At 38.4% G+C, this 144179-nt stretch overlaps 3 protein-coding genes across 5 annotated transcripts in view; 1 reads left to right on the plus strand and 2 right to left on the minus strand.

The window, feature by feature from the left end:
- Positions 1-17483: 17483 nt before the first annotated feature.
- Positions 17484-81503, plus strand: LOC145774267 (pancreatic secretory granule membrane major glycoprotein GP2-like). Of its 2 annotated transcripts, XR_014290016.1 has the most exons (10): positions 17484-17588; positions 21655-21710; positions 22344-22531; positions 23225-23406; positions 24581-24711; positions 27774-27888; positions 68484-68655; positions 74874-75066; positions 79623-80111; positions 80987-81496. XR_014290016.1 is itself a non-coding variant. In XM_082585465.1 (9 exons), the coding sequence occupies exons 2-9, from the start codon at positions 21656-21658 to the stop codon at positions 79790-79792; spliced, it is 1206 nt and encodes a 401-aa protein (XP_082441591.1). In that variant the 5' UTR covers positions 17484-17588; position 21655; the 3' UTR covers positions 79793-81503. The 2 variants fall into 2 exon arrangements, 1 of the variants encoding a protein (XP_082441591.1); XM_082585465.1 differs by having other exon boundaries at positions 79623-81503.
- Positions 81504-123739: 42236 nt separating this feature from the next.
- On the minus strand, positions 123740-124540 carry LOC145773739 (uncharacterized). Its single transcript, XM_082584873.1, has one exon. The coding sequence runs from the start codon at positions 124538-124540 to the stop codon at positions 123740-123742; it is 801 nt and encodes a 266-aa protein (XP_082440999.1).
- Positions 124541-137530: 12990 nt separating this feature from the next.
- The window catches only part of LOC145774273 (uncharacterized), a 19129-nt gene continuing 12480 nt past the window's right edge, over positions 137531-144179 (minus strand). For both annotated transcript variants that reach the window (XM_082585473.1, XM_082585474.1), the window contains 9 exons: positions 143706-144179; positions 141864-141987; positions 141345-141417; positions 140727-140961; positions 140100-140311; positions 139451-139613; positions 139158-139291; positions 138374-138502; positions 137531-137693 (listed from right to left, as the gene is read on the minus strand). The exon at positions 143706-144179 is cut by the window's right edge. In XM_082585473.1, the coding sequence (XP_082441599.1) occupies positions 140250-140311; positions 140727-140961; positions 141345-141417; positions 141864-141987; positions 143706-143718 (507 nt within the window). In that variant the 5' untranslated portion in view covers positions 143719-144179 and the 3' untranslated portion in view covers positions 137531-137693; positions 138374-138502; positions 139158-139291; positions 139451-139613; positions 140100-140249. The remainder of the gene's footprint in view (positions 137694-138373; positions 138503-139157; positions 139292-139450; positions 139614-140099; positions 140312-140726; positions 140962-141344; positions 141418-141863; positions 141988-143705) is intronic.

Genomic DNA, 144179 nt, shown 5'->3' on the forward strand with positions numbered 1-144179 from the left:
CGATCAGCTAAAGATATACAGCCGAGCTGACTGCATAGCCGGCTGCATTGCCGAGTGATGAGAGCCCTGAAACGGCACTCGAAAGGCGCCGGTTCAATACCGCTTACGAACATGCGGCTGTGTCTTTGGCAGGACATTTTAAGGCATGCTTGAAGGTGAACAAGGAGATTGGCTTCCTTGTCTTCCCGTCCACTTAATCTAAATCTTCAACCACCAGGTCTCAGCCTGGATGCGACAACAAGAAGCTAAGAATACGATTCCAAATTTGTAAAGAAGTTAAACATGTATAGACTGTTTGGAATGTATTTATAAAAAAATAAACAATTTTGTAAATCTCGTCCAATTTTCATGTTGATAATTCATGTTATGATAGAAATAGAATAAAGATTAGTATTTTGCAAGTTGTGTAACTTATTATTTATCATTTTGGCAAATCTGACAGTATACCCTGTGTTTTTTTTACGAATACAGCACTGCATGGACGTCATGAAAATCTTTTAAAATTTCTCCAGGAAGTCTTCCTTTATTCCGTTCGGATATATAATAAATGCAATAGTACCCACACGCCATTGAACTCATGTTCTGAATTTGTGAGTCATTAAAAATCGGAACTTTTCTACAAGTTTTTATATAAACAATTTCAATCGGGGGAACAAGCCCAAATGAATCAAAATATTCAACACAACCCAACCCTGAATCGTTAAATACGGAAACCCAATGAGTTCACAAAGTAATCTTACAAATTAATAATTATCAATTCGTCATTTTTAATTCTATCTGGAAGCATGTCTTTAGAAAACACACCTCTAAATTTTGTTGTTTTTTTATCAATTTTTCTATCAATATTGGAAAGGGGTTTCATCATTTTTTTGAACAGCTTTTCTGGTTGCCCAATGAATTGCACCCGATGTAGCAGCTAAACCCAAAGTTAGTAAGACCTTTTTTGAAATTGTTGGCAGCTTTTTCAACAGAACACTAAAAATCCCATCTCGGAGCTTTTGCATGTGAGTTTTCGACAACTTCAAGTCCAGACCTCGGTTTTGTTGTCGGTGAATATATGGAATTGGTTTTAAAACAGGGGTTGAAATCTTTGGGATTGGCTCATCCAGAATAGGGATGTGTTTTAGTAGCCAATTTGTAAATTCGTTCACTTTCATCTTCACTTAAGTCTTTACTTTTTCCATATATGGAATTGGTTTTAAAACAGGGGTTGAAATCTTTGGGATTGGCTCATCCAGAATAGGGATGTGTTTTAGTAGCCAATTTGTAAATTTGTTCACTTTCATCTTCACTTAAGTCTTTACTTTTTCCATATATGGAATTGGTTTTAAAACAGGGGTTGAAATTATTGGGATTGGCTCATCCAGAATAGGGATGTGTTTTAGTAGCCAATTTGTAAATTTGTTCACTTTCATCTTCACTTTAGTCTTTACTTTTTCCATATATGGAATTGGTTTTAAAACAGGGGTTGAAATCTTTGGGATTGGCTCATCCAGAATAGGGATGTGTTTTAGTAGCCAATTTGTAAATTCGTTCACTTTCATCTTCACTTTAGTCTTTACTTTTTCCATATATGGAATTGGTTTTAAAACAGGGGTTGAAATCTCTGCGACTGGCTCATCCATGATATTCGATGGCTAGGCACCGAGGCTGTTTCTAACAAAGCTACTAATTCTTGTTTTTGTAGCTTGGAATATCTTTTGAGACCTCGCTCTTTAGCAAGTTTTTTTAAGTTGAGTAACAGTAGACTAGGGACAGTAGATACCGGGATGGTTAACTACATCCGCTTTTTCGTTCATCCGCAACATTAGAAGGGTAATTTTTTTTTTTATTTACAAAATAATGTATTTTTTATGGGTTATATAAAAAGAGTGTAGTTGGTTTTGAAGTAATTTAAACTATTTAGTTGAAAGCAAGCCAGCAGTAAAGCGTGAAAAAAATGTCAAATTGGCAATTTACCCTTCTAATGTTGGCGGAACAACGGAGTTGCGCGTCCCGGTATCTACTGTCCCTACAGGAGACGAGTTTATTTTATTATAGCGTACATGAGATTTTCTGTTAAAGGCCTGTCGTTTTTACTTCAAGTAGGCCTATTTGTAGACGATTTCATTTTATTAGACGTGAGTTTTTCTTTTAAAGATCTGTCGATTTTTATTAATGCAGGTCTTTAAAGGAAATCAAAAGTATACAGTATATAAAAGAAAAGATATGACTAGAGGTCGACCACTCAAATATACGATGTATGATACAAAACGTGAAAGATTCAATGCTGCAATGCGGATATACAGGGAAGGAAAATGTTTTGCTTGTGAAATCTGTGATAGAAATTACAGCGTTGAAAGCAAATATAAACATCCATGATATTCGATGGCTTTGAAGGCACCGGGGCTGTTTCTAACAAAGCTACTAATTCTTGTTTTTGTAGCTTGGAATATCTTTTGAGACCTCGCTCTTTAGCAAGTTTTTTTAAGTTGAGAAACAGTGGAAGAGTTTATTTTATTATAGCGTATCCTCTCCCGTACTTGTTACCTTGCCGTGGTGGAGAGGCTTGAGTACCTCAAGGATCCTGTGGGCTATACTGACGGGGGCTCGTAGCCCCTGGCAGGTCTAACCATGTCGGGCAGGTTACACGTGAGAGGTCAGACAAAAGACAGTACAACAATAGCCGGGCAGGCGGAGCCCGTCAGCCTTGGACGGCAGTTCGTCTAGGGGAAAGCAAACCCTGATTCAAAAACCTCCGCTGTCTTGCGGCTACATCTAGTCCTGGAAAAGGCTACGGGAGTCAACCCAGACAGAAAATCCGGAGTGGAGTACGTGAGGCGGTCAACTGTCAAACTCTGACATCCTTCCGGCAACTCCTGCAGCCAAACCGTCGCCGAGTGTCACACTTTGCGTTCCCTCGGACGCCGGAGAGGCAGAGAGGGGGGTCCTGTTGTGTTTTTGGGCAGCGCAAGACCTCCATACACACGCCCAGGCCAGCACTCTGGAGAGGCCACTCCAGTCGCTCCCATCCCTGGGTGCGTAAAACAAACCGGAGGACAGCAGTCTACGGGTTATAAGTCTTTGCTAAATTGACGTAAAAGCTAGACGCCACGGGTTGTCTTCGACAGTGGGAAGGATCCTCGAAATCCTACTGGTTCAGCTACCGCCCGCTTTAAGCCGGGCAGCCCCTGGCCAGTTAGGTGCTGACCCGTCACGACTTACCTGCTTCATTGGGTGTGTGGAGCTTAGAGTCTTACTCGATAGGTGGGTTGTATGCCATACACCAGACAACAAAGTAAGAAATGACAGAAGTAAACAGAAAACTCCAGCCATTCGTATTGCAAGCTGGAATGTACGAACTATGCGTACTGGTCTATCCGACGACTTAGGAGATATACAGGACTTTCGTAAGACTGCAGTGATCGATCGCGAACTCTACAGATTGAACATTGATATAGCTGCTTTGCAAGAAACAAGACTTCCTGGCAGTGGGTCCCTAAAGAAGGACTCCTATACCTTCTTCTGGAAAGGGCCCAGCTAGAAAGCTACGTATATTACACGTTGATTTTTGGTTGATTTTAGGTAGTATGGTATCTTAGGTAGAATTCAGGTGTTATTAAGGAGTTTGTGTACACCAACACAAATTCACTTGTTTAAAAAACATTTTTTTAGAGACATATTTTAGCTATCATTTAGTATGACTAGTGTGTAAATATGATTCTAGAAGTTTTATCAGGGATTATTTTTTGAATATAACTCTTGCAAAAATAACACGTGTTTTCCACGTATATTACACGTGTTCAAAATCCTATGATTATTTGACTAATTTTTAAGGTATATAAGGTAAAATCACACCCAGAAGAGGGCATACAAAAGAGAAAAAATGTTTACCCGAGCAGAAGGATGTTTTATCGGAATTTTTTGTATTTTGATTATATGTTGTTTCCACGTGTATTGCACGTTTCCATCTGTTGAAAAGTAACACGTGTTTTCCACGTATATTAAACGTGTTGAAGTTCTTTCGTTCATTTGGGCAATTTTTAATCTGTGTTAGGTAAAACTACCTCCCAAGGACGGTATAAACAGAAAGAATTCTCCACTCAAGTGGATTGGTGTCAACCACGCTCCTTCGCATTTTTTAGGATATAAGTTAGATTATGAGTTTTTGTAGGTGTCTTTACACGTTTTTATTACGTTATGTAAAAAGGAAACTTCATGACATTTTTTAGTCGCAAATTAATGTGATCCTTTAACGATAGTTCTTAGTGTAAATTTAAGTGGTCTCGCTTACTGATATTAAACAATTACTTACTAAGGTTTGGTACGGTAGCCACTTTAACAAGTCGAAATTCTGCCACTAAAAATGACTAGAATGAAACCGCCAACCAATCATAAGCTCCGGTTTAAGTGACGTAAAAATGGCGAAAAGAAGATGATAGAAAGCAAATTAAGTGATGGGTTTTTTGTCAGCTGGTTGGCTTAGGGGTTTTGTCAGCTGGTTGGCTTTCATTGACGCGGGTTCGATTCCCACCACTGCTATTGCTCTTTTTCTTCTCTAATTCCAAATAAAGTTCAAAACAAGCGTTAACTCTCCGGATGAGTGCTAGAAGGGTCACAATTGGACAGTAGCCTCTTATAACAATATGTGTTATACAAATGTGTTAAATAAATACAAATGTGTTAAATTGTTGATTTCAGATACGGTACGCGGAGATTAGGTAGAATGTGGGTGTAAAAACACGTAAAATCCACCACCAAATATACGTGTAATACATGTGAAATAGTGTCGACACTTATACGTGTATTATACGTGAAAATTAACGTATAATACACGACCTAAGAAACTTAGAATCTACGTGTCAGATACGAGGAAATTAGGTGTAATGCGGGTGTAAAACACGTAAAATCCACCACCAGATCTACGTGTAATACACGTGAAATAGTGTCTACACATATGCGTGTATTATACGTGAAAATTAACGTATAATACACGACCCAAAGTACGTAGAATCTACGTGTCAGATACGAGGAAATTAGGTGTAATGCGGGTGTAAAACACGTAAAATCCACCACCAAATATACGTGGAAAACACGTGTATTAGTGTTGTCAGATACGATGAAATTAGGTGTAATGCGGGCGTAAAACACGTAAAATCCACCACCAAATATACGTGTAATGCACGTGAAATAGTGTCTACACATATGCGTGTATTATACGTGAAAATTAACGTATAATACACGACCCAAGGTACGTAGAATCTACGTGTAATTCACGTGAAATTTCTAGCTGGGGGAAAGCAAGGGATGAAACCAGAGAACATGGGGTTGGCTTTGCCGTTAGAAATGCCATGCTGCACATGATAGAACCCCCTACGGGAGGCACAGAAAGAATCCTTACACTGCGCCTTTCCACGCATGAAGGTCCTGCAAACCTTGTGTGTGTGTGTGTATGCGCCAACACTGCAGGCCACACCTAAAGCCAAGGATCAGTTCTATGAGCAATTAGACAAGGCTGTTCAGGAAATCTCAGCATCAGAGCACATCTTCGTCTTGGGGGACTTCAACGCCAGGGTGGGGGCAGACAATGAGTCTTGGCAAAATGTGCTGGGTCACCATGGGATTGGCAAAATGAACGGCAATGGGCAAAGGCTCCTCGAGCTTTGCTGCTACCACAACCTTTGTGTAACAAACACTTTCTTCCAAAACAAGGCTATCCATAAAGCATCCTGGCGACACCCCAGATCGCAACGATGGCACCAGTTGGATCTAGTCATCACACGACGTACCTCTTTAAACAGTGTCTGCAACACAAGATCATACCACAGTGCAGACTGCGACATTGACAACTCTCTTGTTGCCTCAAAGATATCAATAAGGCCCAAGAGGCTGCATCACATCAAGAAGAAAGGCCAGCCAAAAATCGATGTCAGCAAAACCTCCCTTCCAAACAAAAACCAGAAGTTCTTTGAACGTCTTGAAGAAAGCCTGAACATTGCCCAGACTCAGGACGCAGAACACATGTGGGAGTCACTGAGTAAGACCATCCACCGTGCAGCCGTCCAGACCTATGGAGAGAAGAAGCGAAAGAACACAGACTGGTTTGAAGCACACATCTCTATGTTGGAATCTATTATCGACCTGAAACGTAAAGCACTGCTCAGCTACAAACAAAACCCGAGCAGTCAGAACCTACAAGCCCTAAAAGCCGCCCGACACAAAGTTCAGCAAACCTCACGCCGCTGTGCTAACAACCACTGGCTTCTGCTGTCAGAACGTATCCAGTTTGCATCAGACAGTGGCAACATAAGAAAAATGTATGAGGGCATCAAGCAAGCAACAGAAAAACGAATCAAAAAGGGTGCCCCCCTTAAAGCATCGACAGGCGAGATCCTTACAGACAAGAACAAGCAGATGGCACGCTGGGTGGAACATTACCTGGGACTATATTCAACAGAAAACTCAGTCTCTCAAGAAGTGCTAGACAACATTGAAGATTTACCTGTTATAGCAGAGCTTGATGCAGAACCTACTTTAGAAGAACTGAGTAAAGCCATTGACTCTATGCAAAGTGGGAAAGCACCGGGAGAGGATAACATTCCAGCCGAGGTCATAAAGTGTGGGAAACCTGTCCTGCTAAAACCACTGCACGAGCTACTGCGTCTTTGTTGGAAAGAGGGCCAAGTACCGCAGTCCATGCGCAACTCCAAGATCATTACTCTGTACAAGAACAAGGGGGATCGCACTGATTGTAACAGCTACAGAGGCATCTTTCTGCTTAGCATCGTGGGAAAAGTCTTTGCCAAGGTGGTCCTTAGGCGCCTTCAGGTATTGGCCGACAGGATCTACCCTGAATCTCAGTGCGGGTTCCGCGCCCAGAGGTCCACAACAGACATGATTTTCTCCGTACGACAGCTTCAAGAGAAATGCCGTGAACAGCAGAGGCCGTTATACATCGCTTTTATTGACCTGACGAAGGCTTTTGACCTTGTCAGCAGGAGAGGCCTGTTTCAGCTACTGCAGAAGATTGGCTGTCCTTCACAGCTGCTTAGCATCATCATCTCCTTCCACAAGGACATGCAGGGTGTGGTCAGTTACAACGGGGAGACCTCTGAACCCTTCGCAATTCTGTCTGGTGTGAAACAAGGATGTGTCCTTGCGCCGACTTTGTTTGGGATTTTCTTCTCTTTGTTACTGAAGTTTGCATTCGGTCACTCCACACAAGGTGTCCACCTACACACCCGCAGTGATGGGAAACTGTTCAACCTGGCCCGACTGAGAGCCAAGACGAAGGTTCGCACAGTGCTGATCAGAGAACTGCTGTTTGCCGACGACGCAGCACTGTCAGCACACGCCGAGCACGAGCTGCAGCAGTTGCTCAACCAGTTTGCACACGCCTGTAGGGAGTTCGCACTGACCATCAGCATCAAGAAAACAGTAGTCATGGGCCAAGATGTCCCCAAGCCACCTGTCATCACCATAGGACCAGAAGTGCTCGAAGTGACAGACCACTTCACCTATCTTGGTTCAACGGTCACCAGCAACCTGTCCTTAGATAAGGAAATCGATAGACGGATAGCCAGGGCTGCAGGAGTGATGACTCAACTCGGGAGGAGAGTGTGGGAAAATAATCTTTTGACACTTAACACAAAACTCAAAGTGTACCGTGCGTGTGTTCTTAGTACTCTGCTGTACGGTAGTGAGTCCTGGACCACTTACGCCAGACAAGAAAACCGCCTTGAAAGCTTTCACCTTCGTTGCTTGAGGCGCATTCTTGGTATTTCCTGGAAGGACAGAATACCCAACACCACTGTTCTGGAACGTTCTTGCTCCCTGAGCATACACCTTCTCCTCTGCCAGCGACGTCTACGCTGGTTGGGGCAAGAATGAAGGATGGGCGCATTCCAAAGGACATTCTGTACAGTGAACTTGCCACAGGGAAACGCCCAGTAGGACGACCCGCACTGCGTTACAGAGACGTTTGCAAACGAGACCTGAAGCAGACTGACATAGACCCTGCCAGCTGGGAACTGATCGCAGCAAATCGCAACAGATGGCGCTACGAAGTCAGTGCGGGTCTAGCAAAGGGTCAGTCGAGGCGGAGGAAGCAACTAGAGGAGAGAAGACAAAGAAGAAAAGAGAGACAGCAGCCTCAGAACTCCTCTGACTTCATATGTCCAAACTGTGGACGAGACTGCCACGCCAGGATTAGACTTCAGAGCCATATGAGAAGCTGCCGTACCCAGAGTGCTACCATCATCTGAAAAGATGGAAGGATGTCTACTACTACATGAGATTTTCTGTTAAAGGCCTGTCGTTTTTACTTTGAGTATTAGTAAACGATTTCATTTTATTAGACGTGAGATTTTCTTAGACCTGTCGTTTTTTATTAGTGCAGGTCTTTAAAGGAAATCAAAAGTATACAGAATATAAAAGAAAAGATATGACTAGAGGTCGACCACTCAAATATACGATGTATGATACAAAACGTGAAAGATTCAATGCTGCAATGCGGACATACAGGGAAGGAAAATGTTTTGCTTGTGAAATCTGTGATAGAAATTACAGCGTTGAAAGCAAATATAAACATTTAGCTTCGAAAAAACACATCCAGAACGTGAAAAACCTCAGGGTACGTTAAATAAAGTAAAGCTTTTGTAACACTGAATATGAACACAGTATAGTTTTCGAAACGTTTGTTTGTTGAACATGAGTTTGATTTTTACATTTTGGCTCTTTATTTTTTGATTTGGGTACGTTTCCCATTGAGAAGCACAATAGTATTCCACGTTGCCATGGGAAAAATTCCATTTGGTATCAACAACAGTTTCTCACATCGATGAGATCTTCCGTCATGTTGCTGTCATCATTAATTTCTTCCACATTCATTCTAAAACGATTCAAAATCCATGAGACAAAACTTTGTAGCTTCACACACGAAAAGTACCTTACCGATACTATCTATATGAAATTTGCAGTAATTGCAAATTTTCAACAACTTTTGAAACAAAGTTTCGTGAATGCATTTGCAAGATTTCATAATTATTTTTGTATAACTAAGCAAAATGATGCAGCATCCCCGCACCCCTTAAGAACATCTTTTGCACCCCTTAGAGGTGCGAGCACCCCCGTTAAGAACTCCTGGTGTAAGGGTACGTTTGGATCGGGGCTCAAAAAACATTTAGGGGCCCCGGAATTTTTCAATGGGCTTAGAACGAAGAAAGCGCGACATATTCTTTGGAGTCATGTTGGTTTCATTAGATGCAAAGGAATTTATTTTCACACGAGTCAGTTCAATCATAAATAGCTAAAAATCGATTTCGATCAGCTAGCAGCTAAAATAGAATTATATTTGAATAAGCTTAACTGAAGATAATAATCTGCCAGAAATAGTCCTATTCTTATTGCAGCTATTAAAATTCTGTAAATAAGTTAGTTCAGCAGTTTGTAACTCACTCAAAATCACTATGTATATTATCGTCCTGCAGTAAGAATGTAACTCCAAAAGTTTGTAAAAATTGTAAAATTTTGGAAATCCACGAAAGAGTTTTTAACGTTTCCCGTTATACATAAGCTATACTTCATCTCGGCATTTCCAAATTAGGCATAGTGATCAAAGCTGTTGAGACGATAAATTTGAGCCCGGTGCCAATGAGTTCCGCGCGCCCCAAATCAAGACACGAGAATTGTACTATATCCAAAAGCACGCGGTGGCTTTGTCAATTTTTCGGGCCCCTTGTAAAGTTTATGGGCCCCTAAAATCGTCCTGAGCCCGGAACCAAAAGTGCCCCTGGACTCCTCTGTCACCGCTACTGATTGTCATTACTACGGCCATATTCACATTTCATTTAATTGTTCTTAAATTTATTGCCTTTGTCATGAGCATAATAAACATCAAAAGCTCTGCTAATGCAGAGCGCCATAAATAAGCTTTTCCCCTCGTCCGTTCATTGAATGATTCGTTCAAATTTAGTCTTTTAAGGTAAACACTGAACACAGTTGATCTTTCAAAATGTTTATTGACCTTGATTTTAGTTTGTTTTTCTCACTCGAGTGCATGCATTTTTGACTCAAATTGGCGAAGATTCAAGCCTTCTTTCTCTAAAGTTTAAATTATTGATAATTTTAATATAATCGCTAAACCTACTGCTCCATTGCCGTAATAACCAATCCTATTAAATCCCTTTGTTGTTTATAAAAAATGTAAATGCCTATTTTCAGAATGCTAATATATCGTATTGTATTTTTTGTTGTTGAATGCACAATATCACCATTTCTGTAGAAACACTTCCCAATTATGTTAAAACAATGATTAGGTAAAGACTAGCAAGAATAAGAAAGAAGAAAAGTGTAAGGTATGCTACTGAACAAGTAAATGAAAGTAAGTTTGATTTCATGCTAAAAAATCAAAATTTATCATTGGTTTGAAAAGTTCAATTTGCGCAAAAAATGTTTTTCACTATGCATAACAACTTGCCTCAGGGCGCATCATCGTGTTACAAATAGTCTCGTACGTGGCCGCAAAACGTGCAATTACAACAAGAACTTAAAGAGTCAATTGATAAGAAAATTGATCGGAAAAAGAAGGTTTGTTGGGCTTGACCAGCGTTTCAAAATCATTTCCTAATTTTATGGTTTATCAAGTGGTCAGGCTTTGTATACGGAAGAGAAGGAGAGGAAGGATTATGAAAAAAGTGTAATGTGGAATATCTTGCTTAATCCATTTTGAAGACAGCATTTTAAAAGCCGCGAAGGAAATATTTCAGCTTTGTTTCGCTTTTATTTGCTGTAGGTGATTTTGTACGCAAACAGAACCTGCAATTCTTCTGCTGCTGATCTTGTGCAAAATTAGTTCAATGATTGCATTGTTTATATTTTTAAGAATATTTTTTGGGCACAAATTTGTTTGACTATGTGGGGAAATTGAGTGATTTTGAGTAAGTTACCTAAAATAAACACATAGATTGGACTGCGCAAGAAACTTAAACTCCACTCACCAAATAAATTACGAATGGTCGTGTTTGTCGGAGCCAAGAGTTTATCCTTTTGCCACCCAATAAAATTAGCAATAATTTTCAGGATTTCAAATTTTCAATCACAATTGAAGAATTTAAATTTTTTGAAAATGATTTGTCATGTATGCATTTGCTCTTTATAGTTATTCATGATTTCTTCATTTCTTATGTTTTGCCGTGTTTGTATAATTTTTTGGTACGGCCTTTATTGCAGTTGTTTCTATACACCATGGACAAACCATGGGTCTCCAGTACTAATACAAAAAAAGATCTGTAGGTCAATGATTCAACAAAGTGTAGCCTACTCATTCAATGATTTGGAGATCAATGCGTACGTTAGCTTTTTTCACTTGGTTTTGAAGTTCAGCACTTCATGTAACTAAAAAGTTAGTTGATTTGAGTTGATAGAGCAGAAACGTTTTGGAATATTTGATTTAAAAATGGCTTGGAGTTAATGCAAGATACTGTTTTGGCAAGATCAGAGTCTCGGATAAAACTCTTTGATTAACGAACTTGAAATCTTGTAAAAAAGACCTTTTTTGACATTAAAAAACGAAAAATATGTTCGCGTTGTTAAAACAATCGGTCTATATCATGTACAAAATAGTCAAATTAAGCCATTCAAATTATATGGAAGTATTAAACATTTATTTCCAAATCACATGTCTCTATCTAAGCAGTGACGTGCGCAGTCGTTGCTCCAGTAACTACTGCAATTCAGTTATGTCATTTTAGATTTGAAAGGGCAGAATGGACTTAAAATTATGCAAATAATAGCTATATGAATCTGAAAGAATTTTCATTGCGTTTTACAACCAATACCACGTTATGTCTACGTATGAAGTACACCTGTGCTGACACATTACTTTGCAAAGCACATTTCATACTTTCAAGATAGGAACTTTCACATGTGTAACGGTTTTGCTCTGATTTTCTTGCCAAACGTTTTAGCTTTGCAGTAGCCTATGTTTAACCAAAAAAAAAACAAATACCCTAATCGCTTAATTTGTTTCATCGCAACAACACTCGTCGTTTTAACGATGGTTCTTTGCAGAGAAAAGCAAACACATAAAAATATTATGTAAAGCGTCAAAAGCATTAAGAATATAATCAGGAATTTACATCCTTGATATAACCTCTCCGGATACAGTATTGTAGTGTGCTATGAGGACTACATGTTTTGTAACGTTTGTAAAATCGATAAACTGGACATAAGAAAACTTTTGAACAAAAAACAAGCAAGGTCACAAATATCTTGTTCATTCATTTGCACAATAAATCTGCCGCAAATTACATATTTGCCGTTAAATCTTTATCGTTTAGACCGGTGGATGTTAACCGAGGGAGCACGCCTCCCAACAGCCACTTTTTAAGGGGGGGGGGGGCAAGCTTTCCAACGATATTTAATCTTTTTGCAGTAATTTCAATGTCCTGAGCAGTTTTTTTTGTCATTTATATTTTTTAAGAACTAGGAATCACAGGAAGGGTTATATAAGTTATGCAGACAAAGCATTTGTTGCCCTTGTTCTGCAGTCTGGTTTGGTTGTAGACTACGTGAAAACCAAAAAGTAAAATCTTTTGAGAGTTAACGCTCATTGCAAAATTCATCCAAAAGCTTTAGCGTCCAAAACTTAACCTCCAGTAAAGCAATGAAGGGTGAACTTATTTATTAAGGTAGTCAACTTTGCAAGAGGAGAGTGCCTTTTAAAAAGCTGGAGCTCTTGCAGCTGTTTTTTCAACATGTGTAAGGAGATACAGCCTGATATTGCATGATCTAGTGCAGGGGTGGGCACAGTTGTTCAAAGAAAGAGCCGCTTGCGGATAAACCATAAACACCAGCGAGCCGCAAAATCAGTTGACACAAAATAACATAACAGCAATAAAAACACAATGATTGCTTATCCATATCAGTTTTGTACTTGACTCGCTAATTTCTGAAAATTTGAACGATAAGTTGTTAATGCTGTGCAAATTAATTCTTCCAAGTGTTCATTTGTCAATGTTGCACGATGTTTTGATTTTACAAAGTTCATTACAGAGAATAAAGATTCACAACCATAAGTTGTTAGAAAAACAGAAATGAGTCGTGCAGTGGTCTTTTTGAGTTCTGGATATTTATTCTCAGGAACCTGCAGATTTTTTCAAAAACTGATATTAATTAATTTAATTTGTCGCAGACATTTGTTGCCTGTCGGCGGGTTTTGTAACCGTTGAGTTGTATGCTAACTAGAGATTGAAAACATCGATGGCAAATCATTCCCAATGTTGTTGTTTTCTACTACGAATTGAGTTCCTTTTATCCGTTTGATAACTTGATAAAGTTAGGTAAAAGTACGGTACCGTTTATTCATAAAGCACAGCTTGTGAATGAACTTCAAAACTTCAGACTGCTAAGTGCTAAGCAGCGCCAGCACAGCACGTAAAAATAAATCATACCTAGCATAATTCTTGGTCTCAAAATTTCGTATAATTATGCTTATAGGCTCAATAATACTTTAATGCTAATTTCTTCCTAGAACAGACTGAGTGCTCTGGTCAGGCCCAAGGCCTATGAGAGGGGGGTACGGAGGGTACGGCGTACTCTTGAGGGCCCTGGCCTGTGTTTGTTGGGGGCCCGAAATTGTGATTTTATGGTTTAAGTGCAAAAATGTTTGGTTGAAACTATCCTAAACGACTAAATTAAAGCATAAAAGTTGTTATTCTTTAGTCCTGGGGGGGGGGGGGGGGAGCGTAATGTAGCAAAAGGGCCCGGAAAGGTAATTGAGTGCATTGCAAGCAAATTAGGGACCCAAAGTGGTGGTTTAATGCTTTACGTGCAAAAATGTCCTGTTAAAAGTACCCTAAATGAAATCATAAAAGTTGGTTATTTTCCTGTCTGCTAGAGGGGGGGTGGTATAGTGTAGCAAAAGCAGTTTTGAGAAAAGCCCGGGTGATTTGTGTTTTTTAAAAATTGTTTGAAAAAGGTAGTTTCACGCTTATTTCACTTCAAATAAACTTCGGAGTTGAAGCAGGGGCCGGACTCAATACTTTCGGAGCAAAAGCGGAGCCGGAGTAAAAAAAACTGACTTCGTTCACCTCGGCTAGGCATGTGGTGAATGCAAAAGTTAATGAAGAAAGGTTATTGGTCAGATGATTAATTTGTTTATGTTTTAACAAGATGTTATGTTTGAGCATTGGTAGAGAGCTTGACTTGTACCAGATAAATGTAACACTCAGTAACGTTAACGGATTTAACATTTTTGAACAAAAACACAAAAAAAAAACAAGAAAAAAAACGACTAAGCTTAAATCCAACGTTTTCGACACCACATAGTGTCCTCATCAGAAACAATTATAGGCTACATCTAAGAGTAATAAATAAATGAATTTGAAAATTTTACATTAAAGCTGTACAAGCAACACCTCTCAACAGCACCATCAACAACTGACTCATGAATTCAATGCAGGATACACAAATTGGCGAGGGACAGATCGCATGATATGCACAACACAAAACACTAAATAGTAGTTTTTTGCCGCCTGATACTATTATTGCGCACAGATATCAACAGTAACATGTTGTATGATGTGTAGTATGCCTAAGTAAAAGTCAATTGTTTTTCCCAAGACAAACGGGGCCCGGAGTGAGAGGGGGGCCCGGAGTAACACTTTGTACCCCTAGTGAAAATTTCTCTCAGAGGCTCTGGTCAGGCCAAGTTGAAGTCATACAAATACAACAGATTAGATTTATAAATTCTTACAAAAATGAATAAGTAAGTTCTGGTGCTACTTCTAAGCTTCAACTAATCGCTGCTTAGCGACTTTACTAAACTTCCAATTGTTGCTGACTGAGCGCAAAATGAGCCAGGAGAGGCACAATGTTGCTTTTGCAACGTCACAATTCCATTGTTTAACAATGGCAACAGTAAAAGAGAGACTTCTTTTTGATCTTTGTATTGTATTGCCTATTGGGCGCAAATTAGATTTTGAAGAAAGTGTTAGTCACAAACTTTAATTTTTAGCAACCGATTTTTGCGCCCCTATCAATGTGGTGCCCACGACTCGAGCCATGCCTGCCATAACCTAGGTACGCCACTGCTTGGTTGACAGCGCGAGATAACATATTCAAAGTAATCTTTTTATTTTGTAATATTACGATTCAATACAAGAGCCACAAAATATATGTTGAAGAGCCGCAGTTTGCCCACCGTTGATCTAGTGTATTTTTTACACGAATGATTGACCGTCGTTCAAAAAATATATGCTAATCATTTGAAGTTTCATATCCAAACTATACATCTAGAAAAGTCGAGGTAACAAGGAAATGCAGTGAACTTTAGTGGCCGAAGTTGGACGCTGGACTCGTATATGGTAGCTTTAAGTTTGAGTGGATTAATCAAGCAATAGCTCATCTAAATGCCTTGAAAGCAAACACCATAAAATAACTTTAGATGCAGATGAAAACATGGAAATCAATCAAAAAAGTTTTTGAAGAAGAGCAAGAGGAATTTTCCACATGAAAATTTAACCACACAGCCAAGTCAGATGTCGCAAAACTGAAACTCGAAATTATCTTCCTATTTGCCTCCTTGTTTAAACTTAAGATATTCCAAGACTAACAGTGCTCGGGTTCATATTTTTGCTCTTTTTTACGGTAGTTGCTGTCAAGACCAAGAAAGGCTGAGAGTTGAAAACTTAAGCAACGTTGCGCAATTTCTGGAGTTAGCCTATACCTTGCATTAAAAACTTAGTTGCTTAAAATCAGTTCCAAGTACATACCTCACTAATATGTACCATTATCAACAAAAACAAAGATACTATTGGTGTTTATAGGTGTTCGAACCTAAAGCGGGAGCGCAAAAAATGTAATTATTGTTAAAAGGAAGACTGTCAGAAAAAAGATTAAGAACCACTGGTTTGTACTTGATATCACACAGTATTTTTGAAACGGTAAGTTCTTTGTCGAGTTAACAAGTCACAAATTTATATAATGACGTATATTGCCATTTTTAACGGATGCAATTATTCCAAGCCTCCTACGCCACATATAACAATTAAGTAGGCTATAATTAGCCCATTATTCGCTTCACGTGATTGCACCAACTTTCTAAATCACAATGAACCAAAAACAAGTTAAAAGAATAGCCTATATTGAAACCCACTCAAAACCACGTTTAAATTATGACAAAAACCTTCAAAATTTTAAGTGGACAAGTTGATGTTAAAATTGGATCAAATGGATTTTCATTCAGTTTGATGAACTCCCAATAAGAGAAGGTAGCTAAAACCAGCTTAGTCGAGAAGTATAACTTCATCTTTTGGCGATGAATGCTTGTAGGGGGCACAATGCATAACCATAAATGTAAGGCCTGCATTCAAGTAATTAGATGATAAACCTATTAGAGAGTTTGCTTTGTTGTACCATAGACATACAAAAGCATTTGTATGTCTATAGTGATTAGATGTGGGTAAAATGTTTTTGAAAATTGAGCTTGCTAAATCTTAGAGGTTCAGTTTTGTGTTGGCAGTTTTTTCTTATTACGGCTAAAATTACTTGCTTAATATTTATCGAAGGCAGGCAAAGTAAACTACCGTTTCTAGAGATTTTGTGGCCCGATCATCATATCAAACGCATTACGAATCAGTTTTTCAAAAACTTGCTCTGTCAGTAAACTAAGAAAACCGATTTTGCGTTTTATCAGTTAGCCCAGTGGTTCTTAAACTGGGGCCTTGAGGGTTCATTAAGTTTAAAGGGGGCGCGATGGTGTTGGCTGTTGGGCTTGTACTAATAAGTTATGCTACTGTGTTGTAAAAGTCTTAAGCAGAAACGCTTGTGGCGTGACACTTTACCTTGTGTCACTGGTAATGTGATCTAGGTTTGACTTCAGTTCTTCGTGCATTTGCAAGTTTAAAACTAGGGCTATGGACTGGGAGAGTCAGAGGGATTTGGCGTGTCCTGAGTCGGAGTTGAATTCGGCCAGTTATAAAGCGAGAAGTCGAAGTCGTATATTTTTCGCTCGACTCCGCAGCCCTGTATGGCCTGGACACAAGCTTGAGGCAAACTTGACTGTGAACCTGACGTGGGATGTACATTGTCTTCAACTAGTAAGCCACAAAATAACCTGCTGATTTCGAAAAAGCAGCTACATTCTTCTCAGTAACGCGAGTAAAAGTAGATTGTGATCGACTTAAATTTTTAATTTATGTAGCCCACCACGTAAAATAAAAACTAAACTTTGTTTTAAAATCTGAAACGTGTAACATTTATGCAGTTGGACTTTCATTTATAAGTTAAACGAGAAAGGGCACAAAGTTTTACAAACTACCGTAGGTCAAGAGGGGCGCAGCCAAAAAGTTTAAGAACTTCTGAGTTAGCCGAAACGCAAGTTTACAAACTGAGTGGGATCTTCATCAATTCCAATTTAAAAATCACCAAATCTACAACATCACTGTTGTAATGAAACCCCGATAGACGCTATTCTTATGATCTCCAAAATGTTTTGCTTTGACAGAAGCTCGAAACAATTGTGTTCCTATATTTTAAAGTAGCCTAAAATTTGTATTTTTGCACGGTGAATCTCCCTTCATCTCTTCTTCAAGCACGCAAGGCATCAGGTAAGCAATTGCGAGTGTATAAAGTACTTTTTTAGTGATATACTAAATAACATTTACATCGTCATAACTTGTTGAAACGAAGTTTTCTGTCGAAACAAAACATCATATTTTAAATTTAAAGGAAAGAAACATAAATATTTATCTTGGTCAAAAATTACAACCGAGTCTAGCAAAAAAAAAGCAGCAAGAAGAATATTATGTTAACTCGAATTGAAATAAAGTCAAATTCTTTTCTGGTGTTCTCGATTTCGTCCTCTGAGAACAAACAACGAAACGCAATCGACTTCACTTTGAAAGGAAATTCTTCACTGATAAATCTAATTTAAAATAAAAACAAAGTCAATATTTATAAAAATTTCGAAATTTGAATAGTTTAAGCGACTCTCAAACTATTATTTTGGGAACAACTTCACCTGTTGTTACGATCAAGTTTTTTACAAGTACAGTAGAATTGTACAGAAGAAAAGTTATCTTCAAAAGAGAAAACACGGTTTGTAAAAAATTCACAGCAAAACTATTAACTTTTATAGCATAAAATATTTTTGATCTAATACAATCATGCGATGACTATGATGATTAGTTTACGCCCCCAGGTGAGATTATTTCGGTTAACCCTACTTTAATTCGAGTTAACAATTGGAATGCATAGGCTGCTGGGCTATTTAAGGCAAACATGTTACTTTGTTAAGATTGCTTCATCTCCAGTACATACAACCCAACAACAACACATTTTTGTCAGATGTCAGCTGTAGAAAATAAAACGCATCATGTAATACGAAAGCAGGAGAAATGATGCATTATTAGCTTACAACAATGCAATTTCTACCTTTTTTTTTGTTATTGTTATCCCTTTTTCTATTTTGTCTATCTCTGCCCTTTTCTTACTATGCTTTTACACTCTTGCAACCAAACAGCTCTGATAACTTTTTTGAGGATTCTAATAGTTCTACTTAGCTTGTCAGGTCTTGATTTAAATAAAATATATTTGAAAAGTTTTTAATAGAAATTACTGTTTGTAAGTTTTTGTTTGGATGTAATTGATTAACATTGTTATGACATTCATTGATTAACATTGTGTTATGACATTCCATCCCCCCCCCCCCCCCCCAGGATTGTAGGCCTATAACCAGTTTATGCCTCTGTAGAAAGAATGTTAAGGCAACAAATTAGGTCATGTTTAAATGTGTTGTATCAAAATAACTACCAACGAATTGGTTCTATGGAAAAGATTTTATTTTGATAGATTATCTCAAAACCAGGGATACAAATTTCTTGATGATGTCAACGCCATGGCATACAAACCATCAATAAAGTTGTTTAATTAACTTGGAATAGGGTATGGTAATTGTCAACGACAAAAATTTGTAAACAATTTTTAAATTGTTATATTATAATTGCTTTCGGCTGCAATGAAAGATTTATGGCAAAATCGGAGCGGAAGCTCTTTGAAGCAAAATAAGATGTCGTGTTATTACTTCCATGTCACATTTTTGTATATGTCACATTTATGATGACCAAATTTAACGCAACAGGCAAGCTCATACCAAACAATCTAGAAACAAACAACGAAAATTTAATTAATTTATCAAGTGTAGTGGAAAGTGAAGTTTTGAAACATTTTGTAATGTCTTCATAAAAAGATAACAAAAAATTCCAAATTATTATGTCGATGTTTTGGTGTGACAATGGTTGCCTATTAAACCTTTGATAAACTGCCGATACTTCATATTGTTCTTTACGCTGTTTCTTAGAGACTTAGGCTACAGAGTTCGTTGCTGTATGCTCTATAATGGCAACAAAAATTATTTTCAGCAACAATGTATGTGTTGTTTGATAACATAGATGAATGTTTTTCTTTGTAACATGAAGCGATCAAGTTTGTGGACACCTTATACAATAATGAAAGCACTAAGGTCATTTAATAAGTTAATTACAACTTTGTACTGCTTCGTTCGTTATAAACTGATAATATTTGTCTAATTAGGTTGGTTATGCTTTTTAAGTTTGACAACAAATTTCTTGCCACTTTTATTTGGACTTTTGCAGCTTTAAAGTTAAACATGGCATTAAAGACGGCCTTTAGGAGTTTTGAAGCATGTGGTAATGTTTTTAACTAAAATAATGTGATCTCTGGCAGAAGAAATACTTGTGTAGAAGAAAGGTTTTGTGCCTAATCCTATGTGATTTGTGTGTTTGCATTACAACTGCGTTGCGTCAAAGGCAGACTTTTCTGTATATATTCAGTCACATACGTTTATTTTGGAAATTATTACTTGTAAGCTATAACAAGAAAAGTACATACATCACAGCATAGAACGCTAAACTTTGTCTGAAACAATAAATATTTATATGGTTGATTTCAATTTCTGTAATGTAGATTGCAGAGTAACGCAGCCTAACTTAATAATTGTTTCAAAACTTAATAAATGTTTATAAAAAAAATCAAGCCACATCAAGACATTCATTCTGTCACAAAGTACAACATCAACTTTTGAACGTGTTTGTCTATACAAACAGTCATTGTCGAGTATTTAAAAAAAGAATAGTTGTGTTGCACTAACTGTGAAAAGAAACGCTTAGAACTGTCTGAAAATGGAATAGTCCTACTCTTCTCTTAAAACACGCTTAACTGCCCCGATAGCTCAGTTGGTTAGCGCGTGACTTCCTAACTGAAGAAGCTTTCAGATCAGCCACAGTTCAACAATCGGAAACTTCACTCTGCCAATCTCGGTGTCCGGCCCTGTGTCAAAAGCTTCTACAAGTATACGAAACTACCAGAAATAACCTATCAAGGCTTTGTCAGTCCGAGGATAAAGATTCAAAAAACAAACCAAAAAGCCAAATGATTGCATAACAAAATAAATAAAAGTGTCATATGTGATGATTTAATTAAATACGTAAGAAATACAAGAGGATCAATCGCATGAAGCTTGCATGGTTGAGCCTTGGATTACAAGATTCGATAACCACGGCTTTGGGAATATTCTTGTCAAACTCGACAAAGCATTGATGAATCTTACAGGACTAACAAAAGTTTTCTGTTTGAATTAGGTTGACACTTTAGTATGTGATTTTGGTATATGATAATCATGCAATACAGACGTTGGCGGTCATGCTCTTAACCTTTTTTTTTATTTAATATCCGTATAAAATCTTTGGTTTTGACTGTTGCGTTGGTGGCCCACTCAGAAGAAGCAGAGGTCGACACAGATTAACATATTTAAACATTCAAAATAATCAGGTCATTAATGTGACTGTTGATGATCTTGTACAAACAGGCTGTAAATGTTTTCAGGTAACAAGCAACTATCTTTGATATAATTTGCTATACTTGGCTTTTTTGCTTGGCATTGAGACTGTTTGTTGTGTTGATAGCATTTATTGTTTAAATTACGTCACTTGCAACTTATTATTTCATTGTTGTTAACTGCGGTTTAACTGCAATCGAAAGTACGCGAGTTATGCATCGTATGACTGTTTTCTTTTAGACTACATAGGACTCTTAGTAAGCATTTGGATTATGCAAATTAATTTTCACTGGATCTAAGTAATTCGTAAGACAGTTTCAGCTGCCATCTGTAGAGTGACATATAATTGTAATACAGCGATCTGCATTATGCCCCTGGCTAAAGAAGATTTCAAAATGATAGGTCTTACTATTATTATTACTTATTTGCGTCAGACAAAGCTGTCCATATCCAAAACAAAACAACGAAACAATACTTATGTAGGCTATATTTGCAACAATCACAACAAGGGTTAAATATGCCTAGATGAAAATTGAAAAGTTTTGAAGTCGACTTTGTCGTCATCGCTACATGTGAAACGTATCTTTTACAACAACGTCCTAACATGTCAAATACATAACACAAACTTGAAATGAATCTACAGAATCAAACCCTAATTTCATTCGGTTTTACCACACTGTGACTGGCACAGCTTTGTTTTTCTCAAAGAAAAGCCGAACAAACTTAATTCTATTTACTTCATTAAAATGTCGCAAAACGTAGGAAACAAAATAAATCCTATTGAAAGTTTAAGGCTTTGATTCAACTTGTATTTTTAGAATGACAACTACATTTCTGATTTTTATCGTTTTAGCCGCATCTGCTGTAGCTCAAGGTAAGTACGAATCATTGTTCTTAAAACTGTCATGGTTTGCCTGATCTTTGTTTCATATTCATACTCAGAATGAAAAATGTGTCTCCACTTTAAGTCAAATACAATTTTTTAAAACACGCTTAATTTAGTTCGTTTGCTAACTATATTAAATTTTGTTTATGAACTTTGTTTAAAGTTGTGAATGAATTTGTGACAGTTGTGGTAGCAACATAGCTTTTGTATCATTCAGTGCAGTTGAGTGGTCATTACTTCATTCGAACGACTTCTATTTGATTTCAAACTAAAATAAGTATCGAAAACTTTTTCTTAACATTGAGTTATAAAAGGATAGTTGAAATATGATATAAAAAAATTAAGTTTTCCCACTGTCTCCAACCAGAAACCTACCAACATTCTTGATATGGAAGGACAAGTTTTCGTACATATTGGCTAGTGTGCACATAAAAAGTATGGTATCGAAGTCCTCTTTCTTTCTTGGTATACTTTAATACTTTTCTTATCCAATGTGTTATGCACATGAATTATAAAATTTAGTCACCGTAAGGTGAGTTTTGTCACAGCCGATGTAGTACAGTATGTGTCATTGTGCATGCACATACAACAAATCACATTTACGTTGTAATCGTTCATCAGATGTTGTTCAAGTCATTTGCCAACCAACATCAATCGTAGCGCGGGTTCAAAAAGAGTTGGTGATTACAGCCAACCATAAGATCGAGAATGTTCACTTGAACGATCGTTCTTGCGTTTTTGATGAAGAAGATGGGGACTTTTTTATCAAAAAAATTTCTCCCATTACCTCATGCGGAACTCACTATGAGGTAAGAATCAAAAGATGCAAGTCGCCTTGTTTTTGGTTTTAATGTTATAACTTATAAGGAATAATTCTCACAAGGGATTTTGCAAAGCACAGAGTAAATATCTTGATGTGCTTCGGGGCATAAGATTCAAACTACAAGCTAAGAGAAGAGTAGGACTATTCCATACATCAACAAACATCGACCTACAGTACGCCAATACACCGTGAAAAAAGCAGGAAATTGTTGTCCTGATCATGTTAAGCAGGTTAATTAGAGATATTTGTACTATTCACCTGCATTTGGAAAAACAAATTGAGTACATGTCATTAGCTGAAAGTGCCAAATGGATATAAAGTATTTTATTGGGTGGTAAATAATTGCTTCTATACCTGTATTTAATCTCGTAGATTATAGACTTAAAGAGCATACCTTTGTCCTTGTCCAAGGGAAAAGAATGACAAATGTTAAAAGAAGTACGGTAATCGAAAAACGAAATTGATGGCCATTTCGGAGGAATAGTTTGCGTTGGTAGATGACATCATCAACATTTTAATTAATCTACGTATAACCTTAAATAGTATTGTAGGTGCAGTCTTTTTAAGTCGTTTGCTGCCTTATTTTTTACTACACTAATTTTGACATATTCTTTTATATATTATGTATTTTTGAATTTAGGTGATTTGTAACCTTGCCTACTTGGTGTTCAAATTTCAGACAAATGACACTCATGTTGTTTTTACCAATTCCGTATCAACTGTGGATACCGGACCTACCTTTCAGTACGGCATCACAATTGGAAGCCAGGCAAACAAGAAAGTGCTGAGTGCTCTCATCTCCTGCACATACAGAATTGATTTAAGTGTGAGCACCATGTTCACTCCCAATATCACAATCATGTATGGAAATATCATTTCATATCCATTTTCTGGTGACCAAACGTTGTAGCAGACTAGCAGTAGCCTAGTTGTAAAAAACTTTCATTCCATTTATTGATTATACAATTTTGGTAAAGAGGTCACTTTCTTCAGCCACAGACATATACAACCAAGCAACCACACGGCATTTAACATAATCCATTAAAATTGAACATAAACTATAAGCTACAAACGTTTTCGGCCATACACGCGTTAGCCCTTATCAAGTAACAAAAAAAAATAACTGCTTATCATATCTACACTGAAAATGAATAACTGATCTAAACACTGAATTGAAAAAACGAAATGCAAAATGAAACGGCATAGCATAGGAGAAAGGCACATCACATGGCGTTTAAATTACAAGATGCAAGTCGCCTTGTTTTTGGTTTTAATGTTATAACTTATAAGGAATAATTCTCACAAGTGATTTTGCAAAGCACAGAGTAAATATCTTGATGTGCTTCGGGGCATAAGATTCAAACTACAAGCTAAGAGAAGAGTAGGACTATTCCATACATGATGCGCCTTTGCCTCGTGTAATTTAAACGCCATGTGATGTGCCTTTCTCCTATGCTATGCCGTTTTATTTTGCATTTCGTTTTTTCAATTCAGTGTTTAGATCAGTTATTCATTTTCAGTGTAGATATGATAAGCAGTTATTTTTTTTGTTACTTGATAAGGGCTAACGTGTGTATGGCCGAAAACGTTTGTAGCTTATAGTTTATGTTCAATTTTAATGGATTATGTTAAATGCCGTGTGGTTGCTTGGTTATTTATTGATTACAATGATATGCTTGGAATTTAACAGCTGGTTATAACTATCTATAATTTTTTTATGAAATAGAAGCATTTGCTAGAATTCTCTCAAAACAAAATACTAAATTAAATGTGACTGGACTTGGAGTTGTTTGTAAAAACCGCAAGTCTGAGGCCGAAAGCCTGATGCAATGCTTAACATAAAATGGAGACCTAGCTTAGATCGGTTTTGTAGGCTACCTCATGTACAGTATTGCAAAGCTTATCATGGATGCAAAAAAGGTGAACCAAAAAACTATTTCTACAACCATTACCTAAAAACAACATTTTCTCCAACATTTGTGAAAGCTGGTAGGCTACAAGACTTAACGCATTGTTTTTTTTTTAACATGTCTAGCCTCATACAAATGCCTGATGCTTACGAAAGTGGTGAATTCCGTGCCGCCATGGCTTTATATGAAGACAACACCTATAGAACTGCATTTCCAAATGCTCCTCTCATGAATCCTGAAGATACTCTTTATGTTGGTAAGCCTTGAGACTTTCGAGATGCACCAAATGTTTAGCTTTATTGTTTGTCTGATCTTCTATTTTTGTGACTGACAGTGCATCATCTACGCCCATTCTATTTGAATATTTACAAAACTCGACAAAGATCGAAGTGGTTAATTTACAAAGATCGCTCAGTGGTTATGTATCAAACTTAAGATCAAGCGGCGCTAGTTCGGATCTCAGGGTGTGCGAATGAGCAACGCATTTCAGGACTGCTCTCCATTCAGCGGCACCTAGTGGATGGAATGATTTCCCGGCAACAACATTTCAAAAAATAAGAAACTTTACTCTGTCAATCTCAGTAATCGGCCCTGCGTCAAAAGCCTCCACAAGTATGCAAAACTACCAGAAATAACCTGTCAGAGGCCAGTCCGAGCATAAAGATTCAAAACCACCTAAACCAACCAAACATCAAAGCTGAAAAAGTGTTGTTTTTTTTTCTTGTGTTTGAGGCCTCCAGAATTTACACTAATTGACCCAGGTACAGCAGCCAGTAGATTGTTATCAAGCTTGAGTCGATAATTTGTGAGTTTTCCTGCATTAGCGTTTTCCTACATATGACTTCAAATTCATATTTTATATATACAAAACATTAGAGCGGCCACTTTCTACAAGGACGTCGTACGTCAATCGACACATTGTGACAATGTTACTTTATTTTCGTTTTCCTCCGAATTACACGTTATCCCTACTCCAACTGAGTAGCTAATTACAAATCCTTGCAGGCATCCAACTTCTGAACTTCGCCAAAAGGATATATCTAGCTCACCGAACAGAAGATCCTGACCACTTGTTCCACGTATAGCCTAGCGTCTCACCTCACGAATCTTCCCAGCGATTAAAGTTAAGACACTCCTTTGGAATTGTTACAATGTTCAGGATCATACCACCAGTGCGCACATTACATGGGAAAACACTTGGAACACAGTGTGGAACACAGTGTTGCCGGCTACATAGCCGAGTGGTGAGAGCCCTGGAACGGCACTCGTAAGGGCACCGGTTCGATACCGCTTGAGAGCATGCAGCTGTGTCCTTGGCAGTTTAAGGCATGCCTGAAGGTGGACACGAAGATTGACTTCCTTGCCTTCCCGTCCACTTAATCTAAATCTTCAACCATCAGATCTAAGCCTGGATACGACAACAGTGTGGTGTGCCACTGACATCAAACTCCATGATTTTATACTTCACCTGGTGGAGGGCCCCCTGCTATGGATCTTCCCCGGCCGCCTTGGGTCAGGCTAAATAAAACTCGAACAGGAGTCGGGCGTTTCCATTCCAATATGTACAAGCCGGGATCGGCCTGTGAGTGGGGTGCGGAGGAACAAACTGCTGACCATGTCGTTCTTGAATGTCCATTTACATACAGTGCCAAATGGAATGCATGGCATAGCGGAACTGGATGAAGCTACACTTACCTGGCTTACCTACACTTACCCTCTGCTCTCCCCCCCTAAGTCCGGGCCTGCTTACAGACTACAGTTATCTATTGTGGTAGTTTATGACTAAACGTATTAAAAAAGAGTCTTTTAAGTTTATATAATTATTTAAAGATTATTTTCAGACTCAGTATCCCAGTAGGATACTTCTGAAAAGCAAAAACTGTTACAAAATGTCTAGACAGAGATTTGCAGCAAGGCGTGCATTAGAAATTGATACAAAATCTTCCGTCAGACTGCTCTGATGACAATAATTATGACGTTGAATCGCTGCAACAGTAAAAGCTGTAATAGCTAGTGTTCAGCAAGCAGAAGAATCTGAATCGTTAGATTCAAGTAAAGACGAGTTCGATTGATCGAGCTAAACTGCATATCCTGTGGCAGAAATAGCCACTTTATCTGGCCCAGATCTAATAAAGATCTGGTCAGTTCCGTAGCCGATCTGGTATTCGGACCAGATAAAGTGACTGTCTGGGCTGGTTCAAGGAAGGAATGGATCAAGATTGAAAAAAGATTATTATATCACCTACTAGGCTACTTAAAACTGTTCTCATAATAGCCTACTGTTTGATTTGGACCTGGACCAACATCTTATGCAACCAGTTGTGTAGTTTTCAGAAACCTAGTTTTATTGTTCTGAATACTGTTTCATGGAGCAATGTTGAGAACTATAAGAAAATACACAGTTCAAGAAGGTCAAAGAAAAGCTGGAAATCAGACTTGCGATGTAACTTCAAATGACTGAAAAAATTTCTTGGATTGGTAGTAACTTGTGACGTGATAGGAGGACGTAACTTCTCTGTAAAGAGTTTATAGAGAAACATCGAATGTCCCCATCGTGGGGATATTCGATGTTTCAAGAGAGAGATTTTTGAAATCATGAGATTTTTATGCTTTGGTCTGAAAACGAAAATGCAAAGAAATTTTGTACATCACCGGTAGCACTTTGCACTCGCTTCACAAGTTTGAAAGAGTGCAACTGTAGCATGTACAGATAACCAAAAACCCTACACAAGCATTTGTCCCACTGTGGAACATTGCGGGAAATGAGCAGTTGCCGCCATGCAAGGCTGGCTGCTAGTTTATACAATACATGGCCAATAAACCACACAAGTTGAGTATGAAGTTCTGGCTGGCAGTTGGTGTCGAAAACAAATATGTATTAAACGGTTTTCCCTTTGTAGGAAAACATAATACAAGGCACTCAAGTATGATAAATAAGCCAAGTAATGTTGTATTGAAAACATAGATCCTGTGTTCCAGGCAACTTATATAATGTTACTGTACATACGATAATTTCTCACCTCCATTGATCGAGCATTGCAACTTACAAAAAAGTGTAGCCGGGTTGGGATATGGTGCAAGAACAGAAAAATACACAAGAACATTTAGCCTACTGAAAGTAGTTTTTAGAAGAAATATGTACAGTTATATGAATTTAATGCTTTATATTTGTGCTGTTTAACATTTTGCGTCAAATGACGCATGGCGTCCTTCTAGTAACCGATAGGTGCAAATCGACGTCCTTCTAGTTTTCAGACTATTAAGTAGGTTACTATAACACAAAAATACGACTGCAATCATTTGTATTTTTGCTATTAGGAGTAAGACTTCTGGGAGATGTTAGTTCGGATGTTTATCTTCTCATGAAAGAATGCTGGGGTACAATCTCAAGTGATCCAAGAGATCCAACCAAATATCCGCTGATTGAAGAGGGGTGAGTGAATTTTGTAATATTGATGACATTGGTAACAAGGCCGACTGCGATTTGACACAAAACGATGAATAATATTTTTTTTGTTTGCAAACTTTTTTAAATATTGTTTCTTGTTCTCCATATTGCGCTTTAAATCTTTTCCAAAAAATATAACTGTTTATTTTGTCAGATTTTGTGAAAGTTGCCGTTAAAATATCGATCACAACTTAACCCTTTGAGGACCATTAATTTTCCAGATAAATTTTTTAGGTAGAATTTGTTTGTTTACACTTCATATGTCATATAAATAACATCTATCAAAAAAAAATTAATAAAATATTTCATATGCCGGAGATATCGCATGGGACATATATGTCCCATCGGTCCTCAACGGTAATTTTTTATCCGCAAGAATTAAACATTGTTTTTTTTTAATTTTTGCTCTTACAGTGACTAAAAAAACATGGCTAAAAACACAATAGGCAGAAGTTTTACAAAACAAATTCTTTTGTTTCATATGCAGGCTTTGTATTATATGGTATTGCAGTGGATGTCTACCACTACCAACCTGAAGTAGCCTACCACCCAGGGCTGGGGAGCCACTGCAAAAAAGCATAGGCTCCGGCTCCAGCTCCGGAGCTATCAAGCATTCATCCACTAGCTCCGGCTCCAGAGTATAAATTTTTAAACACGGGCTCCGGCTCCATAGCCTATTTTATCCGACTTATTCTTTTAAGCGGTATGCGCTTAGCCGATGTTTTTACTTTACAGTGCCGGCAAAAAAATCTTTACATTCAGTCGGCAAAAAAAAACTTTACATGTAAAATCTGCAGAAGTTCTTAGCTTACTGTTCCCGCCAAAAGCATTGCGTCACAAAAACCCTTATAGTTACATCATTAGCTACTCTCTGGCAACACTTCGCCGTAAAGCCATTGCTCTGCGTGCGTAGTGTTGCTTTCCAGCTTCGTGAATAGTCAGGGAGGTGAAATCGCACAATACTTTTCATTTTCTCAAAGTTTCGAGGTCTTGCAAAAAAAATTTCAAAAACTGAAATGGGTCGAAAAAGAAGCAAATGGAAGAAAAACCTTTTGCCTTGACTTTGTTAGAAAAGAGAGATTCTTTGATTGCTGTAGCCAGAGATATTGGGATATTGGAGAGGCAATTTATCAATTAAAAAGGTGAAATATTCACTCATTGCAAAGGTTTTGCTGATACATTGCCTTTCTGGAGACCCCAATATCTCTGGCTACAGCAATCACAGAATCTCCCTTCTCTCACAAAGTCAAGGCACAAGGTTTTTCTTCCATTTGCTTCTTCTTTCAACCCATTTTAGTTTTTGAAAAAATTTTTGCAAAACCTCGAAAAAATGAAAAATTTTGTGCGATTTCACCCCCCTTACTATTCACGAAGCTGGAAAGCAACACTACGCACGCAGAGCAATGGCTTTACAGCGAAGTGTTGCAAGAGAGTAGGTAATGATGTAACTATAAGCGTTTTTGTGACGCAATGCTTTTGGTGGAAACAGTAAGCTAAGAACTTCTGCAGATTTTAAATGTAAAGTTTTTTTTTGCCGACTGAATGTAAAGATTTTTTTTGCCGGCACTGTACATCAGGTTGGATTTGGTTTGGGATTTCAGGTTTTGATTCAGATAAACGATTGATAGGTTTAAGCAGTAAGGCAAACCGGGGTTGTCACAAGGGACGTGTTGTCACAGCAATTTTTTTTGTACTTGCACTGACTGCTTCGAGTGTATATTTGTAGCACGCGCTTCGTTAAGAGTCATCTTCATTTTGATGTTAGCAAAGTTAAGAAAAAACAGCAGGTTTAGCTTAAATTAAATTATTATCAAAAATTTGGTCATCGATGTAAATTTCACTAACTTTTCAAAATTGTGTGACGCTTTCATAAGAGCAGTCTGACCGCAAGTATGAAATCAGTTTTATAGTTTATTATGTTAGGAGTATAGCTGACACTTTAGAAGGTAATAGCGTGCCTTTTCTAGTCGCCATTAAAACTTTTGTCCGACTGCATACGTCGGGGCGAGTTGTCACAGCTTACGAGAAGCAGAAGCAAAATTTGGCATAAACTACCGAACCCTTGGTTGATATGTGAAGGCAAGGAAACAAGACCGAAAGCAGTTGTTGAATTAATTTCAACTTGTTTATAAGTGTAAATTCCACGTAAGGGAACGTTCAAATATTACGTAACGCTTTTTTTCCGAATCTTTGACCCCCCCTCCCCCATGTAACGCCAACGTAACGCTTTTTTCAATCCCCCCCTCCCCCATGTAACGCTTTTTCACTACAAATTCAGCACAAAAAACTACCATTCCGTACTCGAAAGCGTTACGTAACGTTTTGCTTGAACCCCCTCCCCCCCGATGTGACGCTAACGTAACGCTTTGCATAAACCCCCCCCTCCCCCTCGAAGGCGTTACGTAATATTTGAACGTTCCCTAATAAAATTTGATTTTGTAAGGCAAACCGGGGCGTGTTGTCACAGGTTTGGGGTTTTTCGATTTGTGCTTTTGCTATATACAATGCAAGTGATTTGGTTATATCATTCGTACGCTGTCCACTTACACTTCCTTTTGACACTAGTTAAACTTTTTAATCGCAAAAGAATTTTAAGAAAATCAAATTTTTGTAAAAAAAAAAACATTGTGACAACACGCCCCATGCTTTGTGACAAAATTTTGATTTTCTTGAAATCCTTTTGCGATTAAAAAGTTTAACTAGTGACAAAAGGAAGTGTAAGTGGACAGCGTACGAATGATATAACCAAATCACTTGCATTGTATATAGCAAAAGCACAAACCGAAAAACCCCAAACCTGTGACAACACGCCCCGGTTTGCCTTATAGTATTAACCGATTTCGTCTGTATTCAATACTGGAGCTGGAGCTGATAAATATTTTGTAGCTCCAGCTCCGGCTCCACAAGAAATGTTTAAAAAGGCTCCAGCTCCGGCTCCAGAGAAAATGCTTGGCTCCAACGCTCCGGCTCCCCAGCCCTGCTACCACCTACAGCATTTGCTGCAAAACAAGTAACTTTTAGGATGCGTACTACTATGTATGCACATTTTTGTAATTTCACATTCACAATACAACAAAACAGAACATTGTAATACACAATGAAGAACATTTAGGGTCTAACAGTGTATCATTGAAAGTTATTGTAACATGCATTTACACTTGATGGTACATTCTGAAACAGTCCTTGTCATTCACATTGCAAAGGAAAATATTGCACTCTTCACATTTATTGTTTGTCCTGTTTTCCAACTTTTTAGTTGTGCACAGTAGGCCTAGACTAGACAATTGACAGTCTAGGCCTACAGGTGTACCAGTAGGCATAGACTTCTTCCATGTCAACAAAGTGGGATCTTAAACATTCTCTTGTCAGTGACTGGCTTTCAATGACATCATTGAAGAATGATCTACCACATGTGGTTCAGCTTGAGATGTGTGACCACTGACCAGCTGAACTTGTTCTAGAGGTTCAATAACAACCTCAATTGGACAATCACCACCATTGTTGACAACATTTTTAAAATCATTTTCCAAGAAAGCAATATCTTCTTCATCAAGCACCAAAACATCTTCATCATCGCAATACTGAAGTTGACTAATCGATTCTTCATCCAAATGGAACATTTTTGTACGAGCAATAGATAGCATTTTAGAAGTTAGCTGTTGTGTATGCAATTATGTATAATAAATTTCTGAAATAAATTGCAAAATATAGATACGGTACTGAATGAAGCTGTAATATACTTGAAATAGGCTAAATCATATGAAAGATAAGCACATTATTGGCCAACAGCATAAGAACAGCTTTGTAAACTGCATAATAACAGACTACCCTTGAATATACAGAAAGCCTATTCTTGACAAAACATAGTGTGTGCAAGGGCAGAACTTTTAGCATGTAACTGTACAAACTTTAGTGGGCTATTTGGGCAAATGCACTGATTAAAGGTGTGCAGAGAATTGAACTTGTAAATGTATGAGATACTTTTTTGCATTGATAATGCTTGCTAGTTATTTGCAGTTTAGCAGCTTAAAATAGTGAATAGGCCTAATTTAGCTGTTAATGTTTTTTAATCAAAAAATTATCATCTTCAACAGTCTGCAGAACTTTCAGTTAGCCTAACAATTGTGTTTCTATCCTGGAATATAGCGAATACAAAGTCTCTAAAGAAACATAAAAAATTACCCTTGAGCACCGATGGGACACACATGTCCCATGCAAACAAAATCTCCTTTCATGCCATAATATTCGCTCCTATCCTAATTCTAACTGGCATACAACAACAAAGAAATATTACAGACCACATTGCAACCAAAATTTTTTTTTTAAATTACATGAAAATTTCTCAATTATGTCACTAAAAAAATGCACTTGTAACCTCAACTTTTCACTGTTTTCAAACTAAAATAACAGTACAGTGTTGCCAACCACACTTAATGAATGGGTACCAATTTTTTTCTAAATGGGTACCAAATTGATAAACAGAGTACCAAACTTTTTTTTCACCTTTAAAAATAGCAAAACTTTTATCAACTTTATTAGCGCAGAACAAAATTATGATCATTATCAAATTATGATCTTTTTTTGTGCAATTTGCTTTTATCGTGTCAAACCACGTTAGATCGATGTGGATTGACAAGAAAGTTACAAACTTTACAGTACCGGTAGCTGAAATCTTTTTATCTTTGTTATTTACCAGGCTAGATTCAGGTTGGCTGCACGACCAAGTGAATTTAACTTCCCATGTTTCAAATGCTATTTTTATGATAGCATTTGGTTGCTTTTGCCATATAGCCTACCATGCAGCAAATCAAATTAGAAGTAACACTGCAATGGTCGCAGAGTCACCCATTGGTGCACAGAAATAAGCAGTTTAATACAATTAGACTATTAATCGTTAATATAGCAGGTCTAGCCAATGTTTTCTGAAAAAGGCTATTACTGCAACTACGTTAAAATTATTTCTGTTTTAAGCTAGTTGGCTACACTATTTATTTAGATACTGGCGCAGTAGGTCTACAAATTAGTGGTGTACCGATACTCAAGTATCGATGTTATCGGTTCAAAACAGTCAGTTTTAAAGTTTGCAACTGCCATGGCCCAAGTTTTAAACATGTAGGCATACCGTACAGTTTATTTAAAATCATAGATTATAATTAATCAAAACAAATGTGTGATGTGACAAAAATGTGATAAATAAATAAACTGATGGATTGATTGAACAAAGAAAATTAGGCTACTTTAAAGTTCAGTTCTTTCAGCCGGCTTTCTTTTATTCAGCTGAATCTAACTTCACCTGCAGTTCATGAGATATTAATCTGCTGCAAAGCTCTTCTTCAGCGGAAACCTTCAACCGTCACAGCCAATCCAGTCACCTACTTCAACAGGCTACCAACACGTCAATAGGTACCCCTTTCACCTTCTCCACAGCAAAAACCTTCCACTCTTACCAACTTCAGTATTAACATGTAGGCCTACCTTCTCTTCAGCAAATCCGTGCTTCCCTGCAAACTTCGCTGTCAAATTACCAATCAGCACCCATTCTTTCCTTTAAAACCCTTATCTGGCAGCTATTTTTTACAAAAATTTTTTTTTACGAGACGAAATAAAAACACCGTCCGCCCTTACCGTTACCAGGCAATACCAAAGGCAAAATAAAGACCAAAGACAAACAAAAGACCCAATGTCAACCTAGCGCTTTGCTCATTGTCAGGTAGTCAAACTTTTCCGATATTGAAAAAAAGTACAATACGAATAATAAAAACTAAAAATTACAAATAGTACCAAATTTTTGCAGAGTACCAAATCATTTTTTAGGATACCAATGCAACCAAAATAGTACCAAATTTTTAACTTTTTGGTACTCCAGAGTACCAAACGGCAACACTGTAGCAGTATGACACCAAGAAAAATGATTCAGAGTTTCCAATTTTTGTATTTATTTTGAAGGATAAACATCTAATACTATGTTAGGGTATCAGCAGTGGCAATTTTTTTAAAGTTAACTGCAGGGTGATCGGTTAAGTGCATGGGACACATATGTCCCAGCGGTCCTCAAAGGGTTAAGTGAAACTAAATTTAAAACAAAAATGAAAAGGTCAGGTAGGCTACGGCCTACTCTTCAAAAATCTGACAACACTGAAGCCCGGAGTCGGCCAGTTAGGGAACGTTCAAATATTACGTAACGCCTTCGAGGGGGAGGGGGGGTTTATGCAAAGCGTTACGTTAGCGTCACATCGGGGGGGAGGGGGTTCAAGCAAACGTTACGTAACGCTGTCGAGTACGGAATGGTAGTTTTTTGTGCTGAGTTCGTAGTGAAAAAGCGTTACATGGGAGAGGGGGGGATTGAAAAAAGCGTTACGTTGGCGTTACATGGGGGAGGGGGGTCAAAAATTCGGAAAAAAAGCGTTACGTAATATTTGAACGTTCCCTTAGCCTATAACCGAGGAGTCAGAGTCGTAGGCCTACATTTTTGCCGACTCAACAGCCCTGATAATTAAGTAAATATGTTTGCTTCACCAGTGCATTACCCTAATTACAGTGATAGCTATGGCTATCGGAAATTTGTTTTTGAACTATGATATGATTGTTATCCAAGGGCCTGTTTAATGAAGAGAGTAAAGGAAAATTTTCGCTTACTAGAAAGTTTGTCCTTAAACTAAACTTTAACCTTGACAGAAAATTTTGCCCTTCTAAGATTTAGTACCGGTAAGTCATTTTAAACATGAGTTTGTGAGGAAATATTTTATCGACGACGCATTATGAAAGATGGATGTCGACTTTCCAATGATTTTTCAATAGTCTTCACCACTTTTTTTCTGATTGACATGTTTTATGTCAGCTGCTCTCAATCTAAAAATCTAAAGCATTGATTCTCAACCTTTTTCAGCATTGGGGCCAAATTCAAAGCCTAAATTTAGTAAAGGACCGCAACAAAAGAAATGCAATTTAATGTAAAACTTGATGTTGACTTCGACTTTTAATTAGTTTCCCAAAATGAGGGGTCATATTAAAAGATGCGGCTATTGCCATAAATGTTGCAAATATTTTCATCAGGAGCAGGAAAGAATTGATACCGTTACTGCCACTTTCAAATTCATCAATCACGTTGGTAATAAGCCTAATGTAGGTTACTTGTGAATGATCAGTTGACTTGGTTCTCTGGCTTAACCACCAAAAGGCAGTAAACACAAGCACGTCTCCACAGTCAGAATCAATATCTGCCAGAAAGTTCTTAAACTTTCGTTCTTCAAGCGCATTTGCACGAATCCGATTTACTGCTGATGTCACGACTTCTATTACATTAGACATTGTTGTATTCTTACTTCTGCCTCGCTATTAAGTCAGGAAATACTTTGGTAAGATATAGGTTTGTTTTTGTATATTGAACGAAACGCTTATAAGTCAGACAACACAATAACAACGCACTGTACTTCACAAACTACTCTTTTTCACTGCATAAAGATACAACCACGTCTTAGCACGAGAGTTTACGCCTCATTGAATACTTAAGCATCCATGCAACTTTCCGCAGACCATGTGTCGAAACTAAAAGCAATGACCCGTAGCGATACACAACACCTCCCTTCTACTCTGAAAACTCGTGAAAGAGTTAACATTCAAACATTCTTTTTGGCCTACGCCTTCTTGAAGACGTTCTTGGTAGTTGTTGGACCGGATTGGATGTTTCCACATCTGCTGGATGGTCAAAACGCGGTTGTAGCTGTTCGATGTGCCTTTTCCACATCGGACCGAGGGGTAATACCCGCACGTTTACACTGCGGCTACCGAACACTTTCGTTACCACAGCTGGGACCCACTTAGGGTCTTGTGTCTGTCGGGGTCCGCAATACAGCACATAACAGGGGGTTCCCACTTCGAACTTAGGTCTTTCCACGCCCTGAAGTGCTTCCGCATTTCCTTGCCTGTTCACTTGCTTACTTTGTGCGAAGTGGGCTGGTGACGGTAGCATGACGTCGATCTTGGCGCGAATGCGGCGCCCCGAAAGCAGTTCACCTGGTGATAAGCCACTTGATAGCGGTGTTCTTCTGTATAGCATTAAAAACTTTAGAAGTGCTTGCTTGGGTGGCAAGCTCGACTTCTTTAGTGCTTGCTTGAACGACTGGACAAGCCGTTCTGCATCCCCGTTCGTTGCTGGGTGATAAGGTGCCCCTGTCAAGTGCACTATACCCCTTTCTTTGCACCACTGCTGGAATTCCTCAGATTTAAAACTTGTGGCGTTGTCCGATACAATTGTATGTGGATAACCAAAATGCGAGAAATCTTCTTCCAGCAGCTCAGTTGTAGCTTGCGTTCCCACTGATGTAGTTGGGTGAGAGTACGCATCTACAATAACTAGCCAATTGCGTCCCATAAAATTAATTGCATGGTCAATATGAATTCTACTCCATGGCTTCTCTGGCAACATCCACGGGTGGTTGATTGCTTTTGCCGGTTTGTTTTGATGTTCGGAGCATGCAGTGCACTGACGACAGTTTTTTGCAATGTCGTGGTCGATTCTGGGCCAATAAACTGCTGACCGTGCCAGCTGTTTCATTCTTTGTATCCCGAAGTGCCCAAGATGAAGAAGTTCCAGGACTTGTTTGTGAATACTTCGTGGAGTGACTAGTCGGGCTCCATATAGTAAGCAGCCATTCTCTACAGACAATGATGGAGCGATTCTTCTGAAGTTTTCTGTCGAGTAAACGTCACAATTTGGTGCTTCAGACGTCTTTGATTCAGGCCATCCTTCCCTGGTGTATCTCATTACCGTTGAGATGACTGGATCCTTGAGAGACTCTTTTGGGATCATTCCAGGCTCTGTTGGATTCAGCTGAGCGTTTATCATTTTGATGGTACTCACTACAAGAGTGTTCTCTTCCTCTTCCTTTCCGTCAAAGATGGCGTCTTCTCCCGCAGGCAACCTGCTGAGTGCGTCAGCGTTGCCGTGCTCTTGCGTTTTCCTATACTCAATTGAGTAGTCATATTGGCTCAACATGAGTGACCATCTTGCCAAACGGTTGGCTGCTAAAGCTGGTGTGGCTTTGTTTGGCCCGAATAATGCCAGTAGTGGTTTGTGGTCTGTAATTAGAATAAACTTTCTTCCGTATAGATATTGGTGGAACTTTTGTAATCCAAAAATTATTGCTAGCGCTTCTTTCTGTATCTGGCTATAACACCTTTGCGTATCTGTCAATGTTTTTGACACATTGGCGACTGGTCGTTCTTGGCCATCTTGGAAACGATGGAAGAGTACCGCTCCAATTTCGACACTTGACGCATCGCAATGGCAGAGAAGGATCGAAATGAGCCAATACAGAATCTGCGCAGAGCACCTTCTTTAGAGTTTGAAAAGCTTCTTCCTGCTCTGCTTCCCATTGCCACTTTACTCCTTTTCGTGTGAGCTTGTGAAGTGGTTCTGTCGTGGAAGATAAGTTTGGCAAAAACTTGCTGTAAAATTGCACGGAACCAAGAAAAGACCTCAGGCTTGACACGTCGTTTGGTGGTGGCATCTTTAAAACTGCGTCCACTTTATGTCCTTTTGCAATGCCTGTCTTGGATAGCCGGTGACCCAGGTAGGGGAAGGTCGGGACCTGCAAGCCATTTTTTTCGTTTAGATGCATATCTTCTACGTTTCTCAATATTTTTCTCTAAAAATTGGTTTTGCAATGCCTTGTAGTGCTACCTACTCTACAGCAAAAGTACAAGTTATTATTTCAGCGAATGTTTAATTTACGCTCAAAAACATAAACACGCGCCAAGCGTCTCATCGCACCCCACATGTGGGGAGCGATAAGCCACAATTGTGATAAGCCAAAAAATGTAGTATTTTAGTAAAGAAATCACTTCACCATATCAAAAATACAATTCTAAAACATAGTTGTATTATTTATGTGTCAAATCAATTTTCTAGTCAGCTTCCAAGCTTTAAATTTTGAAATAAGCGATGGAGAATTTTCAAATGATTTCTTGGGATGAGTTGTCAGAATTTTCATGCGAAATAGCATAATTAATAGTTGCAAACAAAACAAAAGTCAGAATTGTGATATATCCTAAAGGAAAGGTGTGAAAAGCAAAAAAAATGATGTCATATGACACTTTAACATCTACTATCACAAGCACTTGTCATGGCTTGCAGGTCCCAACACAAGGTGACTCAAGGCTCCCTACCTGATTTTTCAGAAATGAAACAACAGCTGAAAAAAAACTAACATTGCTATCTAAAAAAATTTTAGCTTAATCTCATCATAAATACATCACCTACCATTACAAAAAAGTTCATGAACATTTCTTGCATAACAAATGAGTTATTTTAAAACACCTTCAGTCAAAAAAATTTACTTTTTAACACAAAACCTATAAATCTTCATTGCACCTTCATTTTTAGTACAATTTTGACCAAAGGCTTGTGGGAAAGTTATCCAAGCATAAAAAATATAATGACGTCAAAAAATGCAAAAAGAATACTTTATATTAAAAAACAGGGGGGTGGATTATGGCTCCCACCATGATCATGGGTCACAACCTTCCCCTACTCAACGCTTGGTTGAGCAAAGGCGCATTTTTCCAGACGACATCTTAAACCCTTTTCTTGCAAGCGATGCATAAGAGCTCTCAAGTTTTGCAGATGCTCCTCGGCGTTGTGTCCACTCACCAAAATGTCGTCTAGGTAAACGGCTACTCCTTTCAAATCAGAGGTGAGTTGACCCATAATTTCTTGGAAATAACCAGGAGCTGAGCTGATGCCAAAAGGTAATCTCATCTGGAGTAAGACTCCTTGATGGATGCTCAGAGCAAGCTTCTTTTGGCTTTCTGGACTCAGTGGTATTTGATTATAGGCATCAGCCAAGTCGATCTTTGTGAACCCATAACCACCTCCCAGCTTGTGCATGAGCTCTTCCGGCAGAGGAAGAGGTTGTCTATGTGTTTCTAGCTGAGAGTTGGCGGTAACGGAATAATCTCCACAAACTCGGAGGGGTGCAGTGCTTTGTCCTGGAAGTTTTGTCTTGCGTACAGGCACCACAGGAGTATCGTAATCAATAAACTGGGTTGGCTTCCAAACCCCTTTGGCAATGCCAGCGTCATACGCTTGGGCTAAATCAGACTGTATGGCAAATGGGCTTGGCTTACTGGTCTGGGCTTACAAAACACGGGCTTGACATTCGGTTTAAATTTGACATCAAGCTCAAAATCTTTCAAACACCCCAATTCTGGTTTAAAAAGGTCAGGGAACTCATTGCATAATTGCTTACAAGCATTTTGGAGAGATGTGTCTGCGGAAAGGTTATCAAAAACATGATTTACACCATTCAAATTGCACACTTTAGTATCAGCAGGAGATATCAAAGCATCTACAGAAATTTGTAATTTAGAAATTGCATCTCTACCAAGTAAGTTCAAATCATTTACATTTGTCACAATAAACGATAAATTGTTACAGTTCACTTTAGAGCCTTCTGTCGTAACGGAATTCGGGTGAAAAATGCCCATAATTGGCAATTTGTGTCCGGAAGCGGACTCGAATTTCGAACTGCAATGTTGCAATGGTGGCTTGCCAAGCTGCAGCCAACCACGTTTACACATGAAATTCTCCCCAGCTCCAGTATCAACTTCAAAACTAAACATCATGTTATCAATAAAAACACACTGTTGGAGCTGAGGCACATTATTAGTGGTTTTTACTTTTTGCAATTTAGTTTTACAAATCACCTTAACATGCGCAGTTCGTTTCTTCTTGAAACATGCCGGTTCGATATGTCCCTTCTTGTTGCAGTAGTTGCAAATGGAATCTTTGAAACGGCAAACTTTTCCAGTGTGGCCCCTCTTCCCGCAGCGTCCACACTGTAAGTTTCTTTTCGGATCTGGTCGCTCTCTATGGTTAAAGGAATTAGTTTGTCCTCTGTGCCATTGTCTCTTTTCCTCGACCGCGTTAACTTAGCCAGGTGTAAACGTCTTCGATCCATAAACTGTCTCTTTTGCTACCTTTGGTCACAGCGGTAAACCATAATCTCTTCGTGGGAAAATTGTAACATAAAGTTCCCGGATCCGTTTGTCTGCATGTAGTGACCGAAAAAGAAACACTCCTTGAAACGTCTATTCAATAAGTGTATTCCTGTAAAATTAGCCCGCGGCTATCGAAATCGAGATGCAACGCCTTACACCTCTAAAAACTGTCACTACGATACAGATTACTTGGATAAAAGACGGAGAATTTGTCCAGCTAGCAAGCACTAAATAAACCAGTTAAATGTGCGACCGACTTCCAACAAACAACTTCAAGAATGAATCAGAAAAATTTGTGATAACTCAAAGGCACGTCAGCAGTTAGTGTGACGCAATATTTCATGTTTAACCCTTACGAGGTTGGGCTCTCTGGAGTCTTGCTCAGTTTGGGGGGGGGGCTGTCGATTCTTCTTATGCTTTAGGAGTGATATCTCTGTTATTTTTTAAGGTACGGTTTCAAACTTTGGGATTCACTTTGTAAAATTATTCACGCTGAGCATATCCGAAAATTAAACCTATGTGAATTTTAGAACTGCTCATAGACGTTGAAATGTTGAGGTGACTCATGACTTTTGGATTATTTTGCGATTAAAGCAATTGTAGCGTGAGTTTACACATTATTTTTTGGTAGAGTAATGAAGAACATGCATTGCAATGTTGTGATATAATTTTTTTTTACATAATCTCAATTTGAATCTATATTTTTCATGCAAAATAATAACTTTTCCCACGCTCAAAATAAAGCTCGCTCCTTGACTAAAAGAACAATGCTTCATCAATTACATGCAGTAATGAAATTTCTGAACGCGTGTCACACCAATTTGGATTATGATCTTGTGACCTCGGTTCCAAGAACAGCAACTCCTACGCTTTATTAACAAATGTAGACCAGCTGAAGAAGCAGGGTGGCGTTTATCAAATACTATTATGTAATCCACGAAACGAATGGAAGATCATGCAACAAAAAACGCGGTTTAAATGCAATGTATTGTAGTTGCAACAGCGTCTCTCAATGTAAGTTCAATGTGAACTCGGCTACATACAAGGCTAGTACTAGGAGTAAGAGTACCCGATAAAGTCGATGATGCTTCACGTAAACAGAAGTCAGAAAGAAATTCAAAATAAAACAGTTACGGTTCATTAATTAACAGAACGTCACAACGCTTTTCATCAAAAGGAAAATTTGTAATGCCTAGGGTCATTTTCTTGTGGATTCAATAAGCTCTCTAAGATTCATATGCCACACACTAAAATCCAAACAATATTTAAATTTATTCAAAGTAGTATTTATTATGCGTCAAATCATTATGTAAACATGCGCGGGTTTGCAATTAGATTACTTCTCTTCTGTCCTTGTTTGTATAAAAGTCATAAAATCAGTCGTTGTATCCGTGCTAAAATTCAGCTATGCTCAAACCGCATTATGTTGATATTTTCTAAATAGAAAATGGATTTATAAAATATGAATACAATACTGTTTCAGCATATAAAAATGCTGAATTTTACATCGAGTAATTATTACGATTAGTTTTATGACCCACTTTTTATACAAAAAAGGATAGACGATTTTGATAAGCAATCTAATTGCAAAACCGCACATGTTTACAAGTATTCAACGTCTTGATATGTTGAATCAACGTAAAAATAGCTATCTGTCTAATGAAAGGAAAAAAAGAAAATCTTTCATTGAGCTCCGCGTTTTATTTAGGCTGTAGTTGAAGCCAAAGTTTATAAAACCGCAATCATTCAAATAGTTTATTCTGCGCAAAAGCAAGCTTGACATACTCGTATGGAATGTGCAGGGCATAAAGGCTTTTCACAGCACTGACATTGGCCACGGTTTTTTGGTAGTTTATTTTTTCTGGCTTTGGCACCTTCTCAATAAGCAAACGCAGTAGTTGTCCACCGTGGGGACTTCGCTTTGCACGTGAATGAACCAACCCATCCTTTGGTCGATGATATCGGTGCCACCCTTTGTGAAGTCGTAAAGCTTATACAAGCCTGGCTTCTTTTTGCCGTCATCCTTGGTAATCCCCAATAGAGGTTGCATGATCGTCAACATCAACACATTCCGCATGCCAGAATTCTTCGTTTTTACTACATAAGAATGTAGGCTGAAATCAGCCTCACTCGTCTGCCAATAAATTTCGTACGAAAATTTCTCCCTACCACTCACGTGCTTCACTTCCAGGGGTATTCCTCTACGTATAGCGTTGAGGGTTCCAGCTGACGTTATACCCCTGTCAAGCAACCACTGCGCGAGTGGTATGGAGGTGTACAAGCGGTCATACAAAATTTTCCGACCTTGAAGGTCACCGTGTTGTTCCAGGCTCATCACCATTCCTTTTACCAGTTCTTCTGTTCCACGAACGTAAAAATTAAATGGCTCTTCCTTCGGTTTACCTGAATAGACCGATGCCGCAAATGTGCATGGGAATCTGCTGGCGTTTACCGACTTGAACAGAAGGCCATATTTCGCAGGCTTGTTTGGATTATATTGCTTGAAGGCAATTTGTGTCCTCATGGGGTATAGCGTTTTGTCCAACAACAATTAGTCACCTGGAATGACATGTTTGCCGCAGTTTTCGTTAAACATTTCGAAAACGACTCGAAATGCGGCCAACCAGTCATTCTTCCAACGTTGCGGCCTAGTATTTTGGTCGTAGAACGAAATGTTCGAAAATAAAAATTTAAAGCGGTTTATGCTCATTGTTGCACTAAACACGGGATGTCCTTGCAGTTGATTGAACAATACATCCGTGGAATGACCAGCCTGTCCTAAAAGCCCCCGAAAATACTCCAATCAAACAAAGGTCAGCATCTCCTCGTTGTTGGTTGGGCCAAAATAGCAGTACCTGCTGTCATCTAAAATTCTCTCTGGCAATTGAGAAATGAGTGTGGCAATTTTTCTATTTGTTTCTTGAACAATAATGTTCAAAATGTTTAAAGAAAAAAATAGTTCCTATGCTTGCCGAGGAGTCTTGGCTTCTTTGGCTTCTCCTCTAACACCAATCGGCCAGATATAATGTTAGCCCGGCCCCTTCTCCCATTGTGCACCGGTCTCGCATTAGACCAAGTAATGCTGACGCCGCCCTCTTGTCTGTTCTTTGGCTTTTCTACAAAAGTTGTATAAGACTTCAGTGTGTCGGGAAACTCAACAGCATCGTAGTTGTTCATGTCGAGAGAGGAATCTATGCTGTTCACCAGTCTTTTCGATGTTATAATCCGTCGTGATGGCGCAAACTCCGGTTGAACATCGCCCATGGAAGGTAACTGGTCGTCAATCTCGATCGGAATCGCTGTTGCGGAAGTTGACGGAGAAGAATCCGCTTCTTCATCTGAATCGGCGTGCCATAAATCCTCCAAATCATCCGCCTGGCTTTCGTCGTCAGAATCCAGTAAAACATGTTGCAATATTTCTTCAGCACTGAATCCTTGCCTTGCCATGTTTTATTTAAAAGTGAAAAGAACGTAATTTTTTTAATAATGGCATTGAAATACTAAAGAAAATGTATAATGAAACAAATTGTTAGTCCCATAGAAACTAGTTAGAAAAAAACTGTTACACAGAATTATAAAAATCAAGAATAAACCAAAACTTTGCAATATAATAAATTGTCAGACCGTTGTCAAAAATTGTGAAGTGCACTTTACATATTTACTGATGATGAAACTATATGAATGCTATGGTTATCTATGGTGATTCAGATTAGCTTCTTGAGCAATGCTTCACGTTTATGATAAACTACACGTAGAAGGGAAATCCAACAGGCGTTTGCACAATTTCGTCGTTTAGCGACGTAGATTCGACGAAAGCGGCGTAATAATTAGTAGGCCTACCTGGTATCAATATTGGCTGTTTCTGCAATGTTGCGTTATGACCATGAACGCCACGTGGCTTGAAAAACAACATTATAACGCTGAATGAAACCATGTGCATGAAACTGATAATCTATCTAATAAAATTATCTCTGATGTAAATTCAACGATTGGGCAATGGTATGTCTCAACAAAATTACCAAATATTCCATCATTTTGACGGCTAGAATGCATTGTTGTACCTAAACCGAAAAATATAGATGCGCTGTTCATCCATAATTTTTGATATTTGTTTATATGTTTAGTGAAAATAAGCTGTCATTCTTGTTATTATATTGAAAACGAAAAGAGCAGTTTGCAAAACGTCTATACAGTATTACCATGAATGCGGTTTCATCTATTTTGATTGTCCCTTGCTGTAGGCCTACTCAGGCAAGTTGTAATTATCACAATCTAACTTTTCCCAACTATGAGCACTATATATCGATGCGCATTTGTGTATTGTGTGAAAATTTTGATGGTGTCCAAAAATCAAATACTATTTACAAAATAACTCGGTCTCTTAGAATATCCTCATATGTCACATCAACAAATACTTTCCTGACTTACCAATAGGCCTAACTAAGGTAATAAAGAAACATTCTACTAACGGACAGTTCAGTGATAAAAAAAATCCAAAAGTTTGATATTTCTTGCAAATGCAAACAATATAAGTTTTTCACAAAAGGATGAAGTTCAATAGCATTACAAGAATTCCATCACCATAATTCAAAAAGAACCTTTCCATTACTTGGGTTGACCCTTGCGATTACTCCGCATATGGGTTATGTTATGTACCACTATAGTTAACCGTACTGCCGATTGCCTAAAGCATGAAAAAAGTTGCATCTGTCTGCGGTTATAAGTTATATTTTTTTCTAAATTCAACTAAAACAGCTATTCGCATTATGAAACAGTTGGATAAGTGCCATAAACCAAACTATGGAATAAGTTTGTATCCCTATACAAACGCCTGCCTGCAAAATGATACCATGTTCATAAAAATTACTAGATGTACATAACGCAATATACTTTATGATATTATATTTTCTGATTATACATTTCCAGTCCTTGTCACAGACTGCATAATGCTTACCCATTCACTTTCAATGTAACTGAAAGTAGTTGTTAGATAAAACCTATATATCACACGCGCTATCAAGTAAAAGCGTTCTATTTTACATTGATTGGATTGGCTCAATATGAGATGGCTACTTCTAAACTACACTTATGAAGGCAGAGTCTGCAATTACTTGAATTTTTGCAGGTGTTACCTACAATAAATAATGCGATTAATCGAATACAATTCTCACACAACTCGTGAATATGTCTAGTCAATCAGCGCTGACATAATGCTGGATGATGCATTATTGTTTATTGAATAATTTAGTAAATATGCGTAACTTCATCTGTTTGTTATTGTGAGACGAAACTAGGAAGAATGGAAATAGAAATGGATAAAATAAAGGTATTTTTATTCAATGTAAACGCGCTGCCGCGTGTCATTATCTAACTAAAATATCTCTCGCCGCTAGCCTATGTCGATTCATCGTTTTCTGACGTCACGTCCATTCGACAATAAACGATTTCTTTTATGCATTCTCAGTTTAGGTTGGCAGTTACCCGCCTTTCCGTCGATTCAACGTTGCAAGACGTCGCATAAGTTCATATCTTTAGTTTGGTAAACGGAGATAAGATTTCATTGTGACATTGCCATGCAAACTTATATTTCACATGAGATAACTTGACAAGTAAATACACAAGTTTTCACAGTTTATGACGAGTTATAGCACATGGAAATGTTACGCTACAATTGCTTTGCGAGGTACTGCATTGCGGTTTAGTTTATCAGTGACAGTGAACCTGGTACAAGAAGCCTCGAATATATTGATTCAACTAAGCCGCATGACGTATAAACGTGGTGGAACGATCGTCCTTTTCACAAAAGCGTGATGTTCTGGTTTATCCTACACAAATGAGAAGCGTATTGCATTTCAAATCTTTACATGTCGACTTGGAAATAAATGTTTACAAGTATATGTGAGAAGCTTCGGGAACATCGACGCCTTTTCTGCTTTTGATAGTGTGTCGGACAAAAGGAAAGATTTGAAACCAAAATCATAATATGTTACAGCGCAGCTTCTATAGTAGGTAAATTTCTAATTATTCAAAAAAGCGTTGTGGCCCAAACAGAACAATTCAAAAAACAGTCCACAACGTTGAATATGTCACGAGAAATGAGAGTGAAACAAAACAAGTCGATCACTTTCAATACTTATCTCACATTTTACATCAAATCTACTCCAAATGACGTTGAGTCATTGCAATAACGTTGTAGCCTATGCTTTGTTTGATTGAAAGGACATCATTGTCTGAGAAAAACAATTGTCGCTCTAGATGCATTCACGCTGTGAAGCAGTTAGGATTAACGAGACATGGGCCAAATTAATTACTTTCATCCAGCTGGTGGGAAAATTTTGAACAATAGAATATGAAATATTTCAGAGGATGTGCTGAGAAATGCCTTATATCTTTCAATTTATAACCTTTATTCGCTCAAAATTATAGCTCAATAGAGGTGAATGAAAGTTAGGAAAAGTCAAGAAATCTCGTAGTCGCAGCCTCAGTGGTTTTAGAGATACAACTGTTGATGCAAAAAAGTTGAATTGACAGCCCCCCCCCAACCTTCAAACAGTTAAACAGGTTTCAAACTGAAACAGGTTTCAACAGGTTTGACACAAGTCTTACGAACGATGGTGCAATTTTGGCTCATGTTTTAGGAATTTCCATGACGTAATATTCAGTAGACTTGAACGGTTTTTTATGACGTTTGATTAGGTGAACAATTGTCTGGAACATAGCGACCCCTAGTTATGACAGTCTGACATGGCATAACTAAAAAAGAATTGACGACAATTGTGAGCCAATGAATAAAAACACATGATACACAAATTGTTTGAATCACTCACGTTTAAGTTAATACGCAAATACAAAGGGCATGCAAAGAATGAACAGCAATAAGAATAAACACGATGATACATGAAATTGGTACCATAGGTAGTAGGTACACGCAAAAAATGACGCTATATACAATGGTTGCGATAATAACCGACTGTTCTGGGCTCAGACAAGTGTCGGCCACCGCAGACAAAACCAGGCTCAAACCCTAACACTTAGGTGTTCTTTACGGGGGCGAGGCACGAAATATCTCTCAACACATAGTCTACTTTCACTTTCCCCGTACTCTCATCATAGTTGCAGACGGCAACTTTAGCTCTACGAACCACAGGCTTCCCTTTCCTAATTTGTGGAACTACCTCATGCACCCTCCCAAGTTGATACTTCCCACGTTTACCAATGTCCTGGAGAGAACCTACCACTACAAGTTGACCAGGCTCCAAATTCTCGGCCATTTTTAGCCATTTTTTCCTGCCCTGAAGACCTGGCAAGTAAAAATCGATCCATTTACTCCAAAACTGCTGAGAAAGTGACAAATTGAACCGATAATCCCTTCTTAATTGGTCACGATCATGTGGTTGCCCAACAGCACAGTATGGGTCTAAGTATGGGGTCAAAAGTGAGGCAGGGGTGATGACAGTAAAGTCCCTAGGGTCGTCACTCAAAGGTACCAAAGGGCGTTCGTTCACGATCCGAACGGCACTGCCTGTGTACGTAAGCAGTTCAATAAATTTGGGCTTACGAATTGAAGAGTCCAAAATGAGAAAAAATGCAATTTTAAATTGTTTAACCATTGCCTCCCAGGCGCCACCTTGCGCCGGAGCATACGGAGGTATAAATTCCCAGTTTATCTCTCTCTGTCTCAGGGCGTTGTGAAATTCAGCTGATTCTATCAACTCGGGTAACTTTATTTGAAAGAAGCATTTAGTCACATCAGCCATGAGACCAAAGCTACCAAGCCGAAATCTAGCCAAGACATCTACCAGAGGGTTTAACAAGTCAGGACCCGAAAACATTACATCATTAACACAAGTTCCTCGAAATTTAGACTTGCCATCGTAAACAATGCGCTTTTTTAATTGTGACGTAACAAAGTATGGTATATACCATTCAAATCCCTTGACATTTCCTGCTTCACCAGTACGCTCAATATAGCCATTTGATTTAAGATCTTTCGTGGTGTCAGTAAGGAAATCACAAAGTTCAGGTTGTTTTAACCCTTTGTCCTGTGGGGGGGGGGGGGGTCGGGTGGGACTTGGCGCTTTTCAAAGCAATATCACTAAAGAACTACGCAATCCACACCTTTGAAATTTTTTGACTTTTCCTAAAAATTATTCAAGTATTTATTCCGCTTTAAATGGCATTGCTATTGTCTATAGTTTTAGAGATATGACATGATTTTCATAACATACTCGGATATTTTAGCCTGCTACTAGCTAGTCCTTTTGTTTTCTAATTATACGGATTAATAGGATTACTGAGCGCCGTCGTGCGTGGAACTGCGACGCAGATATCTCGTGAGTTGGCTTTGTTGTAAAGCATTCGACCGTAATGATTCCGCCTTTTGTTTGCAAACTCGAGTTTTGCGTTGCTTTGATTAATCTTTTAATTACATCTGGGTTTCTTTGAAATTATATCAGAGAATAAGTATACGATAAGCCATGCTGAAAAAGATGTAATTTTACATAGTTTTCTATGGCCAATACATTTTGTTTCTAACTTATAACAAGAAGCCGTACGAAAATTTCTTGACAAAACTCAGTCTATCTCACAAAACAAACAAACTGATGTGGGAAGTTTTTTGTTGATTTCTTGTCGGAAAGCAACAAGAAGTGAGTTTTTGACCAGCCAATAAACTTCTGCATGTACCGGTACACTTATATTCACATAAATATTTATGGATGTTGTTAAAACGTTTTTATAAAAACGAGAGATTGAAGGATACTGAAAAGAACTTGACATCGTCTATCTAAACTGCTCTGCTTTTGTGGAAAAACACGCGCAGCGAAATTGTTGTGCTTTGACAAACATTGCACATACTGTATTGTCAGCAATGAATCTTTACCTAAATGGTAATTTTGCAGTTGCTTGAGAGATTACAAAATTATTTTTTCTCTACGAGGATTGAAAAGTTTTGATATATCTCAGCAGAAACACTATTAGGACCAACTCAATAATTTCAAACTTTGTTTTCAAATGTTGATCTTCAAAAGCTTATTTTCACAAAAGCTTACTTCAAAAAGGTGTAGGCATATATCACTTTCTCAATAAATTTGGATGTTTATGTCATTTGGAGCAAAGTTGTTTGCTTGGTTGAAAGAATCTGAATTCAATGCCTTGTTTTTGTAACGTATCGCAACGTAACCTATCAGTCAGCCGCTTTTGAGCCTTTTTGTTTTCGAATACATTTCCGTGACAAAAGATTGGCTTTTGTAATAACGCCATCAACCGCGAAGTTGCATTCTCTGACTGCATCTAAAACGCGATACCATACTCAGCATTTTTTCTAAAAAATTGTTGCACGAAATACATATCTGACAAAATAAGGGAAATATGTTGAATTGAATTATTTTTTATACGGATTGTTTTCCTTGTCTCCTAAAAGTAACTAAAAAAAAAAAAAAACGATTTTTATCGTTTGGCATATATGATATTGAGGTTCACCTTGGTTTGCATGATGAAAAATGAAAATCATAACAAACAATTGCTCGAAGTGATTTTCACAGCTATTTGATCCTTCGCGATGATATCAATTGTAGTTTCTATTACATGAAACCTGTTCAAACTATTTTTTTTTAAAACTGTGGTTGATTCAAGAATATAATACTTTGTAAATATAACTTACTTCATTTTTGTGTTTTTACTTCGACTTTTTCACAAGCAAGACTTTACACAAAACAACTTCAGTGTGAGCCTACCCAATAATGTCGATAAGTTATTTGCAACGTGAGTCGATTGACCAGAGTAGCCTCAGTGGACCAGAAAGCTGTGGCCAAAACTTGATTACTTTTATCAAAAGGTTTGCACATTGGGAACAGCAATCACTTTGTTTCAAATCAGCAAATCACTTTTTGTCATTGGTTCAACGTCTGAACTAATATACAACAAAATTGGTTTTCTGGGTCTTTGGTTCGGAAAAACATCATTATGATGTATTGTTACGTGGTCTATCAGCCAGCAGTAGTTTATGCGCCTTTTGTTTTTGGTTATCTATCAATTACAAAAGATGGCTTTTGCAGTAATGCCGTCAACCGCAAACTGCATCTAAAAAGTTATTTCAAAATTTGAAGAGAAAGAAATCTTCTAATGCGTAAGAAATAGCTTGACACAAAATGCATGTCCCACAAATTAGAAAAACATGTAGAAAACCTTATCTTGCAAATCTAGTTGACAACATAAAAAAGCCGTTTCAATCGCTTAGACACAAACGTGCATTTTCAAAATATCAAAAACCTTCAATTTTGCCGAAGAAAAAAGTCAAAATTTTAGTGATTTTTTTGTATGATAATAAAAATCAGCCTAAAAAAGATTTTTTTGCAAGATTTGATATCTTGCTAAATGTATTTATTTTTCCTATTGTTATGCCACGACTTTGAGTTTGTCACGCAGAACGGGAGTTCCCTTTGGCAATGTACAAACAACCTTTTCTATAGCCTACCAATACGATTTGACTAAACGATTATTGTCACTTCACTTTATCAAAATTGTTGCAAAATTATTTCATTCAAAGTGATCATTGTTGGTAGGTATGGAAACAAATCAGTTTTGTAATGCATCGTGACATAGTTTATCAGTCAGGAGTTCTAGACACTTTTTGTTTTTGAAGTGCATGAAGGTCCAAGTTGGAACGAGCTCCTATCGAAGCAAGTAACTACCTTTGGATAGGTTGTGGTTCAAACACCATGTGACACCAATAGGCTACCTTACTTTTCTGTATCAACCGCTAGCTAGAAAGCAAATCAGATACTTTTACATCGATTCAACGTCTCTAGACGTTGAAACAATGTTAAAAACAAATAAATAGCTCCCTGGGATGTGCTGTAAACTGCAAAGTGTTTCTTGATCATGTATAACCAAATTGGACAGTATGAGTGTGAAAAGAAAACTGAACTGAACACAATTGTTACAAATAAAATGTTTACTAAAGCTCATTGCTTGATTTAGTTTTAATATTAAGCGATGACAGTACATTTGAAAATGTGTAGACTATAACATATGGCTCAAAAATGACTTGAAACAGTTTATTTTGCCGTGATTTTGTCTCATTCTCTGCAAATGTTGAGACAAAGCGAAAGATTTTTGCAATGCCTCGGGCAAAACAACAAGCAAACGCAAGTCAGACGCCAATTACGATTTCATTGAAGCGTGGACGACGTCCACGCGTAAGAGATTAAAATCCAACACAATGGAATTATCCCGTCACACTCAATTATAAAGTAATTAAGAAACGATTTCTCAAGTCAAATAAAAAAAATATGACCAACCATCAAATTATTTGATTTTTCAAGTTACTCTGTTGAACAAATTGCAAAAGATTTTCGATGCTATGTTGTCAGATAAATTATCTGCATCATGTGAAAATTTGATTGATCTATTTTGCGTAGTTTTTGAGTTACACGAGCTGAAAGTGATAGTGTCGCACCGACCCCCCCTCCGCAAGTCAACTGGCCAAAATACGTCACAGGAAATAGGGTTAAAGCCTTCTTCCTTAAAGCAGCAACTCTATCTGACGCCAACACAAAATTGTTAGGTAGATCAATATCTTCCTTCAACGGAACAGGTATCTCAAATCGACCATCTTTCAACTCAATATTCGGTTCAACAAGTTCTCTAGCCAAAATGTCATTGCGAGACAATTCACAGGTTTCATTTTGCAAGGTCAAATCCTGAATAACTTTATTCAGGTCTGCTATTTCCATATCGCGAGACTCATTTTACGCTGAAAGCCAGAGATGACATCCGACTCTGAAGACGTCTGCACTCTGCACACTTTAGCAACGCTTTCATCTAAGGGTGACTTACCACCACAAGCCAACCAGCCGAGAGGAGTGAGTAAAGCATGCGGTTCACTACGATTTTCACCAACACGCTCTTCTTTTGCACACATCAAATAAGCGTTGTCGTTGCCAATCAGTACATCTACAGTACTACAATCATTCAAATGAAACATATTCACGTCATGAAAATGACTGAAACCATTTAAATCTTGTTTATGCGGTAAACTTTTAACATCGTCAGCCCAAGCTGGGTTAACCACCGAAGTTATATCACAAAACAGTTCATCTGTCTCTAACGACTGGATGTTGAGTTTGACAAGGTCAGCACAAGTAGCTTTCTGACCAGCCAGGGTATCCATTTTAAACGACGCTTTATCGTACGGTTTAAGATCAAGTTCACACACCAAATCACTCGAAACAAACGTCAACTGCGAACCAGGATCATGCTGACAATACACCAACTTCGATTTGCCAGTCATTGGATTCAAAACACGAGCAGCAGTAACGCGGTTAAAAGCTGCTTTAACATTTCCAATCTTAACATTACGCACTGGAACTCTGGCACGAGCATCATCTTTCCCAACAGAATCCAGAGAATCACGTGACGTCACATAAAAATCATGCAGAAGAAAATAGTGTTTCCTATCGTTGTTAGGCCCACACTTACGACAGTTATTTGCATGAACGCAATCCCTAACCATATGCTGGCGCAAACAATTCAAGCATTTGCCAGCTTTCACAATGACATCTCTCCGATCTTTAGGTGTCAAGCGCAAAAATTCTTCACAATTAGACAAAAAATGATATTCAACTTGACCACGTGACAAACAACAAATGCATGCCGGCAGGTCTTTACGTCTAGCCTCACCACCGCGCGGTGCGCCAACAACAGTCGAGTACTGCGAACTCCCTGACATCACATCATCATGGGGTTTTACGGACGTCTGCCTAACCGGACATGAAGGCAATTTTTCTTTGCCAAACTTTTTAAATTGCTGCGACTCACCAGAATCGCCCATTAGCATAATGCTAAAATCAGTCGACTTACGCGTTTCCTCCCGTACTACAAATTCAAACAAACTCTGAAAAGTAGGCTCATCAGTGCCACCATACTGATCACCTAAAAAGTCAAGATAACGCTGCTTAGCGTCAAACGGGAGTCGCTTAGCCAAATCCAAAACAAAACGTCCTTCCAATTTGTCACGCTGACCATAAGCTTGCGCGTAAAGCAAACACTGCGATAATTCATCTTTAAACTCTTTCAGATCACTGGAAGAGGTCGAAGTCAATTTGCTACCATAGCGATACTTTCTAATTTCTGGTTCTGCGAAAAGACCTCCACGAACCCCAAAACGCTGGGACAAGCGAGCTAACGACATTTCTATCCTGTCTTCCTCTGACAAGCCAGGGGTGTCAGAAACCAAATTAGCAATCGTTTGCGCAGCTGTTCTAACACAAGCTGCTTGTAACAAAGTCAAACAAGTCCCCTTAAAGGGCGAAGCTGCCATTAAGGCCGTAACACGATTTTTAAAGAAGATAAATGGCATATTATTACCATCGTAACCAATCAAGGCCGCCTTATCAAAAAACGTCCTACTATTTTGGTATTCAAAAAAGCAATCCTGCTGTTGAGAACTCGATTTAGCGGGAGAAGACAAGCTATATCCCTTAAGGGGCTGAGTGGGCTCAGTCACATGCACAGCCCGATCAGACGCGATACGCCTCTCACAACCACCCAAATTACGTGTAGCTGGGCGATCAAAACCTAGCGGCGCAGAGAACTGTGAAGGGGGCAAAGCATTACTACTAATGGCGGCCCCGTGACCTGTACGCTCTGGGGGAGGAGTTCGGTTGTAATTCGCAGACCTTGGCTCTACAGCATTCGGAAGACCCTTAGCCGCGGCCCCGAGACCTCCTGAAACAGCTGGAAAACGTGTGGATTGCCCTGGTCCACTCACAGGTTGAACGGGCGTTTGGAAAAGGTTATGTAAATTAAACTGCGATTGATGTTCATTTCTGGAATGCCTAGAAGAGCCCTTCTTAGAGCTACGCTGAGAGCCCACCTCTGATCGATATTCAGCTAAAACTACCTCTTTACGTTGTTCAGCCCTCAACTGAGCGTCTTTGAGTGCGAACTCAGCAGCTCTCGCTTCGGCTCTCGCGGCGGCCTCAGCTGCTCTCGCTTCGGCCTCAGCTCTCGCGGCAGCCTCAGCTCGAATGGCCTCAGCTCTCGCGGCAGCCTCAGCAGCTCTCGCTTCGGCCTCAGCTCTCGCGGCAGCCTCAGTTCGTATGGCCTCAGCTCTCGCGGCAGCCTCAGCAGCTCTCGCTTCGGCTCAGTTCTCGCAGCAGCCTCAGCTCGAATGGCCTCAGCTCTCGCGGCAGCCTCAGCAGCTTTCGCTTCGGCCTCAGCTTGTATCTGGAGCTCCTCTCGTCTTAGCTGCAGGTTAATTTGTGCCACTATCCGAGACGAAGTCCTAGACATCCTAGTGCTTACATTTGAGGCGCTATCCTCAGGATGTATGTCAGCATCCAACATATCTGAGAACTCACTTTCTTTTTGTTCAAAGTTATTTTTTAACGAGTTAAATTCGGGATCTACTCTATCACGAAGTTCTGCCAAGATTGCAGAGTTAAAGATTTTAGTCAAAAGAGCATGGAAATGCCGTAATTCCTCTTCTAAAGTAGATAACTTAGATCTAAAAATTAACAGTTCCTGCTTATCACTCAAAGAACCTAGGGCTACAGAAAGTTCCCCAATTTCAGTCAAAATATCCCTTCTAAGATGCCGGGCCTCTCGAACTGATTTAGCCTCATCGTTACTGGGTCCTTCCCCAGAATGGCCTGCCCGACCGCAAAGAACATCATCAGGCTTAAACTCAGTCGAGTCTACGGCGGTCGAGTCCCTGTCGCCACCGAGTGTAGACATATTAAATGTTGGGGCTAAATTTAACAATTAAAAAAATTAAGTTACACAAACACACAAAATTATTAGGCTACAGTAGTTATAAAAAACTTAACTGCAAAGACCGTAAAAATACAAAAAAGAATTTAAATGCACGATACCGTAGCTGTACGGGTATGAAGTCCTAAAGTCCACAAACTTGCTTGGATTCTTCCACTTGAATCTACAAGCACAGATGGATTGTCTTTAATCTTCTTTCTTGCCAATGAATGTCAAAGTTATTTTTCTTCAGTACCAAACTGAGAAGAAATGTCTTTACTTTTCTTTGCTTCTGTAAGAGTGTAGACTACCAACCAACAAATCTTCTTTTATTATTTCTTGTACTTCTAAGTAGTTCTTCTGCACTAGCTGACAACAAACACGTCGTTTATTTTTATATGCTTTAATTTTTTCTTGACCTACCAACTGACAAAAACCGTCTTTTATTTTTTATGTGCTTCTAGTGCTTCTTGGCCTACCAGCTAACAAGAACTCGTCTTTTATTTTTTATGGTCACAGCGGTAAACCATAATCTCTTTGTGGGAAAATTGTAACATAAAGTTCCCGGATCCGTTTGTCTGCATGTAGTGACCAAAAAAGAAACACTCCTTGAAACGTCTATTCAATAAGTGTATTCCTGTAAAATTAGCCCGCGGCTATCGAAATCGAAATGCAACGCCTTACACCTCTAAAAACTGTCACTACGATACAGATTACTTGGATAAAAGACGGAGAATTTGTCCAGCTAGCAAGCACTAAATAAACCAGTTAAATATGCGACCGACTTCCAACAAACAACTTCAAGAATGAATCAGAAAATTTGTGATAACTCAAAGGCACGTCAGCAGTTAGTGTGACGCAATATTTCATGTTTAAACAGGTTTCAAACTGAAACAAGTTTCAACAGGTTTGACACAAGTCTTACGAACGATGGTGCAATTTTGGCTCATGTTTTAGGAATTTCCATGACGTAATATTCAGTAGACTTGAACGGTTTTTTATGACGTTTGATTAGGTGAACAATTGTCTGGAACAACCTTAGCAGCATCTTCTGTCTCCAAGGCAATTTGTATGGCCTTGGCAAAGCTTAATTCTTCAGCGTCTACTTTGAACAAAGATTTCAACACCGCTTCATTGCTGACGGAGCAAATAAAGCGTGTGCACATGGCCTCATCTTGAGCATCCTTTATGGAAGAAAAATCGCATGTTGAAGCGTCCTGTCGTATTCGAGCTGCCAGCGTGTTGATAGACTCGCCTGGCTTGCGGTGCATGTCGCTCCAGAACTTAAATATTTCCCGTATCGTAAAACGTTTCGGGTCGTATTGGTCGTTCATGAACTTTGTTATCTGTTCTAAAACAAGTTTGTTTATCTCCACAGGAGGGCTTTGTTGTGCTGCAAGATTCTGCAACATCTTGTATGTGACTGCACTTTGATTTGTCAAGAAAACTTGCGCAGCCTTTCCTTCGGGGACAGAGTGTGCTCCCAAAAATGTTTTGAATCTGGCGTGATAGTCAGACCATAACTCACTCGACGGATCGAATGCGCTGAAGTTAGGAACAACAGAACTACTCTCTGTTTTAGTAATCGTTGTCCCTTGTTCTCCAAGCTTTTCTAAAGCTTTCGTGAGCATTTGCATTTCTTACATCTGCTGCTGCTGTTGTTCCTGCTGCTGCTGTAGTGCATGTTGTTGAGCTTCGTTTTGTCGCTCAATTTGCTGTTGTTGCTGCTGTAGCTGTTCTTTCATCAGTTGAATGAGTTCTTTGTTCGACATTTTTATTCACTTTAAAAACCGATTTCAACTTGCATTAACTTCTTACCAACTCACTGCCTAAAACAAATATCCGATCCTCGTCGCCAAAACTTCTGTTGTATTCTTACTTCTGCCTTGTTATTAAGTCAGGAGATACTTCGGTAAGATATAGGTTTTTGTATATTGAACGAAACGCTTATAAGTCAGACAACACAATAACAACGCACTGTACTTCACAAACTACTCTTTTTCACTGCATAAAGATACAACCACGTCTTAGCACGAGAGTTTACGCCTCATTGAATACTTAAGCATCCATGCAACTTTCCGCAGACCATGTGTCGAAACTAAAAGCAATGACCCGTAGCGATACACAACAGACATCTTCTGCGACTTACTGTAACAGCATTATTTTCTTGGGGCAAAATGCAGTGGTGCCACATCACAGGGAGGGGTAAGAGTTAATTTCTTTACGCCATCTCTCAACGAGTTCATGAAAACCTTGATTCTTCACTAACATGGAGGAACACTCATCTGTTGCAACTGAACACAGGTTTGACGGGTCCAAATCAAATGTGCTTCTACAAGAACGACATTCACAAAACATGCATACATAATAGCCTATCCAGTGGTAGGCACAAGTTACTTTCAAAGTAACTGAGCTACAGTTACAGTTACTTGGCTCAAAAAGTAACTAGTTTCAGTTACAGTTACTGTTTTTTTTAAAGTAACTAGTTACAGTTACTTTTTAAAGAAAATGGATGTGTATACTGATCTACAACTACTCTTCGTCACATGAAGTACAAGGTGAAAAATACATGATAAAGGGAAAAATGATACTTTGTTTGTAGCTGTTGCCTAACTAGAAAACAGCAACCACTCTAGTAGCTGTCCACATACTATAATGCTTTCAAACATCCATAATAATCTAAGCCCAAAACGTCTGCCTACCCAATATAAAAGAATAAAAAATGCATAAAAACGACATGCACAGGACACTCCGTATACAAGCAGTAGCCAGCAGGGCGAGTCAATGTTTTTATACGGGTATCTAAAATGAGCGAAGAGGCACAACATCAATTTCCTTTCAGAAACATCAGCATTTCAAAATGTTGATCGCTAAGTCCAGCTCGCTTTGGCTTCAAAATGTCCTTTTTATGCGGGAGAACAGTCTTACAACAGCAGCACTGGAGGGGATAGGGATATTAAATTGCAAGAACAAACGCCTCATGGCGTCATTGGAAAATGCATCAGACGCATGGGCGCGGATCCCTATAGGACAGCGGAGACATGTCCCCACCATCTTTTTACATTATTTTTATAACGTAAAAGGGAAAATATTAAACGAATGTCATAAATTTATTAGTCAGACGTTTAAAATCTATTGAAAGGGACAACATTTTGAGGGGACTTCAGCATGGTCATGGTCAACCTCCTCAACTTCAAAAACCAGAGACGAAATATCGGTCAGAGTATTTTGCAGTCATTGACAGCGCGCAACAAAATTTTACTGACTATTTCAAATCGACCGATCTTGAGCACAACAAAATTCTGCAAGAATTACTCTTTAGTGGAAAGCTACAATCGCATGTGGTAGACGATTATCCTGAGTTCTCTGACACAGAGTCCCTTGCACAAGAACTATGCTTCTTCGGAAAGCAGTTCAATGGAAAGTTGGTGGAAGATTTTCGAATGATATTTAAGAAGATGCCATCCGCTGTTCGGCAAATGTTTCCGCAAGTGGAACGTTTAGTGCGACTTTTGCTCATTTCACCAGCCAGCTCGTGTTCAGCTGAACGGTCATTTTCAACTTTCCGAAGTGTCAAAACTTGGTTACGATCTACCATGACACAGAAACGGCTAAATCATGCAATGGTTTGCCATGTGCACAACAAAGTTTTGAATTCGATAAACTTCCATGATCTCTCCAGGGACTTCGTTTTTAATTCGCCGGAGACTCGTTGCCGAGTGTTTGGACGTTTGCTGTCCAATGCTGACACTGACAATTAAAATATATAGGCTATATACACCGCATTAGACTTGTACTTACTGTATTTGTTTGCTTGTCAGAACAGACTCCCAATCTTTCTAGCTCGCTTTTCTCGTCGGCCCTTCCTACCTTTCCTAGTAAATGTCCCCACCAATTTTAAAGAGCGATCGGCACCCATGATCAGACGTAACCGTCTTTGTTGGGTTACGTTCGAGAAATTCATTTAAAATTTTTGCGGCACTTGTTTCCTTTTTTTTGTGTTTTTAAATAACGGAGCAAAAAAGTCATCTGTTTCATGCCTGTCAACACCAGTGTCGCTGCTGGTTGCTGCATCGTCGATGCTGAAATTGCTGCGGTTCTTTAATAGATTAACTACTGTATTTTGAGATGTAGAGCCGTCTTAATTTCTTCAGCCTTGTCAAGCCAAGGAAGTCTGAATTGTAGGTGAAACGCAGCAGCTAGCTTGCAGTCACTATCATTAAAAACATGACCAAATCTGTTTACCAAAGATTCCAACAATCGGGTAAGTAATGGCAGGCAGATAGCCACCTTGTGGCGGTCCCGAAGTTCTTGTAGTCTTTTCCGCGTCATGCCCAGTGGTAGTATAGCCTACCCATATATTCCTTTACCATTACCAGTGGGGTTTGTTTCAGTCTCAGATACTTTAGACAGAAACTTATCCATTTCGACTTTCGACTACTGAGCACTGACTACCTTGTTTACCTATTTTCAAAGCTATATAACCACAATCTACAAAAAAAATCGCTTTACAAAAAGAGAGAACGTGAAATTTCTAAAAACAAACAGCTTAGTGGGAGAACGGATAAAATAGAAGGATAAAATCACAAACAAAGATGTAGGCTACTATCTAAAATACATACCAACATGGAAATTCCACAAACAATTAAATCAAGAAAAATGAAATATTTTGGCCACATGATTCGCAATAATTCTACTCAAAGACAATTACTAAAAGGAGAAATGGACGGCAAACGAAATAGGGGCAGACCACCAAGAATTTGGACTAATGATATTGAAGACTGGTCAGGACTTAATTACAAAACTGCAGTATAAAAATCTCACAACAGAGAAACTTGGCGCCACATTGCCTCCAACCCTCAACGAGAAGAAGTAACTTAATGAATAAAGTAAGGGGACAAACAAAGGATTGTGACGTCACATCAATCCGTATAGAACACTGCGAAATCCCACCTCGCAGTTTACAGTGTAAACTTTACACGGCCTCCTTTCAGTCGCTGGTGCCCGCAAAATCCTATGTAGCTGTTTAGACAGCTCCTCTCTGTACATACCCTCGCTTCTTGTCGCTGAACGCCTGTAATCTCTCCCAAACAAATAATTATTTGACCACTAAGAAAAAACTGCCATTAACTGAAATACAAACGACCAATTTTTGTTTGGAAAAGTAAGTAACTGTAACTTGTAACTGTTGAAAAACGCCAAAATAGTAGCTAGTTACTGCTTATCGTTACTTTTTCAAAAAAGTAACGAAGTTACAGTTACTCAAAAAGTAACTAGTTATGTAACTAGTTACTTTTTTAACTAGTTACTGCCCACCTTTGAGCCTATCCCTTTTGTTGTGCCGTGAACGGAACGCAAAGTGAGAAATTGCTCGCAAATATTGATGTCTAGCGTAACTCCCCTGATAAATACAACTAATTAATCTGTATTCGCAGTGTGGACAAATGTTATTATAAGACTTTTTTAGTTACTTTTTTAACTAGTTACTGCCCACCTTTGAGCCTATCCCTTTTGTTGTGCCGTGAACGGAACGCAAAGTGAGAAATTGCTCGCAAATATTGATGTCTAGCGTAACTCCCCTGATAAATACAACTAATTAATCTGTATTTGCAGTGTGGACAAATGTTATTATAAGACTTTTTTTGGCTAGCACGTAAGTTATGTGACCACTATATGTATGCTCGCTATTTTATGCAGTTCTTCTAGCACAAACAATACTTTTTTGCTGCATCGTTGAGGACTGCAGGAAGAATGGTTGAGGGTCGCATGGGCCGCGGGTGAGAATCACTGATCTAAAGCGTTGGGATCTTGTGTTGGTGCAAGCAAAAAGAAATGACTCTACGTAACCAGAACATAAGGGTAGGGCCAGCATAGAACACGAGCTTAAGAGACCCCTCCCATGGGCGTAGCCAGGGCCGGATTAAGGGTACTGTAGGCCTAAGGCTGTTTACTAGAGAAGGGCCTATTTTTGCAAACCAAGCTACAAAAAGTAATAAAAATACATACATGAAAAATTGAAATTATTTATTGTACTGCAAAATAACATAAACATAACAGAAAAATGTTTATTGTCAAATTTGAAGCAGATGTAGCCTAAAAGATTTTTGAAAGAAAGAAATGGATAGTAGGTACCTATGGTAATACTTTACCTAATGACACTCTAAACAAGGGGTTTTCAACCTTTTTTCCACCGAGACCCCCTCAGAGCAATCAATGTAGTCTCGCCCACCCCCCGTAAAAGTATTCAACCAAAGCATATTTAATGCAAAATTCAGGGGCTCCGGACACTTCCTGAGAGTGGGAGGTAATTTAGGCAGGGGCGGAAATGATGTTTTGACATCGACAGGGGCTTATTGGATTATCTCATCACATATACTTCTGGGAGGTCGCCTCCAGACCCCCTTTGCATTACTGAAAGCTTCAGTTTCTTATTGCCTACGTGCAGCGTCTCAGTCGACATGTTACGCGCCGAAGGCGCAAAATTTTTGCTTTTCAGCACGATTTAAAATCAAAAAAATATTTCAACGAATCTGAAATCGCGAGCAAAAGCTTTTTAACATTTGCCACATTTTTTGAAGTTTTGAGACAATTTTGACTGGAAGAGGGGACGTAGCCTAGGCAAAAATACCCCTCAGTATTCTTCCTTGACTGAAGTCCTCCAAATTTTTCACTTCAGGCGATTAAAGGTTAGATTTAAAAGGTCAGAAGCGTTAAGGTCAAAGCTAGGCCTACATTCAACTCAGAAAAAAAATAAAATTAAAGCTAAAATGCATTAACTTTTACAACAACTGAAAATAGAGAGACATCTTGATCGCTACTACAGGCCGGAAGGCCTACCATCTGCGCCGTGTAAAAAATAACAGTAAACAAAAAATGGAATTTTACAAGTAATAATATTATTTAAAAATAAATAGGAATTTTACTTGACTCAACAAATAGCTGTCCCTTGCCTCAGCCATGGCCTCTGAGAGAAATTTTCACTAGGGGTACGAAGAGTCACTCTGCCCCTTTGTCTTGGGCAAAACGCGTGATGTTAGCTTAAGCGTATTGCACAATGCACATCATACAGCATTTTACTGTAGAATTGGGTATCTATGCGCAACAATAGTATCAGGCGGCAAAAAACTATTGTTTAGTGTTTTGTGTTGTGCATATCATGTGATCTGTCCCTCGCCAATTTGTGTATCCTGCATTGAATTCTTGTGTGAGTTGTTGATGGTGCTGTTGAGAGGTGTCACCTGTACAGCTTTAATATAAAATTTTAAAATTAATTTATTTATTTCTCTTGGACTATGTGGTGTCGAAAACGTTGGATTTAACGTTACTGAATGTTACATGTATCTGGTACAAGTCAAGCTCTCTACCAAGGCTCAAACACAACATCTTGTTAAAACATAATCAAATTAATCATCTGACCAATAACCTTTCTTCTTTGCATTCACCACATGCCTAGCCGAGGTGAACGAAGTCAGTTTTTTTACTCCAGCTCCGCTCCTGCTCGGAAAGTATTGACTCCGGCCCCTGCTTCAACTCCGAAGTTTATTTGAAGTGAAATAAGCGTGAAACAATCTTTTTCAAATAGTTTTTAAAAAACACAAAACACCCGGGCTTTTCTCAAAACTGCATTTGCTACACTATAGGCCCACCTCCTACACTATAGGCCCCAGACAGGAGAATAACCAATTTTTATGATTTAATTTAGGGTGCTTTTAACAGAACATTTTTGCACGTAAAACATTAAATTACCACTTTGGATTCCTAATTTGCTTGCAATGCACTCAGTTACCTTTCCGGGCCCTTTTGCTACATTACGGGCCCCCCAGGAGTAAAGAATAACAAATTTTATGCTTGAATTTAGTCGTTTAAGATAGTTTTAACCAAACATTTTTGAGCGTAAACTATAAAGTTACAATTTCGGGCTCCCCAACAAACACAGGCCTGGGCCCTCAAGGGCACGCCGTACCCTCCGTACCCCCTCTCATAGGCCTCAGCTATCCCTTGCAATCAATTAACGCCACCCATCGTCTCGCCATCAGCAAAATCGCATGGCAAAGCAAAACCATCAAGCCCCGCATGGTTCACACAAAGGCGAAGAGAAGCTATCTCCTCGAAAAAAGCCGCGGAGTTAAAACAATTGAACGCCACAAAATTATGACGTCACACATAGCGCATTGTGATGCTCATATTTTTGACCGGATACATAGTTTGGCGTTGTCTTGCGAGTCGGAGTTTCCAAGCGAAAAACTCATGCAACAAAATAAAAAACTGAAAATAAAACACAAAAGTAAAAAAATTTTAAAAATGAAATATTTATCTCTACATTAGTGGGGGGTAATTTTGCATTAGTTACCCCCCACTCCAATTGGTGGGGGTAATTACCCCCGCGGCCCCCCCACTGACGGAGCCCATGGCAAAATTTAACAAAATTTGATTCATGCCGACATCCATAAGTTATGTTTAGTTTTGCTGTTCCAAAGTAAACTTCCGAAACGAAAAACGTTTTTTTTGCGATGTTTTCACGGCTTTTATTACATTTCCTCCGATTGTTGTTTCCATTTTCTTTCAAACTTAGCTAGATAATACGTTTTCGCACTTTTACCTGTTGAATTTATTGCAATCTTTTATGGATTTATTTAAATCAACTTCAGTGAGATGGTTGGTGCTGCATATTTTTTACTATTACGTTTGGCAATGCGTGCACCTGTTGCTGAAAGAACTTTCAAACAAAATAGCCGACACTAATTTTTTTTTTCAATTCCATTGAAAACGATACTAAGAAATCTATATTTTGCATAGGATTCTACATAATTTTACTTTTTTACCATAGCGTTGTTACTGGTTAACTGTAGTCTGCACAAAACAACGTACAAGAACTTGGTGAAAAATATCGAATGCTTTCCTATAGTTAAAGCCTTTGCAACGTCTGAAAGCTTAAACGTTATAATAACCTCAAGAAGAGGAATGGGCGATTGCGAAAAAAAAACAGTTTTTAATCTTTTCTGGCAAACAAGAATTGAAAACAATACACTGGAATTTCAACCGCCTCGCTAACCTCCGAAAAACGGCTCGTGACCCCCAGGTTGAAAAGCCCTGCTCTAAACTCAGTTTCGGTAAAAGTGGCCCCTACGGGGTTTTGGAAATGGGCTTTTCATATATATTGACTCAACTCAGTCGTTTTTAAGCAAAATTTGTACTGTAAGCTACTGGTGTTGGATCTGTATCACCATCAGCCTTACAAAAATTGAGGGCCAAATTTTTCCAGGGCCTAAGGCTATAGCCTTATTAGCCTAATGGTTAATCCGGCCCTGGGCGTAGCCAGCACAAAATCTCGGTGGGGAAGATGAATATTATTGCACAAGTCAGTGAGTCCTTAATCAATAGTAAAACTCTGTCGAATAATGTTGTCAAACGGGGTGAAAAGTTTCCAAGACGGCCACTTTATCAGGTAGGCTACATATGTTTATCAGATTTGGTGAGATCCATACTCGATCTGATGAAGATATATAGGCTACTGTACCAGATGAAGTGATTATCTGGGTTATTTAAGTTACATAAAACCAAAACAGCTGTAAGAATAAATAGAGTTGGCCTATAGCCTAATGATTGATTCAATGGTAGGCTTCAGTCAGGGGACTTCAGCTTGTCAAAATAACTTTCACACAACGTACAGCAATGTACTTATTTAATGTTCATATTAGACCTGATGCGTACAACGAACGTAGAAACAAACATTCGACAATGGACATTACAATAGGCCAGAGATGTAGGCCTACGTATACGCCGCAAATTCTACGCCGCATACTTGCGGCGTAGACTTTTTGTTTACGCTAACGCTTGCGGCTACATTTTTTTGGATAGTTTGCGCTTGAGGCTACGCTGTGAAGGTTTCGCGGTTTTTTAGCGCATAGCGTCAACGCATACTTTTTAATGTATTTTTTTCGCTACAACACGCCAATACCTTCCAGCGCTGCAGTTGAAAGAATGTTTTCAATGGGCAAAGACATATTGGAACAAAACACAGCAAAATGTCAGATGAACACTTTCAGATGCTTGTGTATCTTCGTGAAAATTCAAAATAAAACTTGTTTGTTTCGAGTGGTTTATACCGTGTGAATGTTTGGCACCTAGCAAACAAAATTAGTTTACGCTAGTGTATGCGCTGACGCTGACGCTGACGCCGTCAACTTTTTTTACAAGTTACGTTGACGCATACGGCATATGGTTTTTCGAACGTTTGCGTTTACGCTGACGGCGTCAATATTTTTGTATGCGCGTACATCACTGCAATAGGCTACAGGTAAGCAAAACGTTAAATAACAGAATTGCACATCACTCCCTCTAACTACCATATTGTGAGCAGTGAAAGTGTTACATGGCTAAATATCGCATTAATTTGTTAGAAATACATTTTGTTTTAAAAAAAAAACTTTTATACAGTTTCAAACATACATTTCAAGGAATCATTTGTTCCCTTTGCTCTCCCCCCACTGAGTACGCCCCTGCCTCCATAAAACGGCTCGTGACCCCCAGGTTGAAAAGCCCTGCTCTAAACTCAGTTTCGGTAAAAGTGGCCCCTACGTGGTTTTGGAAATGGGCTTTTCATATATATTGACTCAACTCAGTCGTTTTTAAGCAAAATTTGTACTGTAAGCTACTGGTGTTGGATCTGTATCACCATCAGCCTTACAAAAATTGAGGGCCGAATTTTTCCAGGGCCTAATTAGCCTAATGGTTAATCCGGCCCTGGCTACCATATGTCCTCTTTTAGGAGGATTTGTCCTCTTTTTTCGTAAAAAATGAATTGTCCTTCGAGGACACTTGAAAATGCTCAAATGTCCTCTTTTTTGCATTGCTATTATTATCAACAGGGTTTTATTTTTATGTGACGTTTGACGAAAGCTAAATAAGGCTAAGCAACGATACCAAAAAGGAAAATACAAACGAATTTATTTTCGCACGAGTCAGTTCAATCATAAACAGCTGAAAATTGATTTCGATCAGCAGCTAGTAGCTAGATCAGGGTGGTCCAAACCCTCGCACGCGGGCCGTATGCTGCACGCGGGCCGTATGCTGCCCGCGTGAAGCTTTTGTGAGGCCCGCGAACATTTTGTGCATGCTGGAATTATCAGTGCTAAATCCAAGGTTTAAAAATACACCTACGTTTTATAAATACATTACATTCGCCACAACCCTAAATAAGTCCCGCATAATCGGGTCAATAGGTAACTATGAGGGAACAATGTCGGTTTGTGACGACACAAACGTGCGTTGATGTTTTGCTTTTGCTGCTAGCACTTTCTCCGTTATGAAGGCACTTTTTCCGTTATGAAGCGATTAAAAAGCGACACGCGGAACAGAATGGCTGATGAAACCCTGGATGCCTGCTAACGTCTGTCGACCACTGAATTTAAACCAGAGATCGACAGTATATGCAAAAGCAAAAAACAATAAATTGTTTTGGTTTGCTAATTTGTTGACGTGTTTTGTATCGTATCTTTTTTACTAGCTGAAAATCACTTTTTGAGTCGCAAGCAGAGATTAAAAAGTGAGTTAGGCGTTCAGCAAAACACTAGGTCGATCAGAACAGCAAACTCAGTCCTTTCATTGCAACTGTATTTTGTCAGCGACAAGATTTGTTAATTTTCATAGCCTGCAAACAGTAAGAATATAGCTAAAACAGATCGAAATCTATAGAAAAGAAGTTCAAAATCGCAACCTAGTTAAGTTTTTATTTAACAACCTTTCTACTTTCAGCAACGCGTTATCATTTCTCACTATGCGGCCCGTGAAGTTTTTCTCAGACCCTAATGTGGCTCTTCATGTTCGCAGTCTTGGATCACCCTGAGCTAGATCATCTTCAGTTAAGCTTATTCAAATAGAAAAAAAGGAAGTATGACAAGTTTGTTTTCTGTGAGCTGTGGCAGAAGTAGGCTCTCCTTCGTTTAAGAAAAGTGTTTATTGACTTTGAGGTTGACAATGCATTGCTTGCTGTGGCTATAGTGGTTACATTTATTTCTGTGGCAAACGAAGGCAGTGTTACTCGATGACAGCCGTGGCCGTGGCCGAGTGGTTAGCGCGTTGAGCTCGCAGTCGAGAGCCTGCATGTTCGACTCCAGTCACCCGCACTTGCTGTTGTTTCTCTGGGCAAGAAACTTAAAGATAATTGCCTCTACCTAGTGATCGATTTCGAGTAATGGGTAGTACCAAATTTAAGTCATAAGTAAAGTAGACAACCGGAAACAGACATTGCCGTCGGCTGCAGCGTGGGTCAGGTGTATGTCGGAAGGCGTACACCGATGCGTAGCGCTCAAGTCCGCTTTCCCGCAATGCAGGATAAAGATAAACAAACAAACAAAAAAGACCATGTCAGATGTATTTTTATTTTTCGACTCTTATGTTGTGCCTATTTGGATGAATAGACTAATTTCATTTTCCAAGTTCACATCCTTTGATTGGACGCTTATTCTGTCTTACACCAAAGATTAGGATTACGCTTTTCAGATTGATGATGCTAAAGCTAAACTGTTAGATCTGTAAGCTCTACACCAGGGGTCACCAAACTTTTTTCTCTGAGGGCCGGGTTGTTGCGAGATTAACAGCTGCGGGCCGGATGCAAATTGCGAAAAGATATACAACTACTTTGAATCTCCATTGACTTGAATTGAGCACAATAAATAACAAAGTCAGCGGTGGAATAGCAAAGTTGTGATGAAAATCGAAAGGTTGCTGGAAAAGTTATCCAGTGCAGTGATACACTACAGGGCATCGTGCTCTTGAAAAAACATTACATATTTCCAAATTTGGCCTAGGCTGTCCCCATTTGTGGTGGCCTTAGTGATAAACAGAAATGTCAGTCCTTTACAAACAGTTTGGTAACGTTTTTCCTTAACAGTTGTAGTGCAGCGGTTATTTCCGTAGCACTGGGTGGGCCGGAAGCTAGTGCAAAGGCGTCTTAAACCTGATAGCTAGTTTGCATTAGCTTTTTTTAAACGATGGCACATTACAAAATGGACAGAATAGTTCAAACATTGCAGAACTATAGATTTTTTTAATGAATAGTTAAAAATCGAGCAATTCTTCTTCTGCAATAGGCTATGGCTCAAAATGCAAATGTAAAACTCATGTTTTCTGTGATGAAAATTAAGTGAACAGCAAAATATTCATCGATTGAATCTGACTAATAAATGTTGTTTTTTATTAGTCACTTTTGCTACATAGGCCTGTAATCATCCAAGAAAATGTAAAAATTGTTTAAACGTAAAAATCCACTGCATTTTACTTGCTTACTAAACATGTCCTCTTTTTGGGTGATGAAAATATGGTAGGCCTAGTGTAGGCTACTTTAATAATGCAACTGTGAGGTTTTTGTAATAACAACTCGGTTGATTGAATCTTTATCCTCGAACTGGGAAAGCTTCTTTGAGAGCTTGATCCTGGCAGTTTCGCATACTTGTAAAGGCTTTGAACCACTGACGCAGCCCCGGTCACCGAAATTGGCAGAGTGAAGTTGTCCGATTGTTGAAGTGTCGTTGCCAGGGAATTGTTTCGTCTATTAGGTGCCGCTGAATAAAGAGCAGTCGTTAACGTGCGTTGCTCAAGCGCACATCCTGAGAGTCGAACCAGTGCCAGCTTGGTCTTGAAGCTTCTTCGTTCATGAAGTCACGAGCTAACAAACTGAGCTATTGTAAGCAACTCAAAGAGAAATACCGGTACCGTAGGCTATACCCAAAAAAATTGGGCTCAGTTGTATGCTAAGCAGAGCTACGATAAAAAGGTTGAAGCATTGATATATTTTTTATTTGTAAAATGACATATTTTCATTTCAGGTGTGGTGTAACCGGTTCTGGAGATGGCTTGATCAAAATTTCTCAAAATGGAATTGGCCATCAAGGCTTGTGGAGTAGTCCGGTGTTTAAGTTTGTCGGAGATGGCGATAAATTTAACAACGTCTGGTTACACTGCGATCTTCAACTCTGCATCAATAAAGCTTGCAAACCAGTAAAATACAGTATATAGAACAAAATGTTTTTCAATAACTTACCTAAAGATGACCTACTCATATTTTATATCGTGCTGCTAATCAGTGTAACTTTGAAAACCTAACTTTTATTTTTTCTGTTGTTTGACTACATCAGGGGTGTCCAAAGTCCGGCCTTCGAGCGAAATCCGGCTCGCGATACGATCGAGCCAAATCCGGCTCGCGATATTATTGCGTAATAATTGCGAAATCCGCCTCGTTAGCTCAATGGTTAAGCGCCAGACTCAAGATCAAGCAGCGCTGGTTCGGCTCTCGGGGTGTGCGCTTGAGCAACGCATTTCAGAACTGCTTTCCATTCAGCGGCACCTAATGGATGGAATAATTCTCGGCCAATAACACTTCAACAATCCGAAACTTCACTCTGTCAATCTCGGTGACCGGCCCTGCGTCAAAAGCCTCTACAAGTATGCGAAACTACCAGGAATAACCAATCAAGGTTTTGTCAATCCGAGGATAAAGATTCAAAACCAACCAGCAACAGTTCCACGCATAAGCAAGCCTTTCAAAAAAATACAGCACCAACAATCTCACTGAAGCTGATTTCAATAAATCCATAGAACATTGCAATAAATTCAACCTGTAAAGATGCAGAAATGTAGCTTATTCTCATTATTTTTTCTTTTACAATTCAGTCAAGCCTGATAGAAAATAAAAATAACAATTAGAGGAATTGTAATAAAACCGCAATAACATCGTGAAAAGACGATTTTGGTTTCAGAAGTTTGCATTAAAGGAGGGAAACGAGGCACAACTGGATGTTGTCATGAATCAAGTTTGCTTGAATTTTGCATTAAATATGCCTTTGTTGAATATTTGCATGGGGGCTCGCGAGAGATAGCCTACCCGGTCATTTGGTCGACAGACATTTGGTCGACAGGACGTTTGGACATTTGGTCGACAGGACGTTTGGTCGACAGACATTTGGTCGACAGACATTTGGTCGACAGGACATTTGGTGGACAGACATTTGGTCGACAGGACGTTAGGTCGACAGAACATTTGGTCGACTGGACATTTGGTCGACAGAACGATTCATTTTAGGGTAAGGGTTAACTAACCCTAACCTTAACTCAAACCCTAACCCTAACCCAGGGTTACCCAACCCTAACCCTAATCCTAACCCTAACCCGAATGTCTTGTCGACCAAATGTCTTGTCGACCAAACGACCAAATGTCTGTCGACCAAACGACCGGCTACGTCGCGAGACTACGTTGGTTGCTCTGAAGAGGTCGTGTTGCAAAAAAGGTTAAAATCTCTCCCCTACAAATATGCAAAACTACCAGGAATAGGCTAGGCTAACCTGTCAAGGCTTTGGTAATCCAAGTATAAAAATGCAAAACCAACCATTATTGTCCTAAAGAGTAGGGTAACAAGTTATACCGTATTTATTCATTTTCTTGCAAGCGAATTCAACGACCGCTTTCAAAGTTTTGCCGCAATTGAAGAGGACTTAGTTACTGGCCACTGCTATTTCCTTCTTTCTGCGTGAAGGCGGGGGCTCTAGCGCACCTGCAGTTAATTGAGCTTAACTGAGACGCCGAGTGCCAAACGAGACAGCAACAACTTTCCGTCGGGTTTTTTTACCATCAGTTGGAAAAAAATTCCAAAAATGGGAACGCATTGCAAAGAATACGTTGAACTTGTTTGGCTCAACAAATTTGTGCGAGCAGACGTTCTCGGTCTGCTTGAAATCAAAACTGAGCTAACCCGAACCAGACTCAGGGATATCTAAAGAAGGGGATACGAAGGCTTTTATTACGTCTGACAATAGAAGGGCTTTTGTTTATCGTAAATAATTTGTGTTTATCGTAAAATGACAATCGGCACCGATAGTAGTTTAATAAATTTTGTTATGATAACTTCCATTGCGCTATTAGCATCAGGCCTGGATATTCACAGCATGCACATGGTTGCTTGTTAATTCAACTACCCATATACTTGCTTTACATCTAGCCTACTGCAAAGGCTTTGTTAAAAAAAAAACAGCTTACTGGTAACTTTTCAACTGTCTTTGTAAACAAGTATTCTTTAAATATGCTCTATGTAACATTTGCTAACTGTCTTCTGTAGCTCATTGTACCAGCTGCACTACAAAACTTTCTACGATTTAAAAAAGAACCACATGTTTAAAGCACTGCAAACTACCGCCCTGGTAGTGTCATGAGAATAAGGCAATCGCTTCGAGCCTTCATATCCCCTTCTCTAGATATCCCTGACCAGACTTGACCTGGATATTGAAATCATTGCGACAGTTTCATCATTCACATCAACACAGCTGTGTTTTACAAAATTTCCATAGCCTATGTTTCTATTTATAATGAAAAAGCAGGTAACTTAGCCTATTCGGCCTAAATTATCACATCCGGAGATATGTAAATTAGCCTATATCTAAATTAAATATAGTTATTAGTCTCTAAACCAAGGGTCGGCAACCTACGGCCCGTGGGCCGGATCCGGCCCGCCTTGCGAAATCGCCGGCCCGATACATATTAATTAGTTATCACAAGAATACGGCCCGCCGTTTCTTATTGAGTTTCAAACTCCAGTGTTAGCACTGTTTGAAAAAATTGTGGTGTTGAAAGTACCTCGTACTAGTCTATTGTTACACCATAAAACTGGTGCGAAGGCGGTAGATATGAGATGTGGAGGAACATACTCGCATTAGAAACAAAACTGCGACGCTGGGAATGTCAACTGGACAAAGAAAATTATGTTCACTTTCCTATACTGGAGGAGAACAAACCTAGTAGCAACACTGCATTTGTAACTTTGATACGAAATTTAATTACTGAATTTTCCTCACGATTTTCCGACATTCGTTCTCTACAAAATAAATTCAGGCTATTCAGTACCAGTGGCGTAGCAACGCAATATGCCGCCCTTGGATTTTTGCACGAAATGCCGCCCCTACCGACCCTACCCCCCTTGACACCGTCGTACACTTCTTCTTCCGTTTCAACTTGAGGTAGAGATTTACTGTGCTAAGCTCTACTGTTTTTTTTTTTAGCAGAGGCAAATTTTACGAACTTCAAAATAGCCTAACTTCTTCATTATTTTTAGTTCCTCTTCTCTAACTTTCTTTTTCTTTCTAAAAAACTCTTCACTTTCTTTTATTCTCGTCATAGGCCAAAATTAACTTCAAAAAATTGCAACTTAAATCTTGTTCTGGAATCTGCAGCACATTAGTTAAAAATAATAACCATAATTGCAAATTTGCTGAGTTAATCTAAGTGGTTTATTTCAGACCTGAAACTTTAAACCTCTCAGTAACCTAACTCATCTTCACACTTGAAGATGGAGGAATCCCGTCTATCTACCACAGACAGATGGTAAAAGTGGTAGTTGACTCGATGACCTCACGGTCCATTCCTGTCTCCCTCCCGAAAGTGAAATAAACTTAAATTTAATTTGAACTTAACTACCAAAGCTAAATTGAACTTAACTACCAAAGCTAAATTGACCAGTGATGTACTCGCATACAAAAAATATTGACGCCGTCAGCGTAAACGCAAACGTTCGAAAAACCATACGCCGTATGCGTCAAAGCAACTTGTAAAAAATATTGGCGGCATCAACGTCAGCGCATACACTAGCGTAAACTAATTTTGTTTGCTAGGTGCCAAACATTCACGCGGTATAAACCACTTAAAACAAACAAGTTTTATTTTGAATTTCCGCGAAGAAACACAAGCATCTGAAAGTGTTCATCTGACATTTTGCTGTGTTTTGATTCCAATACGTCTTTGCCCATTGAAAACATTTTTTCAACTGCAGCGCTGGAAGGTATTGGCGTGTTGTAGCAAAAAAAAAGACATTAAAAAGTATGCGTTGACGCTATGCGCTAAAAAACGCGAAAACTTTACGGCGTAGCCTCAAGCACAAACTATCCAAAAAAATATGGCCGCAAGCGTTAGCGTAAACAAAAAGTCTACGCCGCAAGTATGCGGCGTAGAATTTGCGGCGTATACGTACATCTCTGAAATTGACTGAACAATGTTACAGCTTACAAGTTACAACCGACATTCTATCATTACTTTAACAGCATGAGTATCAATAAACCGTCACAAATACCACATAGTGAGGCACAATCTAAAAAAGTTGCAAATTAGTTTATAGGCATAACTTGTTTAATTTTTTGGCTTCACTTAGAACAGTGTTAACTTTGGTCGTTTAAGTCTGAATCTCTTCAGGAATAAATTAATGTGACTGTCTTTGTTCGTTTAAACTTTAAAACGTTATCACATTTTGCCGCCCTGTAGCAACGTGCCGCCCCTGGATTTATCCACAAGATCCAATGGGTAGTTACGCCACTGTTCAGTACTCCGTTTGATGTGGACGCCAATACCATTTCCGAAAAAATTTCAAATGGACCTTATTGAAATGCAATGCAGTGACGAATTGAAGGCAAAATTTCATACAATCGCTGCTTGAATTTTACAAAAAGTAGCCTACCTTCTTGAAAGTGGTCTTTATCCCAGCTTGACCAACAATGCAAAAGAAATGGCATCGATGTTTGGTAGCACGTACACATGTGAACAAATGTTTTCCACAATGAAATTCACGAAGAGCAAGCTAAGATCACGCATTTCCGACGCCCATTTAGAAAATGTTCTTGCTTCATCTGACTTGTCACCAGATGTTGAAAAACTTTGACAAAGCAAGCAGCATCAAGTGTCACATTAATGCTGTGTTGTAGAAGTGTGAATACATATATTTTGCTCTTTTTGTGATTGGTATGATTGAGATTGCAGCAATGTAGCGCAATATACTAAAGTGAGTGTAAATTATAGTGTTAATGAAATTTCCGGCCCACCAAAGGTTTGTACACTCGACATTTGTCCCGTGACTAGCAAAAGGTTGCCGACCACTGCTCTAAACCCTTGTTTCACACTAAAAGGAGGATCATCAGAAGTTCCTTATTCAAATAGAATATTCTATTTAAATAAGGATCTTCTGATGATCCTCCTTTTTGGGTTAAACAGGCTGTCATGGGTTTAGAGACTAACTATATTTGATTTAATTCGCTCTGCTTGGCTTTTTGCTTGGTATTGAGCACTTTTTGTACGGTAGTATTAATAGTAGCCTATTTATTGTTTACCTTAGCCTATATCTATAAACCGCCTGCATGCAGGATTGAAACTCCGGGTTCTAGTGACGTCTTTCACCTGCCTACTTCATCCTTTTCCCATCGCTACAGACTTTTGGGGTTAAGGCTAAGACACGAAGTGAACTTGAGCTTGCGCAATGGAGCTTTTAGGTAAAGTACAGTGTGTGCAATTCTGGCCTCACCCTTTAAACACAAGGTTCGTCTACCTGGCTCAGCGTACTGAAACAAGGACGGTGTGGTTCCTGCTGAGTTGTAGGTTTTATTTCAGACTGTCTTTGTCTTATCTTCTGGAAAACTTTCCCGGACGCATGGGCATGTTAACCCACTGCTGTGGGCTTGATTTAGATATGTTAGGACATGTATATTGCAGTACGCCTACACATCGCACCTACAAGAGTCAAGCTTTTCCGGGTATTTAACCTATACCTGGGGCCCTGAAAGGTACTACTGCTCTGGTTCAGAGCAAACCTGATAGGCTGAGAAGGGATAACTCCACATTCTCCAAAGCACCACATACTCAAAGCGGTGTCTCCTTACCGGTAGCAGTTTTATGTCAGGACCCAAGATATGTAACTTAATGTAGGCTATATAACTAGGCTAAGTAACAAAATACTTAAGCATGCATATTGCTTTGTTGTATAAAAATAAAATTAAAGAACACAATATTGATAGCTATATGATGCATCTTTTTGCGCACAGAACAAAATTGTTGGCGCCTGTTGGCCAGCGTGCACTTCTGCATTATCAAACTTGGCCTGCCTGAGAAAAATTTTGGACACCCCTGGACAATAAGCTTATAAACTAATCTCAACCCAAATATTTTCAAATGCTGTTAGCAGTTGGTGACATTGTGCTAGTTAATCTAGAAAACAATGTAATTTCCAGCAAACATGTTATAATCGCATTATATGAAATTTTTTTCATCTTGTCGTAGGCTCTTAGGCTAAAATGTTCACAAAGACTACAAATTTCATTATAAATTTACTTTGAAACTATAATGAATCAAAGAGAATTGTACCTTCAATTAGACTATTGAAAACTTTATAGCTTAATGCAAAATCATTTAATAGACTTGTCCTTCTGGTCGAAAAAGGAGATCCATTAGCGATGGGAAGGTTTGGGGCCCAGAAGATTTCAATACACCTCATGTGATATCGGTTGGGCCGATTGGACCAGTGACCATTAAAGAAAGTTATGAGAATGGGGAGAAGAGCACTGTAATTGACGAGAAGCAGTCGGAAAATAAAACAAGTTATACAAAAGGTTTGTAACCTAGAAATCAATGAAAAAATGGGGATGAAACTTGGAAATCAAGGAAAAAACAATTTTAAAATTCTCTCTGCATTTAAATAAGACATAACAACCGACTTTCAACCAGGGTTTTCAACGCCTAGCAAAAATATTGAAAGTGAATGAGTAAACTGATTGCACAAAAGCGATCTTACAAACTTCACTTTTCCATTTTAAGCAAATTTTCAATAAAAATGCAATATCAATTTTTAGTTTGTCACGTAGGCTATCGGTTTAATACAAAACAATGGTCTTTAGCACCACCATCGATGGTACTTCAGCAACTGATGTTAAGCATGTTGAAGAATTGCAGGTGGTAGGTTCTGGAAGATTCCTTTCAACTGTCGTTAATGTTTTTGAGTATCAAATGTTTTTGAGTATCATTTTCTCAAAACCAGATTTTCTTTACAGTATGTAGACTAATTGTAGATCTTCAACTCAGTTTGGTTCGTTTGTTACTTGAAACAAATCGAAACGAATGTCTAAACGTGCAATGTGTGTAACACCTAACCCACAGCAAAAGAAGTCGTGGCATGGAAAGGCTGACAGCTTTGCAAGGAAAGGGACAGCTTTTTAATTCACGCCGATTTTAGCATCTTAACGGTTATGTGCACTGTGCAGTCTATTGTTTTAGTCATATTTCTTGCAAATAATTTAACAATTTCGTTGAGGCTGACCATTCCTTGTTGAAAAAAGCTAAGGCTTGACCTGGAGGTCGTGCCTGATTTGTCACATTTTGCAGATTTTTGCGATCATTGCTGTCTGACTGAAACTGTCTAAAAACTAGGTCTTTTTTTCACTTTTTGCTGACTCTTAAAAAATAATATAAAATCATTTGTTGTCTTAAGGAAGCTCTAGAAATGAGAAAAAAATCAGTCAATCTGTTTTCTTGTTGTTTTGGTAAATGGTAACTTTTGCTGCGTAGGCCTATACTGTAATGAATAATGATCTAAAAGCAGTGATGTACGCGCATACAAAAAATATTGACGCCGTCAGCGTAAACGCAAACGTTCGAAAAAACCATACGCCGTATGCGTCAACGTAACTTGTAAAAAAAGTTGGCGGCGTCAGCGTCAGCGTCAGCGCATACACTAGCGTAAACTAATTTTGTTTGCTAGGTGCCAAACATTCACACGGTATACACCACTCGAAACAAACAAGTTTTATTTTGAATTTTCACGAAGATACACAAGCATCTGAAAGTATTCATCTGACATTTTGCTGTGTTTTGTTCCAATATGTCTTTGCCCATTGAAAACATTCTTTCAACTGCAGCGCTGGAAGGTATTGGCGTGTTGTAGAGAAAAAAATACATTAAAAAGTATGCGTTGACGCTATGCGCTAAAAAACCGCGAAAACTTTACAGCGTAGCCTCAAGCGCAAACTATCCAAAAAAATGTGGCCGCAAGCGTTAGCGTAAACAAAAATTCTACGCCGCAAGTATGCGGCGTATACGTACATCTCTGTCTAAAACAGGGCTTCCCGATTGGGGGTGCTCGCACCCCCTGGGGGTGCGAGTAGCTGTTGCTAGGGGTGCGAGAATCCACCGAAGAAGAAGAGCTATACCGTATATAGAGATGGATTTTGTTTAACTAGGGAGGTGGTGATTATCTCTCAGAGCATTCTATGTTGGCCTATGCCCTATACAGCACAATGCACAACAAGAAAATACCACCCGACAAGTTGCTGATAACAAAAAGGCTGTGATCCGAACGTCACGTGATTGGTGGCGGATAATGCGATAATATTGTGTGAGCAATTTGCTTATTCTTTGCAATTGTTGCTCACACATTGGGAAAGACCGCGTTTTAAGCGAGAACGAAGTTTTTCACGTTGTAAACTGTGGATTGACTTACGAAAAGGAAAGTGCCAGCTACTAGTCGAACAGATAAAAGATCTTAATTAACGCCATTGGGTTCTCAGTTTGTGTTATTTCTTTATTTATTCGCTTTTGCATTTTGTGTGATTGCGTTGTTGAAGGCTGCCCTTTTTCCTATTCGTTCACCATATAAAGGCCGGTGAGCTGCTTTTCTGCGTTGTTTTCGTACGTATTTTGAATTTTCTTCTCAGAACCACTCCGCTTCAAAACATGGGGGTGCGAGATTGGCTTCATCAATCCCATGGGGTGTAGGGTAATAAACGAATCGGGAAGCCCTGGTCTAAAAGCATGTAAAAGATTCCGCAAGAGTAAAATTCTAGTTGTTGGCGAAACGTATCCTCTTTTTAGGCGATAAAAATATGGTAGGCCTACTATTGAGGCAGTTCCATAAAGGCGGCCATTGGTGTAAAGCCTCAGTTGCAGTATGTACATGAAAAACATGACTGGTTGCAGTGAACGAAAAAATGAATTGAATTAGTCAACAATTTACAGGAAAAAATTTTAATGTTGACTCTAACTGACGATTTCTGCTGTTTTGAATTGTTAAAAAAATATCTAGACCTGCTTATTGCGACATTTTGAAACAAACCTTTTGTTAATTGACACAAAAATCCAATTCTTTGGAATAAAAAAGACATGTATGCAGGCCCGGATTTAGGGGGGGCGGAGGTGCAGGTGCCCCGGGCCCCCGACTTTTGAAGGGCCCCCTACGTGGAAAAAATGTGATTTTGTGTTATTTTTTCTTTCTTTCAGCCTTTGAAGTTTCTGAAAAATGCTGTGCAGTACTGGATTAATGCTACTGTAGACGTAGAGGTGGGTTTTCGCGCCGTAGGCGCGAACATTTTTTTTGCACGGGGGCCCCCGATTTAAAAGTGCCCTGGGCCCCCCCATCAGCTAAATCCGGTCCTGCATGTATGATGTAAATAAAGCGAGCTAGAAACGTTTCCAAAATTGGAAAAACGGATTTTAATTTAAGTTTTGACTGGGCGCATGACCAAAGGACCCATCTGGATCTCCTACTAAAACTATTAAATACTTGAACTATGAGTTTTAGATTTCCGCAATTAAACACCTGCTCACCAATTTTTTCAGTTTGTTGCTATGCCAATGGTCTTTCAAGTTTCTCATCTCATCACGAGTCATGTTGCGTGATGCAGTTTTCTTGAACGCGTTCATATATACTGTAGTTGTGTTGGAAGTCTTAGAGAAGCAGTCGCTTGACTTACAGCATGCCGTCCAGGATATCGACATTATTCTCATCAAATAATTTGATATTAATTATTATTTATACCAAGATTGATAGTGTTTGTATTATAACCAAATTTGCTGAAGTTTAATGTCTCACGTAAAAGCGTCTATTGGCACTCAATCTGAAAATCTATAAAAAGGTATAATTCTTTTCATAAAAGCAAAACAAAAAACCGCAAAATTGCATAAATAAGAAAAACTAGCAAGTTTTGTAAAACATGTAGGCTATTGTAGTCCTAACATTTTCATTTGGCGGACTCGTATTAATGGGCGTTTTGTAGAGTTACAAAAATAGCAAAATTTTATTATTTTTTTTTACGTTGTATCAACTTGATTTTGGAAGCCACAAAATAAGAAATGGTCTTGACCCTGTCCAATCTTTTTTGTGAAACTTTTCAGATCAACAGGATGCAGTTGCCCTAAAATCGATAAAATTCTTAATTTTGTTCATTGACACAAATAAGACTTCTTCATCCTGATGTGTCCAGTCACAAAATATCAAAATATTTAAATGGGATCAGTCTGTTCATGCAACTGTCCAAAACATCATGGTGTGGTTGCCATTTTTCGTTTCATATTTCATATTATTATATTATGTAATATAGAATAGACCCTTTGCAGTTAGACAGCAGCAACTGCGGAATGATTATAATGGAATAAATGTTGAACTATGGCCACCTAAAGCTACGGCCTGATTTGTCACATTCTGCAGAAATTTCCAGGTTTTTCTGACTTTGGGCGAACGTTTAAATAAATTTTTCTAAAAATTAAATTTTTACGCTTTTGAACTAATGAAGACAATAGACAGAAACATAGGCTACTTATAAATGGAAAATACTTATTTTAAGTGACAACATTTTTTTTATTGCATCTAAAAGTAGGTTTTTACAAATAAAATAACTGAGTAGAATAGCTGCCTATTCAACAAGAGTCTACGCAAACTGTAGAATTTCTATTGGTCATTTGGTCATGGCACAGTGACCCTGTGTGCAGTTAACATTATGTGCACGCTTACTTAAGCTCAGTAATACGCAAACAGCTGCATTAATATACGTTTTTAACAAGCACGTTTGGTGACTTTTTATCTTGGAAAGGTAACAAGAGTTTTAAAGATTTTTCGTTGAAACGTAGAATGGATGTTTTGCTTTAGCATTGTTCGATATTTATTCATTATACATTTAGCAATAGGGTGACAACTTCAAGGTTGTTTTATTTCTTCAAAATACAGTGGCGTAGTAGGCTAGGCCTAGGCTAAGCCTAAATAGAAACAATGTGAATCAAAATCAAGTCGAAATGTGATAAATGTTTGGGATTTCAACAAATAAAATAAAACTACACAATAGCCTAACTAACCTATATCTCATGAGACTTAACTCTCCAACGGATGATTTTTCTTTTCTAGATGGACACACGTTTTGGACGCTCAGAAACACTGTGGTCATTGGAGTTCTTGGAGGTCTTGTCCTGATCGCTTTCATCCTGGCTTTGGTCGCCATCATCGTTCGTACAAACAACTACATCCTCAGTGCAGGAATAAACGGGAACGGAATTACGAATAAAACTTTCGCCTGATGTGTCATCAGTATTTTGAAATTGAAATTGAATTCCTGAAATTGAATTTCTTTTAAGTTTAGATTTTAACAACGTAGGCTATCAATATGAAAAAAAAAACTTCTTTCAATATGAAAATCAACAAAAATCACTCGACTACACTTGCAGCAAAATTGTTAAAGTTGTTCACTACTTTGTCTAGAAAAAATTGTAGAGTCGTATAGTTCACACAACTCATACGCGGTGCCTTCGGCACATTCAACCAGTGTTTAAAAATGTCGTCACATATTACTGTAGGCTACTGTCATACAAATTGTCATGTACTAATGTACACAGTGGCGTACGCAGGGGGGGGCCATTAGGCCATGCCCCCCCCCCCTTAAAAATGTTTTAGTAGTTAACGACGTAGATTAAGGCATTTAATATGTTTTGCATTGCTCTGTCAAAGCAATTACTGTAACAATGTTGTTTTATAGACTAAGCCAATACGAAATACATGGCCCACTCCACCTACCCCACCCCAGGTATGCAAACGTAGCATAGTGTTCTGTAAGCCTATTATAGTGATTAGTGAGAGAGAAATGGATAAAGTCTAAACTAAAACCATACTGGGATATCATGAAGACGTCTGGGATATCAATGGCCAGTGGCATAGCCAAAGGGGGGGGGTTTGGGCCTTGGGGGTTACAACCCCACTTTGGCACGCGTGTGACGTCACGATATTGAGAATGATGCTTTCAGTTTCTTTATGCTTGGGCATGATGGTTTCGGTCTAAAAAAAACTTGCCTAATTTTAAACAAAACTGCATTAAAAGAGCGATTTTTGCCAATACCAAACATTCAAACATCTCAGCCAGGAATTAACAACAAGAAAACATAGAGACTTAGCTTTATTTCCGAAAAATGCCGAAGAAAACATGATCTTATCCTTTTGCTATGCCACCTGACAGCACCATTTTACAGGAATATTCATACCCACATTTTTGTTGAAAATGCTCTCAGAATGCACCAAATTCAAAGTAATTTTTCAAAATTTTCTGGGGGAGGTCCCCCAGACCCCCCGCCGCTAGGTGTCGACTTAAGCGAAAACGCCGTCGGGCTTCGCCCGCTGGTTGTCAAACCCCCCCCCCTTTCAAAATTCCTGGCTACGTTACTCTCAATGGCCCCCTCCCCCTTGAGGAAATCCTGCGTACGCCACTGAGTGTACATAGTAAGGGAGACTCGGGTAAGTTGGCCCAGCAAAATGTATAATTGAATATGTGAGCTAATAACAAAGCATATGTTAAAGCGAATGTTATTGAAGAGTAGAGAATTTATCACTCTAGAAGTGGACATATTCTTGCATCAAACCAACATTCTTAGGTATGTAATTTTTCAAGTTTTTCGACAAAATTAAAATGGACCGTCTTGCCCGACTGTGCAGGTAATTTGGACCACCATGGAAGGTAAGTTGGCCACGTGGCCAACATGTCCATCTCTTGGTATACTAAACAGTGGAAAAGCTCTTTCTCCTCAATTTCACTTTCTTTTTGATTATTGCTTGGTTTTATACAGGCATACATACATTTTATGCATTCTTTATTACAAAAATACATGGAAAATCAGCAGAGCCCTATTGGCATATGCATTTCGCTCTAACTGTAGAGCATCATTAGTGCCTAAAAAGCAAACATAAGAAAGCATTACCTAAAAACTGTCACTAAATAAATAAATGAATCTGCAGTAGCCTAAGATACTGGCCAAGACTAACTGCCAAGACTAACCGGTAAAATACTGCGTAAATAATTACAGGCTGCGTAAAACATTTATATGCAAATTTAAACTAAATTTAAACTAAACTACACGAACCTAACCACTATGACAAAATAATGCAGATAGCATGTCACAATAAAACTAAGTGACAGAACATGGCAAAAACAATGGGTCCATGACCTAAGTGTTAAGTGCAAATAGCATGTCAAAATAAAACTAAGTGACAGAACATAGCAAAAACAATGGGCCCATGACCTAAGTGTTAAGTGCAAACCAATAAGATAGCGCAGCGATAAATTCATAATGAAATGAAGCTGGAAAAGCAGGACCAGCGAACCGAAACCTCTACTTAACAAGAGGCAAAATCATTATCTTGATGTTAATCGAAGATTTGATCAGTGAAGCCCATTTATTTTCGCACATGTCCAAATCTGCAACGGGTGGCTTTTCAACAAATGTTACTGTGAAACAGTCTGCAATTATAGATGATTTTGTGTTTATGTACAAAGAGTGGCGGAGGCGTAATGTTTGAGTAATGCCACCTTATCACCCCCCGGACTGGTGTCAAAAGTGTTTCATGAAGACCTATGGCCGGACCACCTGGTAGAAAACCGATTGGAGGTTTGGCCAACATATTGTTCTGAGCAAAGTTTGCAGGAGGCAACATATATCCCGTAGTCGCTACAATTAAGGTCTTGCCGTAGTTTGATTACACCATCCCTAGCTTGTATTACCCGGGTCCAAGGAACCATATTTTTATCGTGGTTCCGGAAATTACCGCACAAAGCACAATGTCCACATGGTTTAGAACAGCCGAGTGTGTTTTCAAGATTGTCCGAAAGTGCAATGGAACGGTAGTTGGTCAGGGTGTTGCCAAGAGTGAGAGGTCTTTTATAAACAATGCATGCTGTCGGTTGTAGGCCCTTTTCTTTGGCAGTCAGTTTCATGGTAGTGGAAAATGAAGAAGCCCAAATTGTGCGTTTATTGGTAGTTTTTTGATTCTTGGGGCAAAACCGTTCCTTCCAATTTTTTGCTAATGTAGTGATGCGTTCTACCATGTCCTGTTTAAAACCATTTATGAACATTACCATTTAAAACATTACCATTTAAAACCTGTTTTAAAACCATCTAAGAAAAACACAACTTACTGATTCAGACAAACTTCTGCTCATGAAAGGCCTCAATTTTGTCCCTACACCTCGGTGGTCCAAACAAGTGGAAACTAATGAATGACGTAACACACAAGAACACATCAGAAGGGTCGAGTGGGAATGTATCTTCAAGGATTCCACACAACTCCCACTACCGCAAGTACCTAAGAAACTTAAAATCCCAAAATATTCTAGGCCAGATGTAGCGCTACTTGATGAGAAAACGATTGCTTACACAGAATCAATCAGATCAAAAATGAGGAACCTAGAAGAAGATGCAAGGTACCTATTCTCACACAAGAATAACCTTAGCCTTGATCTCAAAAAAAGTCTAACGAAACTGAAGTCCTTGGTCAATAGTCACGCTATTGTAATTTGCAAGTCGGACAAAGATGGTAAGATCGTTGTTCTTGATTTTGTGGATTACGATTCCATTATGCGCAGAAAACTTTCATCTAACTTCCAGCAAACCGACTTGAATAATCATAAAAAAGTATCGAAAAATACCTTAAAAATGTTAGATCTCAATGTGATTCTTACCTCAAAACTCTCCATGATACAGGGGTAATAAATGAAGTACAACTCTATCACACTGCTGGACTTACATTTAAACATAATGCATATCAACGGGTTACTGGATCTTCAGCCAAATATTTTTCCAACCGTTCACCAGCCTATACTTATCCATTGTTTAAAACCCACAAACTACCTCCTGAAGTATTTAACACCATTTCAGTCTTTGATATTCCTGTTCGAACTTTACAATCTGCTGGAAATATTACCACTTCCAGAGTGACAGCTCTGTTGGAATCCATTCTCAACCCCATTAGTATTGATTACTGCAAAAACATGGTTAATGAATACTGCAAAGACAGCCGGGACTATCTCATGAAATTGGTTAATTGGAAGAAAGGTTGGTTGAACGGTAATTGCTCCTCACCACCTGGTGAGAAACCTATTTTCTTTTTGGTTGCCGCTGACGCTGCTGCTCTTTACCCAAGCATCCCTAGACATCTAATCGAACAGTCATTGCGAGAAGCTATAAAATTGCACTCCGGTTTCAACGATAAAGGTTCAACGAAGTTGATTGAGTTAGTTATGTTTTGTTTGGACAACGCTATCACTCAGTATCGCGAGACGTTTTTCAAACAGCAAAACGGTATTGTCACAGGTGACAACCATTCGGTTTCCAATGCCAACATTGCAGTCCACTACATTATCAAGTCCTTAGCTCAGCAACTGAAAAATACTGTATTGTTTGTTAGATTTATCGACGACATAATGTGGATTTCGGAAGGAGACGAGTATACACGCAATATCCAACAGACGCTCACAGAAGCTTTTACACAATATGGCCTCTTGCTCAAATTTCGCTGCATTAATACAGCTTTAAAGGACCAAGAGGTTGAATTCCTGGATGTACTTCGTATTACTAATCAATCTGACCCAGTAGGATTTACTACGAGAGACTTTCATAAACCAACAGCCAAACACAGACCCTTCCTCCACGGCTCTTCTTTGCACCCCCCACATATTTTTCAGTCCATTGTTTTAGTGAATGTGTACGTTTAAGACGTCTCAACGATCTGGATGAAGATTTTTTCCACTCTTTACTAAGACTACAGAATAAATGCAATTTTTCTGGTTTTAAACAGGACATGGTAGAACGCATCACTACATTAGCAAAAAATTGGAAGGAACGGTTTGGCCCCAAGAATCAAAAAACTACCAATAAACACACAATTTGGGCTTCTTCAGTTTCCACTACCATGAAACTGACTGCCAAAGAAAAGGCCCTACAACCGACAGCATGCATTGTTTATAAAAGACCTCTCACTCTTGGCAACACCCTGACCAACTACCGTTCCATTGCACTTTCGGACAATCTTGAAAACACACTCGGCTGTTCTAAACCATGTGGACATTGTGCTTTGTGTGGTAATTTCCGGAACCACAATAAAAATATGGTTCCTTGCAGTGGCGGCTCGTGGTATTTATAACAGGGAGAGAAAGAGAGAGAAACCTTTTATTTTGTCTGTTGCGAGAAAAGTATACGGTACAAAATATAGACAATGCAAATAAAATAGCACCATAACTAGAATCTACAACAGACAGGAAGCAGCGAAAGACTATATTAGTCATCGAGTCAGCTGCTTCCCGTGTTTTTAATGTGACAAATGTCAAACATCGGCATTACGTTGAAACCAAGATATGCGTTAAAATAGGATAAGCTTAAGTTCCGTAAAAAATGAAAACAAAAAGTTGTTTACTGCTGCGACAGTCAAGTGAATTGCTGTGATTTTATTCAAATATAAAAAAATATCATGCCCTACAAAAGTAGTAAGTTATGAGAAAAAAAACAAACAAAAAACTATGCATAAACAACAACTTCTAACTGCTAGCATAAAAGACGAAACAGAAACACTAAAAGTAGGCCTAATCAACTTTAAACCTTAACAAAATCAGTCAGTTTATAGGCCGACTTGAATACAGTTAATAAGATGACAGCCGTTAATAAATAGTACTTAGCACTAGTTCGTGAGTAGTAGACCTAGGTCTACGTAGTATCAACAATGTTCAATCCGAAAAATTTGCGATAACACTCGTCAATGTTGTGGCAATAAAAACAGTCACAGACAAAGTTTTTTCATATAATAAATTTTACATTTTTTTGTGAAAGTTTTTACACTCGTAGCCCCTACTACTTCAGAAGGTAAATCATTCCATATTTTTGGGCCTAAGAATTTCAAACTGCCTTGGCCTTTTCTTGAGCTGACACTACGTAAGTGAAAGTTATTTTTTTGAGAAGCTCTAGTGCCATGGCAATGTACTTCAGTAATTTCCTTAAAGTAAGGTTCAAAATAGCTTGGCAATAGCATATTTTTAAATTTAAAGACAAATTTAGAAATTTCTAATTGATGCAAGTTAGTGATGGGAAGTATGTCGAGATCTTGGTACAGTAGTGAAAGTTTTGCTCTTCTGTTGCTAAAGGTTATTGTGCGAATAATTCGATTTTGCATTGTCGAAATTTTCTTGAGCAGTTTTTGTGTGCTTGAACCCCAACATAAAATGCCATATTGTATTATTGATCGTGCAAGAGCATAGTACAGTGTTAACATGCTTTGTTTGTTTGTGTAGTTTCTAATTTTATAAAATATTCCAGATATTTTTGCCAATCTCCCAGATAGATCTTCAATGTGATAATTCCAACTCAGTTTGTCATCAAGAAATATGCCAAGATATTTGATGTTGTTTGTTTTTTGAATTTTTGTGTTGTTTAAGACTACATTTAGTTTTGAAGTTGACCCTCCTTTTCGTTCAAGTAACATGTAAAATGTCTTGGAGTAGTTGATACATAATTTGTTTGCATTGAACCAATCAGTGATACGCTGCATCTCAATTTCAGTGTTTTGCTGCAATTGCAAAATAGATAGTGCTGAAGTAAAAAAAAACAGTGTCATCAGCAAATAGCTGAGAATCGAAAGTTGTTATAAGAGGCAAATCATTTATGTAAAGCAGAAAAAGCAATGGTCCAAGTATAGATCCTTGAGGAACACCACATGTGATATTTTCATGCTTTGATTTGAAGCCATCAGCAGAAACATATTGTTGGCGGTTGTGTAAGTAAGATTTTATAAGGCCTCCCATTAAACCTCTCAAGCCATAAAACTCCAGCTTTTTTAGAAGTATTTGGTGGTTAACGGTGTCAAACGCTTTTGCTAAATCAAGAAATAACAGGTAAACGTAATGATTTTTTTCTTTGAGTTCAATTAGTCTTTCATAAAGATTACTTAATGCTAACGTTGTAGAATGACCTTCCCTAAATCCAAATTGTTGATCATTAATCACGTTGAATTTGTCAAGAAAGCTCATCAAGCGTTTGTAAATAATTTTTTCTAAAAGTTTGCTGATATTTGAAAGCAAGGAAATAGGACGGTAATTAGTTGGATCTGCTTTTGCCTTTTTCTTGAAAATAGGAATAACTTTTGCAATTTTTAGAGCGTCAGGAAATATTCCTTGTTTCAAGCATGCATTAAAAAGTTTAGTTAAATGAGGTGCAATAATACTTTTTGATAACTTTAACATTCGAGAAGAGATGTCATCTGGTCCATCCGATTTTTTAACATCTAGTTTGTTTATTAGGCATTCGACTTCATTTTCATCAGTTTCATATACCGCACATGTTTGTTTTAAAGCAGGCCCCATGAATGAATCAAAGTTTGACTTTTGCTTTAAGTGTGAAGTTAATTTTTCGCCAATATGTGTAAAGTGGTAGTTAAGTTGGTTGCATATTTGTTCTTGTTTTTTGTATGAAATGTTTTCTGCAATAAGTTCATTGGGAAGAGTATTCGTTTTAGCTTTCTTTTTTTGAAGAAGTTCATTGATAGATTTCCATGTTTTTGATGAGTTGTGTCTCGATTCATTGAAGCGTTGTTTGAAGTAGTTTTGTTTTGACATTTGTTTAATGTGAGTTAATTTGTTTCTATATTTCTTGTAAAAAGATACTTTTTCAGGACAATTTTTTTTGTAGCAAAGTTTGAATAATTTATTTTGGTGTTTGATTGAAACCAGAATTCCTTTTGTGATCCATGGCTTGTTGTACAATCCAGACTTTTTCCTACTGAGTTTTTTTAATGGGAAATGAGAGTTGATTAGTGTTTGCAAAATAAGTATCAATTTATTAGTGCTGTCGTTAATATTTTGATAGCTTGTGGTTAATTTTAGGTTTTCAAGTTGATCTGAAAGTTCACTCAAAAAAGCATCAATTTTATTTTCTTCAATTTTTCTTGTCAAATACGGACGTTTTTTCATTTTTCGTGGTACAGTTTTGATTAATAAAAATGTTGGTAAGTGATCAGATATATCATAAGTCAATACATTAGTTTGTGCACTTTCACTGTTATTAGTATAAATGTGATCAAGTAATGTTGACGAACTTTCGGTAATTCTGGTAGGCACATTAATCAAGTTTGAGCATCCCAAAGCAGTTACAGCTTGCAAATAAGAAGAAATTTTGGATTCTTTATTAGATTTGGCTAAATCAATGTTGAAATCACCCAAAACGAAGAAGTCACAACGTTCTTTTTGAATCATGTGTAAAGTATCACTGAATTTATCCAAGAAAACTTCATAATTTCTGTAAGATGGATGTCTGTATACAACGCCTATAATAATTTTTTTAGAATTGGTATGAGACAGCTCTATCCACATGTTTTCACAGTCTTCGATTATAAATTGTAGATCTTGTCTTTCAGAGTAAATGATTGAGTTATGAAGGTACATTCCAACGCCACCAGCAGTGGTTGGAGAATCAGCTTGTATGAATTTGTATTCAGCAATATTAACTAATGGATTTTCCATTTTTAATTTTGTTTCCGTTATGCACATTATATTAGGTTTAAAATCCAACTGAGTCATTAATTCTTCTAATTTAAATTTGTTTTTTGTTAAGCTAACCATGTTGAAGTGAAATATTAAGAATTTTTTTTTTGATCCATGCTTTAGTTTTGTACGTATTTCAGCAACGTCTGCATACTCAGAGGTGGTGACGATGGTTTTCTTTGACGTGTTTTCAGTGGCAAAATTTGCAGGCGTAGTAAATGTGTTCTGGTCATGAGAATATGTTTTGTTACTAGAGAGGGAGTTTTTTGAGTAAGAATTTACGTAGTCAGCAGACATTGCAAGAAAGAAAATGTTTCCAATAGACAAACAAACAACCAATGATATAGGATACAAAAGATAACGGAATGATTGTACAACAAAACAAATAAGTGAATAAACCACCAACACCTGCATTTATATCTTATAATCAATATAACAGAACTGAGAAATTACTTAGGCTATGGGTGACAAAAGAGACAATTTAATGCAAGAACTTGCAATTAATTAAGACTAAATAGAACGTACAGCAAATCAAGTCGAAGTAGTCCGGCAGAAGTATGACCGAACCTGGAAATTTTATGCAAAGTTTTTTTTTTTATTGATTTTGGTAGCCTAGAGTCTACTCTTTTAGAATCTGCCGGGTGCACTCCGCGCACCCTTGAGCGTTTCGAGAAATTCAAGATGGCGTCCAAAATGGCTGCCGTTTCAGATAACTCCCTATAACTCAGTAAGTATTTGACCTAGGATGATAATTTTGGTGTCTAACCATATGTTTTGAGGGGCAAGGAATACATTAAAACTATTTATTTGACTGGTTGGGGATTGCATCATGTATAAATGCAATAATGCCGCCAATAGAGCTGCCATATTACAAAATTCAAAAAAAAAAAAAAAATTCACTTGTATTTGGTCTAGAATGATAATTTTGGTGTCTATCCGTATGTTTCGTTGACAAGGAATCCATGTAAGGGATTAAAACATTTGCATATGAATTACATCGCAGGAAAATCCAAAATGGCTGCTGATATATTTGCTGAATACTTATAGAAAATCATTATTTCTGCGACTTTTGCTTGTGAAATACCATCTAACATCACTCACAAATGTAACCATTAGTTATCACAAATGTTACCATTAGTAATGTACAAGCCTCTCTCACAGTCACAAGACAGTCAGTTGTGGTTATCATCTCGTCATTAAGTCACCTAGTCCATAAATCTGTGATGTTGTCCAATTGAATTAAAATGCTAAGTAAGAGTCTAGCTGAAACCTGCAGCATAACACGCACAGAATATTGCACATTTCAAACCATCCCTTGTGCAGCTGCAAGAAGGCGTTTTGCAGGGGTTGTCACTCTTGCATCCACATCTGATCATGACAGTTTCTGGGGTGAGTTCAACCTTTGCGGGAAGGAGGACCGGTTGTAGCGTTTTAAGTTTCGAGTCTTTCACCCATCCGTACATTTCTGCATCAAGTTCAGGCGGATTGCTGTCTTCCAGTGAACGCCACACAATGGCTTGGTGATGGGCCCTTCTTACAATCTCTTTAAAGGCCTCACTTGTAGGAGGAAGGGAACAAATTTTTGGTGGTACCGCGGAGGCCCAACCCGTTTTGGATGCCCATACCCTCCAGCGTGCTTGATTTACTCGTAGTATATTGGCCGTAACAGGCTGACATGAATGTGGTTGCCTGCGCAATCACTGATTCTATGGGAGAATCAATGACCCCTAAAAGTGACAGTGAGTGACCATCTTTCAGAACCTTCAATGCAGTACCTTTGCCAACTCCATAGCAGCATGCTACCGTATCACACCCAGTAAGAGCATGGGCTGGCAGGAGTTCATTCACAAAAGACACATGCTTCTCTACGGTTTTTCCAATGTCAATGACTGTTCGTTCCTTAATTGGTGATTCCATGGTGATACGATTTTTCATGCTTCCAACGTGATAATAATGAAGCAAGAGAATGAAAACGTTAGTGTCATCGGATATCACAGTTATATCACTCTTTTCATTATTTCGAGCAGACAGCATCACCTGATGGATAATGATATTGTCCGCTTCCTCATGACTACTTGAAAGGTCCGCCCTTCTGATCACTACACCACCATAGCTGATCTCAAATGGGGCAACGTCCTGAACAATCACTATCAGCTTGTGACTTTGGGTGTATTCATGGAATGACTCGTCTTCAATCAGAAGTTTGACAATCAGGTTTATCAACTGCTTCTTGTTTTCGGTCACCGCCAATACAGTCTTTTGAGGTGGTAACTTGGTGTTCAACTGCAGCTCGTGGACTCGGCTAACTCCAGTGGCCCTAGCACTTCTGGTGACACTCTTAGTACTGTAATCGTACTACCGATCGAACACTAGGTGAACGTCCCCAACTTTTAGTCTCTTGGCAATGGCGTGTTTCAAGTTGTTTGTCTAGTCTGTACTGGTGCCCTCTGCAGGCCAAGAAATCACCCAAAGTAGGGCTGAACCATCAATCACAACTACTGAAGTGCCACTTGCTGTTGTCCGAGCAGATACCTCAACCCGAAGCTGTCGCTTTAAGGAAGACTTTGATGTTGCAGCTCTATTTGTTCTGTGGGGTCAAACATAGACGTTGGTACTGGGGCCACTTCGTAGGATAGGACATCTTTTATGTCAACATCACGCCCACTAGCCTGTTGGCCTATGACCCTGGAGTAGATGACATTCATGTTGTACACTTTACTACCTCCCACATTCACATGTTTCTTTGTAGTCACCATGGTAGTCACGGTCTTGTGAATTGTTTCATGTAAGCCATCAGGTAAATTCTCTCCAAATTCTCACATCTGTTTGAATCCTTTCTGCACAGCCTCCTGCACATTCACTGCCAGGGTTCCATGTTGACCAGTAGCAATGTTCACTAGATCCTCTGGATGTTTCTCGGAATCAAGTGGATCCATACATTTTTGAAGCTTCGTCCTTATGGCTTCTCGGTCCTTGTTGTCATTCTTTATCCGTGCCTTCTTTTCTTCCTTATGCCCACTTCCCTGGTCTCCAGAATCTCCAAGCATTTCGCCCAGAGCAACCTCCACAGTACTACATGTATGAAGACTCAATGCCCAGATCTTGAGCGTATCCGGCTTCAAGGCTATTCCTATGATGCCATTTGGGGCATGGCCATATCTCATGAAAGTAGTTTCTATAAACATATCACTCCATAGGCCATTCCATAGTCCGCGCAGGTGCCTCATCACATGCTCCCCTTTCATGAACCGACTAGTACCTCTTCTGGAAGGGCTTCCATTGCCCTTAGGTAGCACATCCTATACCTTGCATAATGCACATGACCAGCGGCAAAGAAATAGGGAAGCATTTGTTTGCATGCCTCAAGATGCAACATTGCAACAGCCAATCAGCCTCCCGCTCAGCTCGGACAAACCTCATGATAAGGAACACTGGTTTGATCAACATGTCCACCAATAGTTTATTATTATTATTGTAACTAACTGTCGCGTTGCCGCCGCCAGTGTAGCCAAATCGTTTGGCATCCGCTGGCTTCGATCAGTCTTTCAACAAGGTTGATAGGATCTCCATTCTGTTTTGTCCTTTGCGATGTTTTGCAATCGATGGAGATGTGGTGTGCTGAGCAAGGATCCCAGGCCAGCTTTTCTGATGTCAGATCTCAGCAGTTGTAATAAATTGGTACGGTGACGTCCGGTTCGGCCTTGGTACTTTTTGCTGCCAATTATTGCAAATTCAAGGGCTTTCTGAGGAGGTGAGTCCTGGTGAAGTCTCAGAATGTGTCCAAACATGTTCCATCTCATGGTGGAGATCTTGCAAGACAATGGTTCACTGTTGCATATTTTGTAGAGATTTTTGTTCGAGATAAGACTGTTTGGCCAAGTATGACCAGTTATGACACGTAAATGTCTTCGATGACAGGCATCCAATCTTTCAAGACTTGCTTTGGTAACAGACCAGCTATTACAGTTGTAGATCATAATTGGGATGCAGTACGCGTTGTACAATCTTAGTCGCAACTGTAATGGGATTCTCGATCTCTTGCTCCATAGTTTCCAGTGTGATCTGAAAGCGACATTGCCTAAATTGCAGAGGGATTTGACATCGGCAGTGCTGCACAATAATGATCCCAAAAGTTTGTGTGTACGCCATTTTTCGTTTCCTCGAATCGGTAGGCTATCAGTATCAGTTTCATTTGTGTCTGCAAGAAATATGTGGGTGAATTCAGTTTTAGTCTCATTCATGAAAAGATTGTAGTTTTTCAGGTTCTTTGTAGCAATAGATTGTAGCATATCAAGTGGCTGTCTTTCCTCATCCAGAAACTCAACATCGTCTGCATACTCCATTTCCAAAGGCATGCATGTGTCAGATATAGGGGGGTTTGGTCTGGAGGACTGCTCTCGCACTGAGCTCAATGCTGCAGATAGGTAGCAGGTGAAGAGTATTGGGGAGAGGCTGTCTCCTTGAGGGGAACCGATGGTAGTCTCAAAGTTTGCGGACATTTCGTTGTTAATGCGCACATACAGTTTCGTGCCAGCTAGCAGGGCGCGGGTTAGTCGCAGTTCATCTTCATCACAGCCAGCTTGGTCTAAAATTTGAAGGATTTTTTTGCGTTTGATGGTGTCAAAGGCTTTGGACATATCTATTCCCATTTTGTGGAAGTCCCATTTTCTAGCCATTACCACTGAAACGAGCATACGTTGTGCCCAGACAATGTCAGCACAGCTTCTGCCACGTTTGAAACCGCTTTGGAAGGGTCCAGTGAAGCTGTCAATTTTGTCTCTAATCCGATGCAAAATGATGATGGAGAGGATTTTTCTGATGCTATTGAGGAGCACAATGGGTCGAAGATTAGCTGGTGGTCTTTTTGGTTTCTTGGGTTTTGGTATAGCAATTAGTATGCCTTCGCCGATGATGTCTACTGGTTTGTGTTGTTTGAAAGATTCATTAATAGTCTGTGATATTAAACCGGAGGTTATGTCTTTGGAGAATTTGAAGAGTTCGTTGTCTACCCATAGTTTGGCAGTCTTATTCCTTTTGGCTATATTCTCCAATCTCCAACACCTCCACGAAATCCTCCTTTGACTCAAATGTATTTCAATCAAGTACTCCTCGAAGAACTTCCTCAGCCAGCATTCTCAATGCTCGAATGTTCTGCTGAAATTTCTTTCCAGTCAACATTTTTGCGACTCCTCCAAACACATAACTCAGAACTTCCTCCAGTCCACTGTTTTCCATCAGAGCTCCGATGCAGTCTATGAAATTCATCAAAAAGTGCATACCACCTAAGCGCAGGATGACATCTGAAAACCTTTCTGGGTAAGCCCACTTCACATGTAATGCAACTTTATATAGTTGTAAATCACAGGTAAATAACACAATCTTTTGGTCAGCATTATGTGTCACCTTTTGAGCTTCCACCACTGCTGTCATTATTGTATCTGGGTGGGATGGCACAGGATCAATCAAAGGCAGGTATGCCGTCTTAGTCTTAGGTTGTTCTGTTTAGCCTTGATTGCGTGTAAGAGCTGTGTTGTAGCCTTTGTACTCGGGACAATTCTGTTTCTGAACATCCTGAAAAAAGGCGAAGTCCGTTTCGTCCGCTCTTTGTTTTAGAGTAGCCTGTTGCGCAAGTAACTTGAGTGAGAGAACTGTTCTAACAGCAACACTCTCGGGCATTTTTGGTTTCTTGTAACCATTGTATCTCTGTATACTGACATCATATTCTATTGCCTCCGACATCTCCTCCTTTGAAATTCGTGGGATTGTCTCTCTATGGTATCGATCAGCATCAGATGGTGATTTAGGATGTGTAACCAGAACAGCTAACGAATGGGTGGAAAGTTTTCCATTTTGCAACGAGGTTTCAGCATCAAAAGTATCGACAACTACTTGAACCAAACCGTCTAATGCATCAGATATGCCAAGACAGGATCGTTCCATTGTTGCAGCTTTCACAGCTGAACGCTTAAAGCGTAATACTTCGTTATAAGAACACTTTCTTACATCTCTACTTACTTTTCTTATAAGTTACTTATTTCTTTATACTTATTTTACGATATTTCTTACAAGCCTGCTGAGACGCAAGTTCGCGCTTATCAGTCAGAAAGCAAAGTGATTACGTAGCATAGTGGGAGTTCGAGATTAAGAAATTTACAGTAAGTATTTGGCAAATATATCAGCAGCCATTTTGGATTTTGCTGTGATAAGTTATAATTTATATGCAAATGTTTTAATCCCTTAAATGGATTCCTTGTCAACGAAACATATGAATAGACACCAAAATTATCATTCTAGACCAAATACAAGTGAATTTGTTTGTTTTTGTTTGAAATTTGTAATATGGCAGCTCTATTGGCGGCATTATTGCAATTCTACATGATGCAATCCCCAACCAGTCAAATAAATAGTTTTAATGTATTCCTTGCCCCTCAAAACATATGGTTAGACACCAAAATTATCATCCTAGGTCAAATACTAACTGAGTTATAGGGAGTTATCTGAAACGGCAGCCATTTTGGACGCCATCTTGAATTTGTCAAAACGCTCAAGGATGTGCGGAGTGCACCCGGCAGATTCTGAAAGAGTAAACTCTAGGCTACCAAATTCAATAAAAAAAAAAACTTTGCATAAAATTTCCAGGTTCAGCCAAAAAATTGGATTTGGCAACCGGACTAAAGTAGTGTGAGAAAAAACTTAGAAACAAAATCACTATTAATACGTCATAATAAACAAGTTTAACAAGGAAGTTAAAACATCAGCCTTCTACCGTACGTACCAAGTTAGTGTTATTTAAGTAGAAATTTACAATAAAAAGTTAGTGGTGAACTACAAACTATTGGCCAACAAAAGAAATTTAAAGAAAAGGCAGAGTTGTAACATACAGTAGGCCGACAATGAAAAAGTCCAGATTTAATCCTTTAAAAAATTGATTTGGTAGGTCATAAACAACCTTTTTCTGAGTCAATGGTTACAGCACCAAACCTGGACAGGGTTTTCTCTTGTTCTGGGTGAGAATGAAGGTTGACAACAGTTAGGTAAAATATAAAGACGTCCGAAAAGATTTCTTGTTACTTTTCTTCAAAGTTCAATTAACTCTGAGCAATCCAACTCAGAAAATGCAACTAACAGAATGGCTGCCAAATTCACTGATAGCTTCTAGCTTGCCTAAATCAAGGTTTCTTTATAGTGACCTCTTTCTACGAGTTCTTTTTCAATTTCGAAAGTTTTGCTACTGAAATGATCACAATTAAATACCTTTCTTATTTTGTCCGAATTTAGTTATTCTCCAGGTCTTAGTTTTTCTTGAGTCCAATTTATATATTTAGACCTGGAGAGCAAAATCTTTGCTGTTTACTTTATAAAAGCGCGGGAAAAAAAGGGGGTGCTGCAACCGGAGGTATAGGCTACTTGAAAGAGCGAGCGCTTTATGCCTAAACATATGCCTAAACATATATGCCTAAACATATGGGGGGCATGCCCTAAACAGTCTTTTAGGGCATGCCCCCCATAAAATTTTATCTTATTTTAGTGGTATTTCGTGAATTCTGAGGCTATTTGAGCACTTAAAACTGCCACGCTTTTTCGATGCATTTTTCAAAATTTAGCTTGAGCAAGGCTTTGATTTTGAACTGCTGTAGGCTATTTTGATCACGGTAACTGCCAGAAAAAAAATCAAAACATGAAATTTGTTGCATTTTCAACAGTCTTTTACAATATGTTTACAAATTTTGTGTATTTTTATTGAAAATGCCTTAAATGACTAAATTTCTGACAAGCTACAAAAATTTTGTGTTTAGTTTTTATTTCTTTGTTTCCGTTTAGAATTTAGATAGCCTACTGTATCTAAAAAACACTTCAAACTGCGGTAAACGTTACCGCTAGATGTCAGGCAAGTGTTTAGGTTTCTACGTTGTCACGGTGATATTCATGGGTTATGCGAAGCCAAGAACCGCATAAACTTCACTTTGCACAAAAAATACAAGTTCTCTATAAATGATTAAAAATTGCAGAAAAAATTCAAATACAAACCTAGTAATTTTTTTCAACTTTTAGACAATAGGCTACAAGCCTTCCTCTTTCTAAAAAAGTAAGATCCATGCAGTTTGGCAAACAAAAACCAGAGTTATGGGGATTGCAAACGGTGTGTATTTTTAAGGCTCGGGCCCTTTAAAGAGCCCGTAGCACTGTAGCAGTTAAAGGGTTATTCATGATGTTCAACAAGTTTAAATAGGCTGTTTTAGCATGTGACCTTTTGCCTTAGCTTATTATCGTAAGTTAACAATGAAACCTAGGTGTAACAACAATAATGATAACCTAGTCTAAGCTTTATGTTTTTGTCAGGGATATCTATAACTACGGGATTGGAAACTTTATCCAGTGCTATACATCAGTAGGGTCATCACATTACTACGATTACAGAGACATTAACATAATAAAATACCAACTAAAAGATACACAAAATTCGATTTTACAATATTAATACAAAATGTCCACTCACATTAAAACTTAATTGATTATAAAAGTACATTTACGCTGCTAGAATAAAAAACGATGAATCCAAAAAAGGAATGAATGCAATGAGTCCAAAAACTGCCTACTGTTGTTCATTAGCATTTTGCGTGCTGCAAATCCGATCAGAAGTAAACAAAAAGTGGTCAGCAATCAGTGAAATATGCTGTTGTATCATGAACTTGTTCACAGACCTATCAAGTACGAAAATAATCCGTTTACGATGTCATCAGAACTAAAACCAATAGTCATTCTGGAATTTTTTTAAGCAGCAAACAAAATACGACATGACCGCACTAATGGAATACAAACAAATAAACAAACCAGGCAAGCGTAGACCTTACAATTTACAGCAGGGAAATTGATTGTTACACTTTTGATTGTTCGTTTAGCCTACTACTTGCTGCCCTTTGAGGTCAATTTATGTGATTATTTATCACAGCAGCGCACAAAAAAAAGTGACCCTACTGGTGTATAAAATAGTTTTCAGTTCCACAGAGTTTCCAATCCCGTAGTTATAGATATCCCTGGTTTTTGTGCAGAAAGCAAAGCACATTAGTCTAACCATGTAACAGCATAAGTTGCAGCCACCTAATATCGTGCTTGAAAACGATGAAGTATACTTGCAACAGTAGCTAGCCTGACCAGCAACTGCAAAATTTGCAGTTTGGAATTGTGGGATTTTAAAGCAACCTCAGCCAAAAATGACGTCACAATTTATCTTTGTTCTTCTTTTATAAGATCGAAACTGCAGAGCTTGCAGTTCAGAGCTTCCAAAAATAAAACTTAAAAAATCATAATATTTTTTAAAATCCAGAAATTATGAAACTTCTAGTCGGTAGGATCTATAGAGAAAATGAGAAAAAAACGTGAAATTAATAAAAACAATAAAATGCTGGAATGTGCAGGGGGTGCTTCAGTTGTGCAGTTTCTATGGACGAGCCGCCACTGGTTCCTTGGACCTGGGTAATACAATCTAGGGATGGTGTAATCAAACTACGGCAAGACCTTAATTGTAGCGACTACGGGATATATGTTGTCTCCTGCAAACTTTGCTCAGAACAATATGTAGGCCAAACCTTCAATCGGTTTTCTACCAGGTGGTCCGGCCATAGGTCTGCATGGAACACTTTTGACACCAGTCCGGGGGGTGATAAGGCGACATTACTCAAACATTACGCCTCCGCCACTCTTTGTACATAAACACAAAACCATCTATTGCAGACTGTTTCACAGTAACTTTGTTGAAAAGCCACCCGTTGCAGATTTGGACATGTGCGAAGATAAATGGGCTTCACTGATCAAATCTTCGATTAACATCAAGATAATGATTTTGCCTCTTGTTAAGTAGAGGTTTCGGTTCGCTGGTCCTGCTTTTCCAGCTTCATTTCATTATGAATTTATCGCTGCGCTATCTTATTGATTTGCACTTAACACTTAGGTCATGGACCCATTGTTTTTGCCATGTTCTGTCACTTAGTTTTATTTTGACATGCTATCTTCACACAGTTTCATTTTGTACGTATTGCTTCAGCCATTCGACTCTCATCAACCTTGGTTTGCTCTTGCGCATTGTCATCATTATTTTGTTATGGTAGTTAGGTTCGTGTGGTTTAAGAAAAATGTGAACACTTTAATATAAACGACGACCTTTTAGAGTAGGCTACATGTTAATTGTATGAGTACATTACATGCATAAAAGTGAGACAAAGTCCAATTTGAAATTCTTCTGTTGCATTTTTCCAATTTGAAATTCTACTGTTGCAGATCGCGATTTCGGGTATTGAAACCTCTTCAGTACAACTATATTAGCTCATAGTATCAGTAAAATTTACAGCAGTTCACTTTAGAAAATGACTACTATCAACAGCATAGTACAGGAAAATTTATAGCAGTTCACTTTAAAAAAATAACTAAAAATGTTATGTGGTTGCCAAGAAACAAATTAGTCTGCGAAATTAGTCTACGAGCAGTAATAATGACAATTTTTATGCAAATTATGAAGGTAATTGGGGCATAGGCTACATTGTAAAAGTAAAGTGACAAACTTTAGTTGCAACAATAAAAAGTACGAGAATAATATACGAGAATATATATCAATTCCTGTACTATGCTGTTGATAATAGTCATTTTCTAAAGTGAACTGCTGTAAATTTTACTGATACTATGAGCTAATATAGTTGTACTGAAGAGGGTTCAATACCCGAAATCGCGATCTGCAACAGAAGAATTTCAAATTGGAAAAATGCAACAGAAGAATTTCAAATTGGACTTTGTCTCACTTTGGTTGGTTTGGTTTTGAATCTTTATCCTCGGACTGACAAAGCCTTGATAGGTTATTCCTGGTACTTGTTTGCATAGCCTACTTGTAGAGGCTCTTGACGCAGGGCCGGTTACCGAGATTGGCAGAGTGAAGTTTTCCGATTGTTGAAGTGTTGTTGCCGAGAAATTATTCCATTCACTAGGTGCCGCTGAATGGAGAGCAGTCCTGAAATGCGTTGCTTAAACGCACACCCCGAGAGTCGAACCAGCGCCGCGTGATCTTGAACCCGGCGCGTAACCACTGACCACTGAGCTAACGAGGCACTTATGCATGTACTCATACAATTAACATGTAGCCTACTCTAAAAGGTCGTCGTTTATATTATAGTGTTCACATTTTTCTTAAATTTTTGATGCTTTTGTATCTGCTTTACACGGATCCACGATTGACTTTATGTTGATACGGGTTTAAAAGTAATCGCCCCCTTTTTTTAATAATCGTGTAGTTTAGTTTAAATTTAGTTTAAATTTGCATATAAATATTTTACGCAGCCTGTAATTATTTACGCAGTATTCTACCGGTTAGTCTTGGCAGTTAATCTTGGCCAGTATCTTAGGCTACTGCAGATTCATTTATTTATTTAGTGACAGTTTTTAGGTAATGCTTTCTTATGTTTGCTTTTTAGGCACTAATGATGCTCTACAGTTAGAGCGAAATGCATATGCCAATAGGGCTCTGCTGATTTTCCATGTATTTTTGTAATAAAGAATGATTAATTGATATTTGATGGAGAATCGCTGGCCTGCTGCTTGTTAGTCAGGAGATCCCCTAGCCTATCCTTAATGGAAATCAATATATACATTGTATGCATTCATGTACGGGTATGGTTTATAATATAATCTACTATTATAATGCAATATTTTACCTTAGTAAACTTTTGTTTCATGAGTATGGTACACAAATAAACTTTCGAAAATAATGAAGGCTGTATCAAATATCATGCAGTTGAAACGGCATGCCTTTATATTCCTAACGATACTGATAGGTAGGCTAGGACCTTGTTTGCAGTAAGCCTACAAACCCCATTTTGCATTGGTACCAATATCGGAACATTTTTTAATGTAGCCTATCTCCTAAGCGAGGTACGTTTTAGTTAGACCGTCGATTGAGAAGTGGTTGCATATTTTTCTTTGACTCACACCATTCTTCAACATCTTTATCCCCTCTTCACACACCTGCTGAGACACATTTCCGCGATTGGTTTTCTTGATCTAATTACTTACCATTATTCTATTATTACAATATGGGTTAGGAATAAGTTGTCGCAATCTGTGGCATAAAAACGATGTTAGGAGGTGAATTATTGATAATTATTAATGCTGATGTAAAGCCGCGATTTACTTACTTTGGATACTTTAATCTTGAAAAAATAAGTCATCGTATTAGTCCATTATGATTCCATATAATACCTCATAAAGGCAAGTTGGCCATGGTGGCCAACGTACCCACCCACGAAATGGGCCAACTTCCCTGCATGACAGCCATATTGTAAAAACTAAAATTTATGTCAAACTATCGAGCTTCTAACAACGGCTTCACCGTCTAAGTGAGCCTTAATAACTACCCTAGCGTTGCACTCACTAAATAATAACCTTTCTTATATAGTATGAAAAAACTCACTCAACATCTAAAAAATTCTGAAATCCAAAAAGATTAAAAATCAAAATTTTTCATACAAAAATCGTGCTCACATGTTTATATTGCTTGCTAGAGCCTCCCAGCCTGGTGATAAGGTAGTTTCAACAGCATTTTCTCGGTATGCGTATGATACGTCACAATAACTATTGTACCTAAAAAATTATTTAGAGTGGGCCAACTTGCCCATTGGGCCAACTTACCGGAGTCTCCCATGCTGTCATATATTAACATCTACTACAGTACACATACTGCTCTTATCCGACACTGATTTTGGTAACTGAGCATTGGGCAATCCTTGACCAGGTGATCGACGTCCTGAATGGTGGATTCGCAGTGTGGGCATCCAGAACAGCTGTAAGTAGACCTACCCTGCCTATGTTAGTGTTTGGGCAGTGCGGGCGTGTTTGCTGATGATCCTATTATCCACTTTTGTCTGTTTGTTGATTGGAATCTTGGAACAGCAGTTGTTGAGTCGGTGATGACTTCTCCTCTCCTTGACAAGTCTACATGCCAGTTGCCTATTCGTTCCAATCATGATGCAAATCGGACTTACTGTAGCTAGTAATTTTAGTAGAAGTGTAGAAAAATCATAAGCACACTACAGGCAATGAAAATAGCTCAACAAAGCATTCAATCCATTCCGGACCTTTTGCAATGCAAAGTTGCGGGTCACAGCGTCAAGTAGGATAATAAGGAGTTTGCAACGTCTGATTTGCACATCATGCATATAGGCTGTTTAATCGGTTTTAAGCGTGGCCACGGTTTTGAGTCATTGTGAATCGTAAACAATTCTTTACAAATTTCTGTGCCCTAAAATTAGGTTTTCAATTCGCAACCGTTGGAGACCTACCAGTTTACGTCAAAAATTTTCAAAGCAACAAAAATATTTGGAAAAGTGTTTCGAAAGTTGCATTCATGATTTCTTTGAGTAGAGATCATGGGGTGGTGTGTTCCGGTTTGCAGCTCAGGTTTGCTATGTAGCTGCTGTTAGTTTGGTTTTGACAAGGCCTTGAATAGGTTATTCCTGGTAGTTTTGCACACTTGTCGAGGCTTTTGACGCAGCGCCGGTTACCGAGATGGACAGAGTGAAGTTTCCGATTATTGAAGTGTTGTTGCCGGGGAATTATTCCATTCATTAGGTGCCGCTGAATTGAGAGCAGTCCTCAGAATGCGTTGCTCAAGCGCATACTCAGAGAGTCGGACTAGCGCCGCTTCATCTTGAAGCTTCTTCGTTCACGAAGTCATACTCGCTATCCAACTGAGCTGTCGGAGCGGACATTTATCCATTGAATATATAGCTATCCATTGAACAGTTCTTTATCGCTGTATGAATAGGTTAGTCGAGTGAATATTGTTTAGAGCTGCAAACCTTAAAATGCAGAGAAACATAGATTTGAAACTGTAGCAAGCTCCAAGTAGGCTGCTTGGATGAAACAGCTTTCTTTAGAACTTCCAATCTGGCCGGGTTAGTATTAAAAATGACACAAGCTTAGCCTACAGTCGATCAATTACTGCAAAAATGATATGACATCTGGACAACACTATGAACTTGCCCAACTCCCTTGAAAGCTGCCCAACTCCCCCCTCTCGGAGCCCTTGATTACATCCAGGCTTTTTTGTATCGTATCCATAGGCTACTTTTTTGTCGTGTCCAGGTTTTTGTTTTGTCGTAGGCTACCTAAGCGAAAAAAGAAGTAACAAAGAAAAAATGGTTTCCAGCCAACAAAGTAGCCTAACGACAGGGCAGGCGCTTCCTTTAGGCTTACTAGACAGTCGCCTATTCTGGGTTTTTTTTTCGCTGAGACGTTTCGGTCCGAAATGTCATCCGAAATGACTTGAAAAAAATGGGTCATTTTTTATTTATTTCGGTCATTATTTCTGATGAAAATATTTTCTTTTAAGTAGCTGATACAAACCAAAATTTGAACTTCCTGACTAGCTACAACCAGTGGCGTACGCAGGATTTTCTCAAGGGGGGGGGAGGGGCCATTGAGAGTAGCGTAGCCAGGAATTTTGAAAGGGGGGTTTTGACGACCGGCGGGCGAAGCCCGACGGCGTTTTTGCTTAAGACGACAGCGGCGGGGGGTCTGGGGGCGTCCCCCAGAAAATTTTGAAAAATTACTTTGAATTTGGTACATTCTGAGAGCATTTTCAACAAAAATGTGGGTATGAATATTCCTGTAAAATGGTGCTGTCAGGTGGCATAGCAAAAGGATAAGATCATGTTTTCTTCGGCATTTTTCGGAAATAAAGCTAAGTCTCTATGTTTTCTTGTTGTTAATTCCTGGCTGAGATGTTTGAATGTTTGGTATTGGCAAAACTCACTCTTTTAATGCAGTTTTGTTTAAAATTAGGCTAGTTTTTTTAGACCGAAAGCATCATTCCCAAGCATAAAGAGACTGAGGGCGGAATTCAGATTTGCGTCTCAAAATAAGTCATTGTTATGCGTAAGTCAGACTTATATAGGCCAGGCTTATACGAGAAGCTTATTTGCGATGCAGAAACTCGACTTACGCGCGACTTATATAAGACCGTATTAAGCCTCTTTGTTTTCGCGCGAAAGAGAAATTGCTATAGCAACTCTTTGGTTGAGGTAATGAAGCGTGAAACTGAAGGCTGTAAAGCTGAGCTACATTCCTGCTGAACCACCAAATAAGGCAATGTTGTGCTTTAAACTCACAACTAGAAAAAGCACTTTTTTATGATGTTGAAATACGTTATAGTTGCATCAGTAAGTCGTTCGTTAACTAACGTAGATGCCAAGTAATCCATGACGCAACAGATCTAGCACAAAAAGTTCATTCACAAGCAAGGAATACTCATTTAACAATGAAACAACGTAAAACAACGTTATGCCAATATGCACATGGCTTTTGTTTACAATAATTCATAAATTTTAAAGAATCAGGTTACTCAAGCTATTTTTGATGCCTAAATAGGAAAGTTTTGACTTTGCTTGCACAATCATGGCCAGGATTGACACATGATGCGCGGATTTTTGACAACAGCATCATTCGAGATAAATTTGAGAATGGAGAAATTGATGGAATCCTATTGGGTGACAATGGGTATGCACAAGATCTTCCAAGAAATACGAGAAATACGCGCTACAATTCTGCAAACAGAACTTTGACTAACCCCGGCCAAGTCGCCATCGCTTCTCTGGAAATGGCCAGTTGCAAAAAATCGAAGGCTTATCAATAGCTGCAGTATGGGCGGTATTGCATGCGATCGGGCTGTCAACGTTTCGTCATATTTAAACAATTCAAAGAGTTCCATAGTTGCAGTTTTGCTAAGACGGAAGAGTTGCCTAAAAGCAATGGTTTGCAAATTTGTGAGAAAACGAAAATACAAATATATGCAATAATATACTGTGACCTAAGTATCAAACCAAAACCTGTGTCAATAACGCCATGTTTCAGATGGACTAACTAACCCTAACTTTTTCAGCTGATCTGTGCCCAGACAGCAAGATTCGTCATTTTTACATTGATTCAACGCCTGCAGACGTTGAATCAATGTAAATATCACGGGTTTTGCTCTCTGGGTGGTCCTTTCAGTAGAGCTGTTCTCGTTAAAAACTTCAGTTAAATCATTCCTCGCTTGATTATTTTGGAAAGGCTTTTTTATCATTTTTTTTATTTATTTTCCACCACTGGAAAGTCTTTGATGAGGTCAATAAGCAGTTGGCGTTCAGAATCGTTGTAATTAAATCCTCTTGTTATTTTTATTGAAATAAGAAATGACAATGCAATTTACATTAAAGGGTTACGGGAATTTGTATAAACTATGTTTATCTAAAAGCGCAGTAAACTCGCTCATCAAGTTGCTCACTGAATTTAAAGCAGTAGTTCATATCTTAGCGATAGTTAACTGACGCGAAGAAGTGTTTGCGTATAGCTGAGCTATATTCATGCTAAATCAACAAAATGCAATGTTGTGCTATTTAAACCTACAACCAGAAAAAAGTCGTTTTTTGTGACGTTGAAATAGAAACGTTGTAGTTGCATCAGTAAGTCGTTCGTTAACGTAGATGCCAAGTAATCCATGACGCAACAGATCCGGCACAAAAATTTCCTTCACAAGCAAGTAATACTCATTAAGCACTGAAACAACGTTAAGACAACGTTATGCCAATACGCACATGGTTTTCGTTTGCAATAATTCATCAATTTGAAAGAATCAGATAACTCAGGTTATTTTTGATGCCTTGAAAGTTAAAAATAGTACAATTGTAGGAATACTGTTGCCAGTTTATGACTAAAAGGGCGGGCGTATAGACTCCCTTTAGTCTGAAAACTGTCAAATGTAGGATAGTTAATAGACTTGTTTTTTCCTGGCATTGCAGACAAAGGAAAAAGTATGACCAATCACAATTGTATGTTTGAAAAAGTGATGTTACAAGCAGTATTACTAAACTGCGTGTCAGCGTCTGGTTATTCAACAACACAAAATAGGCATTTCAAAATTTACACCACCAGCAATAACACTAGTAACCTACTAATGTCAGCGTCTGAAAGAAGTCTAGTTATTCAACAATCAAGCCAACTGTCAGACCGAAACTCTGCCTGCAACCAAGCTAAGATAACAGGCACACCTGCTTCACATTAAAAACTATCAAAAAAGTCTCGTGGCCTTTGCACCAGACGGTATATTTTTAAAAAAATGCTATAACAAACCTCCTACTTTCAATACCTCCAGTATTAGCCAAACACTTTTTCCTTCAACAGAGGCTTAAACCACCTCCGCAGGTGGCTTATATCTTTCGGCTTTTAAGCCGAGTATAAGCCTTGCTAAAGCGTAAGTCTGCTTTCTGAATCACAAAATCGACGCTTAACGTAGACTTTTGTCCTGACAGACTTAAGCCGCCTTAAGTCTGGTTTCTGAATTCCGCCCTGAAAGCATCATTCTCAATATCGTTACGTCACACGCGTGCCAAGTGGGGTTGTAACCCCCAAGGCCCAAACCCCCCCCCCTTTGGCTACGCCACTGGCCATTGATATCCCAGATGTCTTCATGATATCCCAGTATGGTTTTAGTTTAAACTATATCCATTTCTCTCTCACTAATCACTGTAATAGGCTTACAGAACACTATGCTACATTGGCATACCTGGGGTGGGGTAGGTGGAGTGGGCCATGCATTTCGTATTGGCTTAGTCTATAAAACAACATTGTTACAGTAATTGCTTTGACAGAGCAATGCAAAACAAATTAAATGCCTTAATCTACGTCGTTAACTACTAAAACATTTTTAAGGGGGGGGGCCATGGCCCAATGGCCCCCCCCCCCCCCCTCCTGCGTATGCCACTGGCTACAACATTAAGTTTCGCTGAAAAACGTTGTCATGTTTCTCAGGGAAACTTTGAAACAGCGTTGTCGTGTCATTTTGACCGAATTGACTATACAGTATATATTTTCGGACATTTTGACCGAATTAACTATATTTTTTTCGAACATTTTGCTAAAAAATCGGTTAATGACCGAAAAAAACAGCAGCTAGTGCGCATTGCGCAGCCTTCAAGACGGCACAGAAGTTTCTTTTTCTTGCAGTTTTGTAACTTTTTGAAATTATTTTTGTTTGAATAAAAATGTTTTTATACTTAGTTTTAAACATTGTCGCACAAACTATAAACCTTTTTCCCGCGATTTTTACAAAGTAAGCAGCAAAGATTTTGCTCTCCAGGTCTAAATATATAAATTGAATTAAAGAAAAACTTAGGCCTGGAGAATAGCTAATTTTAGACAAATTAAGAAAGAAATTTAATTGTGGTCACTTCAGTCCAAAAAATTTCGAAATTGATAAAGAATTCGCAAAGACAGAACAATTCAAAGAAGCCCATATCAAGAATCCAAGTCTGCGGTTGCCGCATGTAGCAAACAAGCAATTGACTCGCCAGCCTCAGCTTTGGAAGAATAGAGATGAGGAAAGTAAATGATTATCCATAAGTGAAGCAATTGAACTACGGTAGAAAATTTATCAAACAACGATTAGTAAGCCATGTGGATTAATTGTTTTACATTCTATTATACTGTGTAACATCTTGTTAGCTGCCAATTGTCAAATCGGTTCAAAGTTTGTCCTAAAATTTTTTGTTTTAAATTCAGTTGTTTTTTTTTAACTTTTTTGCATTAGTGTGTGTTGTATCGGTATAAATCAATTTAATTAAACCAGCGCAAGAGTTTTTATTGATAAATTACTTAGTTTTTGACATAAAAATCGAACGTTGGCCAGCAATCAAGCCTAGTCAGTTTTTAAGCAGGGCTGCCAGACAAGTTTTGATCAATCGCACTTAGCCTAAATCGACAAAAATTGTTTTTTTTCTTGCTTTTATTTCAATGCGAAGTGTTTGATTTTTTTTTAATTGAATTTAAATTTTGTTGCTTTATGTCAGTGGAAAAGTGTCATAAATTGTTATTTTGGGCTCAAACTTTGTAATAATACGTCGCCTGGATTTGATTTGTTAAATTTCGTCTGAAGAAAACATTATTGACCTATTGTGTTATTCGGTTACACTCAATTATTTCTCATTTACATTCTATTCAATTTGTTTGTCAAATTATACGGTCACATTGCGCTAGTTTCATGCAGCCTAACAGGTCACACTGACAGTCACTCAGCCATTTCTTTTATGACAGAACAATAGGCCTATACCTTTTTTTAAACTGTGATTATTTTTGTATTGTAATACTGTTACTGAAAATGTTTTTACTCGTAGCCTTGTACTATTTATTGGCTTGAACTTTTCTTGGTTGCACTGAAGTTTAAACGCCCTTGCTACAAGAGTTTATTGATTTCAAAAGTTTTTCCTATTTTTAGTCACCCGGAATAAAGTTTATATTTGATCAAAACCTCAGGACTTCACTTGAGGATCGCAGCAGCACATGATTTCTTTTCTTTCATTAATATTACTGAACATCAGCCTATCTTGTTTCAACGTAATTTACCGATGCTTGACATTTGTCACATTAAGAACTGGGAAGCAGCTGACTCGATGACTGATATAGTCTTTCGCTGCTTCCTGTCTGTTGTGGTATTTAGATAGCTATGGTACTATTTTATTCGTATTGTGTATAATTGTACCGTACTATTGTCGCAACAGACAAAATAAAAGGTTTCTCTCTCTCGCTCTAGGTTGTAGGCAGGGTTGGAAGTCGTTAGTCAAAAAGCAATGACTATTTCACTATTTGATAGTGCCCAAAAAAGCAATGACTTCCCGCTATCGATACTTAAAAAAAAGCAATGAATAACAATTACTAAAAATTAACTGGCCAAAAAACAAGCAACCTGCAAACTCAAAAAAAACAAAAATTCGAAAAAAAACAAGCCCAAATTTGCTAAAAAAACCGCAAGGTTGGCAACACTGTTAACTGTGTTGCCACAAAATTTTCCTTAACCCTTTGCTTTTCAACGTTTTTTTGGAAGTTAACTGCTCAAGGGGGGGCCGTTTTTGGATCAAATTCAATCAGCTGTTACGTGTTATCCGCTGATGCTATTTCAACAGAAGTTGCACTGGTGTGAAAGCAAATCATTTGTCTATAAGTTTGAAAACTCATTATTTTAAAATTTTATATGTTAAACTTGATATTTCAATTTTTGCAAAGGTACCCAAAAACGACAATTTTGATTTAACTTGCCGCCTTTAATTAACCGTGCTAATCCGATTTCATGCAAACTTCTAAATAACAAAGAGCTCGATCGAACGCACGAAGTGTGTGTGCGGTGTGCCGAATCATTGCATTGATTAGAATTTACGACTTGCGAGCAAATCTTATTGTAAGCTACTCACTGATTCTAAAATAGTTACAATCAGAGTAATATTGTTACACGAATTTGAAAAAAACAAAACTGCGTTTGTTGTCTTACATTTTTATCCTAAACTAATGCATTCCGAAACTCATGGCTAGCTTCTAGTTTTATGGAACCAAATTTCTCATAAGTAACACCTTAGCCTGCTTGAATAGCTGTTTACATCTTCGTTTGTGTATTTTAGGTCTACAATTGAGTCTGTAGTATGAATATTTTTAGTAGAGAGAAGACAATTGAACAAGTTGTTGAAATAATCTGAAATTTCTAAGTTCAAATTAGGTGCTTTTGAAATTGTGGATTTGTGTCAAGTCGCATCACAAATATCATGCAGGCCACATCATAAGTCATTTCGCTTACGGGTGTTTATAAACATGACTCATAAATTACATCCACAAAAAATACAGCATTTACATCAACAAAGCTAAGTTCGAAGCTCACTTTTTATTGAAGATTGTGTCAATCAATTTGAAAATACATTTTTAGTCAGCCAGCGTCGAAATAATGCAACAGCGAATTGAGGAACATGCGTAAACAAAAGAAATGTGAAACAACCCACAGTCAGCAAACCTACATAAATTTAACGTTTACAAATGTTGAATCAATGTAAAAGGACTGGATTGCTGACTGGGTCCTTATTGTTTGAAGCACTAAAAATACGCGTAAAAGCGACAACGTCAGCAAGGCAGTGATTATGTTTCTGGCCAAAAAAAATAACGTTTGACTTCAAAGATAAAAATGATTATAACGAAGCTTCAAAGTTTATCGTAAAACATTTTACTGAGATACAATAAACATAATCATTTTGTGCCAGATTGTGAGAAGACTTCCTAGATTCTTTGCAACCATTTGCATGATTGCAAATTATTTTCTATAACTTTACATTGCTAAAAATGGCTTCTTTGTTGAAACAACGTGGCTACAATTCTATAAAAAATTCTTAGGCCTACTACATTGAAGTAATGAATTTTTTTTTTGTGATTTTGCTGATGACGTTTTACAATATCCGAGAAGTAAAAAATAATAATGATGAATTATTTTACAAAACCGTGGTTTGCAAGTGCTTCACAAAAAATTGTTTTACGTCTAAATTTACTATTAGACGTAAAACGTTTGTAAAAGAAAATTGTCGGTTTACGTATTTATAATGTTTATTGCGCTGTTATCGAATTATAAACTGCCTGTAAGCTATTGTCTACCTTTGTGGTTGCCGGCCAGCTTAGAGCAGCATGCAAACTAAGCGTTTATGGTATTTACATCGTGTTATGATTCTCGAAAATTTCCCACAAGGTCTTTATTTTTATCGTGATATTTTGTGCCTCTTCTGTCCTAAACTTAAAGTTATTGTGCAGCACTATCCACATCGGTTTTTAGACTCAGTCTTCATTGAAAATTTTTTGTGTGGTGCATCATTTCAAGTAGTGTCTTCCCCTAAACTGTTACACAAATCGCCCAGAACCAGGTTGATTATTATGTATCTTACAGCAGTTGAGAGCCCGTTATTGTATGTGTGGAATTATTACTGTAGATGTCTGACTAAATTCATGCCAAAGTCGAGCAAATTCTGCTTTCGGGATCCTTGCCGTTATTTACTGTATTTTTTGTTGATAAGTTTAGGCAGCATTTTTCCAAGATAAATGAAGACATCGGTATTGTTCGTCACTTAGATTTAGTTTTCTCAGCATTATTTATTCATTCTTTGATCCACTAGTTTGTCCCACTTTTGGTATAATCGGATCGTTTATAAATGGCGGGTCTTCACAATAGCCGGCCTCTTATACATTGGCGCAACGTATTCAGATGTTGAATCAATGATGAAGAAAGCTGATTTGTTGTTTGTCTTATGTGACGCCTAAATTTATGCCTCGTCTACAGTACAAAATATTTTGTAATGTACATTGTACATTTTGTTTGTAGGCCTACATTACAAAATATTTTGTAATGTAGATGAGGCATTATCATCTTTATTTTGCGCTCTTTGGAACAAAACACAGTGCACTGTGAAACAAAAATACAGGACATAACAACAAGTAGGCGACATAAAGCAGTGAAGGGACGCCATCGAGTTAGCTGCTACGTGTAAATGGAGCCTATCTCATAATTTTGAGTGTATCTCACAATTACTGTTTGCAAAAACGCTATTTCTCAGGCTTCTCCCAAAAGCATTTGCAGTGATACATTTCCTCAATTGCAAGTTTTGTCAATGAGAGCATTTCCATAGAACGTTTATTTCGAAACCAGGTTTTCGTGTCTTTATCCAAGAGAAGATTTCTTATTGTAACGTTTTTTATTCGTCAATGAATATTATCTGCTTGAAACAACTGTTTTGAATAGTTTGTGGCCTCCATAGCCTACTATTTTGATCGTGGATTGCTATTCTTCTTTGTAGAGCTGATAACGCAAAAAAGCTTGCTATTATTGTTTCTAATTAACAGCTTTGCGATCACTGGCTTTTCTTTGTAGCATAAGAAATAACGCGCTTTGTATTATTGAGGTCAAACCAAACAAAAGAAAGCAAGAGGATGCTTCTCTCTGCTCGCGCATATCGATGCACGAAGCAATTATGAGCTTATGGCTTGTCATCGCAATGTAATCCATTTCACGCTTTGCTGGAAGTTAGCTAGAAATAGCAAAAATTCACCAAAATCTTGAATTTACAAGAAAACTACACAACTTTTAGCATCAAATTTAATATCATCAGATCCGCCTGGCAATTTTAGGAAAAGTCAAGAAAAACCAAGTGCATGGCGTTACTGTGCTTCAAATAATTAAAGGAAATATGAGGGGGGGGCCAAATCTGGCCTCCCTTTGAGGAGCAAAGTGTTAATCCTTTAAAGTTCGAAAACCGGAAGGGGTTAGGTCGGATAGTAATTCGAAAACTAAATCTCGTAAATTCGTTTTGACGACGAAGTAAGTGAGCAACAAAAAATGGTTCAGCAGTTCTCCTAAATATCGATTAGTGAAAAACGAATAATGATTTCGTTGCTTGCATAAAAAAGCACTGAATGACGCGCATTCGATATTTATTTTTAAAAGGAATGGGTATAAGCATTCGATATTCAAAAAGCAACGAATAACGCTATCGAATAGTGACAACTAGTCGTTACTTCCAACCCTGGTTATAGGCTATTTTAAGAGATACAAAATAAAAAAGTCACACTAATGCTTTGAAACTATTGAGATAACTGTGCACTTCAACAACGAAATTGTCAAAAAACTAAAACCTATTTTTTCATTTAAACCCTTTCCTTCCCGAATTATTTTCCCGTGGCGGGAAAATTTTTCTAAAGCTCTCATGGGGGTAGTAATGACTTCAAAAAAAAAATGAAAAAAAAATTTTTTGTTTGTTTATTTTATTTAGTGTTGCCGAACGGCAACGCTGGGAAGGAAAGGGACAAGAACCAGTAAGAAGAAATTTCTGAGCAAGAATAAGTTTCTATTTACAATTTAAACTGATAAAACGTAGATTATTATGTGAATGTAGCTAGAATTAAGTTTATTTAGTTACGGTAGGCTACTTAACTCTTCAATATCCTTTGTTGAGTGAATTTGGGGCTTTTTTTGACTACGGTAGTCAAAAATGTTTTCACTGATTGTGTAGACACCTTTTACAAATTTCTCCTTTGCCTGATTAACTAATAAAAGCCTTTTTTGGTTAGAGATTTAGTGATTGCCATTTCTGTACTTTTCAAATACCTTCAGTGGCCAGATTTAACAATTTTATGAATTCCTTTCTCTCAAGGAGTGGTCGATGCGGTTGGTTGTCAATAAAAATGTAGGGTAAAGTAACCATAGTTGAGCCAAATTTTACATTTTTGGCGATAAATTCTAACCGGTAATGTTTTCACTCAAAACAAACTGAATACCGTAAACGAAACTCTTTAAACTAGCGATTTGTGTTTTTACATACCTCTTAAGTCAGGGTTTCCCAAACTGTGGTCCGCGGACCATCGGTGGTCCGCGACGATTGCACAGGTGGTTTGTGGCGATATGACTAGAAATTAAAAAGCACATATATACGTTGTACAGTGTACCCTGTCAAAGATAATTGCCGCAGTTCTTTACAATTTAAATGATTTCGAAAACTTTTGCTATACAGTAACCTATCGTAAATCTTACGTGTTGCACCTTCGTTGCAATTAAAAACTTGTTTAAGAAAAATTCTCGTATTCAACATTCTCATTTAACTTGCTTGGGTTAAATGAGAATGTTGATAAGTTGGCGAAAGCGAATGGGCTGAGGTGGTATGGGCATGTTTTGAGAAGGGATGAAGATGATGTTTTGAGAAGAGCGCTGAAGTTGCAAGTGGGGGGGGGGCGTAGAAAACAAGGAAGACCCAAGAAAACATGGAAAAGGCAAGTTGACGAGGAGAGCAGCAAGGTGGGCTTAGCAAGAGAGGATGCGTAAGACATATTGATGTGGAAGCAGGGTGTGAAGGCGATTGCGGCACTTGGAGGTGAATCCGCCAACTAAAATTTTATTGCGTTTTTCCACGACCTACATGTGTGAGACAGCATTTTCAGCTCTTACCAACATGAAGACAAAATACAGGTCCAGACGTTCCGTGGACCCTGACTTACGAGTTTGGCTTTCACAAATAACTCCGAAAATTCATGACTTTATGCAATAAGAAGCAATCCCATCCGTCCCATTGATGTTGTCAGTTATTTAAATAAACAAAATTCGGTTTTATTTATTTTTACCTTTGTATTGGGGGTCCGCGAATAAACAGATTTACAAATAGTGGTCCGTGGCCCAAATAAGTTTGGGAAAGCCTGTAGTAAGTAATAGGCTGGCGCAAAATTTCGAAAAAATTTTTTTTTCTTTTAAATTTTTCGTCAGTTTGTAATATTGTTCCTTTTGGTAAATGCATCTCCTATACCAAATTTCATAAAAAAATATTAACGTTTGACCCTGGTTCACCTGGTTTGAATTTTTTCAAAATATCGAATTTTCGCTTATCCCTGAAACTGTCACTCGCTATCTTCTAATGCACTTTAGCATCTTTATGGACACAATAAGAGGCAGAAACACAAACTTGTAGCAAGCAAAGTGGTTTAATTAGCAGTTCCATAAACACTGACACGTGTATTACTCTCAAATTGTCGAATTCTACCACATTTCAGAAATGATTTTCTTTGTGCACCGTTCACTGTAGTAAATATCTACTGCTTTCAGTTTCTTGAATCATTTGACGATGTTTATCGATTTTCACAGGCCAACAAAATTTTTTTTGTAAAAAGGCAGGACTTGTGAGAGTCATTTTAAGGTATTTCGAGGCCCCTGATTCTGAAAATGCACTAAGTTTTATCGAATTGGCTCTAGTTTTTGAGTTAGCCAAGATTCCAGCTACCACTTTTGATAACTAAGTCTTTAACTACTACAGTAGGTGGTAGAAATGGTTTTGAGAAAAAAGCTTGACCTTGCTCCAAAACATTACTGAAGGTACTGAGGTTACTCTCAGTCATGCCCGTTTTCCTATTGTTTCAAGCAAATTACCGCTTGAAACAAGAGAGGGCAAACAAAAAACAGAAATAGCAACGTCCACGCAATGACTGCCTTGCACACTCCATGTAAACATGATGTTCCAACTTCCTTCGAACATGCTCACCGTACGCGTATTTGTAAAACCTACTGTTGGACGGCACCAACGAGATATAACACCATGAGTGGAAACTCCTCTTTTTGCTCCGTTTTACGTGTCGGCCGTCACGCTTCACTACAGACACTTGCGCAGTAGATTAAACGGACAACACAAGAGTTTTAGATGGGATGTTCCTTCGATTTTATGTGCGTTGAGCTCTACCACTGAGCTATCTCACCGCCTAAGGTGCTTGGCTAATTAGTAATATAGTTTTGTACCATGGGTAAGGTGCTATCCACATGTTAGGCTATTTTCAACCTGTTATTTAACATTATGTTATTGTCAGAAGCCTAAAATTAAACTCTAGTGCAGCCCTAAAGTTAACCCAGCCAGGCTACTGTTAGCCTGTCAGCAACTTAATCAATTTTGAAGGACCTGAATTTCTAATAAGCCGTCTAGACTAGCGTCGTAAGTCTTACAATGTTTTTAAAACCTTAGGCTATAGCAGGCATGGCCCAATGGCGGATCGCGATCCGGTTCCGGATCTTTTCAACTTTTTTTGTGGATCTTTCAAGTTGGCTCTGAAAAAAACTTCAAAGTATTTATTTTAAAAATTACTAATTTTTTTTTTTACTTTTTTTTTAAATATTCATCTTCATGAACTCGTAAAAATCGCTGTAAGTAACTGGAAACCACGTTTCAATAGTATTGTGAAATCAAAGCCCACTCATCATTTTTCTCTTTAATACCAGACCTGTTCATTGCAGCACACCCATTCACTGATTTTTAATCAAATTATGTATATATCGTATCTTGACGCCTTGTTTTAGATATACCCAAATAATTCCATGTTTTTTGTATGATACAAAAGGAAAAATGCACATCTTCAGCCAGTGGCGTAGCCAAGGGGGGTTTTGGAGGTTACAACCCCCCCCCCCCCCCTTAGGCACGCGTGTGACGTCACGAATCACGATATTGAGAATGATGCTTTCAGTTTCTATGTCTCTAAAATAAAGTTTGCCTAATTTTAAACGAAACTGCATTAAAAGAGCGAGTTTTGCCAATACCAAACATTCGAATATCTCAGCGAGGAATTAGCAACAAGAAAACGAGCAAGGAAAAAAAGGACTGAAGAATTGTTTGATATGCTAGAGATGAGAGAGACCATAGACCAAATGGCAAGGGCAAATGGAGTAAGATGGTATGGACATGTGATAAGGAGGGAGGAAGGAAGTTTTCTTAGAAAGGCACTAGATCTAAAGGTGGATGGGAAGAGGAAACGCGGTCGTCCAAGAAGAACGTGGAAACAACAAGTGAAGGATGAATTTAAAAAAGTCGGACTGAAGGAGGAAGATGCAAAGGACAGGGTGAAATGGAGAAGAGGGATAAAAAAAATTGCTGCGCGGAAACAATCGGCCACCCCCACTAGTGGGGAACAAACCGACGATGGATTATGATGATGATGATGATGAAAACATAGAGACTTAGCTTTATTACCGAAAAATGCCCAAGAAAACATGATCTTATCCTTTTGCTATGCCACCGGACAGCACTATTTTACAGGAATATTTATATCCACATTTTTGTTGAAAATGCTCTCAGCATGCACCAAATTCAAAGTAATTTTTAAAAAATTTCTGGAGGAGGCCCCCCAGACCCCCCGCCGCTGGGTGTCGTCTTTAGCTCATTGTGGATCACCAAGTTCTCAGATTTGCCGGTAGTGGATCATGGCCAAAATTATTTGGCCATCCCTGGGCTATAGTCTTGCACTGTTGCTAGTTGAATCGTGAAATTATAATAATACTAATAATGATAGCATTTATATCCCGCTCAGATTAATGAATGATTGATATCAGAGCGGCTCTCAATTTAATGTTTAGGTATAGAATAGTAGGTAACAAATAAAACAGTGAAAAGGCAATAATTGATAGGTAGAATCACAAGCTCAGAGATATAATGCCGATAATATGCTGTATGCCTCAATGTAGTAATGGCACACCACGCCATCACTTGTTTAGTGTGCCTAGCAAGAATTATTGTAAAGAAAACAAGAAAGAATGGGCTGATAATCTGGAAAAGATAGTGTTGTCATATAGACAAGATGACAACATCAAGAGTTTGTTTAAAAAAGACAAAGTGAAAATCTGTGAAGAGCACTTCGAAGAAAAGTACATTTTAAACAGTAAGGATGCATTTAAATACTAGTAAATGTGCCACATATTACAGTTATGCAGAAGTAGGGTTGCCAAATTGTTTTCATGTGAAAAGTGAACATTGTATGATAGTATTATAATGTATATATATTTCTAATAAGTGGACATTGTGATGCAGCGACACAAGTTAACAAGAGGCAAAACTTCTCCTGTAAATTTGTCTGACACTGGTATGAGATAAGCACATAAACAGCTATCGAGCTACAGTAACAAACTAAGCAGAAATTTTGTGAACTTTACTGCTCTTGTTTCAAATATAAGTTTTTGAAATGTTGGTCAAATATTCAATTGTCGGTCGGTAAAGACCAGTCTCTACATTTTACATTAGAACTTGTAAGTGAATGCATTCACTCTATGTTATGTTCTTTCAGAGGGAAGTCGTAAAAAGCTAGTGATTGGTGCCCTGCCAACTTTAAAGCTGCCACAGAAGTCAATTCCTAAAGCTGTAGCCAAAGTCAGACCTTCACCTAAGAAACGGCCTCTCTTAGAAAGAACTTATGCAACAAGTTTGAAAGACTTAATGAAACAAGCAAACCAACACTTGTGGCAACCATGGCAGTTTGTCGCCGATGATGATGAGAAATACATTATTTTTACTTACAAGGAAGCACCCTGTGACCAAACGAAGTACACCGTTACTATAAATGAAAATTTGGAAATAGGTGTTACATTTTTTGGGTGGGCTGTCCCCCTCACTGCCACTTCTGCACTAAGTGCCAGAAACTGTAGGCCTACTATTTCTCAGTTATTAAGTGCAATAGAAGCATACAAGGTATGCATTGGATGTCAAAATGCTCAGCCCAATGATAAAATATTCACGCACATTACCACAAAATCTGCTGAAGCATTTACCACAGGCAAAGAAGCTGTCCCAAAAACAACCAGACTGGCACTAAGGTATTTTTAAACTAGAACCGCATCAGGACCCCCTCTACAAAATGGTGGCTGAGAAAATGCCCTAAATTTTTAACCTAAACATGCCCAGCATTGTATGGCTTCTCACTTTATATTGAGCAGTGCGAAAATGCCCAAAAATTTTTGCATTTCTTTCGCCTCAGAGGGAACACTGAACCGGATGAGTTTAAAAGAATGTTTTGTTGTTGATATAAATTTTTCTATGTTTAATGTTCATGTTTGATGTTGATTTGAGTATTCCAACAAGTTAATTTACAACAAAAACAAGCTATGTAAAATATTTAGCTAAAAGACAGTTTTCAAAATTCTTACTCCCTTAAAAGGACACCTAACTAAACATTTTTTTTTTACAATATCCAATAGACAAGAAACAAATTCAACTCGTTTGAGTGAATATTACGTTCATTCTATGTACATTATACTCTGCATAGGTCTGTTGCCTGCTGCATTTTTACATGCGATCATGTAAAATGCTTAAATTGCGAGCGGGAAGATTCCAAACAAGCAGCAAAGAGCAAGAAAAAAGAGAAATATGAAGAAAACGTCAATGCGATTCCTCTAAAACGTTTGCGAGTAGCAACAGCAGTGCCTTCGAGAATTAAAGCTATTATACAAAATGCCAACGTTCCATGAAAAAAACCGTAGTCTAAAGCAATGGGAAGGCGTAGCACTACAACATAAAGTACTTTCATTTACATTTTATTGTAAAACAACGAGCAATATTCCGTACATTAGTGTCTTTACTGTAACGCTTTACGCAGACTGATGTTGTTTTTCTGAACATCACCAATGACTTTGAGCTTTAAAATCTTCGTTTTTTGATAGGTACGAATTTTAAAATAGGCCTATAGCTTGCAAATGTGGTTTACAATATATGACACAATGTCCCAGTCGTTGGTTATAAATACAAACTGTTTATATCAATCTCCTTAAACACAGTCTGCATTGTATTACAAAAGCTGAAATGTTTTCGAAAATCCACTTCCAGCCTCAGCAAAATTTTCATCAGAGTAGGACTTGGCTTCAGTAATGTTCCGTATTCGTCGTTTGTAGTGTGTCAATCATAGATGAACCCACTGTGCAACTGGTGTCACTTTCTAGTTTAGACAAAATGCCTTGTTGTTCATCTGTGGCACTGCGCTTCAATTTTCGTAACACGTATCCCCCAATATATTCTATTATGTGTATTTCATCAGTTGTAAGCACCGTATTAGTCGTTTGTTGTTGTTGTGAAACTTTGCTATTTTCATCTCTGAAATGTAAATTTCAAAACGTTAATGTTTGTGTATTGAACATAGATGCTGGCAAGAGTATTTAATGGTATACAAATCGTAAATTCGTGCTATTTTTTACGGTAATGTAGGCAAAGTTAAAATATGCATCTTGCCCCGTTTTATGCATCTTGAGTATGTCTCATTTACTGGCTGGTATAGACAATTGCGTTATCTATTTGGCGACTTTATATGAAGTTTTTGGATATCGACCAATAAATACAGACTGAATTAAGACAAGTTTCGTACTTGAAGATAAGACGGAGAGATTGGGATTGGCTCAGTCAACAGCAATCCCACGAGATCACTGGATAAGCATATTAATCATTGAAGGCAGTTTCTGAAATCTGGCAGAACTGTCGTTCGTCGTACCAGACATTATTGAAATAAATGTAAATCGCTGTTGATAAGCTACATTGGTTACAAACTCTACAAACGAAAACGCGATATATGATGTCTTAGTTGCAACTTGAAGGGGGTATGGGCCTCCGTTTCAAGAAATTAGGGGCCTCATTTTGCTATTTTGACGTCCGGAATGTGGTCTAACAATTTTCCCTTTTTACGTCGATTCGACGTAGGCAAGTGTTGAATAGATGCAATATTTGCGATATGTTTTAATTTGGCAGACTGGATATGCCTACCACAGCAATTGTTACACACAAGTTGCTGACTGCAGTCAGATTTTAACGTAGATCCGTTGTCGCCAGACGTAGAAACAATGTGTAAATGGACGATTCAGGCTATAAAGTTGTCTTGCCGGTCTACAGGCAGGTAATATGCGGAACTGTAGTACCATACCTTTTCTGGTGTAATTACATGTGTTTCCAGCGTGCTTTGACTTGACATGAAAACGCAATTTGTAAGTTTTCGGACATAAGTGACATCTGCAAAAATACCGGATAATATATCCAAACAATTTTATTCAGCTTTCAACTCACAACTGCACAATTTAATTAGAGGTGCGAGGTCCTTTGAAACGCTTTCTTACCCAAGTCTACCCTGGTAATGACGTAGTAGTTAACTTCGAATGGTTCAAACATAAAACAATGACTTATCATACAATAATAAAAATGATGCTCACAAACTTACTCAAAACATAACAGCATGACGGCTGCTGGGTTAACAATAATTGCGGTTGCTTAGAGTGAAAACTACTCCAACACAGAAGTGTTGCAAACATACAAAAAAAATAAACGAATCAACTGCTACAACATGATGCGTGACAGTGTGTGTTCCATGTCAATGAAATGTAGTATGTGTACAATGATTGGGTAATTGTACGTGCGAATAGACAAAAGAAAAACAAGGCAAGATTCTGTCAAGATACGGTTACTCAGTCAAGATACTTCTGGATGAACGGTTCTCAAACAATCGTCAAAATGGAGTAGGCCTATGGCTTGTATACGAAAAAAAAATGGAAGAAAACAATGTGGGAGGGAGAACTTGATGCCTATTGCAGATCTTAGTACTCTCCAAACGTCGAATGGTACTCCGGATGTACCAAACAACACCACAGACATGCAGAGTGGTACAATTATGCTCAAGTACATGAGTGAGTACAACAGAGGACATAATGATATCATCACTACGAATGGTTGAATGCATTGTGTGCACCGTTAAAGAGTTTAGGAAAGTTACATGCTTGACTTAGCCCACAGACAGATGTCATGGCTGGGTTGGCCACAATCCTCTGCAAAGAAAACTAGAAATAACATGCAGCTATCAGACACAAAGTGTATATAAAACAAGTGAACTGTGTATGCAGTCCTGTTATATACAACACATGTTGAGTCTTTAGAGAATTGGTCATCCAGAATAAATACCTGCTGAAAGAGAATCTACAACTGCCTGAAAAGAAAAGAGCTGATATATTTCCTCGCACTGGTCCTAATCTAGTTCCTACTACAAGCAAAGAAACTATGGTATGTAAGAACATACAGTGAGAGGACAGACTTTACACTTGCACATAATCATTGAGGTGTGCAGGAAGAGAGTTACATTACGACCACACCTCGTGCGACGAACAGTAGTTGCGGTCGGTGTCACTGAAGTCAGAGGTGGTGAAGATTTAGGTGTAGGCTGATTGTTCAGCTCTGGCATATGTGCAGCTTTTAAGCGATCAATGGATACAGTTTTCCTATTGTCTTTAATGTCTAAAGTAAAATATTTTTCATTTCTAGAGATCACCCGGTAAGGACCTGTGTAACGTGATTGCAGAGGAAATGCAGTTGCATCTCTTCTAATCCACACATACTCACATGACATCAGCTCTGGGTCAATATGGCTTTTGTGCTGTGGGTGAGGTCGAGTTGGTGAAGGCTGAATGTCTTTGAAATGATTTTTCAGTGTCTTTACAAACTCATGCTGAGGAACAGCAGCAGCAGTTCCTTCAACCTGAAAATCTCCTGGCATGGCCACGGAGGCACCATAAAGAAGCTCTGCTGGAGAACATTTCAACTCTTGTTTGACTGTATTGCGCATAGAGAGTAGCACAAGGGGTAGATTATGGTACCAATCACCTGGGTTGTTACAACTACGTAGAGCATCTTTCAGTCGTCTATGCATGTTCTCTACTAGGCCATTGCATTGCGGATGGTAGCTAGTAGTTCTGTTTCGACGACAACCAAGGAAATTCATGAGCTGACCCCACAAATTTGATTCAAACTGAGCTCCTCTGTCAGAAGTGACAGTTTTGGGCACTCCCATCTGTGAAACAAAACCATACATAAAGGCATCTATTACGGATTCTGTAGAAATGTTCTTCAAGGGTACTGCCACTGGCCAACGAGTAAAACGATCTACTGCTGTAAATAGGTATTTATAGCCGCTTGATTCCGGTAAGGGACCTACCAAGTCAATGTGAATGTGTTCAAACTGTGACTGAGGCATTTTGAAATCCTTTAATGGAGCAATGTTGTGGCGAATGACTTTGCTTCGTTGACAAGACTGACACTCTTTTACCCAGCTGGCAATCTCTTTTCGCATGCCTGGCCACACAAAACGCCGCGAAATAAGATCATGAGTAGCCCTTACTCCAGGGTGACTTAATGAATGCAACTGGTCAAAGACCATCTTTCTATATTTTAGTGGAATTACCGGTCGAACCACAGCAGTTGAAGTGTCACACCATATGAGTTTATCTTGAACACCTGGAATAGCATACTGGTCTAAGAACAGCCCAGATGCCTGTGGATTGTTGAGCATGCTCTGAACAGCTTCATCACACTCTTGGGCTGCAGCCACTTCGGAGAAATTAATGCCACTTTGCACATGCAGCACACCATTAATTTCCAGCCGTGGCCGAGTGGTTAGCGCGTTGGGCTCGCAGTCGAGAGCCTGCATGTTCGACTCCAGCCACCCGCACTTGCTGTTGTTTCTCTGGGCAAGAAACTTAACGATAATTGCCTCTACCTAGTGATCGATTTCGAGTAATGGGTAGTACCAAATTTAAGTCATAAGTAAAGTAGACAACCGAAAAACAGACATTGCCGTCGGCTGCAGCGTGGGTCAGGTGTATGTCGGAAGGCGTACACCGATGCATAGCGCTCAAGTCCGCTTTCCCGCAATGCAGGATAAAGATAAACAAACAAAACAAACAAACAAACAATTCGAGAAAGAGCATCAGCAGTAAAATTTGCAGACCCTTGAATGTGTTTGATGTTTGAAGTAAATTCTGTGATGTAGCTCATCTGCCTGACTCGCCTCAAGATAGATTGATTAGATTTGGAAAGGAATGCACTTACTAAAGGCTTGTGATCAGTGAAAAGAGTAAAGTCCTTTCCTTCTACATAATGATGGAAATGTTTAAGAGTACTGTAGGCCGCTAATAACTCCCTATCAAAAGCAGAATAAGATTTCTGTGTCTTATCCAGTCGTCTCGAAAAGAAAGCTACAGGAGACCAGGACCCATCAATTTTCACTTGCAACACACCACCTATTGCTGTGTCACTGGCATCAACCATCATACTTAAAGGAGCATTTTCCAGTGGATACACCAAAATTGATGCTTCAGCCAAAACTACTTTGCTGTCGAAAAAAGCTTTTTCTGCACATTTAGTCCAAACAATCTTTTTATCCGCACGTGTTTTACCAGAAATCAAGTCATTGAGGGGTGCTAAGCATTGAGCTGCATGTGGTATGAATCTGTGGTAGTAGTTTACCATGCCCAGATAACGTCTTAATTGTTTTGTTGTTTCAGGCAAGGGAAATTCAGAAATTGCCTTGACCTTGTCAGGGGTGGGTCGCCCACCATCCTTAGACACCAGATGCCCTAAAAACAGTAATTCACTCTTACCAAATTCAGATTTTGTAGGATTGATGATTATTCCATACTCATCCAGCCTGCGGAATAACTTATGTAAATGCATTTTGTGGTCTTCCTCATTTTCAGAAAATATAATTATGTCATCTACATATGCCATTACGTTGGTTAAACCATGACAGACATGATCAATGAAGCGTTGAAAGGTGCTGGAAGCATTTCTTAATCCGAAAGGCATAAAATTATATTCAAACAGACTTAAAGGACATATGATGGCAGTCTTATGTCTTGACTCGGACGACAAAGGGATTTGGTGGTAAGCTCGAACTAAGTCTATTTTACTGAAGATAGAAGAACCTTGCAATCTGTGCAACAACTGATTGATCGAAGGTGTAGGATACATATCAGGCATTGTTTGGACGTTTAAGGAACGATAGTCTCCACATAGACGAAAAACACCAGAGTTTCCTTTAGGTACCATATGCAGGGCTGAGGAAAAGTTAGAGTTGGACCTACTAATTATGCCTGCTTCCAGGAGCATGTCAATTTCTTCTTTGACCGCTTTTAATTTTTCAGGTGACAAAGGGCGAACGCGTGCAGAACAAGGATAGCCAGTGGTTTCAATGGTGTGGGTGATATTGTGCTTGATTGGTTTGTTTTTGTTTGGTGGACGCGTTAAATCAGGATATTTTTCAAAAATTTGTAAGAAGGAATTGGTGGCTACAAATGCTTTGGGTGCACCTACATGTGCTACCATTTTGGGGTAAAGTGGCCATGCAATCGGCTGGTTGACACTTCTCAGACAAGATTGACTGAAGTCGACGCACAAATTAAAATGTTTGAAAAAATCAGCACCAAGAATATTTTGAGATACTTCGGCCACTACAAAAATCCACCGAAACCTTGAAGTTTTATCACCAAACTGCAAGTTCATAGTTCGCTGTCCAAAAGTGGCAATGGAAGTTCCATTCACCCCCACTAAAGAATGACTATGTGTTTTCAAATGTTTTTCAGAGTTATACGGCCTAACCAAGCTTATTTCAGCACCACTGTCTATCATGAAGCATAAACCTGACTTGTGATCCCTAATGTGAAGAAGTGGACTGTGACTTTTATGAAATGGAAGTTTTGTTGCACTGGGCACAGTCGATCTCGCAGTGCAACCTACCAGTTTCCCTGGAAAGAGCAAGGAGGGTTACATTTGCGAGCATTTGCACCAAACCGTTGGTGATAGAAACACATCATATTGTGTGTTCTAGCCACGCGAGAATAATTTGAGTGTGAAGCTTGTGGTTTTGGTGCATAGTGAGCAGGTGGAGGACCGGCTCTCTGGGAAGAAACTTGGCTTGGAATAGTCCTCATTAATTCTTGCACTGACTTAGTCAATGACTCCAGCTGTAAATTTACCCTAACCATTTCAGACTGCTGGGGCTCTTTGTTTACAGCACCCACAAAAGATAAAGGGGCAGTATGCTTCATAGCATGGTCTGCTGCTATTGCATACTCCTCTAGTGAAGCCTCATGAAGTGATGCCAATGCAATTTTAACCTTTTGTGGAAGTCTGTCGACCAACATGGACTTCACCACAGAGTCGGACATGTCTGACTCCGAGATATTTACTCTCATGTTAGCCACAAACTCCGAAGGTTTTACATCACCTAACTGCTTGACAGAAACTAACTTCTGAATTTGGTCACATAAAGGTTCTGTGAACTTGCTTATCAGAAAACTTTGAATGTCCGGGAATTGTTTTTGTCTTGCCAAAAGTGGTTGCAGTGCAATCATAGTTGATGAATCCAGACAAGACATTAAAGCTTCAATCTTGTCTGAATCCTCAACTATGCTCCACTTCTGGCACACTCTATTGAAATTAGCAAACCATGCCTTAGGGGCAGATTTGCAAAATTCTTGGGTGACTCGTTTACCCGGTTTTAAAATGGAAGTTGTTGGGTTGTTTTCTGTCATCACGCTGTTACTAGTGTTTGGTGAGGTATGAGAATTGTTTTGTGTGATGCGTGATTGGTGGCGTGTATTGTAGGTGTGTGTAGCCACAATGATAACAAAAAATGATTAGAAAAAAAGATTAAGTTAGTCTACACACATTATGGTATATAAATTTACACAAAACACTAACAGGCAATGCACTGCTAGAAGAAGGCTTTGTCGGGGGTCACCAATTTGGCGTATGGGTTGTAGTGGTGGTCAAATAATCAATCAATCAATCACTGGTTTATTTTTTTTCTCAAATTATCACGACAAATACACTGGTACATTACATAGAAGTGAGAGAGGAAGGAAGCGAAAGACCTTATGAGGTCACCAAGTCAGCTTCCACCCCGGCGGCAGTACCGTATTTTACATAAAAATACTACCAATGAAAATTACACTGAAAACACTTAGAGAAAATAATGAAACGTTGAATAAGGTTACAATCGCAATGTGGGGGTTAGTAAATGCAAGCCAAAACATGAGAAGATTGTATATGAACATAACAAAACAAAAACAGAGAAATCAAACAAAACACAAATTAGATCCCAAAAGTTGTCAGACACGTCAGATCAATTTCACTGAAAAATACACAACAGAGTTACATTTAGCAAGAGTAACAACCGACCAAGTGCGTTTGATATTGCTTTTTGAATGAAAAGGGAGACAAACATTTAATTTCTGAAGGAACCTTACCCCATGCTTGGGGTCCCAAGTACTGTAGCATTTTTTGCCCGGAGTTATTATTAGTTCTGGGTAAGAAATATTGGGATTTTATCTTGTGGCGAGTATTATGTTGATGGATATTATTTAAATCATTAAAATAAGCACTAAAACAATCAGGTAGAAGTCCATTTTTATATTTGTGCATAAAACTGGCATACTCAATTTCAATTAAGTCATTAAGCTTGGGAACATCAAATTTAACATATAATAAATTTACAGAGGCATGTCTAGGGTAAAATAAACATGCTCTAAGAGCTTTATTTTGAATAACTTCTATGGGATGTAAAATAGATTTATCAGCCCTACCCCAATTTATTAATGAATATTGTAAATGAGATTGAAAAAGAGCAAAATAAACAACACGCAATGTACTAAGTGGTACAAAATGTCTGAGCTTATATAAAATTCCACAAGTTTTATTTAGCTTTGTGCGAAGACAAGTTAAATGTGATTTCAATGATAGCTTGTTGTCAAGGGTAACACCAAGATATTTAATTGAATCTACTTGTTGAATAGGATTTCCATTAATACTTAATTGAAAGGATTTGGCTTTGAAAGGATTTTTACATATTATCATGTATGCAGTTTTTGAATAGTTAATTGACAGCTTATTTTGTCTCATCCAAATATCGACAAATTTCATTTCTTTATTTACTCTTTTTTGAAGGCAAGTTAAGTCTTTATCTGTCATATGTAAATTGGTGTCATCAGCAAATAATGTTGTTTTAAAATTTGTTGCATTTGGTAAGTCATTCACATATAACAGAAAGAGTAATGGCCCTAAAACAGAGCCTTGAGGGACACCACATTTTACCTGTTCAAAGTCAGATGTATTTCCAAGTATTTTAGTACATTGTTGTCTATTAGATAAGTAGGAATTTAAAAGACTCAGAACTTTACCTCGAAGGCCATAATTGTAAAGTTTGCTTAGTAAGATTTTATGATCTACAGTATCAAAGGCTTTGCTTAAATCCAGAAAAATTGAGCATGTGAATTCCTTTTGATTCATGGCAGATAACAGTTCGTCATATATTCTTGTTGTGGCTAGTGAAGTGGAGTCATTACTTTTAAAGCCATGCTGGCATGTAGACAAAATGTTATGTTTGTTGAGAAATTTATTAATTCTTTGATATAGAATTTTTTCAATAATTTTAGAGAATGTCGACAGTAAAGAAATTGGTCGAAAATCAGTTAAGGCTTTGGGATGAGGGTGTTTTGGTACTGGAGTGATTTGTGATAGTTTTAGACAGTCTGGATAAACTTCTTGAGCAATGCATTTGTTGAATAGTTTGACCAGGGCAGGAGTAATGACACATTTAGCTAATTTAACAGTTTTAGTGGAGACACCATCCAAACCAGGAGCTGTTTTTGTTTTCATGCCATTGATACAATCAGAGATTTCGCTTTCATTAATATCTTCAAAAGCAAATGATTTTAATTGACTTTTTATATCACTACGTGGTCGTGGATGTACTGATGGTATTTTAGCTGCCATTTTTGTTCCTATTTCAGTGAAATGTTTGTTGATTAGATTTGTAAAATTCATAGAATCAGTTTCATACGTTGTGTCATCAATGATTATATGTTGAGGTAAATTATTTTTTGAGGAAGAGTTTTTGTATGTAGTTAGATCATTAATCACTTTCCACATTTTTCCAGAATCATTTTTGTTAACGTTAAACAGATTGTAGTAATATTGTTTTTTTGCAATTTTTTTTAAGTGTGACAGTTTATTAGAGTATGCTTTGTAGGAAAGAATCTGTTTAGAATCATCATACCTGTAACACAATCTGAAAAGTTTATTTTTTGTTTTGATTGATTTGTAAATGCCTTTAGTTATCCAGGGTTTAAGTGTTAGTTTTTTTTCACGTCTGGTTAATTGTCTTAGAGGTGCATGTTTGTTGATCATAAGTTGTAGGTGAGAAATAAATTGGTAAAAGTTACTGTTTACATCAACATCAGTTAGCGCTATGTTGTTTTCAATATTTTGCATACCATCTTGCAATTCTAGCAAAAAATCTTCAAGAACAAAATTTTTCCATGACCTTTTGTATTGAGTATGTACATTAGAGAAGCGTACAGTAGAATTCTTTATGATTGCAAAAACAGGTAAATGATCAGATATGTCATATTTACAAATTCCACTAGAAATGTTTTGTTTGCAGTTGTTTGAGTATATATGGTCAAGAAGAGAAGGAGTGTTGTTAACAAGAAATCTGGTTGCATTTTGGATGAGACAATTACACCCAAGCGAATTCAATGACTCTTTATAGATTGTTATATTGTTATTTTTTAGAAGAAGATTGATGTTCATGTCACCACAAATTAAGTAGTCTTGTTTAGAGTTTTCTATGGCTGATATGGAATTACATAGTTTTTCTTGAAACTGATTGAAGCTGTAGTGTACGCTAAGCACTACCGACATGCGACTCCTAGCTCAGAAGGGGCGATGTTCTAACCTTATCTCTTCTAGAGTGCACTGTCTATTAATACCACACTAAAGTAAGCATTGTAGAAGTAGTATAATAATTCAAAGTAAACACAATAACATTAATTAACAATGGTAGAAGCTAATACAAATGAAGGTCACCAGGGCAGACCAGGTTACACACACAGTAATATTACTTAATAGAATAAATGTGCTTAATCAATAGTCCGGGTTCAACCTTGTAGCCATGTTCCGATTTCCGAATGTCATTTCTTTATTGTCTTTTGTGCATCGCTTTCCTTCACTTCACGTCCGATCGCTGAGTTGTTGTTTTCAAAAGTCTCTGTTTAGTATTCATCGGCGGCGCGAGCCACGTTCCAGCCTTGGCGACCTCTAGCGGACAGAACTATTCAGACGCAGGCAGAATTGTAAAGGGGAACGCCACAATACCATGTTGTTGTGACTGCTAAATGATGAGATGTTCATTTCTATTGTGATTTGTTATATTTTTTGTAATAAACAAATCATTGAATTCGATGGCATTGGTTTGTTTGCTTTGTCAGTTATATTTAATTTTTGTCTGAATGTCGCGTCAACGGATGACAGATCATCTGATCTGGAATAAAAATTATGCCCGCTCTGGTTGATAGTGGTGAGCCCGATAAGGCGTGTTCAATTATGCCCGATCGTGGCTAGATTTTGCCCCGACATTTACGCCCGATCGGGCAAAATTGAACACGTCTTATCGGGCTCACCACTATCAACCAGAGCGGGCATAATTTTATGCCAGATCAAAGCCGGATTAATTTTGCCCGACGATGCCAGATCTGATAAAGATCATTACCAGATTAAGTGGCTGTCTGGGTAGGCACGATCCACGTTGAATTACAGTATTTCCGATAAAGCATTCGAGTGGTATCTGATTGATGTATACCGATGTATTAAGACCAAGACGGACTATATAGAGGCCATGACAACGTACAATGGGATTGTTAAAACTGGGGGCAGATAGTGACGTCATAGTGCCATTGTCTTCAATTGAACCGACATTGAACCGTACGTTAGGCTAATATTTATAACACTGAAACGAAAGCTGTTGCAGCTTTAAAAAGTTAATATGTTGTTACAGAACGGTAGCCTACTGAAAGTTGAAATAAATCACGAAGTACGCTATTCGCCTTGTAAACAATTTATATATTTTTTAATCTCGTATCAAACGGGCCCACCACAACTTGTAAAAGGAAAAATACAATTAAATCGTTTGTTTGATATTGTACGACACCAACCTTGAAAATTGCGATGGATCAGCCATGATAACACTGAGATATTAAAAAAAGTGGTAACTTCACTAAGCAAAAAGTATCTAAAAAAAACAATGCACCAGCTACTCGTAGACTCGCTTAGTTAAAAGATTAATTGTTAACGTATAAAAAGTAAGGCATCATTCACTAATCCTTATAAACAAGTCGATATCGAGACAAGGCTGATACGCATCATCTTTAGTATATAATTTGACTTATATACTAACCCAACTTATAGTAGTATTAACGAGAACACTCAAGAAAAAAAAAAGATAAATATCCAGAAAAGCTTATAAACTAAGTTAACTAACGTTAACTAGTTAATTCCCAAGCTTGAGAATTGTAAGTGTTCTAGTACTGGGCAACTTCAAATCACGTCTCAGTCGGTTGTATGAGCTTCTGGACAAAGAAAAATATTCGAAGGACCTAACGATTGTTTACACAGTGTATTTCTTTTCTACAGCCGGCATACAATTCATAGATTTCATCTGTTGCAAAAGAATACTTTGTTGATGAGATAATTCCATATAGCCTACTGCAAGAATCTCACAGCTTCTTGAATTTGTGACCATCTGGAACATTTACTTGCTGATAGAGACGTGATAGAGCATTTTACTCCAGAATGAAATGCTTCAAAGCTCAGATTGTCATCACTTCTTAACACAAACTTGGGTATGCCGGAATCTTGCATAAATTCTTTGCATTGAAAAACAAACGTCTGATGAGCCCGAAATACAACATCACCTGCTAAAAAAGGAAATTGGACACTAAAAGCATTAGCCAGGAGATTTTCAAAGCTCACAATAATGTCACTTTTGTCAAAACTTGGTAATTCATCAACAGGCTGATTGCGAGTTCCACTTAACGCCCTTTGAGTTCTTCTAGGAAGAAATGGTGGTGAAGGAACTAAAATCAAAGGGACACAGGTAAACACAGACGGTGGATACAAATGTCTTACTTTCCCATACTTGATATAGTGGTAGGATAGTTTTCTGGTCAATGGCGTTCACAAACGACGGTGTCTTTTGAATCGGGGATATTATCCCTTGGGATAGTGGCAAGCCATCTATCACGTTCCGGTTGGCATTTAGGCAGTTTAAACACTGCAACTGTATTTTCTTCAGTATAATTTCCATTGCAGTTAAAGACACAGCGCTTCTTAACCATATTTACAAGAGTACTGATATATCACAAACAATGCTTCACAACGTAAAACAAATCAAATAACTTATAAGATTGAATCAAATATAGACGTATAAGGACGTTACATAGCCTATCCATCAAGGCTGTTCCAAACAAACATATTTCGAAATACGAGTACTTACGGTGCATCCTGACTCATTACTAGTAAGATAACTGGGTTGCTCAAGAGTAGACTCTCCGCCCTAATAGCTCAAATGACGATCAGCAATTCAATTAGGCTATGCTGTTTCGAATCAAATCATCCATGAACGTAAAAACAATCATTGTATTACAACCGGAAAAGCAGCTTATCATGCAATAGCACTGGGGGTTGGAAAACTTCTTGACTGATGATTTCAATCTGTTTATTGCAAAAAGTTCCGAAATATGGATTAAGGGGAAGCCAAGAAAATATAATTTGCTTCAAATCAAAATGAAATGATAAAAAAAACAATCCAGAAAAGACAAAAGTAAATTATTCGTTTTCCACCTCACAGAAACTGACAGGCCTATTTGAGATTCGCAAACTAGTAGCCTAGTCTAGTACCGTAGTTTTGTATGGCAGTTTCATACGCTCAGCTGGTGATCTCAAGAACTGCTGACTTGTAGGAGACTCTCTCATTCATATGGGCATCAGACGTGTTGGGTCAAATTTAGTCCGGCAGCTTATTAGGCCTACGTTGTGAGATTCTCCAGTTTTTCCTTATCGTTTCAAACGCACAACCAAATGAAATTTCTTGGATTTTGAAACGATTAAAAAAACATATTTTGAAATACCAAAACAAATCAAGTAGGCTATTTCTATTTCAAATATCGATCTATTTCATCCTTATGCTGATATAGGACACCGATAAATCACATTTCTACCAAGTTTAGAGTTGTAACTTAAGTAGGCTACTGTACTGGTACTCATTAAAGTAAAATAATTCCTGACTACCCTGAACTAAACGCACTGCAAAATGGACGCATCTGCAGAGAAATTTAATTGAAGACAATGGCACTATGACGTCACTATCTGCCCCCAGTTTTAACAATCCCATTGTACGTTGTCATGGCCTCTATATAGTCCGTCTTGATTAAGACTTAAAACTATGTAATCAAAGTCATACAAACTATCTCATAACTTTTAATACATGAAGTTTACGGGCGGAAGTCGATATGAGCGGCAAAAGTCTGGGTCACAGACCTTTACACAGCTCCAAAATAGGCAGTTGTAAAGAGAACCACAACAAACAGTCTCTGTTAAAGTAGATTAACATGTTAAACCATAGATTTTAGACAGACTGTATCAACGACAGAGTTGAAGTATTACCAGTAAAAGCTCCGCTGAAATATTTTACTGTCTGAAGCACGGTCTCAATTATTACCTCCACGTGTATTTCCCAATCTTCATCAGCAAGAAATAGGTTTTCACCAGAAACTGCCATTGCTATTCTTGTATAAGCATGAAGCTTCCGCTCCCAGATGTTTGAAATTGTAAGAAAGTATCATTTTCTGTTTTGCCAATGGAAAGCGAGTAAGCACCAGTCATGCGTGGCAAGGCAGACGCATGATTTTAACGCCGCTTTGGTTTGTTTCATTAAAATCGCTTTTTTCGGAGTTTCTCGTCTACGTATGTAAAGTCTATGGTTGCAGTTAACCTATATAGTTCTGTAGGCTATTATCACTTGTGTATCCTTGGCTATTTTTTAGTGTTGAATGATTGAATCTTATCCTCGGACTGGGAAAGCTTCTTGCAGAGCTTAATCTTGCTAATCTTTAACAATTAAAATCTTCAAAGATGTTGTCTTCAATAGGTATGTTTCCAGTGGTTGTGTAACTGGAAGTGGAAAAAACGAAAGGAAATGTTCATAGTAGCAAACAGCTCTGCCTAGTGCCTACATCTAGCTGCCATACAACTAATTAATGCAATCGCATGTGTTTTCAGGTGCAAAGCATACAACTCTTGTCAACTGTTGCAATTCGCTGTTGAGATTTGCAGTACTTATTTCTCAAATAGAATACTAAGCCTTGTTTTTAATAAGGCAAAACGACCTACCTTAAAACTGACAGTCCTTCCAGCCAGTAGCATCACAAAAGTACACACCGCTTCTGGACTATACGGTACGAAGTTGGAAGTGAAACTACGGAAGGGCGTTCCTACATTGTAGATGCTTTGGTAGGTACTTGCTCTTGTCCCATTGGCATATGTGGAAAATTATGCAAGCACCAGTCCAGTGTTATTTTGCATGAACAACTGACTCCAAATCATCTGTATAGAGGCACGCCTGAAGAAAAGAAACGGTATGTGCATATTGCCCTTGGAGATACACACAACATCAGTTCGAGTTTCTTCGAAAGCTCAATGTTGTGTGGTGTTGAGAATTCTCTGGAAGAAAGTAGTGAAGCTGTTTCTGAAGGTAGTTCGACTGCTATTCAAGCAGAACACTCCTCTGGGCAGGAACTTGCATTCGAAGAAGATGATGCAGTACGTAGGCCAACGTGCGTGGATGCTACTGTCGTGAATGAGGAAAGTCTTGAGCATCAAACCAGGCAACCATGAGCGACTGGCAATCGCGACACCCCCCTTTTCAGGGATAATATGCGTGTCTGTGACCGCAGGGGACCTGGAGCCAGCTTATGTAGTGTACATGACGTTCTACTGTATATATACCCCCTCTAACACCACATTATCGGCATCTTATAAGGAACTGACTGCACCAGTTCGTTAAAAAAACAACTAAACTGAGTGCACCAGTTCCAAGACATTGAAACATTACAATGTGCTTTTTGCGGTCGGAGGTTCTCGTGGGTTTCGTTTCGAGTTGCTATTCTTAATTGGAAATATAACGAAAACAAGACAGAATCGTTGTCTCATAAGCAAATGTTTAAACATTGAACATGTTTTCGCCGGAACAAACGCAAAGTTGTTTAATAATTTAGTCAAGACGCAGCATTGCTAGGCCTATAAAACGTGGCCGAAGACCAAATTCGTATTTCAGACGTGTGCTGTATTTTAGATCAGTGCTTCCCAACCTTTTTCAGTTCGCAATCCATTTTTGATGCAAGTTTTATTGCGCGATCCACTTTCAATGCAAGTTTTATTGTGCTACCCACAATCAGTTACATTGTATGACATGTTTATTATGGGCGTACGTACTTTCTTACTATTCTTTATTATGGCATCTTTACTACTGGCGTACGTACTGAAATAGTTAATTAATGCAACATAACACATCTAATTGTTAAGTATTTGTTACATTGTTGCATAATTGTTACGTGATGATAATGCAATAATTTCCCGATCTAATAGAAAACAGGGTGCACAATTCATGAAAAGTCAACAAATGAAGTGAAGATTAGTGATGGCGAAGTAGCCTATAGTTCAAGACCAAACTGCGGCTTGTGAGATTCATAGTAACGTCGGTATTTTTTAGAAAATTTTAACATTCAGTAACATTTAGAAATGCTTCGCGACACCCACCATTTGGGAAGCACTGTTTTAGATGACCTTCAGTAAGTAGCTACTAGGAGGCTATAGGCTACTTTCAAGCCTTAAATGGATTTGAAATTCGCACGTAGGCTGTAAGCCAGTGATTCTCAACGTGGTCCAGGTAGACCACCTGTGGTCCACCTGGAATTTCTGTTGGTCTACAAAGAGTTCTATAAATCCTTGATAAAAACCTTCTTTAAAATTGTATCATTTACTAGAGTAAATTATGTAAGGACTGCATAGTGCATACAGGTGAAAGAAAGTTATGTAGCATGTATGATTGTATGTCAGCGTGACGTAATAATCATGTTTACTTTGTGATTTTTGATCAATTTTTCTGGAGGTGCTAAATAAGCAAAAGCTCAGCAGTTTTTGAACTTATTTTACTACTTAACGAGTAGGCTATTGAACTGTGCAAGGCATAAGTGAAGTGCTGACAGGCCTATTCAATACATCAAATGTTGCTGTAATTGTTGTCGGTGCACGAAGATTGCGCTTCTTCATTCATGGTACCGGTACAAAGTTTCTTTAGGGAGAGTAGAGCTATTCCCTGTTCCACTGAATGTCAACTAAATTATCTTCAATGTCACATGTTATATTTTTTCAGACGCTAAATGAAGAACTGCTTTATGCAGTGTTTTCAAAGTAACCAAACGTTAGAAGCTCCTGCTGTTGCTAAGAAGGCAAAACTGAGACATTACCATGACAGCACCAGACACATACTTGTGCATGTCTGCATGATGTTTTGTTAGAATAACATTTGAAAATAAAATTAATCTTTTCTTTACGGTTATTCTTTGAAAATAAAATTATGTGTATTCAAGTAGTTAAGGTTGAGTGTGCAAAGTAAGAGGGTTTGCTTAATTAGTTAATTACGTATTACTTTATTAAAGGACTAAGGTTGAACACGCCCTTGAGTTTTTTTTACCTATGTGCATTGTGCAATACAGTTTTGACTAGTGGCGTTCATGAGGCGTCAACATAGCAAAGTGGTGCATTGGATAATTTTTTTTAAATATGGTCCATGGGCTAAAAAAAGGTTGAGAGTCACTGCTGTAAGCTACATTAGATAAGTTGACAAATATTGCACTTGCAGCATTAGGCGTAGGCCTCCGCCCATTCTGGAAACTTGTAAGGAAAGCTATTTTTACGTTTCGGCAGCAAACAACACTTAAAACTTACTGCAAAAGTCAGGACTAACATGGCTTTTAAAACAAAGTGTTGACAGTTGATGGTCAGGCAAATAATAGGCCTAATTTTAAGTGTTTCACACTTCATCCAAGGTTGCCAGGTTGTTTCAAAGTATATTCTTCGTGCACCTTGCAACTTACTTCAGACTCAAACATCACTCTTTCTCGGAGAAATTTTCTCCTCCTGGGAGAAGTGTGAATCGCTTGCTGCTTTCTGATTGGTCAATTTTGCTTATGGTGCCGTCCAACAGTAGGTTTTACAAATACGCTCACCGTACAGAAGTATCAATTTTCATGGTCATTCCACGGCTCTCTTTATGCCATGGTACTCTGAACTTTTTAGCCTTGAGCCCAGAAACGGGTTTGAGTGCAATGTTTGCATACTTTAGGAGGAACCCAGGACTTATATTGATCACCCAGCTTCATGTCAAAGTAATAATAATAATAATGCTTGTTTTTATATAGCGCTGTGTCTACCGCAGAATGCGTTGCCTCATGCAGCAAAATATATCTGGGTTGCTTGTACAGCATCCTACTTGTTGTCAAAGGCGTATTTTATTAGCCTATATGCCATTTATTTAGCCTATAGACCAGAAAAAAAACTTCTTGCAGCAAAGACTTGGCCTTAGCAAATGCTTAGAATAAAATTTCATTTGTACAGTATCCATTTCAGTAGGCCTACCTTTTCAATATAAAGCTGCATTCATAAACACATGACTTTCGGGATATTTTTCTTGTGATGTAGGCCTACTGATTCACAACTGTTTTCATTGAATATTTATGGCTCCCTTACGTTAAACACAGTTCATTTCAACCTTTGCTTGCGTTTTGAACTTTCGTGCAAAAATGAACCAATTGAACTAGACAAGTGCAATTATGACATCATAATGGTAAACAGGGCTGAAAATAAGGAATTTGCTAATTCAAAGCTTTTGAGTAACGATTTCAAAAATATTTTTATTGTCAAATATCTCAAAAACTAGAGCCAATTCGAAAAAACTAAGTGCATTTTCGGAATCAGGGGCCCTGAAATACTCTAAAATGACTTTCATCTTTTGTGCCAAAAATTTTTGTTGGTCTATGCGTTATAGATTCAATGACTGCGAAAAGTCTGTAAAATCAACTAAAATGACACTAAAAGCATGCACTATTAGTGACTCTCAGACTTGGAGTAGGGTGAAGATGCTCCACGTGGAACTTAACAGAGGAAGTGACGTCAAAATCACGTGGTCAAATTTTGAGAAATCCCCTCTTCAGACACAGCTAAACCACTTCAAAATTTACTAATTTTTCAGAAAAATTCAGAATTTCTCCTTGGGTGAACCATAGAGCAGGAGTTACACGGCTTTAATTACATTTTCATTAGGAATTTCAATGATGACTTTTTTAGATGTATTTTTGGACGTAGAATCCAAAAATCGAGTGCTTACAAGCCGAAAACTGGACATTTTTGAGATATTTGCATTTTTTGGGCTAGCAAGAGAATAACGTCATTGCTTGGGAGCTCAGGAGAAATTCGCGGTCGTTGGATAGCGGCTGCATTTGAATACATGGCTCAAAACCAAAGTTGCTAGTTCCGCTGTTTTCCCTCGGAATTCGGGTAGTTTTGTTTCCTGGTAGCGGCAAAATTTTAGCTGTGATGGGTTGTGGTCTGGTTGTTTCGTTTCAATTCGAACCAACTTTCATAGAATGAATATTATTGTTACTTCACAATTTTCAGTTTTCATGACTTCACTTTGCACAATTTTTCTAAAGTTGGTTACGTTTGTGCTTGTTTCATTACGTGTTCTCCAGAAGGAAAAATTGGAGAAAAAGGTTTAGCAACTGCGATTGCTTGGGACAATTAGGATGAGAATAAAGCTACGCTTTCAAGCAGTGGCACCCTCCATGATACACAAAGAATATGCTTCCAAAGTATGACAACACCCAGCAAACATTGTACTTCGGCCCAACGTAGTGTGACAGTTGGTAAAATAATGCTCCTCCGTTGGCACTACGTTGTGGCCGAAGTTGACCCAACGTATCTTGCACCATTCGTCGCAGTTGAGACAACTTCTTTAAAATGTTTGGGCCAACGTTATCCCAACTCTGCACCCAACGTAGTTCATCGTTGGTACCCTACGATGGCCCAACGTATTTTGCACCATTCATCGCAGTTGGGACAACTTCTTTAAAATGTTTGGGCCAACGTTATCCCAACTCTGCACCCAACGTAGTTCATCGTTGGTACCCTACGATGGCCCAACGTATTTTGCACCATTCATCGCAGTTGGGCTGACTTATTTTAAAATCTTTGGGCCAACGTTATCCCAACTCTACCCCCAACGTAGTTCATCGTCAGTACCCTACGATGGCCCAACGTATTTTGCACCATTCGTCGCAGTTGAGCCGACTTATTTTAAAATCTTTGGGCCTACGTAATCCCAACTCTACTGCCAACGTAGTTCATCGTTGGTACCTACGCTGGCCAAACGCAGTTTGCACTTTTCGTCGCAGTTGGCCATACATATTTTGCACTAATCGTTGTAGATGAGCAACGTTGGTTAAACTTAACCTGCAATTTCAAGTTGATACTGTCCTGATGATCCATATGCCAATACGATGACTACCTTCTTGTACTGAGCAAATTTATGTCAATGATGTAAACAAACGTAAAGTTGTTGAAAAATACATTTATTCGAATGGTAAAATGCACCACCCATGCACAATTCACAGCTACGACAAGACATGCATAAAAGTCTAAAAACACAGTGGACTGAGGTACTTCATGCCTCATCAGAAGACTGCGCCTGGATGTAACAACGTGATCTGTGGCGGCCTCAAACGCAAGTACCTATAAAACAATATGCAACATTTGTAAAGAAAACAGGGATGAAAGAAAATATACTGTACAGTGCAAATTAGGTCGTGTTTACAGCACCGTGAAAGAACAGACTCTAATTGCTACATATCCCATGGATATGTGTATGCAACACCCGGTTATGTTACAATAACAAGCATTTTTTTAATACATCCTAACATTCCTCAGTATGTTTTAATTCTGTAATTCGTAGCCTATACGATGGGGTGGGGTATGGGTATACCGTTATGTTCTATCAACCTCTAACATTAATGGCCATTCGTTAATCGTGTTTTTAAACTCATCCTTCACAACAAGTGAAGGATGAGCTTAAAAAAGTCGGACTGAAGGAGGAAGATGCAAGGGACAGGGTGAAATGGAGAAAAGGGATTAAGACAATTGCTGCGCGGAAACAATCGGCCACCCCCACTAGTGGGGAACAAACCGACGATGGATTATGATGATGATGCGGTTTGCCTTCTCTAACCAGTGCAAATTATTATTGTTATCGTTTGATAGATCTTCAAAGTCAAGTCTTAAAATGTGTGTATATTTCTTGAAGTTCTGCTCCAGCAATAAACTAGTTGCTGGTTAAGTAAATAAAAATGCTTTTATTGCCCTTATTGAGAGAATAGTAACGATTTGTCAGTGACGGAGAGAACAAATGAACATACCCGCAGTACTTTTTGTAGCAAGACGTTTAAGCCGGCCCCCATCGCGGTCTTCCCACGTCTTAAACCAGTCGCCCAGTTTGTGGTCGAGTTCTTGTAGAGTGCATGATTTCGTATTGCTCTGGACAACATCTATAAGTAAAGCAGTTTTGTAAACAAATAATGTTACATCGATTTTTATTTTTACACAATCATCTACCCCCATAAACATTGGCTCGTGAAAAACACGAGAAAAATACGTGTTTTTTTACCCCAGTTTCTCGTGTAAAACCCGTGATGTGCACCCGTGTATTACACGGGTGTTTGCACAAACGCAACCCGTGTTTTTCACGACTTCTAAACCCGTGTTTTACACGGCATCTAACCCGTGTTTTACACGACTTCTAAACCCGTGTTTTACACGGCATCTAACCCGTGTTTTACACGACTTCTAAACCCGTGTTTTACACGGCATCTAACCCGTGTTTTACACGACTTCTAAACCCGTGTTTTACACGGCATCTAACCCGTGTTTTACACGACTTCTAAACCCGTGTTTTACACGACTTCTCCACCCGTGTTTTACACGGGTGTTTGCACAAACGCAACCCGTGTTTTTACACGACTTCTAACCCGTGTTTTACACGACTTCTAAACCCGTGTTTTACACGACTTCTAAACCCGTGTTTTACACATCAAACCCGTGTTTAATATGGCAATTTATTTGGTACCAAAATCACATATGCCAAAAAATACAGATATAACTGAGGACAGTACAGCTGTTTCACACATCATCAGTTGGGCGAACCGTGCTGGATGAAGATGTCCTTGCAACTGACTGTCTTCTTATTCTCTTTTCAGCTGATTTGAGGAATTCTTGCACAACAGCTTTAACATCGCCCATGGTTGTGTCTTTTGTCTAACTGTATGTTCGCACTGATGCTGTAAGCAAAAAAGAGTTAGTGCTTAGTCACAAAAGCAATAGGCTAGCAATAGATATACAGAATTCTTCACGAATCAAATATATTAAAAATAGATTGCAACATACGTTCATTAAGCAGGGTATACATACGTGCAAAATCTAAAGTTTACGCTACATACCATAAATTACAAAAATAAGTTTGCAATCTTTAATTGGGCGCTTGGAACCGCGTTGACCCATCCAATTAAACTTCGTCATAAGCGTATTCGTAAATACTCCAGAAAGAATTTGCTTTACGCTCTTTTTGTAGTCCGTCCAAAAATACCGACTAAAATAAGAAATCTGCAAAACAACATTTATCATATAAAACTTAGACTTCACGGTTATATTCCATAGAATAAACGTAGAGCGCACTCATACTGCAAGCTGTTAAATTTCATTGTTAACAGTCAGGGCCGTGGAGTCAGAGCTGTAACAATGTTTATTGTTTAGCCAAAGGAGTCGGAGTTTTAAAAATTGCACTGACTCTGACCCCTATATAAAATTGAGAAATGCTCTACATTGCGAGGAATTTTAAAATTATCCATTGTCAGAGTGTCAAAAACTTTGGAAAATGTATATTTTGTTGTTTTGCTGCAAATCAATGAATCGTTGTTTTGCTGCAGTCAATGCTGGTTGAAACTTTCAAGAAATTTGCAGCAGTACGACATTGCAAAACTGTTTTAAAGAGGGTGAAAATAACCAGTATTTCTTGTATGTCTATTCTATGAGGAGAGTCGGAGTTGTGATATCGATTCCACAGCCATGTTAACAGTAAAAAAAAATTACCAGTTTATTTTGAACAGTGCTGTTTCCCAGGTTGTGTTCAAGCTCATCAAAATCCTCCAGGCTGTTGATGGGAAAAGATGGAATGTCCGAAGGGGGTTCCTCTATTTGTTGAGCTGGGGCGCTTCTTTCGTTTGTCATTATTATATCCAATTATTCGTTGACAGAATTTAAAATTCCCTTAATTTCCAGTTGAGCAATTCGAATTCGTCGAACTGTGTGAAAAATAAATAGTTGCTTTAACATGATTTGGTGTTAGCAAAGGTGCTTTGCTTTGACAATACAAAAAGAATAGCTCCCACGCTAGGGCAGTTGTGATTTAAGCAGCTGCCAAACAAGAAAAGCGAGTGGTAAATAATACTGCCAATTAAGAACAATGCTCTTGTAGGGGCGCTCACGTGAGAGACTCAACAGTCAACAGATCTTCCAAAATTAGAGAAACTGAATTTTCAAAATGCGCTGCTTGTGAGTAAAGATGGGAGTTACAAAGGATAAAAAAAGAGAGTAAACATAAATAAACGAAGTGAAGAATTATAGCTAAAACTATATCATCACACCGATGCAGCTGAGCAATTGTTGAGCGAAGTTAATCGAACAAGTTTCAAGATTTTAATTTAACCAGGTACAAACCTTCACTCTGCAGCGCAACAAATTCGTCACAAGATATGTCCTTGGTCACTTTAGGCGTAGTGTCGATTGCAACATTCAACTGATTGTCATCCAAGTGAAAATCAAGGATTGATTGTTCGCGCTCTGGACTTGAATGCTGTGGTGCCCTCACAGAGGAAGATTGTGGAAATTCCGGAACTTGTGGCAGTTGCTGCAAGGTTGTAGCAACCTCAGCTGCTCGTACAGGAGTAGAAATCTATGGAAGATTTAGTGACCGTCAGAGTGAACATTAACAAAATATATTTAGTGATATGCTTGGCTCCCTCTACACCCTCAAGTGTCGCACACGAAAACAAACTGACAACTATGTTATTCAAGACTGTCCAATCTATCACGCTTCAACTGGGGCACATGCTGGTCTCAAAATCCTGGATGACGACAGCATATTTAGGCAATGTTTGAAAAGTTCTGATTGAACACCTTAATCCGTGCTATTAACCTTAAAAATGAGATTGCAATATTTTTTAAAATCATACCACTTTTAGAAACCGCTCAATTTCCCAAAAAAACAACACCTAAAAATCGTCAAATTTTGGGATTATCATAATTAATAAGTGATTAAAGCATTTGTTTACTTACAGTAATGATATTTTCTGACTCCGGTGAGTCGCTTTCATCTGTATATGCAATCCTCATAGGCAACCGGCAATTCCTGCATTCATAATTTGAAAACAGTTACTTCAGCTAGATGTCATGCTTGCCCTTGCTTATTAGTACATTACCTACTGATATCTCGTCAACATCAACATATTTTGCATATACAACCAATCATCATGCAATAAACGTAGAAATGCATGGGTGTACGGTATCTTAAAGGATTAGCTTATATTTGCATCACGGTGTTGTCAGGTACAATGTAACAAGCCAAAATGTACTTACATTAGATACAATTTATACAACAATGTTACAAAAACGTTATATACAACTGCCACGTTAGTGTAACTGTGACTTCAATGCAATAAGTTACTATAATAATGCGAAGTACTGGTATGCACCCATGTATTATAATTAAGTTAAGAAAGGGTAAAATTAGTTTTGAGCAGTTAAAATCAAAATGAAATGAACAAATATCAGGGAAAAATGAATGCATTGTTATACCGCTTTCTTCTTTTCGATTTAGGTTGTCTACTATCATTTACTTCTTCTTCACTAGCTGCTGTTGAAGCCAAATCAGAAGTATTTTCAGCATGTTGTAACTTTAACAGTGCTTTGGCCAAATCATCTGTTGCAAAATATTAACAGGTCATCTCCCATAACAGTGATCAAGATTAGGAAAAACAATACACTGGAGAATAAGATCTCATGCATATTGCATATGGAATAATAACAATCTGCTAAAGCGGTTAAATGGAAATTACATACCTTTTTACAGTAATATTCATACCCAAATTTTTGTTGAACATGCTCAAAGAATGCCCCAAATTCAACGTAATTTTTCAAAGTTTTTTGGGGGAGGACTCCCAGATCCCCCGCCGCTGGGTGTTGCCTGCGGCGATTACGCTGCCAGGCTTCGCCCGCCGACCGTCAAACCACCCCTCCTCCCCTTTCAAAATACCTAGCTACGCTACTGAATTGGATCATTGTCATTGGGGCCCGCACAGCATATTCCGCACAGGGCCCGAAATACCCTAAGACCGGCACTGTACTGGGGCGTTTCTTTCGTTTGTCATCATTACTGCATAAGCGTAGCCAGGGGGCAAAAGGGGCCATGCTCCCCCCAAATTTTCAAAGTTTGGATTCCAAAGTTGAACCATTTGTTGAAAATATAATATAATTTGTATAAATTTAAATCGTTTTCCAAGACATCTGGCTATTAACACCCCCAGGATTTGTTTTAGACACACAGAAAGACACCAATAAATTTTGCAAATCGTAAATCGTGCAAAGTTTATGCGATTTACGCTTCTTTAAACTAATCTGTGGAAGCAATTTCAGAATCGCTTACTCTGTTGGGTTTTTGTGTAGCTGAGTTTTTTGTGTGCTCTAATTTTAGCCGCAGTTTTTGTCCGTTCATGTGTAACAGCTACCTTTAATAAGTTAATAGCTGTTTATCTGCCTATAAATTTCATACAATTATTACCCTGAAAGTGTTTCCAGAAAGCGCTATAATCGATTATTTGAGTGTAATTTTGCAAATTTTTTACGGGGGAGCATGCTCCCAGACCCCCCTAGAATATGCATGCCTTTGGCACGCTCTAACCCCCCGCCAGCCTTATTGCTTCCCTTGCTTAAACAAAATATATTTAGTGATATGCTTGGCTCACTCTACACCTACAAGTGTCGCACACAAAACAAACTGACGACTATGTTATTCTGGACTGTCCAATGTATCGCGCTCCAACTGGGGCACATGCTGGTCTCGAAGTATTTTCAGCATGTTGTAACTTTATCAGTGTTTTAGCCAAATTATGTGTTGCAAAATGTTCACGTCATCTTCCTACCATCTTCCATCTTAAACACGTCATCTTCCCATAACAGTGATCAAGCTTAGTAAAAACGATACACTGAAGAATAAGATCTTATGCATATTGCATATGGAATAATACGGTAACAACCTGCTAAAGCGGTTAAATGGAAATTACATACCAAAAAATTGACAGCTAATTAAGACAAGCAGCTGTGCTGCAACAGAAACAACAGAGCAAACATAAATTTTGTTGCACAAAACTCCATTAATATTGGAAAACATATTATATACATATACATGTTGATTGTTGAATGAAACAACCTTGACACTTGACAATGTAAATTGGTAAGAGAGAATCACAAGGCCAGTGAATTCCAACTCTTAACTCACCATAATTATATATATGTATAATATAGCCGGCCATTGGGTACTCTACTGGCAAAACCCTACCTCTGATTGTTTCCAACTTTTATTAGGTATATACCGTATGTATTATAACTTAATGGGTAGTATAAATTAATATTAATGTTTACCTGTTTTGTACATAATTCGTACATGATACTTTTTCCAATTTGGATTGACATCTGAATTTTGTAGGCATAACTGGCGAACCTTGTAACCGGGAAGCTCAGGCCAATAACATTTCAAAACATCATTATCATGAAATATCCATTTCTCTAGGACAAGATCAACTTCACCTCTTGATATAAAGTCAACGACTGCAAATGCTCTCAGTCATAGTCTTCATATTTTTAATCTACAGTAGCACAAAATAGACTGGACTTACTTAACATAGACAGTAAAGTATTTTCAATCAGTGTTGTTTCTCAAGACTGCACATTAAATGATAGGCTAATCGAGTAAAACTATTCGTACAATAGAAATAAATGCACTGTCTACAGCAAGCCCTGTAGCCCGTAGGTAGGTACCATACTTCGATAGATGACCAAAAACAGGCACGGCTTTTCGCTACCTACCTTTCTGAACAGCACTGCACCATTTCGGTA

This window comes from Aplidium turbinatum, chromosome 7, assembly GCF_918807975.1.
Source record: "Aplidium turbinatum chromosome 7, kaAplTurb1.1, whole genome shotgun sequence".
In the NCBI taxonomy this organism is placed as follows: Eukaryota; Metazoa; Chordata; class Ascidiacea; order Aplousobranchia; family Polyclinidae; genus Aplidium; species Aplidium turbinatum.

Bases quoted from the DNA above. Each gene is read 5' to 3' on its own strand.
- LOC145774267 (XM_082585465.1), top strand. From the start codon at position 21,656: ATGACAACTACATTTCTGATTTTTATCGTTTTAGCCGCATCTGCTGTA. The intron at 21,711-22,343 runs GTAAGTACGAAT...ATCGTTCATCAG, and splicing joins CGCATCTGCTGTAGCTCAAG to ATGTTGTTCAAGTCATTTGC. The intron at 24,712-27,773 runs GTAAGCCTTGAG...TTTTGCTATTAG, and splicing joins TGAAGATACTCTTTATGTTG to GAGTAAGACTTCTGGGAGAT.
- LOC145773739 (XM_082584873.1), bottom strand. From the start codon at position 124,540: ATGACAGAAAACAACCCAACAACTTCCATTTTAAAACCGGGTAAACGA.